The 121,086-nt window shown below is 37.5% G+C and overlaps 6 protein-coding genes and 1 non-coding gene across 11 annotated transcripts; 2 read left to right on the top strand and 5 right to left on the bottom strand.

The window, feature by feature from the left end:
• Nucleotides 1–17,295: 17,295 nt before the first annotated feature.
• On the bottom strand, nt 17,296–18,244 carry LOC117336719 (octapeptide-repeat protein T2-like). Its single transcript, XM_033897332.1, has 2 exons — nt 18,029–18,244; nt 17,296–17,529 (listed from the first exon to the last, which is right to left on the bottom strand). The coding sequence occupies exons 1-2, from the start codon at nt 18,242–18,244 to the stop codon at nt 17,296–17,298; spliced, it is 450 nt and encodes a 149-aa protein (XP_033753223.1).
• A 337-nt stretch (nt 18,245–18,581) lies between these two features.
• Nucleotides 18,582–23,080, bottom strand: LOC117336400. Its single transcript, XM_033896909.1, has 5 exons — nt 22,574–23,080; nt 21,645–21,756; nt 20,627–20,755; nt 19,907–20,084; nt 18,582–18,963 (listed from the first exon to the last, which is right to left on the bottom strand). The coding sequence occupies exons 1-5, from the start codon at nt 22,761–22,763 to the stop codon at nt 18,709–18,711; spliced, it is 864 nt and encodes a 287-aa protein (XP_033752800.1). The 5' UTR covers nt 22,764–23,080; the 3' UTR covers nt 18,582–18,708.
• Nucleotides 23,081–33,830: 10,750 nt separating this feature from the next.
• On the bottom strand, nt 33,831–39,889 carry LOC117336718 (A-agglutinin anchorage subunit-like). The gene is made up of 5 exons (XM_033897331.1): nt 39,858–39,889; nt 36,709–36,905; nt 36,067–36,279; nt 35,055–35,504; nt 33,831–34,410 (listed from the first exon to the last, which is right to left on the bottom strand). Exons 1-5 carry the CDS (start codon nt 39,887–39,889, stop codon nt 34,070–34,072), a joined length of 1,233 nt encoding a protein of 410 aa, XP_033753222.1. The 3' UTR covers nt 33,831–34,069.
• A 12,761-nt stretch (nt 39,890–52,650) lies between these two features.
• On the top strand, nt 52,651–96,921 carry LOC117336036 (hemicentin-2-like). 5 transcript variants are annotated; one of them, XM_033896372.1, is made up of 11 exons: nt 52,651–52,777; nt 71,019–71,156; nt 71,325–71,627; nt 73,726–74,013; nt 74,484–74,792; nt 76,071–76,373; nt 77,934–78,236; nt 94,179–94,475; nt 95,367–95,499; nt 96,128–96,205; nt 96,528–96,921. In XM_033896372.1, exons 2-9 carry the CDS (start codon nt 71,078–71,080, stop codon nt 95,372–95,374), a joined length of 1,890 nt encoding a protein of 629 aa, XP_033752263.1. In that variant the 5' UTR covers nt 52,651–52,777; nt 71,019–71,077; the 3' UTR covers nt 95,375–95,499; nt 96,128–96,205; nt 96,528–96,921. The 5 variants fall into 5 exon arrangements, with proteins under 5 accessions (XP_033752263.1, XP_033752261.1, XP_033752260.1 ...); XM_033896370.1 differs by having other exon boundaries at nt 94,179–95,499; nt 96,128–96,195; XM_033896369.1 differs by having other exon boundaries at nt 94,179–95,499.
• Nucleotides 96,922–99,383: 2,462 nt separating this feature from the next.
• On the bottom strand, nt 99,384–103,340 carry LOC117336037 (A disintegrin and metalloproteinase with thrombospondin motifs 6-like). The gene is made up of 5 exons (XM_033896374.1): nt 103,148–103,340; nt 101,949–102,047; nt 101,593–101,763; nt 100,345–100,479; nt 99,384–100,048 (listed from the first exon to the last, which is right to left on the bottom strand). Exons 1-5 carry the CDS (start codon nt 103,260–103,262, stop codon nt 99,870–99,872), a joined length of 699 nt encoding a protein of 232 aa, XP_033752265.1. The 5' UTR covers nt 103,263–103,340; the 3' UTR covers nt 99,384–99,869.
• A 2,918-nt stretch (nt 103,341–106,258) lies between these two features.
• Nucleotides 106,259–110,954, bottom strand: LOC117336868. The gene is made up of 3 exons (XM_033897596.1): nt 110,869–110,954; nt 107,219–107,403; nt 106,259–106,928 (listed from the first exon to the last, which is right to left on the bottom strand). Exons 1-3 carry the CDS (start codon nt 110,951–110,953, stop codon nt 106,764–106,766), a joined length of 435 nt encoding a protein of 144 aa, XP_033753487.1. The 5' UTR covers nt 110,954; the 3' UTR covers nt 106,259–106,763.
• A 1,051-nt stretch (nt 110,955–112,005) lies between these two features.
• LOC117336947 lies at nt 112,006–112,198 on the top strand. Its single transcript, XR_004534727.1, has one exon. It is a non-coding gene; the product is annotated as a U2 spliceosomal RNA (small nuclear RNA).
• Nucleotides 112,199–121,086: the final 8,888 nt, after the last annotated feature.

Here is a 121,086-nt window from a genome sequence, read left to right as displayed (position 1 = left end):
TGAATAAAAAAAACCTCAATATAATTCTTTCGAGTTTGTAACAGGAATTCCAGCTGTTTGTGGCGCTCTCTGACTGACGTTTCTACTATAGCCTTGGTTTTATTGTCAAGGCTGTCACTGTCCTAGAACAGGCTATTAGAAGTTTGTTGGGTACATATATATATATATATGATAGTTTATACGTGGCGATAAATGTAACGGTAAAAAAAAAAAAAAAAAGTACAAAAAATACAAAAAAAAAAAAAAAAACAACAACAAAAAAAAACAAAAAAAACACAAGTGCATGCAGACAATATCGATATGCAAATGAAGTCGTGGTTCAGAAAAATTCCAGAAGGTTTTTGTCATTTATTTAGAAAATGTTTTCTGTTGTAGCATGCAGACAATATCGATATGCAAATGAAGTCGTGGTTCAGAAAAATTCCAGAAGGTTTTTGTCATTTATTTAGAAAATGTTTTCTGTTGTAGCGATCGCTATCATTTTATTATTCCGTTGGGAAGTTCTAAGTAGGGTTAATTAAAATGACAATTGGATTTCGGTTAACCTATTTCTTCAAGGACCAGTATTGATTATGTGTTTAATGAAAGTGAATACAATTGATTTGGTTATATTGTTGTATGTAGAAGGCCAAGTTAACATTTAGATAAAGACGAATATATTTCATGAAAGGAAATATGAAAACCTGTCAGTAATCTTATATAAGAAATATGCATAACCTTGTAACGTTATCTTATGACAGCCTCCAGAATTATTCAAAGATCAATGTCAAATGAGGCATAGCCTTTTGATAATATGTCGATATCCGATATCAATTTCATAAAATATTTAATAGAAGATGTCGTTTCTAGAACACATGTAATGTATATACATGTAGGATAAATTTTAGGATATTTCATAGAATGTGTCAGATGTCTATCTTATACGTAATATGTAATGCAGGGTTGAGGAAAACATCTTGATCATAAGTGTTTATACAATGTAGGTTTCACTCATAGAAGAAACGTATGAATGACAGACTATTTGGGGGCAATACATGAAATGAAAATTGGTTTCGTTTGTAAACTTGATTCCTGCAATCGATTTGGCACATTTAATTAAAAATGGAAACAGGTTTGAATCAGTGCTTATTCAATGCGGCTGCCCTTGTGGGGTGGCACAAAGGTCAATGGGCGTTCTATGAGGTCAGCGGTCATGTGGCTCTATATATTTAAAGGTATGAGGTGTTGTAATAGCACACGTTGTGATAAGCTTAAAGGCACACGTTCGTATGTCACACCTCAGTGTGTTTACCTAAACATCAGCATGGCGTTTATAATAATTAATGGCTCTTTACAGGATAATAATTCTGAACGGTCTAAAATGTTCAATGCTTTCCTCCTTACTTATATTTATGTCCAGCTATTGTAAACGATATTTATAAACACAAGGAAACGGATTTACATAAGTACCAAATACATGTTGTATACATGTATGTACAATTTCAATGTATGATAAAGTTTAAACTAAAATATATGATGTTTATATACACTCCAACTCAAGGAACCTTTAAATAAGTATGTAGATCGGACAGGCGATAGAGATTAGGACAAATGATGTTTCAGATTCGTCAATCAAACTTTCCCTTACTTAGTTATCTCTGTGACGAGTCAAAATTTCATTTTGTTCTTGGAGCATCGCTGATTACTAATTACGTAACCAAATTAAATAACTTGGCTTTCCATACATAATTTTTGAAAGATTGTACCTTCATTTGCCTTCATAACTAGCGGCACACTGTTGTAATGTGGCAGTTGAATTTCTTATATCAAAAATCTGCTTCTAAATACTTACTGCTATTATGATAATTCATCAGCTATAATTGAAACATCTGTCAATGATGACCTTCAAAACATTCAAAGTTTGGTTGATAAATGGCTTGTGAAATTTCATCCTGCTAAAACTGAAGCTATGCTTATATTAAACTCTAATAACTCAATTGACATTGATATCAAATCAAATAATGTTCATGTTGACTTCGTTGGAAACCACAAACACTTAGGAATAACATTCACAGCTAATTGTTTGAAATGCAGACAACTTACTCCATACATCCTTGGTAATTCCGACAACTTACTCCATATATCCTTAGACATTCCGACAACTTACTCCATATATCCTTTGAAATGCAGACAACTTACTCCATATATCTTTGGAAATTCAGAAAACTTACTCCATATCTCCTTAGAAATTCAGACAACTTACTCCTTATATCCTTAGAAATGCAGACAATTTACTTCATACATCCTTAGAAATTCAGACAACTTACTCCATATCTCCTTGGAAATTCAGACAACTTACTCCATATATCCTTGGATATTCAGACAACTTACTCCATACATCCTTAGAAATTCAGACAACTTACTCCATATCTCCTTGGAATTTGAGGCAACTTACTCCATATATCCTTTGAAATGCAGACAACTTACTCCATACATCCTTGGTAATTCCGACAACTTACTCCATATATCCTTTGAAATGCAGACAACTTACTCCATATCTCCTTGGAAATGCAGACAACTTACTCCTTATATCCTTAGAAATGCAGACAATTTACTTCATACATCCTTAGAAATTCAGACAACTTACTCCATATCTCCTTGGAAATTCAGACAACTTACTCCATATATCCTTGGATATTCAGACAACTTACTCCATACATCCTTTGAAATTCAGACAACTTACTACATACATCCTTTGAAATTCAGACAACTTACTTCATACATCCTTGGAAATGCAGACAACTTACTCCATACATCCTTTGAAATTCAGACAACTTACTTCATACATCCTTGGAAATGCAGACAACTTACTCCATACAGCCTTTGAAATGCAGACAACTTACTCCATATATCCTTAGACATTCCGACAACTTACTCCATACATCCTTGGTAATTCAGACAACTTACTTCACATATTCTTTGAAATGCAGACAGCTTACTCCATATATCCTTAGAAATTCAGACAACTTACTCCGTATATCTTTGGAAATTCAGACAACTTACTCCATATATCTTTGGAAATTCAGACAACTTACTCCATATATCCTCAGAAATTCAGAAAACTTACTTCATATCTCCTTTGAAATGCAGACAACTTACTCCATGTATCCTTTGAAATACAGACAACTATGTTTTATAAAATAACAGACTCCAATTTTCCAAGAACTTCTTCGTTCCTTCATCTATTCGGCTTTGGGATGATATTGACTCTTCTTGCAAAAACGCATCAACGCTACAAACTGTTAAGGATATGTTAAACATCAAGTCCATGTAGCCCCCTCCTTATTTCTAGATAGATGGCAGGAAGCTATTTTTTTAACAACAAGGTTGAAACACAAACGTAGCACCTTAAACGGTGACCTGTTATCTTGTAATCTATAAATGAAGTTCAGAACTTTATTTCAAGAACTGGTTGTTTCCCATGCCATTATTTTCTTTAAAAAGCTCTCTGCTACTTCTTCAGTCTCTTTTTCCCTTTTCTTATCCCTTTCTTTCATTGTCTTCAAACTTATTGAAATACCAAATTATTGATAATGTAATTACAAAGCCATATCTATGTACATGAAATTTGATATGAATATTAAAGAAGAGGTATTATATAATGTTGTCTTAGCTTATGTCCAATCATATTACCTTACATGTAACATTTATGGCAATACAATATCTTTCAGCTAAATATCTACTAGTAACAGAGAGTATTTTATTTGTAAAAAATATTCGGTAGAGAAATGTCAACAGTGTTGGATCGCTTATCGATATACAATGTACAGTATTATCTACACATAAAATATCAATGATTGAGATTTGCTACTTTACCTTAAATTATCGCCCAGCTAACGACAATTTGATCTTCCGAAGGCAAAGGGGCGTTGTAAGTGTCTGTTAGGCTAGCGAAGACAAGCTGGTGGATAACCCCTGCCCCCCCCCCCCCCCCCCCCCCTTCCCTCCGCGCACGCGAAAAAAAGTTATCAAATATCAAATATCACTGTTACCATATTTCAAATTCACACGCTTTACAAATCCTCGTGGCTTTTCATTTCGTATTTAGCAATACAAACACGTCTGTGTAGTTCATTTAAGAAACTTGACGCTGGAAGTCTAATTTATTTAGAATAACGTCCCTTATTTATTACAAAATACAGATATATTCAATAGAGCGTGAAAATATTACGTACAACAGGGACATTTCAATCGAATTGATGGGTTTGCTTTTATATAATAATGAGCATAAAAATATTTAAAGCCCAGTCCATTAAAATTCAAATTTGTTTTATATCAACACTTCCGATCAATAACTAGCCTGAATGGTGTTCATACAATACATCGTCAGTTTGTTGGGCAAGATTTGTTCATCTTACTTTCACATTTATAAATGTATAAAAGAAATGTTGACAGATATTGAAATATACATTGATGTACATTTCATTAGCGTAATCTACATCTGTAGGAGGCGGTGTCAAGTGTTTAGATGTGAATTATTTGAAAATATAAAAACAAACTGACATACAAACGACACGAACGGCACCCATATCAGTGATCACAGGGAATTGGCACGAATTTTTAACCCATGGTCAATATATATATATATATAGCATATAAGAAATTGAAATCTGTCCTTGCGAAGGTGAATGTATAAAAAATAACAAAAAAAAAAAAAAAAAAAAAAGACTTTGCCGCAAGGACTTTCTGCCCTCTCGGGCTTCTTCAGGCGGACTGAACATATATATATATATATATATATATATGTATCATAGTATCTATGGGAATCCGTGTCAAGTCCCTGTGTCATTGATCAACTGGAAAGTTGGATCAATATATGTCACTTGGACAAAACCAAGGTCGAAAATACTTTCACCATGGAATATAGTCGTTTAGTCATAACACGCATTTGAGAGGTATCTTTGTGGTCTAATTTCAAAGATATATACTTACATTTGAATATTGAAAAATAATCAGTTTCGATAAATGATATGTCTGTTGCTTAAAACATCAGTTAGTACTGTAATCAGTCATTATGAGTAATTTTAGTGTGAAAACTTTATTAAGTTAAATAACTTGTAGCAAGACATTCTGGAAATTGAAACAAAAGGTAATTATCAGGAGCGATATAGAGATTTTGAAAAATTGTGTACATAAAAAAAAAAAAAATAAAAATAAAAAAATGTATCTCCATAGCTTTACATTGTAAGTTTACTCATATTCAATCCAGACATGCGGGTTCAGTGACTTCATAATAAGACAAATGTATCTGGTAAATTTTATCTTATAGCTATTTTTGACATGTTCACATCATCATCAATTGTCCTTATTATTTTCGGTCATGTATATTCATTTCATCATTTACGTTATACGAGAAAAGACGGAGTATAAATTTTATACGCGTGTCTAATCCCATTTGTGTTTTGGCAAATGAAATACGTTTAAATCAAAATGAAGAATCTCGGGACAGGAACTTTCCAGTTTTGGTAACCAGCACATAATATATTTCCTCATCCTCATGTAACTTTTTAGCATTTGGCATTCTGTTGGTTCATATCTGCCCCGATTCCCAATTCTATCATATTTACAAATCACACATCCAAGTCCTAATTCTGTGGGATTTCTATTCTCCCGATTTCATATCATTTTCCATTAACCGTTCCAACGATCTGAATTTTTCCACACTTGGAAGGATGAAATCATTATGCAGTATTCATGAATGTCTAATCTGTTGCAAACGATCGAAATCGTTTTTGAATATTTTAGCGTTCTTAAAATATTGCGATACTTGGCATTTTTCTGCTGACAGTAAGACAGATCAAGGAGGTTGAAATCAATTTAAACTGTAATTTATATCCCATACCCTGCGAGGAAAAAAAATCCAAAAATCAATATCTATGGTCTGTCAGATTGCATGCGGGCTAATACAATTTATACAAAACCCAGCTAAACTGGACTTTTTGGTTCGTTTCAAAATTTACCACTGCACTGAAAGAGAATCTTTGATTTCGAGACTTGAGTGAAAACGTTCGATAGGTCATGGACATTGTTTTTCAACTTACTGTATGGGTTGCTCTTACGGAAGGCCGTGTCAGCAAAAAATCAGATTCGTTGTATTAGATGTCACAAAAGCAGTAGGTTTGTCCACAGGAACTTGAGAATTTGTTACAGTCTACATGTATTTGGACCTCCTCGAGTGTGTATCACAGGGACTTGAGAATTAGTTACAGTCTACATGTGTTTGGACCTTCCCTAGTGTGTATCACAGGGACTTGAGAATTAGTTAGTCTACATGTGTTTGGACCTTCCCTAGTGTGTATCACAGGGACTTGAGAATTAGTTACAGTCTACGTGTATTTGGACCTCCTCTAGTGTGTATAGCACATTTTGAGACGTTTTGGAGGCTGGATTAAAATTTGGCAAAAATGACATCAACGGTGGTCATATATACCAGTATATGTCATTTTTGCCAAACTGTAGCCAATTCTCAAGTCCCTGTGGTACACACAGTAGCAGGCGGTCACCTCATCGAACATCAAATATCATTGCCTTACTACATGACGTGGAAATGGAGTGTGGGTGTTTATTTCACCAGAAATATTCACGAGTTTACTGCTAAGTAGCCAGATGCAGACGCCGTGATTGAATGAAATAAATACTTTCGAAAATCCACTACAAAAGCATACACGTGCGCATGCGACAAAGCCCAGAGCGCGTGCGCCAATTGTACTGTAAGTAATTATGATGGCCCGGTACACGTAATCACATGGACGTTTGGAAGTTAATTAGATTATTTTCGCGGATCAGTCCGTGAAAATAATAAAAAAAAAGTGTTATGGTATACCGATATAGTATAATAGTTTTTTGTCCATGTACAACAAATGTACGCGCGTTCTCATAGAATCCCTCCCACCCCACCCCTACCGGCTACCACACCCCCATAAATCCATCATTCGATAAACGAATTAAATTGTATACATATCTGATATCGATACTAATTTTGATATGCTGTATGAATGCCTGAATACTGGGTCCAAGTTTATAGCCAGAAATTAAAGCTGCCATGTCATCACTCTCCTACACTTTTAAAGATTAACGGTACTAAACTTAATTCCTTTACTCAACAGATTTTTTTCCAATTTGTGCATGCTGACTCAACGAAAGATCTTTCTGAAGCAGTTCCCTGTCTGAAGTCGCAAAATGCTTCGACGCCTCTCAGTTTGTATCGGCTTATGTTATTTTCAAATCAATACTGGTTTACTCCTCAAGCTTTTTTGTTAATTATATATATATATATATATATATATAGGTATGTGTATGTTTGTATATATATATATACATGACGATCGTTTTATCTCTTTCCATAGAAATTAAGACATTCACTTTCAAATCTACACATGCAGTTATCGAAAGGAAATGAACTGATATTTTATGCGTATATAAAATATTTATGATCATTTCTCTTTCAAATCAAAACGGGATGAATATTGATTTTGACAAAAAGTCCATTTTTGATATGATGCAATTTTGAAAAACGACATTCTGGCGATTATTCTTGCGTGATTAATCTATAATTGGCTTTTAAGTCCCGACCATTAAACCACTGGGCTAAATGGGTGTGTTTTATGACATTAAGTGATATTTATGAAGGGTTAAATGCCAATAAAACGATCAGGCAATACAGCTTTTCCAGTCGTATTATGTAAGATGGCCGCCCGGGGAAATAGAGATAAATAGCAACTAAAACTTGAACCGGAGACTTAGGTCAAAATCCGGAATTAGTGTGCCGAAGTACTGATATTTACAAATTCCCACGGTCCATCTATATTTATAAATAATTAATGCTCCTTTGGTGAGGTTAATAATGGTGTTGCATCAACCTGTAGAATCACGATATAACACCATATCTACCGAGCCAAAGGTCCTTGATATTATTAGAAAAGAAACTTGTTCATATCTTGATAACAGGAAATCTACGCTTGGGCAATTTTTGTGACGTCACACTGATCATGACGTCATAAAACGCGATATTAACCCGGTGATTCTAAAAATAAAAACGTCGGATTAATATCTCAGAATATCAACATAAACGTGACCGTATTTAAGCCAATGAAAAATAAGGAAAATCGGACGATATGGTTTGAAATATGTGACAAGTTTCTGTGCAAGCTTATCAATTGGCCGGCCGTTTATGTGTAATTGTATCTCTGTCTGTCGTATTTATGGAAGTTTAATTAATATCAATGCTGCCATCCTGTATTTTATCACCCATGTCCCTACAGGCCAATATCCGTACCAACTGGCGATATTTATTGTGTGCAGTAAATACCATACCCTCGATATCGTCCAAGTTTAGATTTCTAGTCCATATTATGGACCACGGTACATGTACGAAATGAAATATTTCCTCGAATTCAATATGTATAATTGACAGCTTCATTGCTGAGTCCTGAATCCGATTTTCCATCTTCAAAAGTAGTTTGAATAAAACTCCAATAAAATTTCATTATATAATCCTGTCAATAGATCTCAACAGCCGTTAGGTATTGCACAGGCGTCTGCACTGATAAGTATTTATAGTGAAAAAATGTAAGACCTTACTTCTACTATATGGTTTAATATTTTGTTCTGTAAGTGCTAACCAGATGCCTGTGGGAATTGCTGAAATCCCAGGTCGCTGAAATAGCCGTGTTGTAGTATATCACAGGAACCTGTTATTTGTTATTGGTAGGTTTATAATTATTAGTAAACCAATAGAAAATAAATCTTGACGTGTACCTGTGTCGTAAATTTTGTTTAATACTAAAATCCAGGGGGCATAGAAAAGGACAACGGCACAGGGATTTGGTACAGATTCCAAACCTCATGGTCCGTATACGTGTGATAACATATACGGACCGTGGATTTGTGTCAAGTCCCTGTGCACAAGAGATATGGCAATACGTCGAGTGGCACCTGGCAAAAATTCTAAAGCATGCATGTGCACCGAGGGTTAGAAATTTGTGTTAGGTCCCCGTGTCCATGCTTATGTATAAACATAAACATGCATATCTGATAGGGGCTTCATAGGGGAAGGTACATGTATATGTATTATTAAAAAAAGTAGCCTCATCGGGAGACTGATCAGAATTCCTTTTACATACCTATGTCGTAGGTCTATATTCCAGATCTAGAACACTTTGTTTCTCCTATGATCTTTTGCTTCCCCCCCCCCCCCCCCCCCCTCCCCCCCCCCTTTTTTTTTCCAAATGTAAATACACAGTCCGATATATTTCATTTTCATTACAGGAAAATCCGCTAAGGAAATTTGACGTAGATTCTCTTCACAATTGAAATTTAGTTTGTCTGCCTGGATTTAATGCATCCTTGTAAGCCCATTCCATACACTTGTCACCTTTTAAACGAAACACGAGTCATGACAGTATGAGGTGTTTTGTTTCAAATAAAGTAAACAACAATTATAAATCGATCAGTTTATATCAACACGACATTTTAACATTGCGTCGTCAGGGACACGAGCAGGGACACTTTCTCCTCTATCAATATGACAGCTACATTTAGATCTGTCAATATGACACCTACAATTAGTTAGATTTGATTTCATGAAACATACACCATGTATATAATGATTGAATTTTTCTCAAGCTCGGGTTAGACCCTTGATCGAACCGACGATTTGCGATACCAAATCGCGTGTGTCGAGCCGAGAATAATCTAGATGCTTCCAATTTGACATTCTTCAAAAAGAAAGTTTTTGATGTCGAAATCGTGAACAGGCGAATCGTCCCGACAGGATCAAAGTGACAAATGGTCTGTTTGATTATATGAATACCTGGATCGCAATATACACAATAATATGTATATATTAAAACCTTTCCCTTTCAATATTGTAGAAACTTTCACATGAAATATATTCATCACTCGATTCACCACGTGAAGAAATCATGAATAGGTTAGCTAACCATCCGTCTGCCTTATCTCTCGCGCTTCACAGCACGTGCATTCAAATTACCGTTTAATAACACATTAGAATTAGAGAGAGGTCTCCGTCTCTCGGTAAGAAGTTGAATCGGCTGTATATTTAAATACGAAAACCTACAAAACCATTAAATCAAACGTGGCATTTTGAAGTGGCTTATGAAAAAATACCCTTCCTCACGAATACAAAGTTATATCTTAATGTGACACGTGCAGAGGTATCATCGGAATGTTCAGATTTACTTTTTCTCAAGTTTTAGGTAACCTTGAAATTGTTTTGTAATCTTAAATTTTATTACATTGTATATATTGTTAAAAGCAGATGAAGTGCACGCGTGTTCGTACAATTTAAATATATAGTGTACATACCACATGGAATGCCAAATGGTATTATACTATGATTCGGCAAAATACAGTAGAATAACGAAATTGATTCTTGAATAATTCATGGTTAATAAACATGCTGTTGACCTCGTGTCTAGTCAATGACTGTGTTTTACATGTCATTAGTGTAATATACTGTGGATCGTTTTTCATTGGCTGAGCCGGTCAGATATCAATTGTGATGTCATAATATGGACAATGATGTGACGCCGTAAATTGTGAATGGCACAATAAAATGGCTGTTCCCGTTTGAATAATACCCCCATATTTTCACCATAAAACATGTGAACATTGATTGAATTTTTCTGAGTTATGTGAAGACGAATGATATTAAGTGTATAAACTGTTTTTTTTGTCAATTCCCATTTAACGATATGTATACAACATATAAAACAACATACAAAAGGAAATCAGAATAAAAAGTGTCGAGACTAAATTTATAATCATTTCATTGGAAATTTTATGAAACTCGTCTCGCCCATCCATCCATCTACCTACCTTGTATCTATCTAAACTTCGAAGACTTGTTTCATAAAAAAAATATAAAATGAAAACTCATTTAAGAACAGGTTTGATAATCAAATATGTCACCAGCTTTTAAGAGAGAAATTCACCTATTTTCTTTGGAAAAGCGTGACGCACCTGTAATTAATTTTAGATGCAAACAGTAAAAGTACGATGTATATACAAGCTATATGTAATATGGTTTATTATATAAGAAATTGAAATAAATATTTAAACGCGAAGAAATAAATCAATGATGTACTTCAGGTATGCCCATAATAAATTATTTTCGCGTATTAATGACAGACAAACGAACCGTGAAACTAATGGACTCGTTGATCTATTCATAGAGCAATGATTGATCGATCTTAAAAGCATATCCTATGGCCGAAGCGATCAATATAGTAGAAGAGCCGCAGTACATCCTGATAACTTACAATGCAGAGTCCAAATAGTACTGTCAAATAATTATTTTTCAGGAATTGTTATTTTCGCGCGCGTCTTTAAAACAGGTTCGCGAAAATTTGATTAGTGAAAGAGAAATGCATCGTTTATAATTTTATTTCGCGGTCGTCTTTTCACATAAGCTAACGTAGAAAATAACGGTCTCACGACTAATAGACCATTTGCAGAATAAATGTAAATTTGACTCCTAATTATGACCCAATATCAGAAATAAGATAAAGTTTATTTAAGGCTGAGTAAATAAATAAATTGCATATATATAAATGTATGTATATAATATGTGAGAGTGTGAGGGCGAGTTTGTGTGTGTGTGAATCATTTTAAAAGTCAGTTCAAATTCTACAAGCTAACGGTGTTGAATACAAGTATTGGTTTTTGCCTCTACCCTTTAATCCTTTGTCGACAGGAAATTAGCCATGATTGATTCATACACACAATCACTGACGAACATTTCCAATAAATGACATTCGTAAGAAGAGCAGAAGTGTGTATATAGACATATGAATGCTCGTGTGTGGACAGACATGCTTTGATGAGTTATACCAATGACCAATCGACTTCTGTTGGACAGTCAGTACAAAGTATCCGTTTTAACGGGCTACCCGACAGTCAGTTCAACATTTCCCACTTAACAAGATGTAACATAGACCCTATACTGAAACCATGTTGGTCTGGTTCGCCTGACGCGGTATTTTGTTTATCAGGACACTTTCGGTTGAACTTGTTCTCATCGGTTTAAGTGTACAGAAGAACCTTGATAGTCCGGACACTTTGGTTTGTGTGTACTGTAGAACCTTGATAGTCCGGACACTTTGGTTTGTGTGTACATTAGAGCCTTGTTAGTCTGGACACTTTGGTTTGTGTGTACTGTAGAACCTTGTTAGTCCGGACACTTTGGTTTGTGTGTACTGTAGAACCTTGATAGTCCGGACACTATGTTATGTTTGTATAGTAGAACCTTGATAGTCTGGATCCTTTGGTTTGTGTGTACAGTAGAACCTTGTTAGTCTGGACACTTTGGTTTGCATTAACAGAAGCCAGAGTTTTATTGACATGTTGTCAGGGTCAGAGTTTGACTTGTTCTCATCGGTTTAAGTGTACAGTAGAACCTTGATAGTCCGGACACTTTGGTTTGTGTGTACATTAGAGCCTTGTTAGTCTGGACACTTTGGTTTGTGTGTACTGTAGAACCTTGTTAGTCCGGACACTTTGGTTTGTGTGTACTGTAGAACCTTGATAGTCCGGACACTATGTTATGTTTGTATAGTAGAACCTTGATAGTCTGGATACTTTGGTTTGTGTGTACAGTAGAACCTTGTTAGTCTGGACACTTTGGTTTGCATTAACAGAAGCCAGAGTTTTATTGACATGTTGTCAGGGTCAGAGTTTGACTTGTTCTCATCGGTTTAAGTGTACAGTAGAACCTTGATAGTCCGGACACTTTGGTTTGTGTGTACTGTCGAACCTTGATAGTCCGGACACTATGTTATGTTTGTACAGTAGAACCTTGATAGTCTGGATACTTTGGTTTGTGTGTACTGTAGAACCTTGATAGTCTAGACACTTTGGTTTGTGTGTACTGTAGAACCTTGATAGTCCGGACACTATGGTATGTTTGTATAGTAGAACTATGTTAGTCTGGACACTTCGGTTTGTGTGTACAGTAGAACCTTGTTAGACTGGACACTTTTGTTATGCGTACAGTAGAACCTTGTTAGTCCGGACACTTTGGTTTGTGTGTACAGTAGAACCTTGTTAGTCCGGACACTTTGGTTTGTGTGTACAGTAGAACCTTGTTAGTCTGGGCACTTTGGTTTGTGTGTACAGTAGAACCTTGTTAGTCTGGACACTTTGGTTTGTGTGTACAGTAGAACCTTGTTAGTCTGGACACTTTGGTTTGTGTGTACAGTAGAACCTTATTAGTCTGGACACTTTGGTTTGTGTGTACAGTAGAACCTTGTTAGACTGGACACTTTTGTTATGCGAACAGTAGAACCTTGTTAGTCCGGACACTTTGGTTTGTGTGTACTGTCGAACCTTGATAGTCCGGACACTATGTTATGTTTGTACAGTAGAACCTTGTTAGTCTGGACACTTTGGTTTGTGTGTGTACAGTAGAACCTTGATAGTCCGGACACTATGGTATGTGTGTACAGTAGAACCTTGATAGTCCGGACACTATGGTATGTTTGTATAGTAGAACTATGTTAGTCTGGACACTTCGGTTTGTGTGTACAGTAGAACCTTGTTAGACTGGACACTTTTGTTATGCGTACAGTAGAACCTTGTTAGTCCGGACACTTTGGTTTGTGTGTACAGTAGAACCTTGTTAGTCTGGACACTTTTGTTATGCGTACAGTAGAACCTTGTTAGTCCGGACACTTTGGTTTGTGTGTACAGTAGAACCTTGTTAGTCCGGACACTTCGGTTTGTGTGTACAGTAGAACCTTGTTAGACTGGACACTTTTGTTATGCGTACAGTAGAACCTTGTTAGTCCGGACACTTTGGTTTGTGTGTACAGTAGAACCTTGTTAGTCCGGACACTTTGGTTTGTGTGTACAGTAGAACCTTGTTAGTCTGGGCACTTTGGTTTGTGTGTACAGTAGAACCTTGTTAGTCTGGACACTTTGGTTTGTGTGTACAGTAGAACCTTGTTAGTCTGGACACTTTGGTTTGTGTGTACAGTAGAACCTTATTAGTCTGGACACTTTGGTTTGTGTGTACAGTAGAACCTTGTTAGTCTGGGCACTTTGGTTTGTTTTTACAGTAGAACCTTGTTAGTCTGGACACTTTGGTTTGTGTGTACAGTAGAACCTTGTTAGTCTGGACACATTGGGTTGTGTGTTCAGTAGAACCTTGTTAGTCTGGACACTTTGGTTTGTGTGTACTGTAGAACCTTGTTAGTCTGGACACTTTGGTTTGTGTGTACAGTAGAACCTTGTTAGTCTGAACACTTCGGTTTTATGTGTACAGTAGAACCTCGTTAGTCTGGACACTTTGGTTTGTGTGTACAGTAGAACCTTGTTAGTCTGGACACTTTGGTTTGTTTTTACAGTAGAACCTTGTTAGTCTGGACACTTTGGTTTGTGTGTACTGTAGAACCTTGTTAGTCTGGACACTTTGGTTTGTGTGTACTGTAGAACCTTGTTAGTCTGGACACTTTGGTTTGTGTGTACAGTAGAACCTTGTTTGTCTGGACACTTTGGTTTGTGTGTATAGTAGAACTATGTTAGTCTGGACATTTTGGTTTGTGTGTACAGTAGAACCTTGTTAGTCTGGACACTTTGGTTTGTGTGTACAGTAGAACCTTGTTAGTCTGGACACTTTGGTTTGTGTGTACTGTAGGACCTGGTTAGTCGGGACACTTTGGTTTGTGTGTACAGTAGAACCTTGTTAGTCTGGACACTTTGGTTTGTGTGTACACTAGAACCTTGTTTGTCTGGACACTGGTTTCTGTGTACAGTAGAACCTTGTTTGTCTGGACACTTTGGTTTGTGTGTACAGTAGAACCTTGTTAGTCTGGACACTTTGGTTTGTGTGTACAGTAGAACCTTGTTAGTCTGGACACTTTGGTTTGTGTATACAGTAGAACCTTGTTAGTCTGGACACTTTGGTTTGTGTGTACAGTAGAACCTTGTTAGTCTGGACACTTTGTTTTTAATTTATAGTAGAATGTTGTTAGCCTACTCCAATTTCATATATAATTCTAATGTATCTTTTATATACAAGAATCTTTATACATAATCTCTTAGAGCAGGAAACTTCATGTATACAGAAATAATTTTTTTTTTCATTCACAATCAGTTTCTTCACTTTCTTGTCAATAAAACAATCAAAAACAAATACAATATATATAGTCATGTTTCTTTATCTCTTCAATATTCTTTAAATATATCACAAAAATGACTCACATTCACACAGTATACAAAAAATAAAGAAAATCTCTCAGTCAGGTTTCGCAAAGCACAATTCAGACTCGAACTAGAGGACACAGCTACCACATCTTCAATATCCCAGGCTGTTTGTATAGCTCTAATGACTGGCCCATGTTATAACACTACATCCTTCATTCTCACAGAACTAGCCAGTGTAACATATTGTACTGACGCATGTACTATCTGTTGTCTGACTATCAGAAGGCTTGTGGCTGAAGTCTCGGTCTGACAATCAGTATTGGTAACTGTTGTTTCTCCACTGTAACTGTTGTTTTGGTGTTGTTTCTCCACTGTAAATGTTGTTTAGGTGATGTTTCTCCACTGTAACTGTTGTTTTGGTGTTGTTTCTCCACTGCAAATGTTGTTTAGGTGATGTTTCTCCACTGTAACTGTTGTTTTGGTGTTGTTTCACCACCGTAATGGTTGCTTTCATCACTGTACCTTTTTTTCTCTCCACTTTAACTGTTGTTCTTCCACTGTAACTTGTTTCTTCACTGCATGTGTTGTTTCTTTACTATAACTGTTGTTTCACCACTGTAACTGTTGTTTCTTTACAATAACTGTTGTTTCACCAATCATAACTGTTGTTTCTCCAATGTAACTGTTATTTCTTCACTGTAACTGGTGTTTCACCACTGTAACTGGTGTTTCTCCAATCAACTGTATTCATATTTTTTTCAAGAGGTACCTGCTTTTTTTCTCATTGTAACATTGGTTTCTCCAGAATGTTTCAACTGTTATTTCGTTTCTCAGATCTAGTTGTAAATGTTGTTTATTCAGTTATTTCCTTAGCTTATTTGTTGTTTGCCCATTTTTTACTGTTGTTTCTCTGGTTTCAACTTGTGTTTCTCTCATTTTTTTCCCCTGTTTTTTCCCCTTTTCTTACCCTTTTTTTCGGGTTTTATAACATTAATTTTTTCCGGAAATTTAGTCTTTTTTTTAAATGTTTTTTTTTTTTCCAAATTTTTTTTTAAAATTTTTAAATAAACTTTCAGCCAATTTAAAAATTTTCTTATTGAAAAAAGTTTTTCCTTTTTTTTGGGGTTTTGCCTTACTTAATTGGTTCCTTTAAATTTTTTAATGTTTTTTTCCCAATTCCGTTTTCAATTTTGTATTTTTTAAAGGTCTGGTTCCATTCTTTTTTCCCTTTCCTTTTTTTTTCCCCAAAAAAAATTTTTTAAAAATCATTGTTAAAAATTCTGTAATTTTTTCGGTTGAACACGTTTTTTATACATTCTCATTTTTCCCTAAAAATTGGCCCCCTTTGGTATTTCTTTATCTTTTTTTTAAAAATTTTTTTAAATTATTTTTAATCAATTTATTTTCTATATGGCTAAATAAGGGTTTGGAGGGCATTTGAATTTAATTTTCCCTTCCCCTTTTTCCCGGCTCTTCGTCCTGGCCCCTTCTCCCGGCCTTTCCCCTTGGCTTGCCGGGCCCTCTGGCCTTCCTCCCTTTTTTTTCCCTCTTGCTTCGTTTCTGTCCCCAGCTGTTCTTGCCCCCTCGCTTTCCTCCTGCTCCTTTCTAATTTTCCCTTTACCTTTTAAAAATTTATTCCCCTGGTTTCTTCCTGGTTTGCTTGGTTTATGTTCCCTTGGCCTTCCCTCAGGGTCCCCCCCGGGCCTCCTTGGCCCTCTCCCCTCGCTCCTGGCCTCTTTGGGCCTTCGCCTCGGCTCTTCTTGGCCTCCCCGGGAAATTGCTTGGTTTCGTAATGGCTTTTGGCCGGAATGAAATTTGAATTGCACTGGTTTCCTAGAATGGAAAATTTGCCCGGGTTTTAACCAAACTTCCCCTTGGATATTGAAATGGTATTTTGGCCCAAAATTTCCCGGGCCCACTCTATGCATTGAAAGGTTTGGGCAAAATATGGCATTGCCTGGAATATTAGTAATTGAATATGGAATAGACATAATAATAAATGGAAAATTATATAATGAATTGCTATGAATAGTTTGTCTCCATCTTAATCTGGTCTGACTTATCCCCATCCTGGATAAGGATGAGGCATTGCTATGGCTCAAAGGGGCCCCTTTTTCTGGTTAGATTGGCTATTCCTCCCTCCCTCCCTTCCTCCTGGCCTCTTCCCCTGGCCTCTGGTTCTCTGGCCTTGCCTCTGGCCTCTTGCCTCGCTGGCTCTTGCCCTCCCTGTTTCCCTTCGGCCCTTTTCTGCTCCTTCACCTTGCTCTTTCCTTTTCTCCCTTTAAATTTGGCCTTTCGTCTGCTTTTTTCGTATTGGGAAAATGCCTTTGGTTAAAAAAGGGAATCAATGGTTTAGAAGGCTCCAAAAATTTTTCTCTTCCCTTTAATTTTTTTCCCCGGCCCTTTTTCCCCAATTTTTGGGTTGCTTTCGTTTGGCTACTTTTTCGGCTCTTGCCCGCTTCGGCTCTCCTCCCCCGCTCCTGCTTCCCTCCCTTTTGCTCCTGGCCCTCTTCTCTGGGGCTCCCTCTTCTTCCCGTAATGCCCTCTCACTTTCCCTCCTCCCCTTTTGCCCCTCCCCCCCCTCCGGGTTTTTTCACCGTGTTTGGGGCCCTTTTGGGCCCGTTTGAAAAAAAATATTTGAGAAATTTTTAAAAATTTTTAAAAAAACCTTAAACAATTTTTTTTGGGTTTAAAAACCCAACAGAGGTAAATGATTGTTTAGCAATGCCTTTTCTAAAAATTATTTTTTTCCCTTCAAGGAGTCCTGGCCCTTCGCTCGGCCTCGCTCCTGGCCTCTTCGCTCCTGGCCTCTTGTCTAGTTTACTCTGGCCTCTGCGCTCCTTGGCCTTTGACTCCTGGCCTCGGCGCTCACTGGCCTCTCGCTCCTGGCCTCTCGCTCTGGCCTCCTCGCTCCTGGCCTCGGTCCTGGCCTTCGCTCCTGGCCTCTTCGCTCCTGGCCTCTTTGGCCTCTCTCTTTCGCTCTGGCTTTCGCTCCTGCCTTTCGCTCTGGCTCTTCGCTCCTCGCTCTTCGCTCTGTCATCTCGCTCCTCGCCTCTTACACTCCTGGCCTCTGCGCTCTGGCATATGGCTCCTGGAATCTAGCTCTGGACATTCGACCATGGCCTATTCGATCCTGGCCTCCACGTCCTGGCCTCTTGCTCTGGCCTCTTGATCCTGGCTATTCGCTCTGGCCTCTTCGATCTGGCCCTGGATCCTGGATATAGCCCGCCTGCCCTCTGCGCATCCTGGGCCCTCGTCGCTCCTGGCCTCTGCGCTCCATGGACTTATTCGCTCCTGGCCCTCTTCGCTCTCGCCTCCCGCTCCTGGCCTCTTAGCTCATGGACCTCTAGATAATGCCATCTTCGCTCAGCTTGCTTTTAACGGTAAGATATTAAAAATATTCAAGTAGTCCAATTTCTGAGATCCATGCGTGATCTCGTTATAGAGGAATACTGCACCATGGTGTTGTTTAAAGGGCAACCTTTCGTCACATGTTTGAAAAAACTAGAATAAGATTTTGAGATAATTATCTTTTAACAATTTTTGTACCTGAAAAGAGTACAACATTACACTGAAAATATCACCTGGATTGGAGACTTTCCTGTCGTTGTGGTATACTAAGAATTCATCGGGCTTAATGCCCAGTAGTTCGGCATACATCCTAGATACTTCAGGGGGTACCTTACTATCCTCTACACCGTGGTACACCACACGACATGGCAGATCTTGCATTTGGAGTCTCACCATAAATGCCTGTAACTGGTAAATGAAAACCGACTATTTAAACACAGCTTCACATCACAAACATTTTAATCAAAAATTAATAACAAAGATTTTTGTGTGGATAATTTAGTTGTTTGTTTGCTGCATCAATCGCTTCAGATTGATTGTCCAGGGACATTTTGAGATGGAGTATCTTTGTAGTAGCTGGTGGCTACCTCACTGAACATCAAACATGGACCCCATCACATCCAGTCCAGAAAAAAGGGGTATGATGTCTGGCTAAGGATACAACAAGAATGACAAAGCTGCTCTGGTTGGGGATTGAAACACTTTATAGGTTGAGCTTATCTAAGAATGACCCTGGCTGTTCTTGGGGCCATTACCCCAGTAAACAACAAACAAACAAACAAACAAACAAAGCTGGTCTTCAACTGATTGAGCCATCATGCTCAACCATACCATTATTCAGCTCTTACTAGCCAAAACAAGTAATAACTGTTTAAAGGAACTAGCCAAAAAGAGCTTATTACTGTTTTAAAGAACTAGCAAAAAGAGCTTATTACTGTTTTAAGGAACTAACCAAAAACAGCTTATTACTGTTTTAAGTAACTAGCAAAAATATCTAATTACTGTTTTAAAGAACTAGCAAGTACATCTAATAACTGTTAAGGAACTAGCAAAAAATCTAATTACTGTTTAAAGGAACTAGCCAAAACAACTAATTACTGTTTTAAAGAACTAGCAAATACATCTAATAACTGTTAAGGAACTAGCAAAAAATCTAATTACTGTTTAAAGGAACTAGCCAAAACAACTAATTACTGTTTTAAGGAACTAGCAAAAATATCTAATTACTGTTTAAAGGAACTAGCCAAAACAACTAATTACTGTTTTAAGGAATTGAATGAACAAAAGAGTAAGGTAAACATTTTAACCTGTGAAGACAATAGGTAACTAGTGACCTAGTTAAAGTATTTACCGTTTTATAGCGACTGCCAGCTATAGTCCGGGCGGCATCAATCACTTGCATTGAAGTATATCCAGAATATCCGTATGAACCTTTCATTAACATCATATATAACCAAACAAATGGGCGCGTTTGTAGCATCTCCCAAAAGTTACTTAGCCTTAAAGCGTTCTGATACCGTAACCGTCCCCTGAAAATAAATAAATAAAGACTTGAAAGACAACAAAAGTAGTAAATAAACAGATTTGTCAACTGATTCATTCAGGAGTGAGGTGAGGAGGCCTCTAGGTCTATCCTGGTGTAGTTACAGCCGAATGACAGCAAGACAACTGAGGTTTCATGTGATAAATGAAAAAAAATGTGCCAAAAATTCGAAAACAGATTTATTTATTCCAATTTGACTACAAAGCAGTGATGCTTCATCTTGATAGAATTTTACACAAAACATCAGTATCTTGTATAACTAATAATAAATGGTGCAGAACCTTTTAACTACATTTATGGACTGAAAGGTTTATGAAAAATAAAATTTGTTCTTTAAGACACTTCAAGTACATTTCACCAAGAGAGTCGTAAATTAAAAAGAGATGGCATTTACAAATTATGCATTCTTTCCATATAGGGTGGCTTGATAAACAACAGAAAAGTCATATTGTTGAGCATAATTTCCTTATTTAAAAAGCAATTATCAGTATATGTTTCTTTAGATATTCTGTACTGTGGTAAACCTACCTGGTTGGTTTGAGGGCTGTGTGTTCCGCTGGACAAAGAAGGGCGGTCGATCTGTAGATGTTGCTGTCTGTTCCCACTAGAGCGATACAGGTACTGCAGCCCAAACCGTGCCCCAGTACCACGTCTACTCTGTAACAGTAACACACATGACAGTTACAAACTAGAACTGTCTCCAGTATGGCTGACTAATACTCACCCCACAAATCCTGATTTCCACCCTGCCCAAAAGCACTTCTTCATTAAGATTTTATGGTTAACCAGTCAGTTTGACAAAAAATCATAAATACATTATTGAACCTGTTCGAATGATGTGAAATTATGCTTCAGAAAATAGGCAAGATTCTGTGTAGAGACATAAAAGTAAACAGGGAATAACTGCTGTAAGAAAATTTGAATCAATGCAGTAGGAATACATATGTTCATAACCACAGTGTTTACATATGGGACTACAGAAGTTTTGGAAACTCACTAGGGAATGTTGGATGGTGAAGTTTATTCCTAAAAACATAGGGAAAGGGAGACAACTGCCATAAAAATAATAAAATAAAGAAAAAAATCTTGACAGATGGATGGACAACCTGATGCTAGTATATAATTACCCCCGGTAAAGGCATAAATATGCCAGCTAGCAGGGTATACATAAATATAATTGGTTGATGCTTTATTCTTTGCATGAGAAAAGAGCTATTATGCCATTTACGTTGGTATTCATTTCTTTTTCCGTTTGAAATTAAGAATATAATTTCTCATAACTACATTTGATGGAAGATAATTTCTATTCAACAAAGAGCTAACTGACCCTTCCCATAACTATAACCGCACTCAATGGGAGGTAATTTCCATTCAAGAAAGAGTTATCTCCCATCCCATAATATCCAAGCCATATAAAGTTGTTAAACTGATATTTTTTTTTAGAGAAATTTGATTGGAAGCCATATTTAAATGTTTAATTACTATAAAATTCTACATATAGGGCACATTAAGTTTCTGTCAAGTTTTGATCAAAATGTCTACAAACCTCCGTATATCTAATGCTGACTGAAAGTCAAACACAAACAGCATCTTTTCATCCAGAGCTCCTGTGAAGACATTCCACTCTTTCCAGTTCAGCCATTTTGTTTTACCATAACCTGAAATGATTCAAAACCTAATAGAGCTAAAGTTGATGTAACTTTTATTATAATAACAGTGTATGAAAGTACATGTATATATATGAAAATTCCTTAGACAATATGTCTACAGAAAATTGAAATCCCATAGTCCAAGTAATTTTTCCATAGACCCATTTTATAAACATATTGTTGAAAGTAGCGTACCTGTCACGCAAACGCTTAATGCATCATCCAGTAATAACACGCTGTTATGGGTAAAAAAAAAACTCTATTGTAAGCTCTGATTTCATATGATCATTTGCCAATTCAATTACTGTAAATCACTTATATTTCGTGTGGGATTTATTTTCGCGTTAATTGGCGAGTAGAGTCAAACCCGAATTCAAATCCCTCACGAATATTTATATAAGAATGACAAGAATAAGTGGCATCCAATTTGAATCTACCATAACCTTAGGTTGGTGAACAGACATCGTCGTTAAAGTAATAAAAGAATGATAAATTATATACTTATATCAGATTGTAATTTTATGTCACAAAACACTACATCTGAACGGGTGCGAAAGCTTTATTTAAATTGAAAACAAATCACTTCATTCTCCAAATGGAAATATCGCCGACCTGTGAACGTCATTCACGAACTTAAAGTCATTTCGAGATCAGAATTCGCGAAATTATGTTTTTGCGAATAAGTTGAATGAGGTGAGTTCGCAAAATTAAGTACTCGCGAAATATAAGTGATTTACAGTATACAATGTTTAAGTGTACCCTCCACTTTTACATATGTACAGGGATTCTGTTTCAGTGGTTACCATATCTTTATTTCAGTAGTTACCTGGGAAGTTTGGAGCTATGACTCTGTATCCTAGTCTCGCTAATAGGTTTAAAACGGGGAGCAAGTCCTCTGCGGTTCCAGGCGAATCATGCAGAGCCAACACTAATGGTACATCAGGGATCGATCGACTCATCTGGGCAGGAATCATAGTACTCAACATCAAAGGACAAACCTGCTTTAGGGACATCATACCAAAGATCGTAACACGTCCGCACAGGAATGTAGCGTTTCTGAAATAGGGGTTCTATTTCTTTACTGGAATAACTTGATTCAGTGCCAGTTGTCACTGTTCGTAGCCGGTGGCAAGTGGCGATGTTTGATCGAAGTTCATGTGTAGAAGCACACTTAACTGTCTCAGGAAAAAGATTATTCCTAAATGTACAGCAGCCTTTCCCCCTCCTTGTCACCGGAGCTACCTTTCTCATGATCGCTAACATGACGACCTTCTACAAAATCCAAACACACATTGACTTGATGGGGGCGGCCATATTGGAAAGTGCGTAATAAAAGATCCGTAAAACCGTAAGAAGAATCCGGCTTGCGGCGAAACTAAAGTAGGGCAAACATAATAAAAATAAAAATGATAAATAAATAATAATAATGAAATATATCAAGCAAAACAAAAGTTAAATCGTCAGATAAAACAAACCAAAAACTTACAAAAGGTAACGCATCTATATATAACCAAAATACAATAATATTAATACACATTTCAAAACGAACAGGAATCGCGTATTTAATCCTGATAAGAATATATTCTGTGGAATGGATTTTATACTTTGATAACCTACTTGTAAAATTTCAATTTTTATGACATAATCATGATGCAAAATATCAAGCAGGCACATCTGTAATGCTTGGACAAGTGTGTACTTGGACAGATATCTCAACCTGGTAATATGTACACTTGTACATGTACGGACAGATGTCTTATCTAGGTAATAATTGGACAATGCGTGTCTTAACTAGGTTATACTTGGAAAATAGGATGTCTTAACCAGGTTATATCTGAGGACATATCTTAAACAGATACTAATTTGACAGGTGCCACACAAGTAAAACTATAGTACTTGGTTCTAAGTATTTGGACAGCTGTCTTAACCGAGTACACATTTGGACAGATGCATTAAAAAGCAATACTTCGAAAATTTATCAAACAAGTATTTTAAACAAGTTATACGTGGACAGGTGTCTTAAACGGGTGATATTTAGTTAAGTGTCTTAAAGAAGTAATACGCGTACATGTGTTTTAAACATGTAAAAAGTGGACACGTGTTTTAACCAAGCCAGTTTTGGACATATGTCTTTTACAAGTAATGCTTGGCCAGGTGTCTTAAACAGGTAATACGTGGACAGGTGTCTTAAAAAGGTAATACATGGACAGGTGTCTTAAACAGGTAATGCATGGACAGGTGTCTTAAAACAGGTAATACATGGACAGGTGTCTTAAACAGGTAATACATGGACATGTGTCTTAAACAGGTGATATATGAACAGGTGTCTTAAACGGTTAATACATGGACAGGTGTCATAAACGGGTAATACGTGGACAGGTGTCTTAAACAGGTAATACATGGACATGTGTCTTAAACAGGTGATATATGAACAGGTGTCTTAAACGGGCAATACATGGACAGGTGTCATAAACAGGCAATACATGGACAGGTGTCATAAACAGGTTATACATGGACATGTGTCATAAACAGGTAATACATGGAAAGGTGTTTTAAACAGGTAATGCATGGACAGGTGTCATAAACAGGTAATACATGGACAGGTGTCTTAAACAGGTAATACATGGACAGGTGTCATAAACAGGTTATACATGGACATGTGTCATAAACAGGTGATATATGAACAGGTGTCTTAAACAGGTAATACATGGACAGGTGTCTTAAACAGGTAATACATGGACATGTTCTTAAACAGGTAATACGTGGACAGATGTCTTAGACAGGTAATACATCGACAGGTGTTTTAAACAGGTAATAAGTGGACATGTGTCTTAAACGGATAATACGCGGATAGGTGTCTTAAACAGGTAATACATAGACATGCGTCTTACACAGGTAATACGTGGACAGGTGTCTTAAACAAGTAATACATGGACGGTGTCTTAAACGAGTATTACGTGAACGGTGTCTTTTATAAGAAATACATGTACAGATGTCTTAACAAAGTACACTGTTGAACAAATGCATTAAAATGTAATATTTCGCAATTGTATTACACAAGTAATACGTGGACAAGTGTCTTCAACACGTGTGTTGTGAGTGGCTAAACGATGTCTTTATAACGGACGGCTCGCGCCATCATTCGCTGATACGTCAGAGGTCTACCCACTATTAGTACTCTCGTGTACCCGTTGAGGATTTTTTATCCAATATGGCGGACCATGAGGGTCGCAAAAAGTGGGTGTGTACTTTAAGCTACAAAATTGCTTATCCATAAGTAGATTCTGACCGAGGCATGTACAAATTATATCTCGGAGATAGTTCGAATTTTTATTGCAACATTTATCTGCTGCCGTTTAGCTTATAAACAACTGGGAGCTTCCTTCGCGAGCTGTTAAACTCGGTATAAAGACAAAATTCGCTGTGAGGTGTTGCTGGTATTGAATTGAACGATCTCAACAGCCTAATGCTTATATTTTCATTGTCTGATTGACTCCAAAATGACATCCACTCTTAGCAATATGATGTTTGTGCCCACAGCCCTATGATATTTACATAAACAAATGAAAACGATTTTTATTTTACGTTACGGAATGGGCTTCAAAAATTTGTATCCCCCCCTTTTTTTCTTTTTTTTGTTTGTTTACATATTACGTGTTAAAATTTTGAATTGTGTAGGACTCAGAATTTTTGGATTTTGAAAATTTTGTTTTGTGGGCACTTGTCTTTTCGGCTACGAATGATATCACTGGAAATAAAAAGCTCCCCCCTCCCTCTCCTCAAGCCCCTCCCCCCCCCCCCCCCCCAAAAAAACCAAAAAGCAAAAAAAAAAAAAAAAAAAAAAAAATCTACTGAACACCAATGAATTATCACCACACTTTTTTTCTACAAATGTTTCACTAGACGGTGTTCGTATCCTATGTATGTTTCTTTTTATCACGACTTTATTTTATTTGTTCATGTTTTGTATAAAGTTCAACATAGTCCTGGACTCTTCTGCTATTATAGCACTGATATAAACACACCACCAGACGATTTGTAGTCAATTAAGTTAGATATGTCTAAAAATAATATATAATAAATATGGTCGAAGTTGAACAATACTGTGTAGCTGGAATTTTCGCGGGAAATGAATATAGCAGAAAATAAGTACCCAGCGAATATACATACATAAAACGTATAGCAGTGTCTACTGCATAATGTTAAGAAGTTAGTGTTGATTGACATTTGATACTAACGGTTTCATAAGTACGGTCGCAAAAATATTACTCCCGTGAAATTTAACAACCATATAGTATATAATCCCTCCTAAACATTTGAAAAAAAAAAAAAAAAGTCAATAATTTTTTTTTGAATAGATAAATAAATAAATAAATAGAAATAAAAAGATAAGAAAATTACAGAATGTACAAAGTCGAAAACATTTATTGACAGATATAAATACATTTACAAAACATTCCAATGTTATCACATACCTAATAAGTATCAATTGTTGTTTCTTGGTGTGCAATTTTACACCTGCGCCTATTGTCTACGGAAGCCCTGGAGGGACATTTTGAGTTACTACTTATTACTTATAACTTATTAGTTATTACTTATTTGTTATTACTTATTTGTTATTACTTATTAGTTGTTAATTACTAAATTATTGTATAACAGTACGTTACTTTATCATATCGTCAAGATAAATGATGTTTTATATAAAGGATGTTGTTCATATCGATCCTTTTAGTGTAATTGAGTAATAAATTGTCTGATAAAAATCCCGTTTTTAAACAAAACGTACTTAGTTATAATTCATTTAATTTGTTATTTCTTATTTGTTACTTGATATTTCTTATTTGTTAATTCTTATTTCTTATCAATAAATAGTCACAAATAAGAAATAACAAGTAAGAAATAAGAAAAAAGAAATAAGAAATTACAAATAAGAAATAACAAGTAAGAAATAAGAAATTACAAATAAGAAATAACAAGTAAGAAATAAGAATTAACAAATAACAAATAACAAATTACAAAGAAGAAATATCAAATTAAATGAATTATAACTAAGTACGTTTTGTTTAAAAACGGGATTTTTATCAGACAATTTATTACTCAATTACACTAAAAGGATCGATATGAACAACATCCTTTATATACAACATCATTTATCTTGACGATATGATAAAGTAACGTACTGTTATACAATAATTTAGTAATTAATAACTAATAAGTAATAACAAATAAGTAATAACTAATAAGTTATAAGTAATAAGTAGTAACTCAAAATGTCCTTCCAGGGCTTCCGTAATTGTCCATGTTATCACAAATCAATGTACACAATGTACTCTGTTTTGCCGCCATCTTACCGAAGAACTACTCTAAGGTATAGCAAATAACACAAACTGCTTAACTACCGAAAGGCGACAAGAAGTGAATCAGACAGGAGTTCTAGGTTTTCTCATTCCTGCTCGGCCTTAATTTCATTTTCGAAGCTGTCCGAAAATTTTATTTTTAATTTTTTTTTTAATTTTTTTTATTTAATACTGTGCCTGATTTCATTCCTATAAATCAAATATATACTCCTGCAACCTAAAGTGTTCATCAAGGTTTTGACCTGAAACTGATATGTTTACTTTTCAGCACGTTTTGATGAAATGACACTGGACCTTTTTAGTTATAACAAGAAGTTCAACAGCACTCTTCAGGCGTTGATCCCGGCAAGGTACACGTAATAGTAATGATTCTAGACAACTTGATTATTTAGAAGTCTTTTGACCCCCTTGTGACCCACACAAATCTAAAGAGTATTTCTAAACCATTGTGCAATTCATCACAAAACTGATGGCAATATCATTATATTACAGTTTAATGTAGAAAATGATTGATTAAAGGGTCATTCCTTCATTTGAGTAAAGTTTAGGTCATCAAAATTGAACTTTCTGGAAAAAAGTTATTTTTTCCAAGTAGTAAAAGTTATCACATTTACATTAATACGACAGTTTTACTCAGAAGATAAACCAAAGTTCTTCGAGTATTAAGTCCTGAACATTCTTAATTCGACCCGAACTATCACTAATTACCACAGAGACATAGGTATTTGTATACGATACGCCTTTCCCCTGTACATTTCGGCGTTAATTACATTACTCGTTGGCACAAACACTTATATAATCATCGTTCGGACATATATTTCATCAATACTTATATAATCATCGTTCGGACATATATTTCATCAATAGAAATTGTCCATGTTTCTGATGTCCGAATGAAGGAATGCCCCTTTAAGAGATTTAACAACTAAACTAAAAAAAAAAAAAAAATCACCTGAAGCCCGCTTACCCGTTCAATAGTAAGACTTATATCCCAATAGTGTTGCCGAAATCAACAGCTTCAACATCACAACTTCAAAGACTTGTGTTCCAAATTCGTTCAAAATTCCATAAGACTTAAATAGTAAACGTATTCACACTGCAACTTATTATCATATCTTTTAGATATTGTCTTTTAGATATTTTGTACATATTATGTATTTTAGGTATTGTCTTTGATGTTTTAAAATTTCCAGTCCCCTGTGACGGTAAATGTGGATCGGAAACTGAACTGTATGAAGCTTAACAATACAGATGGCGGATTCTGCCTCATAACATGACATCACAAATATTTCATCACATATTGTTGGAAAATGAATTTAGCATTGCTGGAAAAAAAACTAATATTGAGTAAAAAATCAATTGAATGCTGCGAATTACAGGTCCTCACTGAAGCCAAACGGGTTCATTATTCTAGGTATTCATTAGAATTAGTTTAACATTTCAGAAAACAAGCCCCTGTGAAATCAAACACGGAACAGAAACTTTGCAAGTTGTGTGGCAATGGTTTTGAGATTCTACGGAAATCGGTAACTTTTTTTTCTAATTTTGGAACATCAATTTTTTTTGATAATTTCTTCTACCGGAACATAATGTGATTGCTCTTTCCCAACAAAGTCATACAAGCACAGTGTCAAATGTTGAATATTTTGTGATGGTAGATTATCTTTTAATTAAAAAGCCTAACATTATAGATGGCGAATTCTGTCCAATTATAACATGGCAACAGACATTTCAACTAGTCGTGAGTTAAACATGAGTAAAACACATTTTTACAAAATTGACGACGACAAATATTTTATTTGATCGTGAATTCGGTATTTTGCAAATTATTTCAAAATACTTCCAGATAAAGGAAAAAAATGCATATGGTCTCTATACACACACCAAAGATTAATAGATCCTATATTGGGTCCATTCTCTCGTAAAAATATCGATTTGGGTCCACTATCGGCCATTTCGGTAATTCAACTCTAACGACAATCGGGCCGCGATTCGCACATGAAAAATTAATTTAAAATTCGTAAACCTCTAATATTTTACATATGATACAATTAGGCATTGAAAAAACATATATGTGGGTCAATTCTCTGAAAATAATGCCAATTTATATTATAATTAAGCCCCATTTTTCTTCGTTTCGGTATTTCCAAGTCTGCTTCACCTGTGGTCCGTTTCAGTAAATATTCTCGACTTTGCCGAAATAAAAACAAGCTATATAATTGTTCATTTTAAACATGACAACTGCCAACCACACGTATCTAAAAGTGTTATTGTTGATATCATCTGAATATTGCCGTAGTTACAATGTATCTGTCACTTCGATTGTAAACCCATTGCCAAAGTCATGGAAGAATCGACCAATCAAATTGGTTTAACGTTTGATTTCCGTAATCTTGCAGTTATCTCCCTTACAACAGTAAATACGTTCCAAGTATCGCCTACAACAACCAATCCCGTGCACATGGCAACAAGATATTATCATTTGCATTTGATTTATTGGTCGTTTTCGTCAAAGGAAAATGGAATATGGAAATCGATGACAATGTTAACGCTATGACCAGTCACCCTGACCACAAATGCCACCTAGTATCTACCTTTCTCGCAAACATGTACAGTAACCTATAGTATGATACAATATATCGTCTCGTATGCCGTTATTGATACATTTCTTTCTCTAAATTATAGAAATACTCATCTAGTTGATAATGTTGTAACATTCTAGAATACATATATTACACATTTAAGTAAATCGCGGACATATTTGCAGACCTATGCTATATAATGTCAGCCGTTTTGGAATGAACACGGAAGAGCAAAACTTTCTAAACATACGGAGACGAATGCGCCTGCGCAATATTTGTTTACATAAATATATTGACCTGGAGTTATTCGCAAAGTTCAGGTTCATTTAGTCTTCACATTTCGCTAGCGTTATGCATTTCTCAAATCGTATGCATCTTGAAAACATCTACTGAATACATTTCAACATTTTCGGTAAAACTACTACATAAAACGAATATGTTTTTGCAAGTAAATTATTTGAAGCGTAAGGCAATGGGCGCAGCCATATTTCATTGGAACAGATCTAGACAGTAGATGGCGTATTGGTGAATGTGGTTACCAAATATGGTCATATTTCTCAGTCCAGTTCTTGATGGCAATAACCGAACATTAATGTTCGTTTAAAAAGTAACTGATATGACCCTGTTTTTAGCGATGTACAATGTACTAGGCAGGATAGGGAAGTTCCATTCGATGATTTGGAATTTATTTTATGGCTTAGTAGAAGATATGTTACCCATTCTTATACCGATATATGTGGTCTTTCTATTTTCACTTTTAATGTCTACACAGAAGTTTATTGAACTCGTAAAAAAAAAAAAAAAAAAAACCTGGCACGTCCTATAATGACAATTACAAGGATGGATTATATACTGGTGCTGCATTTAAAGTGATGGATGAAATCATAATTATCACAATTACAAGGATGAATTAGATACCGGTGTCACAATTACAAAGATGGATTAGATACTGGTTTCACAATTACAAGGATGGATTGGATACTGGTGCCACAATTACAAGGATGGATTATATATTGGTATCACAATTACAATGATGGATTAGATACTGGTGTCACAATTACAAGGATGGATTATATACTGGTATCACAATTACAAGGATGGATTAGATACTGGTGTCACAATTACAAGGATGGATTATATACTGGTATCACAATTACAAGGATGGATTAGATACTGGTATCACAATTACAAGGATTGATTAGATACTGGTAACACAAATACAAGGATGGATTAGATAATGGTATCACAAATACAAGGATGGATTATATACTGGTGTCACAATTACAAGGATTGATTAGATACTGGTATCACAGTCACAAGGATGGATTATATACTGGTAACACAAATACAAGGATGGATTAGATACTGGTGTCACAATTACAAGGATGGATCATATACTGGTATCACAATTACAAGGATGGATTAGATAGTGGTATCACAGTCACAAGGATGGATTAGATACTGGCTTCACAATTACAAGGATTGATTATATACTGGCTTCACAATTACAAGGATGGATTAGATACTGGTAACACAATTACAAGGATGGATTAGATACTGGTGTCACAATTACAAGGATTGATTAGATACTGGCTTCACAATTACAAGGATGGATTAGATACTGGCTTCACAATTACAAGGATGGATTAGATACTGGCTTCACAATTACAAGGATGGATTAGATACTGGCTTCACAATTACAAGGATGGATTAGATACTGGCTTCACAATTACAAGGATTGATTAGATACTGGCTTCACAATTACAAGGATGGATTAGATACTGGCTTCACAATTACAAGGATGGATTAGATACTGGTAACACAATTACAAGGATGGATTGGATACTGGTGTCACAATTACAAGGATGGATTAGATACTGGTAGCACAATTACAAAGATGGATTATATACTGGTATCACAGTTACAAGGATGGATTAGATACTGGTGTCACAATTACAAGAATGGATTAGATACTGGTATCACAATTACAAAGATGGATTAGATACTTGTGACACAATTACAAGGATGGATTAGATACTGGTATCACAATTACAAAGATGGATTAGATACTGGTGTCAAAATTACAAGAATGGATTAGATACTTGTGACACAATTACAGAGATGGATTAGATAGTGGTGTCACAATTACAAGGATGGATTAGACACTGGTGTCACAATTACAAGGATGGATTAGATATTGGTGTCACAATTACAAAGATGGATTAGATATTGGTATATTAATTACAAGAATGGATTAGATACTGGTGTCACAATTACAAGGATGGATTAGATACTGGTAACACAATTACAAGGATGGATTAGATACTGGTGTCACAATTACAAGGATGGATTAGATACTGGTATATTAATTACAAGAATGGATTAGATACTGGTATCACAGTTACAAGGATGGATTAGATAGTGGTGACACAATTACAAGGATGGATTATATATTGGTGTCACAATTACAAGGATGGATTAGATATTAGTATCACAATTACAAGGATGGATTAGATATTGGTGTCACAATTACAAGGATGGATTAGATACTGGTATCACAGTTACAAGGATGGATTAGATACTGGTATCACAGTTACAAGGATGGATTAGATACTGGTATCACAGTTACAAGGATGGATTAGATTCTGGTATCACAGTTACAAGGATGGATTAGATACTGGTATCACAGTTACAAGGATGGATTAGATATTGGTATCACAGTTACAAGGATGGATTATATACTGGTGTCAAAATTACAAGGATGGATTAGATACTGGTGTCACAGTTACAAGGATGGATTATATACTGGTGTCAAAATTACAAGGATGGATTATATACTGGTGTCACAATTACAATGATGGATTAGATACTGGTGTCATAGTTACAAGGATGGATTAGATACTGGTAGCACAATTACAAGGATGGATTATATATTGGTACCACAATTACAAGGATGGATTAGATACTGGTGTCAAAATTACAAGGATGGATTAGATACTGGTGTCACAGTCACAAGGATGGATTATATATTGGTATCACAATTACAAGGATGGATTAGATATTGGTATCACAATTACAAGGATGGATTATATACTGGTATCACAATTACAAGTAAGGATTAGATAGTGGTGAAATAATTACCAGAATGGATTAGATACCGGTGTCACAATTACAAGGATGGATTAGATACTGGTGTCACAATTACAAGGATGGATTAGGTATTGGTATCACAAGTAAAAGGATGGATTAGATACTGGTGTCACGATTACTAGGATGGATTAGATACTGGTATCACAGTTACAAGGATGGATTAGATATTGGTATCACAATTACAAGGATGGATTAGATACTGGTATCACAAGTACAATGATGGATTAGATAGTGGTGTCACAATTACAAGGATGGATTAGATACTGGTATCACAAGTACAATGATGGATTAGATATTGGTATCACAATTACAATGATTGATTAGATACTGGTGTCATAGTTACAAGGATGGATTAGATACTGGTAACACAATTACAAGGATGGATTATATATTGGTATCACAATTACAAGGATGGATTATATACTGGTGTCACAATTACAAGGATGGATTAGATACCGGTATCACAGTTACAAGGATGGATTAGACACTGGTATCACAATTACAAGGATTGATTAGATACTGGTGTCACAATTACAAGTATGGATTAGATACATGTACTGGTGTCAAAATTACAAGGATGGATTAGATACTGGTGTCACAATTACAAGGATGGATTAGATACTGGTATCACCATTACAAGGATGGATTAGATACTGGTATCACCATTACAAGGATGGATTAGATACTGGTATCACAATTACAAGGATGGATTAGATATTGGTAACACAATTACAAGGATGGATTAGATATTGGTATCACAAGTACAAAGTTTGACTAACGAACAAACAAACAAACAAACAAACAAACAAACGAAAATGTTTTCGAATGAAAAACAAGCGATATTGTACTGCTGAAATGATTTACACTTTAGAAAAATACTACCGTACCAAATTCGAGAAAGATAGACAGAAAATATAACAACATAAAACTAAAAAAAAAAAAAAAAAAGATTTAATTTTTTTTTTTGTTCAACTAAATTAATATCAGTAATGTAAAAGCAACTTGTAAATTGCTGTGTCAAGGTCAAATAAATAGGGCTTGATTGGATATCTGATCATTGATATCATACACTATGAAAATAAAAGAAATTATCTCATCCATATCAGCAGGGATTTGCAAAGGTACGCTTGACTTCAATAATGTTTATCAAGAAGTTCAGGTTCGCTTTACTGGAGTTCTGTTTGTCTGGAGTGTTCAGATCCGCTTGAGCGGAGAAATGTTTGCCAGGAGTGTTCAGATGCATTTGAGAGGAGTAGCGTTTTCAACTGTACGATCGGAATTTCTCAGGCGTGATATGAAGTGTTGGAGTTCCCGCGTGAATCTGCCCATATCCAGGAGTATGATGAATCCAGGAATCAAACAGATGATCAGTGTGCCCACATAACCGATGTTGGCTGCAGATTGTCGGTCGTCGGGGGCACTCGTCAGTTTACGTTTGAACGAAGACAGTTCCTTTCGGTTGACGCTCAGCTGTTCCTTTAACTTACTGATGCTCTCCTTCAACTCATCTAGGCCAATTTGCTTGCTTTTTATACAAGAGCAGTGGCTGCAGGACATGGGCGGGGTCTCTGTCTCTGAAAGTAGACACATGTTTGTGTTTTTAACTCCGGTTGTTTATTTTCCATGTTAATAGTTTGTTTATCTTATCACGTTAACTCTTTATATTCAATTGCAAGGTGCATGTTGATATATTCATGATGTATTAGTTACGAAAATTGAAACTTCAATTGTGTCAAGAAGGTGCATATTATTAACTTGATTAAAACGTTGCTATCCTTGTATAAAGTGTATAACGCAGAACAGCTCTGATTGTGTGTATCATTATGGCCATATTGCAATTCAAATGTTGAACTTGATGGTTTTCAACAAAACCGTTATATTCGGACTCGACAAGCATGTTAATTGTGTCTCCTTTTGGCATCCTCATATTACTCTATCAAAGTAATGTTGGTTTATACATATCAAATCTGTAAAGTATATGAAGTCTTTAGGGCAAGTTAAACTTTTGCTCTCTCGTCCATTCGTCAAATTTATTTCTGATATCAACTGATTGTTTTGTTTGATCCTGACTCTGTGTTGCTATGGTTCTTTTTACTAATTACCAAAACATTTGATTACTTTCCTTTAAATTCCGTATGTATGAGAACTATTACTACTTAAAAAAAATAAACAAACAAAAACCGTTTCAGTAGGATATATTGATGTTGTTGTAACCAACCTTGAATTGTTGCTGTTTCCGTATAGACGGAAGTGAATAGAGTGGTAAGTGGTGATGTTGACTCGGACGACGATTTTTCGACTGTTACTGGTTCTGGACTACTAGATTGAAGGTCAGCAGGGCCCGCCAGTTTACTTGCGGCTGTCGATGAAGTTATACTAATGACGGCTGTCGATGTAGACACACTACTGGGGGCTGTCGATGTAGACACACTACTGGGGGCTGTCGATGTAGACACACTACTGGGGGCTGTCGATGTAGACACACTACTAGGGGCTGTCGATGTAGACACACTACTAGGGGCTGTCGATGTAGACACGCTACTGGAAGTTGTCGATGTTGTACTGCTTGGTGTCATTTGAGTTAGTTTTGACACAGAATTAGAACATATGTTTTGGAGGTCGCTTATGCTACCTGTGACGTCATTTGGAGCGTTTGTTCTCAGCAGATCTACAAAGGAAATGCAGTGCATTATTTGCCTATACTGATATACTGAGGAATTATCTAGAAATTATCAAAACAGATTAAGTAATTATAAATTGATCTTCATACATACAATATCATGTATCATAACAAAACTGTGTAACGCCTCGCTTATGTTATGAAAATATATCTTTTTTTTACGACAGAACCTTTTGTTGACCCTTAGACTGGCACATTCCCCTTTTGTACTCCTTACTTTTAACACTGACTGTTTAAGCACACACCTAGACTTGAAGCAAAATGCTATCAGATGGGAAATTCACAACCTAGCAGGACAGAACAAATCTAAATTATGATTAATGAAGCAAAACAAGCTGGTCATTATCAGTGAGATCAAGCCGCTTCTTCATCCGTTTTACTTTTAAAAAATAGCTCTTTTATAACAACAATACTTATTACGTTCCTATGTCATAATAACAAAAATAATGCTTAATTTCATAACGGGGACTTCCTATTATTAACACCCCCCCCCCCCCCAAAAAAAAAAAAACCAAAAAAAAACAACCCATATAACATCTGTGATACTTACCTCTCATATACAGGGTTCCCTTTGCAAATGATGATGTCCCGGTGAAGAATTCAAGTAAAGAACACGTAGAAGATGAATATTTGAATCCAACACAACGGTCAAATGCTATGCACGTTGGGTAACAATCGAGCGGCGATGAAATTTCACTTACTTCTACGACAGCGCTTTTCACATCAGTCATAACGTTCACTCGGGTAAAGCATTTGTCAATTTCTGCAAAACATAAGCACGCATATCGAGAAAAACATGTAAAGAAATCTTATTTTACTTAAGATAATGAAAATAAAAACATATCTTTCATGGGAATCATTGATAATGTGTAACACTTCAAAAAAAAAAAAAAATAAATAAATAAAAAATAAAAAAAATTACTACAGTGTACGAACTTTCTATAAAAATGACATAGTTTTGACTGTAGAAAAGCACGACACATATAGTATCCATGTAAGGGTTTTGACGTGATTTGTTTTTATTCTGAAATATTATGACTATCATTTGATGTCATGTGAATGTAATTCAAAATTAAATCAAGTTTTCAATTCGATTAGAAGAACAATATATGGTTTTAATAGATATTGCCTAAAATGTATGTGTACTATCTGCACTATATTGTCTAATTACATTACTATAGTATATAGTTACCTAATGTAGATGCTTGACACACATACGGTAGTTCAGTGGTACATGACTCAGCTTTCAACACGCTGCCGACCGCTAACAGAAAGCACGCTTCTTTGGATTCAAAGTCTTCCTCTAAGTAGCTGGCATCAACTCCCGAACAGCCATCTTGCCACTTGGCTTCCCCATCTTTGGCTTTGTACGCTCCCAACCAAACGTTACTAAATTAGAAATATACAGTTTATTGAAGGAAACATCGAAGTGTGATGAAACACAGAGTTATTTCTGTTTCATTAACTTAAACCCTGATATAATGATATGTGTCCTTATTAACTACAAATAGATTTACATAATTTACGAGATGGATTAATTGTTTGTAGAATGCATTGTTTGTAGAATGCATTGTTGGTAGAATGAATTGTTTGCAGAATGCATTGTTTGTAGAATGAATTGTTTGTAGAATGCATTGTTTGTAGAATGAATTGTTTGTAGAATGAATTGTTTGTATAGTACATTGTTTGGATAATCCTTTGTTTGTAAAATGCATAGTTTTTTGCAGAATGCATTGGTTGTAGAATGTATTGTTTGTAGAATCCAATTTTTGTAAAACGTATTGTTTGTAGAATTCATTGTTAGTATAATCCCTTGTGTGTAGAATGGAATATTTGTAAAATACATTGGTTGTAGAATGCATTGTTTATAGAATCCATTTTTTGGTAGAAAGCATTGTTTGTAGATTTCATCGTTAGTATAATCTATTGTTTGTAGAATGTATTGTTTACTTATCAGAACAGTCACACTATTGGAAGAATTCGGCTTCCACATTCATACCCCTACTTGATCGTGTCATGGTTCATACTAGCATTACCAAGGTATCTCACAATGAGTTTAATACATATACAGAAATTAATTTAAATTTGATGTTAGCAGTTATGTTATTCTGTCTTGTTGTAATCACAATTCAATATTAGTTTATTAGTTCGTTTATTTGATACTATGTTTGATCTAAATGTAATACTTTGTATTCTACTTCTGATTAATGGATGGAATAACTGTGATCAATATAACTATAGCATAACTAATGAAAACAATCATATCATTTTTTTGGTAAGGTAATATAATTGATAAACCTCCTTTTAACAATAATGACCTTGGAGGGCTGGCAAACAAAGACGGTAGGGTGCTCTTCATCAGGTTATAGAGATAGGTATACTGTGAATTTGCCGTAATCTGAGCTAGGGTCATATGTCCTTCCTCACAGATTGCTTTTGCGTCAAACCAGGACTTCGTCTGGGTATAAAACTTGTACATGCACCATTCAAAATCTAAAAAAGAACACAGTGTTCATTCTAAAATTTGTCAATACCGATAGAGAGTAAACTTATTGCGACATCATTATCAATTAGCATCAATTATATTCAATGCAATGCAACATAATATGAATTTCTGATTAAGAATTTGATTTCGATCAATCATCTATAAACTATGTAATTATAGCCTTTGATTTTGGTCTCGAAACGGTTTTAAAAAGCAGAGAAAGAAATATCGACCGAAGACGAAGATATATTTTCAGGTAAATAAAACCACGTATTGACCGAAATCAAAAGGCTATATCAGGTTTATTATAAAATGATTTATTTTTTGCTTAACAATGTAAGTAAAACTATTAAATATAATGATAAGGACTGTTATTTGAAATATTTGTAGATATTTAATCAAGTTTTAATTTTGGTAATGCTAATCATATAAGGATGATCGTTACTTGATGACGTAATTAAAATGGTTGATGGCGTAATGTATCTTGGTTAAAATGAACACCAGTCCGCCGACATGGTAATCGGCCCTAATTGACCTTTGCCAGTCAGAGACATGGTGATCGGTCAAAATCTACCCTTTGCAGTCAGAGACATTACAACGGCCCAAGTCGATCTTTGGCAGTTAGGGACATGTCTGACCGACCTTAACCGGCCTTTGACAGTCAGAGATATTGTGATTGTCCAGATGGGACTTTGGCGTTCAGTCTTGCATAGTCAGGACAATGTGTGATCGTCCTGGTTCTATAAGTCTGTTTGAGGTCATCACGTTGTTCCCGACATTGTGAGTTTTAAAATCTTCTCATGAACAATAAACAGACTGTTTTGGGTTTGTTTTTTCTGTTGCTAGGCTTAGGAGGTGGAAGAAAGCCGGAGTACCCGGAGAAAAACCACCGGCCTACGGTCAGTACCTGGCAACTTGTACACGTGGGTTTCGAGCTCGCAACCCAGTGGAGGAGGGCTAGTGATAAATAGTCGGACACCTTAACCACTCGGCCACCGCGGACTCCTAATGAAAAAAAAAAAAAAAAAAAAAAAAACAACAACACCGCAATCAACTATCAACCGTATTTGTAATTGTAATACGTACATTCAAGGGAAGATTATATTACACCAATCTAGCTGTATATCCTATCCTTACACTCACATTCAATTACAAGAATCCTGATTAAATCTTGAAAATCAGATTTAGGATAATCTGGAACATTTGATGTTACGAGGAACATAACATGATAATGTAAATAGCTACCTTCTTTGTCTCCATTTATAAACAAGAAACTTGGAACAGTGGCGACAACCAAAATGAATCCCAGGAAACTTGCAGCGTACATCTTGAAAATCTGAAAATGATAATTAAAAAAATAAGTTATAGCACTAATTCCCTACAACCTCACTTTATCAGATATTATCGGCACCAAAAGCGTATGGATCAAGACAAATGATTGACTATCAACAATTTGATCACTATTTATGCCATTTCGCTGTCAAGTCTTATGATAACGTGATATTACGTGGTATATCATTGATATTCTTAATGCCAATAATCTTATTTGGATACGGTTTATTCCAGAAAGACATTAAATGAAGTTTGCATTTTGAAAACCTTGAAAGAGTTTTTTGACAAGTCTTGAACATCCGCTAGTTAACACGTTTCTTCCATCAAAACCTTTGAATTTTCTACTCGCATCACTCTCTTTTTCCATTTCATAATCATTTCATGAACTATTTGTTTGAGAAGAAATACGAACGAATCATGGTAATCGTCTCAAATGTTTTGACAGAAAATATGTCCCAATTTTTACGACCATTACGATTCTATCAATTTTCCTCAAGACTGAATCCCACGACCATCAAACTCACCAAGCTTCCTCTAATATAGACAACTTGGCCATGTTCAAACATATTATAACAAAACGTTACAGGTAGTTGTAGAACATATTGACGGAAGACGTAAACAAGAAGATTTCATGAACATGTTCACGACTTCGAAGATCAGAGATATTATGACTAACTATGTCAGGAGTCCTACGCGAATGCTACATTTGTATGCTTACATAGCGTTCCAAGATATGCGTTGTGCGCACGATATATTCACGCTAGAATATGTATGTGTTTGCACCGCGAAGACATATTTTGGTACAAATTGGCGATCACAAGGACGTGGACTGGATAAATATTGAATAAGGAATAAGTGATGAATAATAATTAAACGTTCCGGCGGATTTTGATAATAAAACTGATTTTTTTTTCTCCGATTATATTTAAGAATAAAAGCAATTTATTGTTACCGAACGTTATTTATCTGGAGCTCGGTAAAACTGAGTTATCACACGGGGTTCCATGACCTTATTTGTTTCCATTTGCCAATCGAGGTATGACATATGGCGGGTGTCATAGATCCAATCGCAACTGTATATCAAGCTTTTTTTTTATATACTAATTGAATTAAGTCATCAAAACATTGGCACAAGTGCAAGATAATATTCATCACAGAATTACGTAATATTTATTCGTTAACAAGTGAAAACCATGAGTCTTTTTCTCATAGGACAGGCGAATGAAGACTTTCCATGTTTTTCACCACAGCGACTATCGTTGCACGTAATTTATTTTTGGTTACGCGAATGGGTTATTACGTGTGTGCCTTGCAAAATATTCATAGTTTCCTGTCTTTTCATTTTATTGGTTCAGTGAGCAATATACATTTAGTTTAAACAATAATTATCTATTAATCAAAATAGTCAATACATATACAAGTATTTTTATGGGATGGGAAAACAAGCTTAGAGCTTATATTAATTCTTTTCCCATGAACATACAAAGGCAAATATAAATCTTCGGAACTGGAACACCTTACATCAATATGAAATGAAATAATAATATTTATTGGTTACAATTAAAACCAATTGACATATATACATGTGATGAATAGAATTAATAGTAGACATAGCGACTTTGACGATATACATTTATTATCCTTGGTTTTGGGGGAACATGGATATTTGTTAACCCAAGGCGTGTCATACTCACGAGGAAATATATATTACTCTTGGGGATCCTAGCACGCCTTGGGTGAATACACATTCACACTTCTCCCCTTAGCAAGAACAATGAGTTCTTTATTATATCGAAAAAAAAAAAAAAAAAAAAAAAATCACAAATCACTGTCATATTCCATTGGTTCAAGTTAATTGAATTTGATATTTTTTCGACTTTCCTTCGAAAACTCATAAAACATCTTAAATAGAGACTTTGTTGATTTCCTTGTGTTAAAATCCTTCTTTTATGAAATAATATTATCTATTGTTTCCTCACTATTATTTTGTTACAATTTGCACTCCGCTATATTTGTTGGGTGTCTGGTATCATTCGAAACTTGCAGAGCTTCGGACATGAAAAAGCATTTCTAAATATGTGCGACACGATGGGGACGGCTAAGTCGCTATCGGGCCACAATTTGACTAGTGTTTTATCGGCCTGGTATGTAAGCAATTGAACCAAATACACCATAACATAAACGATATTATAATATTTTATGGCTGACAGAGTCGGTGTATAAACAAGCTGACATCGCTCAAAATTTGTTGATTTTTCATAACATGAATGCCTTCTAGGGAACAACCAACCAATTGAAAAAATAGATTTTTGAAACATCTCCTGTGTATAGAAAGTTGAGCCAAGGATAAAATGTCTGGCAGCCACTGATTGGCCAATATGTTATAAAGTAAGAAAATAGATATGTAGCCTGATACGTAACTATCCATAAGAAATGTTGATATAAATTTCGGAAGTCCGATTGAATGTTTTCCCCAAAAGTTCAGTTAATAATAATTAACAGGTAAACATTTCAGATTTTTGAGAATTTTTACTGCGAAATTCACCCATTTTCAAAATGGCTACCCTGGAGAAAATTTGAGCTGAAGGACCCAACCAAAACACAAACAGGAAGACGAATGGAAACGAGGTTGATAGTTATAAGAATTATGGATGATGTGTATGGATGTGATTCGGACACTGTTGGCGAACTACATAAATGTATGCTGACTTGGATATTTATGTCTTGATATAATAAAACATGAGGAATGGCGATATTGGAATGGTGCGATATTTCGGTGACAATATGTTTAGTTAAACTTTTATGATTTGAACTTCAATGACTCGATTTTCTCGCTGCATCGAACTCTTTGCTTGGTCCCGAAATTTTCTCACTATATAACGCCACTAACGAACCTATGAATGGTTGGACTTTTTTTTTTACAAATCGAAGTTTTTGATGTATCTATTTTAGAAAACTGTTAGCTATTATATTATAGGTAATTGACATATCATGATTTAAACAAAAAATACCTGTACTGACCACTGGACAGCTGTTTGTCGTGACCCCCGCGGCAAGATTTCACAAATCTCAAAAATAACCCCCTGACTGACGATAGGGATAACGATAGCGTGTGTTGTTTAATCCCGATTAAGTGGTTACTTAATAATCAGGTCCATTTTATAGATAAATTGTGTATTTGGAAGCCGTGACATTTAATTACTCCAGAAAAAATCTCCGCCGCCATTGAAATCAGCGGTCGCTGAGTAAATTTTACGAAAAATAAAATAAGCGGATCAATTTAAAACACACACTAATAGAGATGTTTTTACTCATACTCGAAGTGTCACGTTTCAAACGAATGCATTAATAATCGGGTAAATCACTTATTTGTCATTCAATCATGCATTATCCGAAGGATTTATATACTCGATTGGCATTTCGTGTGCGGTGTACATATTTTGCTGTATCTGTTTAGCATGTCACAGTTTGTTTTGCAAACGATACATTTTCTTTAATTAATAAATTGCTTAATTAATTAAAACATTTTTATCAACCATGACTAATTCGAAGTCACACTGTATTAAATTTTTTCTGTTGTTCTCTTGAACTGTGTTGTGAACCAAGTAAAAATCAAGTAGTACCAATTCAAATGGAAGGAACGAAATAACTTTTTAGGTGAAAAAGGAAGATTTACCTACTCACTTAATAAGATAATTCCATATACAGAAGACACAAGGTAGTTCACTAAAGAAAAAGATACACTTTAAAACGTTGAATCAACCCAAAAAGAATCATGCTAGATTAAAACCAAGGTATCTCGCCATATAACATTCCTATATTCCTGTATATGTCCACAAGGCGGATGTATTGTCATACTTTTAGGACTTTAAAGCGATTTTGTCTATTTTTTTTCTATTTGTTTTACGTGTATTAGTGCATCATTTATGATCCTACAAGAAACCTGAAATTCCTATAACAAGTCCAATAATCATCAGGTATGGATTCGGTACGAGGAGACGTTTGTTCTCCTATCTCATGATTCACCTGCGTCACCACTGTTATACATTATTCATCAGACCAATCAGAGGTTAACAATTTATCATGAAAACTCAATAGTTAGAAATGATGACGGGGAAGGAAATCGATTTTGGCATAAATCAATTACGGGTGCTTAGTAGAGGTGCTAGATGGAGAAACAAACTATTGCATTTAACTCTAGAGATAGGAACAGAGATAGATACTGATTCCAATGTAAAGTGTAATCCATATGATAGGTAAACCGGTCCACCTAATGAGTGTCCTGTGGGGAATGAGTGTCCCGTGGGAGGTTTTTCACGGCCCGCAATTCGTTAAGTAATATTTTTAAATATTTTTTTCTGTATCATACAGATGAACGTCGAACCCATTACCATACCATGAAAATACGTATATTGCAGGCGTAATAAAGTTATTTTTTGTAGAATTCTTATAAACGGACTTTGGGAGAAAATACGTATATTGCAGGCGTAATAAAGTTATTTCTTGTTTAATTCTTATAAACGGACTTGGGGAGAAAATAGGTGTATTTGTAATTCTTATATAACGGACATAGTTTTAAAGTTTGAGCAGTTCAATCACCAGTGACCATGCCTGCGGCAAGGTACCCGAGGTTGGCACGGCGCCACAGGACACTCACTAGTTAGCCTAGTCCAAACTGTATTCGAAAGGTAAACAAAATCACGGGGCGTGCGAACACCTCGCGGGACACCCTGCAATGTAACTTTGACGGTACATTTATATAATATGCACTCGTGCAATCAAGGTCAACTTTTGCATGGTAATAGGCTCAATGTGCATTTGTATGATACGGAAAAAATAATTTTAAATATCATTTAATGAGTTGCGGGGCGTGCAAAAACAATCACAGGACACTCATTCCTCACAGGACACTCGTATGTTTATGGCAACGTAACTTCGTGTTCGCCGGTACATTTGTATAGTATGCACTCGTTATATCAAAGTCAAATTTTACATGTTAATAGGTTAGATATTCATCTATATGATACAGAAAAAATAATTCTAAAATATCATTTAATGAATGGCGGGGCGTGCAAAAACACTCACAGGACACTCATTCCTCACAGGTCACATTCCTCGCAGGACACTCGCAGTTTTATGGCACCGTTACTTCGTCTTCGCCGTTACATTTGCATGTCATGCACCCATCCAATCAAAGTCAGATTTTGCATGTTATTAGGTTTAATATTCATCTGTATGATACAGAAAAAAATAATTTTAAAATATCGTTTAATGAATTGCGGGGCGTGCGAAAACCTCACAGGACACTCGCTTGTGCACTGCACCGTAACTATGTCGTTAAAAATGCATAATATGCATACGTCCAATCCAAGTCAAATTTGGCATGTTAATGGGTTCGATGTTCATCTGTATGATACAGAAAAAAATATTTTAAAATATCACTTAACGAATTGCGGGGCATGAAAAAACTCTCACAGGACACTCATTCCTCACAGGACACTCATTTCTCACAGGACACTCATTCCTCACAGGACACTCATTAGGCACACCCTCTCATGTTCAGTATAGAAATTTAAACCATACGAGTGGAAAAAAGAAACGCAAGTTAGGTTTTTCTAATATGACATTAGACATGTTTCTAAATTCAATTAAATTTCACACCGATCGAAATACCTCCTTGCAATGTAAAATTATAGTCAGTTTGACCCCGCTCGATGGTGCATGCTTTCACAAGATTTTTCAAGAAAGCGTGCATAAGAGGTACTCTTACGCACTATATGCGAACATTGAAACAGTACAGATCATCTACACATTTCTTTTCGAAGCAAAATGCCGCGATTGAGTGAAGTCGCTTGGGGTCGCTAGGGGTAGAGCTATTGCTCTGATAATTTCAGGGACATTCGCTAGGTCATGTAGCCCAGCAATATGTTATACATGAGACAACACTATCTTACTTTTGGTGTGAGAAAGGGGGATCTTAATCCGAGGTGAGAGATTGTTAAATTCCCAAACACGAGGCTTGCCGAGTGTTTGGGAGCTTAAAAATCTCCCTCCGAGGGTTGAGATCCCCCCATCTCATCCCCAAAAGTTAACTCTTATACTTATTTTAATTTCTTTTGTGAATGATATTGATATTTAACAGTCAAGCGTTCCGCGTCAGGTCATAGTGACGTCACCATATCGAGAATAAAAGCACGTTCAAAGAGCACGTGTAGCTTGTCTTTTCCCTAGGATGAGATAAGAACATGTCACCCCGGTGAAAACTGCGGATATCCCCATCCAAAGTAAAAGAAATACCACTCTCGCACCTCCGTAACCGATCTCAGACTGTGACGGAGACGGCACGTCAAGTTGTCGGCACTGATTGTCGCCAAGTTTATCTGTGAACGGTTATGAATCGGTTACTGGATTTTCATTGAAGGCCACGATGTCCCTATGTCGCTCTGCTACAAACGCAGAGACAACATCAACGTCGAATGCAATGGACTGACGAGTCACGCTTTACGGTTAACAGGTCAGATGGATAACAACGGGTCTATTGACGTCATGGTGAGCGATATTCTGACGCATGCGTAACGGAAAGCGACAAATTGGGGAAGGGTTTGTTATGGTATGTGCAAGGATATCTTGTGAAAAACACCTCTCGTGGTTATCCATTAATCTTACAGTAGTAATATGTCGGGATCAGGTCTTGTAACTACGCGTTCTTTAGCTTATCCATCAACAATAAGAAGAGTTAGTCAGGAGGGTTAGAAAGGGCGTCAACGTCCCATATAAAGTCGCTCAACTCACGCAGGCCCTTATTCAGGAATAACTTAAAATATCCCTCACAGGGCAATGAATATATTGATGGGGAGAGTGAGTGCAACGACTGATGCCAGGGACGGGCGCTACTGATTTGGATGAGGAAACGGCGTAGTGTACCATTATCATAACGGTATTCACGCAAACACTGTATGTGATAGGATAATAAAAAGCATCAAAATGTATTCCGTAATGATGAAATGATCAAGAAACCTACAATATCATCAAAGAATATTATGAAAAGAATAACTATCGAATTTAAACTTGCGTTTTTTTTCCGCTTGATAAGATGTTTTTAGTAGGTAGCTATACAATAAAAAGGGGATAGTTGTCTCTGCCTCTAAAGAATACAACACTACATGTATCTTTAATAATTTTTTTAACAATTCTCTCTCTCTCTCTCTCCCCCCCCCCCCCCCCAAAAAAAAATGTCTATCCCACAGTCATTAAAACAGTGGGCCAGTCATTCCCATAATACAATTTTTCAGAGGGGAAATCTACATATTCAAACCTTTACAGAAATACAATATGGTGTCATATGAAACACTTTCACATTCGTGCAATAACGGAATATTCCTTCGGCTAATTTGAAATTCAAACATCTACCGCATTACTAAATACGTTCTGCCTGTGTTCACAACATCAGCAAATGAGTAATGCTCACAAAAATTGTCAAATCTTAAACTCCAAACCTGATACAACCCGAACCCACTGTCATCGTTTCTACTAACTTTCCATCATAAATGATAGGAGTCGCATTCACATGAAGGATACGCTTTGAAAAAAGATGTTGCTGATATCGTTTTGTATTACATTAAAACTAATAGGTTAAAAAAAATAAAAATTAAAAAAAAACAACAAAAAACAAAAAAAAACAAAAAAAACTAAACCCAACAACAAACAAAGAAACAAAACAAAAAACTGACAAACATTGAAACAATTTGGACATCAAGTCTGTGCAGATAGTTGACAAGATGCTTTTGTTAGATAAAGATCCAAACAAACAACGTACCTTGACATGTATAAGGTGATGCCGTATTCTGAGAGCGTGAGTGCCAATACTTACAAACTCTTCACCTGTCCTTCTAATTGTTAAATGTTTCGACGAATATAAGTCATTTTAAATCACACACCGTGTATGGTTTGATAGAAGTTAAGATATCACAATTATTTTTGAAATTTACGTTAAACAGTTAAGGTTACTCTTCGATTTGCCTGTATGAATAAGATGCAGGATCGTTTGTGACAGCAAACATATTATCTTGAAAGGCTCGTCTGCAGCTGGTCTTATGGATAGGTTTTGATTTCTGATGACGTCACATTTGTCATGTGATCTGGAAGCATGATCTACAAATCTGAAAAACTAAAACAGGTTATGTGATTGATCTAGAGTTGTAATTATGCAATTGATTGCAATTTCGATAAATACATATGCATGGTTCAAGCATGGAATTATTAATAACCGTCTGAGTAGCATTACTGACGAACCGTACTGGGAATACAGGCAGATGTCAAAATACATCGGAATATTGCACAATCTAATGATGAGCTAAATTGTTAGACGTGATAATACCAAATAAGATTTATTCGTAATTATGTATCGCCTTTTATATGGGTACTCGCGTATATATTTGAAAAGACTTATGAAATCCATAGGATGTATTTAAAGAAATTAATGAAATCCATTGATTGAAATCCAAGTAAAAAAAAAAAATCCCAAAAAATCGTCGAAATGCTAGTAAAGAGTGCAATGCATTCTGCCATACATCTTACAATACACCTATAACAAATGTTTGGTTGCTTTAGTTATACAGAATCTAAACGAAAATCTTTAACGTTGATTTGGTTTCCAAAGTCCAGAAATTGAATATCTTTACACATACAAAAAAAGCTACTAGATTGTTTGATTTTCCACAAACTACTCTTACACTGAGTCCATTTTATAACTGTGCTGTGTTATTATCTGAGACAACGAAAATATTGATCTATATTGATATCGGCGATACTCCACGGATGACGATCATATAGGCTCTCGAGGATGTAATAATGATGTATCAATTCCCACAATCATATCTAAATGTGCCATGTCACTGTCATAAACATTGTAGAATGTTGAGAAAATAATATATTTGTATTAAAACAAATAATACAGTTAGAACAGCAACAACAACAACAACAACAACAACAACAACAGTAACGCCTGAAAACAGGGATGATTGGTCTGTTTTCATGCATGATTGTTTCTAGACATTTTTATAGAACAAAATGCTTTGCAAACACTTGTAACACAATCGATAAAATGATAAACTATAGTTTTGATTGATTTAGAGTTTTCACACAAAGGGGCACCGCAGGGGAATTCATCCTAAGCTTTCACAAGATATACGATTCTGGTATTTTCGTGTTATTATGTTTAATATAATTATGTTCTTATTCCGGATTAATAGAATGTTAACCTATTTTTTTCCGATTCTTGACTAGAGCAGAGCCCCTGATCAAAGGTCACGTCCGCCCTGTAACACCCAAGTCAGTCTTTGGCTTTGTTTTCGAGTTCTGTTATCTGGGACACTTTTCCTCTGTGATTCAGGGCGCCAGTCATGCTGACTGAAATCAACTATAGTTTGCAGGCATGATTTAATGGTAGAAATCTACGAAAACAGTTTCTACGTTCCCATGAATAATTTGTTGTGTTTATGGCGTTAAAATGTCCAATATCTCATTTATCTACACTTGCAAATGTTATAAGTATGTTACTGTTTTCTCTTTGACAAGGAAAAAAAACTTGAATAACATTACTAAACACGTCACAATTCACCCGTTTTGTATCGCTCACAGTCACGCATTTAATGTGCTCCTCGTGAGATATCGGGCAATTATTACCTATCAATTATGCATAAAACGACTGACTTAATTATCGTTTTGACAAATTGCGTGAAAAATGCGCCAAAGAACGGCTATAAATATAGCTGTATAAATGTTAAATTAAACGTGACAAAAAAAACCCCCAAAAGATTGTTGTCCCCGTCAAATCTAGCGAAACCATATTTTGAAAACATCCAGCAGTAAACACTTCCATATATACATGTATGACTCTCGGTGTTAGTTGAAGGCCTAAAGGCATACTGGGCATCAAAACAAGTATTTTGTTACAGCGTTCCCAGCATAACTATAACACGTAGACTTTTGTATATTGACAGGTTTTAGCAATGCGTGTAGGATAGCGCACGGTAACCTTAAGAGAACATACGTTTTAGCTCTCTGGACGGAGTCCAAGAGAGCTTACGCAGTCATTCTCATGTTTTTGCCGGAAGTACAATTATTAAAATTTTGTGTACAGAAGATATAAGAAACAGTGGGACTGTCAGAATGGATTTCAAGACACATGATTGGGGTCGACACGAACTAGATTTGACAAGAAATTTGAGTTGTTAAATGTTTTCATTTTCGAGTAATCGTCAATTTACGGTGTCATTTTGGACATACTCGGTGTCACAGGGACATGCCGAACGTTATTCTGAGGAGTTATGAGGCAACGTTCCTATATCAACCCACTGTAATGTGTATATAGTAATGTGCTGCAACACACGTATCCCTGTGCCGCTGCAAAAAATTGCTGCTATGCGTGTTACTTTATACACATTATGTCGTCTGCTACAGTGTACAGTGTCTCGCGAGGTATACGTATACGTCCCTGGCAAACACTGATATGAAACATTACTATGTGAACGGATTTTGACAATATTTCGTCATGTTATGAAGAAATGTCCATAGTTTCTTCTCATATTTATTTATTTTTCCGTTGAGTATTTATGGAGCAATACAGAATTATCTACACTGATAATTTCCGTGTGGCGCCATTTCTCTATATGACGTTACTAAAATAACGTCAAAATGGCGTTCAAAAAATTAGGTATTGTAAAAACAAATTTGATTTCTCTAGTCATATACATCGGAAAACAGTGAAAATATGAGATGAAACAGGAAACAATTCTCTATAAGAGTACACAATTTAATTTAAAACGATCAATACACAAAGTCAGGAAAATTCATTGAAAAATTTGAAAATACAAAGAATATATAGCAAAATAAAAAAAAAATTGAAGGACTAAAATTGGCACGTAACTGTATATACAAACAAGTTGGATTTCAAATCAACGTCCATAGAGCTACGAGGCCCTTGGCCTCTTGTTGTTTCATACTTAAAGTAACTGAATGAAAATTTGCATATACATGTAAATGCTGGTTTTCTACAGCTTATCTATTAAGGAGAGGGTAACATGTCCCGCTTGCCTCTCATGTTATTGTTCGTTGTTATGGGCATGATTTTGCTATTAATATGATCATGTAGTGAGACAATAGGAATTATAATTAATTAACATCACTTCTGTAATTGTCCGGAATTATGCAAGACCATTCTAAAAATGATTTGCAAGAACTAAAGAGCCAATATTGAAACATGTGTTTTGTTCGCAGATATCTACTAACAAGTGATTCCCAGATAAAATATACAACATCGTGGAGAATCCTTACTTAGGAACCCGTCAACTGCCAATCAAGTGTCCCCTCGTTGACTTAACCCCTGTCTTTTAGGTTGACACAATTTATACCAATCGAGGGGCTACAAAAGCAGACTGTACGGATGACTTGAGGTGCAATTCCTTGCAGATTACATATGAGTTCAATGGGGAACAACACGATTTATCACTTAGTATTGAGTGGGATTTGGATATGGTCATGGTGATTCAAGTGGAATTACCAATGGTTGAAATGACAGAAATAGTTTCCATCCTTCGCCGCCCCGACCCTCTAAGTCGAAGATATTTCTCAAAGTTGTTGATATATGTAAGATTATTTGTTAATCGAGGTTTGTTTTCTTTATATCTTTGTATTTTGCATAACGCATCCCCGTTAATAGTGTCCTCCATTATATAAGCACCTTAACTTCGTCACTAATTTGTCCTTGTCTTTATTTCCCCATTTACAATGCTGTACGTGCTCAATAAGCATTTCAAATGAAAGTAAACATTGCCCTCTGTATAACGACGGCCCTCTTAGGACACTCGCATATTATTAAGGTCAAGTGACTGGCAAATGCGGTAACATTAACACCGTCATAGTTTTTTGCAAAGTGCAACCTCTAAATCACTTTTCAATAATGTATCTTGAATCAATGGAAAGAGTATATCAATATGCATCTGAAAAGCCCTATGCATCTGATTGATTTTAACGATTTCCTTCAAAAACGTTGATTTATTGTCAGCGAAAGGCTCAAAGGCTCGAAAGGAAAACAAATAAAAGTAAAAAAAAAAAAATAATATATATAAAACATTACTATTTAACCTCCACTTAGAAAAGGGATACAGATCATTTTGTTTGTGTATTCGTCCTTCCGTCCATCGGTATATATGCGTCCCTATTTAGGACCGAGACCACAATTAGCTTCGCTATATGTTTCATTGTAACATTAAAATTCATAATAAATTCCCAATATCTCATATGCAACTTTCCATCTCACCTGGCCAAGACCAACATCTGAGAAGCAAAATATAAAAGTTTCAACCCAGCATGTTCAGCATTTTCTGGAGATAGCTGTCAAAATGTGTCACCAACGTGGATTACAAAAAAAATGTATATACATCCGGGTCAGGGGTAGAGGTCAAATCAGGACTCATTACACAGGGGCCTGGAGCACATAATAAATGATCAATATTATTGTTTTACATCACAAAACCTAGATTGACATCTCTACTATAAATCCACATTAAATTCATCAACAGAAATCAAGTTCAAAGAGGCATTTGATTTGTTTTCCTGAAATACATACATTTTTGAGGGGACTTCATTCGTGGGGCCTGAACCAGGAAGTACTTAATTGTGGTCTCAGTCCTATTATATAGCAGTCGATCTATCTGTTGATGTCTGCATTTGATTTCTGACTTGATCTTTCATATCGAAGAAAACGAATGCAACTATGTCGCCGAAATGTTTTAACAATGAGTCATCTACCCAAAACAAACTACAGCATTGTACGCTGTCTATGGCTGTCACACATTGCACTGCATAACTCTTTTTTTGCGTTGCCTGTATGAATACTAGTAAATGTATATGAATATTAGGTCATTCCTTTGCCTTTATAAAGGTATATGATACGTACGGATTGAAGATTTGTAAGATCACTTGTTTAAATCAAATAGCAGGTATGACACACGCAAACTAAAATGTACTTTACTAGTTCTTTCAAAATAATCCTTTCCTTACCTAAGATATTGGCATGCGTATTTACGCAAATTATATATCTATTTATATCGCTAAAGATATCATTTGTTATGTTTCCAACGAATACGACACAAAAAGTAGCAATTATAGCCATACCTGTTCACTTGGAGTGACACACCAAACAACTCCCTGTAATATCTAGAATGTGTAAACATGCGTTGAATAATTGCAACGCTCTGGTCCGTTGCGTTGCTGTTTATATTAACTATATTTGCATCCAGTATAATAATCCCGCAGAGCAAGTTTGTAAGATATTTGAATAAACCTTTTATTTTCGAATTCTTGTCTTACCTCGCGAGATTAAGGCAAAGGGCGTTACTTGTCATTCCCTGACGCTGAAAGCTGCTGGGAAGGTGGGAGAGTGGTAAGTGATTTTATGTTATTTTTATTATTCAAAGTTAATCTATATACACTTTAATTTAAAATATGTTTTCAGTAGGTATTCATGTACCATTTGTTTGAAAATGCTATAATGCGGTCAAATGACAGTATATATTACTTAATGCATTTTTGCATGTTTAATATATCGTTATCGAAAGTGTTCCAGTTCACACTAAAACTATGTGAATCCAAAATGAAGACATATTTTTTAAACTGTAAGCACTTGCAATAAAAATCAAAGGTGACTGCATGGTTATTTCCTCGTTCGATTCGAATTATTGACTATTAGTAAGATAACCTACTAAACAATAATTGAAATGTCTTTTTCAAAGCTTGACAATAAATTTGTCCAAGTCAAAATCAGAAAAAGCAAATCCGGAGGATGAACGAAACTGTTACTCTAACACGGAACAGCTTACACGAAAATAAGAAGAAACATATATATGTACACTACTAACTAAAAAACGAGATTTCACTACATCAAATCAAAAGAAAGTTATTGACTTGCCTTATACAAACATGTCACAGTGACTGTTATTTTTGTATAAACGCACCATCTTACAAAAGACCGTTCCGATCGATTAGACGTTGTTGTGCTTCTATATTTACTCAACACTGCCATAGCTAATTTTTTGAAAAAAAAAAAAAATGAATATGGATTCTTTGCTTCCTGTATTGAATTAAAAATTCATATACGTTATTTCTAGAAAAATGTAACGACATGCGTCATTGATCTTTAATTTTATTCGTTATAAAGTGGCAAACGGATCGGGCACAAGTTGTAACAATTCATTTTTATTATTTTTTCTTCATATATTTATATCTATATTGTTATATTATCAATGACTTCCAGCGGAAGGCAAAGCCATGTTTATGCCCTTGCTATAAATGAGTCGGAAACATCAAACAAGGAATGGTAAAAATAGTTGAATTTGATAACGTTATCAGGCCTTATCACAGCGGTCATCTTCAGCTCATTGTCTTTAATGTCTCAATTTTGATATCATGACGTAATGTATAGTAACATTGGGGAGGTAATAACGTAACACACAATAGGGCATCGCGTCACTAAATAAAATCGCTAATGAATATAAAGGGGCGGTTTTAATAGTTTAACAAACATATACTCTTTACAGAGTTTTGTAGTGATACTTGAATCTGCAATCTTATAGACTGGGGATAGACAAATATATCTATTACATAAAGCCATGCGTTTCAGACTATTCCTTATGGTAATAGGGGTGTGTGGGGTGTGGGGTTAAGGTGTCCTTATACATATATGTGCGTGGGGGGTGGGGGTGGGGTTATTGTTTTTCTTTGGGACCCAGAGGATAAGAAGAAATTTGGGGACGGGGGTGTTGGGATTTTGTTGTGGTGGTGGGGTATGAACAAAGGCGGTTAGCAGGTATTTAAAAGGAATTGGGTTGAAAACTGTGGCAATAATGCTCCATTATAGGGTAAATAGTGTTTTAAACGGTGATTCATGTTGATATCAATTAAGTGGTATATTAATTTTTATCTTCTGAAACATGCATTTTTCCTATGGTGTGCCGAAATTTACAAACAACTTAACAAATACTGTATCAACAGAAAGGCCAACGATTAGTCATGACATATGTTCATTACAGCAATTGATAAGGTTAATGTTCAAGCTGCACAATATTCATCAGCTTATAAATGTGTCGCTGTAAATGCTATTTAGATAACACTTAATGGTTTGGTCGTTAAGATACCTATATTTTTATCTTTATTGATTCGATTAGGGTACTTGCTTTACCATATAATGTAACAATGTGTGTTTGTATTGCAATGGGCGGGATAAACTATTGTAACAATGTGTGTTAGTATTATAATGGGTTTGATGAACTATTGTAACAATGTGTGTTAGTATTATAATGGGTGATATACACTATTGTAACAATGTTTGTATTGCGATGGGCAAGATAAACTATTGTTACAATAAATGTTTGTATTACAATGGGCGAGATAAACTATTGTAACAATGTGTGTTAGTATTGTAATGGGTGGGATGAACTATTGTAACAATGTGTGTTAGTATTACAATGGGTGGGATAAACTATTGTAACAATGTGTGTTAGTATTATAATGGGCGAGATAAACTATTGTAACAATGTTTGTATTACAATGGGCGAGATAAACTATTGTTGAAATAAATGTTTGTAATACAATGGGCGAGATAAACTATTGTAACATTGAATGTTTGCATTACAATGGTCGAAATAACCTATTGTAACAATGAATGTTTGTATTACAATGGGCGAGATAAACTATTGTAGCAATGTGTGTTAGTATTATAATGGGCGAGATGAACTATTGTAACAATGTGTGTTAGTATTATAATGGGTGAGATGAAATATTGTAACAATGAATGTTTGTATTACAATGGGCGAGATAAACTATTGTAGCAATGTGTGTTAGTATTATAATGGGCGAGATGAACTATTGTAACAATGTGTGTTAGTATTATAATGGGTGAGATGAACTATTGTAACAATGAATGTTTGTATTACAATGGGCGAGATAAACTATTGTAGCAATGTGTGTTAGTATTATAATGGGCGAGATGAACTATTGTAACAATGTGTGTTAGTATTATAATGGGCGAGATGAACTATTGTAACAATGTGTGTTAGTATTATAATGGGCGAGATGAACTATTGTAACAATGTGTGTTAGTATTATAATGGGTGAGATGAACTATTGTAACAATGTGTGTTAGTATTATAATGGGCGAGATGAACTATTGTAACAATGTGTGTTAGTATTATAATGGGCGAGATAAACTATTGTAACAATGTGTGTTAGTATTATAATGGGCGAGATAAACTATTGTAACAATGTGTGTTAGTATTATAATGGGCGAGATAAACTATTGTAACAATGTGTGTTAGTATTATAATGGGCGAGATAAACTATTGTAACAATGTGTGTTAGTATTATAATGGGCGAGATAAACTATTGTAACAATGTGTGTTAGTATTATAATGGGCGAGATAAACTATTGTAACAATGTGTGTTAGTATTATAATGGGCGAGATAAACTATTGTAACAATGTGTGTTAGTATTATAATGGGCGAGATAAACTATTGTAACAATGTGTGTTAGTATTATAATGGGCGAGATAAACTATTGTAACAATGTGTGTTAGTATTATAATGGGCGAGATAAACTATTGTAACAATGTGTGTTAGTATTATAATGGGCGAGATAAAAGGTTGCAGCGAAAAAAATGTTTACATTAAAAAAGGCAAGTTAACATATTTTTTTAAAACGTGTGTTATGTAAACTGATATCTTGTTTGCAATTCATAAATTATGATGTAAATGTATTTTATTTACGAAAAAATATATACCCATATGGGTTGGGCACACATTTCAAACTGAAACCAATCCAATCCCGACACTTCCTTCGTTCTTACTGGATATCACATGTACTTGTTAAGTAGGGTGTCTGGTAAATTTTCAAAGATATTTATCAAGAATTAAATTGTTGATAAGGGTATAGGATATTTTAACAGGTTAACAGAGTCGACCGATTTTGCTGAATATAAATGGCTCTACTATTAATATCTAGAAAACCTGTTTTAATATATACATACCTGTTTGCAGACCTAGCACACAGATGATGATATTCTTTAGCAGACAGGATAATACAAGGGGACGTATTCTTCAGCATGTAACCAATGCCATTAAAAAATATTGTAGTCATCTTGAAAGGAAATGCATCAAGCGCAATCGTTGATTGCAAGTTTTAACGAGATGAAGCGAAAGATATCAAAATATGTTGGACTAAAATAAATTTCCTTACGCATAATTTACGTACGCAGAATGTTACAATTATTATACGAATATTTTTAGGATATACCAAAGGACTATAGCATGCTTACTTTTAAATATGTTCAGGTCAATTGAAGATAGTGTTATAAAAAGTATCTTGTACAGTATTTTGAGGTTGCTGGGTGGTAGGACTATAACATGTCTCCTGTACAGTATTTTGAGGTTGTTAGGTGGTAGGACTATAACATGTCTCCTGTACAGTATTTTGAGGTTGTTAGGTGGTAGGACTTAACATGTCCCCTGTACAGTATTTTGAGGTTGTTAAGTGGTAGGACTATAACATGTCTCCTGTACAGTATTTTGAGGTTGTTAGGTGGTAGGACTATAACAAGTCTCCTGTACAGTATTTTGAGGTTGTTAGGTGGTAGGACTATAACATGTCTCCTGTACAGTACTTTGAGGTTGTTAGGTGGTAGGACTATAACATGTCTCCTGTACAGTATTTTGAGGTTGGTAGGTGGTAGGACTATAACATGTCTCCTGTACAGTATTTTGAGGTTGGTAGGTGGTAGAGCTATAACATGTCTCCTGTACAGTACTTTGAGGTTATTAGGTAGTAGGACTATAACATGTCTCCTGTACAGTATTTTGAGGTTGGTAGGTGGTAGAGCTATAACATGTCTCCTGTACAGTACTTTGAGGTTGTTAGGTGGTAGGACTATAACATGTCTCCTGTACAGTATTTTGAGGTTGGTAGGTGGTAGGACTATAACAAGTCTCCTGTACAGTATTTTGAGGTTGTTAGGTGGTAGGACTATAACATGTCTCCTGTACAGTACTTTGAGGTTGTTAGGTGGTAGGACTATAACATGTCTCCTGTACAGTATTTTGAGGTTGTTAGGTGGTAGGACTATAACATGTCTCCTGTACAGTATTTTGAGGTTGTTAGGTGGTAGGACTATAACATGTCCCCTGTACAGTATTTTGAAGTTGTTAGGTGGTAGGACTATTACATGTCTCCTGTACAGTATTTTGAGGTTGTTCTGTTGTAGGACTATAACATGTCTCCTGTACAGTATTTTGAGGTTGTTAGGTGGTAGGACTATAACATGTCTCCTGTACAGTATTTTGAGGTTGTTAGGTGGTAGGACTATAACATGTCTCCTGTACAGTATTTTGAGGTTGTTAGGTGGTAGGACTATAACATGTCTCCTGTACAGTATTTTGAGGTTGTTAGGTGGTAGGACTATAACATGTCTCATGTACAGTATTTTGAGGTTGTTGTGTGGTAGGACAATAACATGTCTCCTGTACAGTATTTTGAGGTTGTTGTATGTGGTAGGGCTATGTCTCCTGTACAGTATTTTGAGGTTGTTAGGTGGTAGAAGTATAACATGTCTCCTGTACAGTATTTTGAGGTTGTTATATGTGGTAGGACTATAACATGTCTCCTGTACAGTATTTTGAGGTTGGTAGGTGGTAGGACTATAACATGTCTCCTGTACAGTATTTTGATGTTGTTAGGTGGTAGGACTATAACATGTCCCCTGTACAGTATTTTGAGGTTGTTAGGTGGTAGGACTATGTCTCCTATACAGTATTTTGAGGTTGTTAGGTGGTAGGACTATAACATGTCTCCTGTACAGTATTTTGAGGTTGTTAGGTGGTAGGACTATGAAATGTCTCCTGTACAGTATTTTGAGGTTGTTAGGTGGTAGGACTATAACATGTCTCCTGTACAGTATTTTGAGGTTGGTAGGTGGTAGGACTATAACATGTCTCCTGTACAGTATTTTGAGGTTGTTCTGTTATAGGACTATAACATGTCTCCTGTACAGTATTTTGCGGTTGTTATGTTGTAGGACTATAACATGTCTCCTGTACAGTATTTTGAGGTTGTTAGGTGGTAGGACTATAACATGTCTCCTGTACAGTATTTTGAGGTCGTTAGGTGGTAGGACTATAACATGTCTCCTGTACAGTATTTTGAGGTTGTTGTGTTGTAGGACTATAACATGTCTCCTGTACAGTATTTTGAGGTTGTTAGGTGGTAGGACTATAACATGTCTCCTGTACAGTATTTTGAGGTTGTTAGGTGGTAGGACTATAACATGTCTCCTGTACATTATTTTGAGATTGTTAGGTGGTAGGACTATAACATGTCTCCTGTACAGTATTTTGAGGTTGTTAGGTGGTAGGACTATCACATGTCCCCTGTACAGAATATTGAGGTTGTTAGGTGGTAGGACTTTAAAATGTCTCCTGTACAGTATTTTGAGGTTGTTAGGTGGTAGGACTATAACATGTCTCCTGTACAGTATTTTGAGGTTGTTAGGTGGTAGGACTATAACATGTCTCCTGTACAGTATTTTGAGGTTGTTGGGTGGTAGGACTATAACATGTCTCCTGTACAGTATTTTGAGGTTGTTAGGTGGTAGGACTATAACATGTCTCCAGTACGGTATTTTGAAGTCGTTAGGTGGTAGGACTATAACATGTCTCCTGTACAGTAGTTTGAGGTTGTTAGGTGGTAGGACTATAACATGTCCCCTGTACAGTATTTTGAAGTTGCTGGGTGGTAGGACTATAACATGTCTTCTGTACATTATTTTGAGGTTGGTAGGTGGTAGGACTGTAATATGTCTCCTGTACAGGATTTTGCGGTTGTTATGTTGTAGGACTATAACATGTCTCCTGTACAGTATTTTGAGGTTGTTAGGTGGTAGGACTATAACATGTCCCCTGTACAGTATTTTGAGTTTGTTAAGTGGTAGGACTATAACATGTCTCCTGTACAGTATTTTGAGGTTGTTAGGTGGTAGGACTATAACATGTCCCCTGTACAGTATTTTGAGGTCGTTAGGTGGTAGGACTATAACATGTCTCCTGTACAGAATTTTGAGGTTGTTGTGTTGTAGGACTATAACATGTCTCCTGTACAGTATTTTGAGGTTGTTAGGTGGTAGGACTATAACATGTCTCCTGTACAGTATTTTGAGGTTGTTAGGTGGTAGGACTATAACATGTCCCCTGTACAGTATTTTGAGGTTGTTAAGTGGTAGGACTATAACATGTCTCCTGTACAGTATTTTGAGGTTGTTAGGTGGTAGGACTATAACATGTCTCCTGTACAGTATTTTGAGGTTGTTAGGTGGTAGGACTATAACATGTCCCCTGTACAGTATTTTGAGGTTGTTAGGTGGTAGGACTATAACATGTCCCATGTACAGTATTTTGAGGTTGTTAGGTGGTATGACTATAACATGTCTCCTGTACGGTATTTTGAGGTTGTTAGGTGGTAGGACTATAACATGTCTCCTGTACAGTATTTTGAGGTTGTTAGGTGGTAGGACTATAACATGTCTCATGTACAGTATTTTGAGGTTGTTAGGTGGTAGGACTATAACATATCTCCTGTACAGTATTTTGAGGTTGTTAGGTGGTAGGACTATAACATGTCTCCTGTACAGTATTTTGAGGTTGTTAGGTGGTAGGACTATAACATGTCCCCTGTACAGTATTTTGAGGTTGTTAGGTGGTAGGACTATAACAAGTCTCCTGTACAGTATTTTGAGGTTGTTAGGTGGTAGGACTATAACATATCTCCTGTACATTACTTTGAGGTTGTTAGGTGGTAGGACTATAACATGTCTCCTGTACAGTATTTTGAGGTTGTTAGGTGGTAGGACTATAACATGTCTCCTGTACAGTATTTTGAGGTTGGTAGGTGGTAGGACTATAACATGTCCCCTGTACAGTATTTTGAAGTTGTTAGGTGGTAGGACTATTACATGTCTCCTGTACAGTATTTTGAGGTTGTTCTGTTGTAGGACTATAACATGTCTCCTGTACAGTATTTTGAGGTTGTTAGGTGGTAGGACTATAACATGTCTCCTGTACAGTATTTTGAGGTTGTTAGGTGGTAGGACTATAACATGTCTCCTGTACAGTATTTTGAGGTTGTTAGGTGGTAGGACTATAACATGTCTCCTGTACAGTATTTTGAGGTTGTTAGGTGGTAGGACTATAACATGTCTCATGTACAGTATTTTGAGGTTGTTGTGTGGTAGGACAATAACATGTCTCCTGTACAGTATTTTGAGGTTGTTGTATGTGGTAGGGCTATGTCTCCTGTACAGTATTTTGAGGTTGTTAGGTGGTAGAAGTATAACATGTCTCCTGTACAGTATTTTGAGGTTGTTATATGTGGTAGGACTATAACATGTCTCCTGTACAGTATTTTGAGGTTGGTAGGTGGTAGGACTATAACATGTCTCCTGTACAGTATTTTGATGTTGTTAGGTGGTAGGACTATAACATGTCCCCTGTACAGTATTTTGAGGTTGTTAGGTGGTAGGACTATGTCTCCTATACAGTATTTTGAGGTTGTTAGGTGGTAGGACTATAACATGTCTCCTGTACAGTATTTTGAGGTTGTTAGGTGGTAGGACTATAAAATGTCTCCTGTACAGTATTTTGAGGTTGTTAGGTGTAGGACTATAACATGTCTCCTGTACAGTATTTTGAGGTTGGTAGGTGGTAGGACTATAACATGTCTCCTGTACAGTATTTTGAGGTTGTTCTGTTATAGGACTATAACATGTCTCCTGTACAGTATTTTGCGGTTGTTATGTTGTAGGACTATAACATGTCTCCTGTACAGTATTTTGAGGTTGTTAGGTGGTAGGACTATAACATGTCTCCTGTACAGTATTTTGAGGTCGTTAGGTGGTAGGACTATAACATGTCTCCTGTACAGTATTTTGAGGTTGTTGTGTTGTAGGACTATAACATGTCTCCTGTACAGTATTTTGAGGTTGTTAGGTGGTAGGACTATAACATGTCTCCTGTACAGTATTTTGAGGTTGTTAGGTGGTAGGACTATAACATGTCTCCTGTACATTATTTTGAGATTGTTAGGTGGTAGGACTATAACATGTCTCCTGTACAGTATTTTGAGGTTGTTAGGTGGTAGGACTATCACATGTCCCCTGTACAGAATATTGAGGTTGTTAGGTGGTAGGACTTTAAAATGTCTCCTGTACAGTATTTGGAGGTTGTTAGGTGGTAGGACTATAACATGTCTCCTGTACAGTATTTTGAGGTTGTTAGGTGGTAGGACTATAACATGTCTCCTGTACAGTATTTTGAGGTTGTTGGGTGGTAGGACTATAACATGTCTCCTGTACAGTATTTTGAGGTTGTTAGGTGGTAGGACTATAACATGTCTCCAGTACGGTATTTTGAAGTCGTTAGGTGGTAGGACTATAACATGTCTCCTGTACAGTAGTTTGAGGTTGTTAGGTGGTAGGACTATAACATGTCTTCTGTACATTATTTTGAGGTTGGTAGGTGGTAGGACTGTAATATGTCTCCTGTACAGTATTTTGCGGTTGTTATGTTGTAGGACTATAACATGTCTCCTGTACAGTATTTTGAGGTTGTTAGGTGGTAGGACTATAACATGTCCCCTGTACAGTATTTTGAGGTTGTTAAGTGGTAGGACTATAACATGTCTCCTGTACAGTATTTTGAGGTTGTTAGGTGGTAGGACTATAACATGTCCCCTGTACAGTATTTTGAGGTCGTTAGGTGGTAGGACTATAACATGTCTCCTGTACAGAATTTTGAGGTTGTTGTGTTGTAGGACTATAACATGTCTCCTGTACAGTATTTTGAGGTTGTTAGGTGGTAGGACTATAACATGTCTCCTGTACAGTATTTTGAGGTTGTTAGGTGGTAGGACTATAACATGTCCCCTGTACAGTATTTTGAGGTTGTTAAGTGGTAGGACTATAACATGTCTCCTGTACAGTATTTTGAGGTTGTTAGGTGGTAGGACTATAACATGTCTCCTGTACAGTATTTTGAGGTTGTTAGGTGGTAGGACTATAACATGTCCCCTGTACAGTATTTTGAGGTTGTTAGGTGGTAGGACTATAACATGTCCCATGTACAGTATTTTGAGGTTGTTAGGTGGTATGACTATAACATGTCTCCTGTACAGTATTTTGAGGTTGTTAGGTGGTAGGACTATAACATGTCTCCTGTACAGTATTTTGAGGTTGTTAGGTGGTAGGACTATAACATGTCTCATGTACAGTATTTTGAGGTTGTTAGGTGGTAGGACTATAACATGTCTCCTGTACAGTATTTTGAGGTTGTTAGGTGGTAGGACTATAACATGTCTCCTGTACAGTATTTTGAGGTTGTTAGGTGGTAGGACTATAACATGTCCCCTGTACAGTATTTTGAGGTTGTTAGGTGGTAGGACTATAACAAGTCTCCTGTACAGTATTTTGAGGTTGTTAGGTGGTAGGACTATAACATATCTCCTGTACATTACTTTGAGGTTGTTAGGTGGTAGGACTATAACATGTCTCCTGTACAGTATTTTGAGGTTGGTAGGTGGTAGGACTATAACATGTCTCCTGTACAGTATTTTGAGGTTGGTAGGTGGTAGAGCTATAACATGTCTCCTGTACAGTATTTTGAGGTTGTTCTGCTGTAGGACTATAACATGTCTCCTGTACAGTATTTTGAGGTTGTTCTGCTGTAGGACTATAACATGTCTCCTGTACAGTATTTTGAGGTTGTTAGGTGGTAGGACTATAACATGTCTCCTGTACAGTATTTTGAGGTTGTTAGGTGGTAGGACTATAACATGTCTCCTGTACAGTATTTTGAGGTTGTTCTGCTGTAGGACTATAACATGTCTCCTGTACAGTATTTTGAGGTTGTTAGGTGGTAGGACTATAACATGTCTCCTGTACAGTATTTTGAGGTTGTTAGGTGGTAGAGCTATAACATGTCTCCTGTACAGTATTTTGAGGTTGTTAGGTGGTAGGACTATAACATGTCTCCTGTACAGTATTTTGAGGTTGTTAGGTGGTAGGACTATGACATGTCTCCTGTACAGTATTTTGAGGTTGTTAGGTGGTAGGACTATAACATGTCTCCTGTACAGTATTTTGAGGTTGTTGTGTGGTAGGACTATAACATGTCTCCTGTACAGTATTTTGAGGTTGTTAGGTGGTAGGACTATGACATGTCTCCTGTACAGTATTTTGAGGTTGTTAGGTGGTAGGACTATAACATGTCTCCTGTACAGTATTTTGAGGTTGTTGTGTGGTAGGACTATAACATGTCTCCTGTACAGTATTTTGAGGTTGGTAGGTGGTAGAGCTATAACATGTCTCCTGTACAGTATTTTGAGGTTGTTCTGCTGTAGGACTATAACATGTCTCCTGTACAGTATTTTGAGGTTGTTCTGCTGTAGGACTATAACATGTCTCCTGTACAGTATTTTGAGGTTGTTAGGTGGTAGGACTATAACATGTCTCCTGTACAGTATTTTGAGGTTGTTAGGTGGTAGGACTATAACATGTCTCCTGTACAGTATTTTGAGGTTGTTCTGCTGTAGGACTATAACATGTCTCCTGTACAGTATTTTGAGGTTGTTAGGTGGTAGGACTATAACATGTCTCCTGTACAGTATTTTGAGGTTGTTAGGTGGTAGAGCTATAACATGTCTCCTGTACAGTATTTTGAGGTTGTTAGGTGGTAGGACTATAACATGTCTCCTGTACAGTATTTTGAGGTTGTTAGGTGGTAGGACTATGACATGTCTCCTGTACAGTATTTTGAGGTTGTTAGGTGGTAGGACTATAACATGTCTCCTGTACAGTATTTTGAGGTTGTTGTGTGGTAGGACTATAACATGTCTCCTGTACAGTATTTTGAGGTTGTTGTATGTGGTAGAGCTATGTCTCCTGTACAGTATTTTGAGGTTGTTAGGTGGTAGAACTATAACATGTCTCCTGTACAGTATTTTGAGGTTGTTATATGTGGTAGGACTATAACATGTCTCCTGTACAGTATTTTGAGGTTGGTAGGTGGTAGGACTATAACATGTCTTCTGTACAGTATTTTGATGTTGTTAGATGGTAGGACTGTAACATGTCCCCTGTACAGTATTTTGAGGTTGTTAGGTGGTAGGACTATAACATGTCTCCTGTACAGTATTTTGAGGTTGTTAGGTGGTAGGACTATAACATGTCTCCTGTACAGTATTTTGAGGTTGTTCTGTTGTAGGACTATAACATGTCTCCTGTACAGTATTTTGCGGTTGTTATGTTGTAGGACTATAACATGTCCACTGTACAGTATTTTGAGGTCGTTGTGTTGTAGGACTATAACATGTCTCCTGTACAGTATTTTGAGGTTGTTAGGTGGTAGGACTATAACATGTCTCCTGTACAGTATTTTGAGGTCGTTAGGTGGTAGGACTATAACATGTCTCCTGTACAGTATTTTGAGGTTGTTGTGTTGTAGGACTATAACATGTCTCCTGTACAGTATTTTGAGGTTGTTAGGTGGTAGGACTATAACATGTCTCCTGTACATTATTTTGAGGTTGTTAGGTGGTAGGACTATAACATGTCTCCTGTACAGTATTTTGAGGTTGTTAGGTGGTAGGACTATAACATGTCCCCTGTACAGAATATTGAGGTTGTTAGGTGGTAGGACTTTAGCATGTCTCCTGTACAGTATTTTGAGGTTGTTAGGTGGTAGGACTATAACATGTCTCCTGTACAGTATTTTGAGGTTGTTAGGTGGTAGGACTATAACAAGTCTCCTGTACAGTATTTTGAGGTTGTTAGGTGGTAGGACTATAACATATCTCCTGTACATTACTTTGAGGTTGTTAGGTGGTAGGACTATAACATGTCTCATGTACAGTATTTTGAGGTTGTTAGGTGGTAGGACTATAACATGTCTCCTGTACAGTATTTTGAGGTTGTTAGGTGGTAGGACTATAACATGTCTCCTGTACAGTATTTTGAGGTTGTTAGGTGGTAGGACTATAACATGTCCCCTGTACAGTATTTTGAGGTTGTTAGGTGGTAGGACTATAACAAGTCTCCTGTACAGTATTTTGAGGTTGTTAGGTGGTAGGACTATAACATATCTCCTGTACATTACTTTGAGGTTGTTAGGTGGTAGGACTATAACATGTCTCCTGTACAGTATTTTGAGGTTGGTAGGTGGTAGAGCTATAACATGTCTCCTGTACAGTATTTTGAGGTTGTTCTGCTGTAGGACTATAACATGTCTCCTGTACAGTATTTTGAGGTTGTTCTGCTGTAGGACTATAACAAGTCTCCTGTACAGTATTTTGAGGTTGTTCTGCTGTAGGACTATAACATGTCTCCTGTACAGTATTTTGAGGTTGTTAGGTGGTAGGACTATAACATGTCTCCTGTACAGTATTTTGAGGTTGTTAGGTGGTAGGACTATAACATGTCTCCTGTACAGTATTTTGAGGTTGTTCTGCTGTAGGACTATAACATGTCTCCTGTACAGTATTTTGAGGTTGTTAGGTGGTAGGACTATAACATGTCTCCTGTACAGTATTTTGAGGTTGTTAGGTGGTAGAGCTATAACATGTCTCCTGTACAGTATTTTGAGGTTGTTAGGTGGTAGGACTATAACATGTCTCCTGTACAGTATTTTGAGGTTGTTAGGTGGTAGGACTATGACATGTCTCCTGTACAGTATTTTGAGGTTGTTAGGTGGTAGGACTATAACATGTCTCCTGTACAGTATTTTGAGGTTGTTGTGTGGTAGGACTATAACATGTCTCCTGTACAGTATTTTGAGGTTGTTGTATGTGGTAGAGCTATGTCTCCTGTACAGTATTTTGAGGTTGTTAGGTGGTAGAACTATAACATGTCTCCTGTACAGTATTTTGAGGTTGTTGTATGTGGTAGGACTATAACATGTCTCCTGTACAGTATTTTGAGGTTGTTAGGTGGTAGGACTATAACATGTCTCCTGTACATTATTTTGAGGTTGTTAGGTGGTAGGACTATAACATGTCTCCTGTACAGTATTTTGAGGTTGTTAGGTGGTAGGACTATAACATGTCCCCTGTACAGAATATTGAGGTTGTTAGGTGGTAGGACTTTAGCATGTCTCCTGTACAGTATTTTGAGGTTGTTAGGTGGTAGGACTATAACATGTCTCCTGTACAGTATTTTGAGGTTGTTAGGTGGTAGGACTATAACAAGTCTCCTGTACAGTATTTTGAGGTTGTTAGGTGGTAGGACTATAACATATCTCCTGTACATTACTTTGAGGTTGTTAGGTGGTAGGACTATAACATGTCTCATGTACAGTATTTTGAGGTTGTTAGGTGGTAGGACTATAACATGTCTCCTGTACAGTATTTTGAGGTTGTTAGGTGGTAGGACTATAACATGTCTCCTGTACAGTATTTTGAGGTTGTTAGGTGGTAGGACTATAACATGTCTCCTGTACAGTATTTTGAGGTTGTTAGGTGGTAGGACTATAACAAGTCTCCTGTACAGTATTTTGAGGTTGTTAGGTGGTAGGACTATAACATATCTCCTGTACATTACTTTGAGGTTGTTAGGTGGTAGGACTATAACATGTCTCCTGTACAGTATTTTGAGGTTGGTAGGTGGTAGAGCTATAACATGTCTCCTGTACAGTATTTTGAGGTTGTTCTGCTGTAGGACTATAACATGTCTCCTGTACAGTATTTTGAGGTTGTTCTGCTGTAGGACTATAACATGTCTCCTGTACAGTATTTTGAGGTTGTTCTGCTGTAGGACTATAACATGTCTCCTGTACAGTATTTTGAGGTTGTTAGGTGGTAGGACTATAACATGTCTCCTGTACAGTATTTTGAGGTTGTTCTGCTGTAGGACTATAACATGTCTCCTGTACAGTATTTTGAGGTTGTTCTGCTGTAGGACTATAACATGTCTCCTGTACAGTATTTTGAGGTTGTTAGGTGGTAGGACTATAACATGTCTCCTGTACAGTATTTTGAGGTTGTTAGGTGGTAGAGCTATAACATGTCTCCTGTACAGTATTTTGAGGTTGTTAGGTGGTAGGACTATAACATGTCTCCTGTACAGTATTTTGAGGTTGCTAGGTGGTAGGACTATGTCTCCTGTACAGTACTTTGAGGTTGTTATGTTGTAGGACTATAACATGTCTCCTGTACAGTATTTTGAGGTTGTTGGTTGGTAGGACTATAACATGTCTCCTGTACAGTATTTTGCGGTTGTTATGTTGTAGGACTATAACATGTCTCCTGTACAGTATTTTGAGGTTGCTGGGTGGTAGGACTATAACATGTCTCCTGTACAGTATTTTGAAGTTGTTAGGTGGTAGGACTATAACATGTCTCCTGCACATTATTTTGAGGTTGTTGGGTTGTAGGACTATAAGATGTCTCCTGTACAGTATTTTGAGGTTGTTAGGTGGTAGGACTATAACATGTCTCCTGTACAGTATTTTGAGGTTGTTAGGTGGTAGGACTATGTCTCCTGTACAGTATTTTGAGGTTGTTAGGTGGTAGGACTATAACATGTCTCCTGTACAGTATTTTGATGTTGTTGTGTTGTAGAACTATAACATGTCTCCTGTACAGTATTTTGAGGTTGTTAGGTGGTAGGACTATAACATGTCTCCTGTACAGTATTTTGAGGTTGTTGTGTTGTAGAACTATAACATGTCTCCTGTACAGTATTTTGAGGTTGTTAGGTGGTAGGACTATAACATGTCTCCTGTACAGTATTTTGAGGTTATTGTGTTGTAGGACTATAACATGTCTCCTGTACAGTATTTTGAGGTTGTTAGGTGGTAGGACTATGTCTCCTGTACAGTACTTTGAGGTTGTTAGGTGGTAGGACTATAACATGTCTCCTGTACAGTAGTTTGAGGTTGTTAGGTTGTAGGACTATAACATGTCTCCAGTACAGTATTTTGAGGTTGTTAGGTGGTAGGACTATAACATGTCTCCTGTACAGTATTTTGAGGTTGTTAGGTGGTAGGACTATAACATGTCTCCTGTACATTATTTTGAGGTTGTTAGGTGGTAGGACTATAACATGTCTCCTGTACAGTATTTTGAGGTTGTTGTGTTGTAGGACTATAACATGTCTCCTGTACAGTATTTTGAGGTTGTTAGGTGGTAGGACTATAACATGTCTCCTGTACAGTATTTTGAGGTTGTTGTGTTGTAGAACTATAACATGTCTCCTGTACAGTATTTTGAGGTTGTTAGGTGGTAGGACTATAACATGTCTCCTGTACAGTATTTTGAGGTTGTTGTGTTGTAGGACTATAACATGTCTCCTGTACAGTATTTTGAGGTTGCTAGGTGGTAGGACTATGTCTCCTGTACAGTACTTTGAGGTTGTTAGGTGGTAGGACTATAACATGTCTCCTGTACAGTAGTTTGAGGTTGTTAGGTTGTAGGACTATAACATGTCTCCAGTACAGTATTTTGAGGTTGTTAGGTGGTAGGACTATAACATGTCTCCTGTACAGTATTTTGAAGTTGCTGGGTGGTAGGACTATAACATGTCTCCTGTACATTATTTTGAGGTTGGTAGGTGGTAGGACTGTAATATGTCTCCTGTACAGTATTTTGCGGTTGTTATATTGTAGGACTATAACATGTCTCCTGTACAGTATTTTGAGGTTGCTGGGTGGTAGGACTATAACATGTCTCCTGTACTGTATTTTGAGGTTGTTAGGTGGTAGGACTATAACATGTCCCCTGTACAGTATTTTGAGGTTGTTAGGTGGTAGGACTATAACATGTCTCCTGTACAGTATTTTGAGGTTGATAGGTGGTAAAACTATAACATGTCTCATGTACAGTATTTTGAGCTTGAGGTCAATTCATTTGTCTGGAATGTCGTTATTACTACTTGACAAATTATATATATATGTATATATAGTCACGGTGGTCTAGTTGTAGGACACAGAGCGACATGATGAAAGGGTCGCTAGTTTGAGTCCAGGCACTTATAATGTAATATATCTTTGAATAAAATATATTACTTCTCAGTTTCATTCCAGTCGAGTCAGCTGTTAATGAGTACATGGTAGGACAGGGCAAGAAATGTCGTGTGTAAGCTGTTAGCACCGAAATGATAGCTCCGGTGGTATGGTACCGAGAGAGTTGAAAAGACATTGACTGGCTGCTAAAGGCCCTATAGCCAAGAAATAATAATTTCTAAACCACTTCAAGACGGTCATATTGCTATGAAATAGTTGTATAGAATACCTTTTTTTGTAGTCATTAATAAAGGTTGAAGTCAAATTAGTTAGACTGAGTCTATAAAATTGGGTCCAGAGAAGAAACCCTATCACATGTATTTGGTGGCGAAAACCTGTTAATGTTGCATGAAGCGTGTCTCGTGACATCAGAGCTTTTAAAGCTCATACAGGCACTTTCGTAGATTTGATTGTAAGATTGTAAGTTTAAAGGACAGTGAACCATGAAACACGTCAAGCTTTCATGTCCGTTTTTCTTTTCGATAAATTGCCTTGAAATCGACGTCAAAGATTTTTTTTTTTTTTTTTTTTTTGTAAATGTAATACGCGAAAAGGAAATTATATTGTAATAAGATAACACTTGTATTTCAAGTATATCGCTTGAAAGAAAACTGAATTGAATTTTTTAAACGTTCAATATATAGAAGCTTAAGAATACGACATTGCTGGCAGCACACTCACTGCTTCTCACAATAACGTTTGAAACGGCAATACGGTTTATAAATGGATCTAGAAAATAAATATGATAAACCTGGTCTTAAATATGATTGGTTACAAGATCTTGAGTTACACAGAATATATATAATACAAGATAATTTCCTCGTGATAAAATAAATTATTGTTTACAATTAATCTATAAATGAATAAAAAAATAAAAAGAGCAGTCCATTTTTTTTCTAGATTTATGATAGCCGATGATAGCTTTTGGCAAGTGCAATATTAACAAGCCTATTCTCATTAAAAGTTGATAATAGGTACTCTGTGTCGGAGATATATCATTGATTGTTTATGAATGTAATGGTTATATTGATAAAATGATGTGAAGAAAACAGTGACAAAGAGAAGCTGTTGGCATTATGGCATCAAATGAATATCACGCTTCCTCCGAAGAAGCTGGGGTGTTCTTTAATGTATTTGTAGTTCATAACGGTAATTCATTATACAATTAAAACACCATCATCCAAAAAAAGTAACAATTACAAATCATCAAATATAATTATTCTGTTATATTGACTATATCGATTTATTTAAAGAGTGCTACCTTTCTTTTCTCTTCGCAGCAACATAAGCTATACATGTTTTATTTTGTTTTTATTTTATTTCATTTTCGATTTCGTTCTCATATCCCTGAACGCATGGTCTCATCCTCCCTGTGCATTTTTAAGGGCCATCGTGTTAATCTACATGTGTCCTGTTGATATTGTCAGTTTGTTTTCCTATTCTGAGTTAGAGTTAAGAGATCACTATTATGTTTAAGTTACTGGTAAATCTAACTCCTAACCCCTAAACCCTAATTTATTTAATTCGCTTTTCCATTCTAGGATAACCCGGATAAACTGACATAGTTGTAAGAAGACGCAACACGACCAAGGAGACAACAATGGGGACATCATGGCTTCCCAAAGTTCTGCCTTGCATGCTGATTCTGTTTTCACTGTCTTCAGTAGTATTTTCGCAAAGTATGAAATTCGTTTTGATATAATATAAACCATCCTTTCAGAACACCAGGTTTTATTATTCCTAAACGTTTTCAAGATCCTCTATACAAATACACATTTCCCTGTTTTATCTATTCATAATTACGGTTTAGTTTTTATCTATGGTATTTTTTTTCTTTTGTTGTTCAGCGCCAACCGTCTCCGTGACACAGGCCACATATAGTGGTGTTCCAGGAGGCACCGTTACTCTGGTCTGCTCCGTCTCCTCCACAGCGTCCATCACCTCGGCGTTTTGGTATCGTGACCGCGGTGGCACTGCGATTACTGTAACAAATGGCGGAAAGTACTCGTTTCCAATCGGTACCAACCCGTCCCTGACCATCACCAGCTTGACCAACGACGATACAGGAAGTTACAGGTGCTTTGCAGGGACAGCCACATCACAAATTGGACAGAGTGGTTCGACTTATCTTACAGTGGCAACGCCGAATGGTAAAATGTTTGATATTGGATACAATCAATTGTCGGAATAAACACAAATGAATCGGAACATGGTATTGACCGAATACTACCTCTGACACATATATTTGTTATATGCTGATCAAAATATCTGTTGACTACACACTGACAGAAACACGTGTTGACTAGACGCTGACGGAAACACGTGTTAACTAGACGTTGACAGAAACACGTGTTGACTAGACGCTGACAAAAACACGTGTTGACTAGACGCTGACAGAAACACGTGTTGACTACACGCAGACCGAAACACGTGTTGACTTCACGCTGACAGAATTACCTGTTGACTACACCCTGACAGAAACACGTGTTGACTACACGCTGACAGAAACACGTTTTGATTACACCTGACCGAAACACGTGTTGACTACACGCTGACAGAAACACGTGTTGACTAGACGCTGACAGAAACACGTGTTGACTACACGCAGACAGAAACACGTGTTGTGTACACGCTGACAGAAACACGTGTTGACTACACGCTGACAGAAACACGTGTTGACTACACGCTGACAGAAACACGTGTTGACTGCACGCTGACAGAAACACGTGTTGTGTACACGCTGACAGAAACACCTGTTGACTACACGCTGACAGAAACACGTGTTGACTACACGCTGACAGAAACACGTGTTGACTACACGCTGACAGAAACACGTGTTGTGTACACGCTGACAGAAACACGTGTTGACTACACGCTGACAGAAACACGTGTTGACTACACGCTGACAGAAACACCTGTTGACTACACGCTGACAGAAACACCTGTTGACTACACGCTGACAGAATCACCTGTTGACTACACCTGACCGAAACACCTGTTAACTACACGCTGACAGAAACACCTGTTGACTACACCCTGACAGAAACACGTGTTGACTACACGCTGACAGAAACACGTTTTGATTACACCTGACCGAAACACGTGTTGACTACACGCTGACAGAAACACGTGTTGACTAGACGCTGACAGAAACACGTGTTGACTACACGCAGACAGAAACACGTGTTGTGTACACGCTGACAGAAACACGTGTTGACTACACGCTGACAGAAACACGTGTTGACTACACGCTGACAGAAACACGTGTTGACTGCACGCTGACAGAAACACGTGTTGTGTACACGCTGACAGAAACACCTGTTGACTACACGCTGACAGAAACACGTGTTGACTACACGCTGACAGAAACACGTGTTGACTACACGCTGACAGAAACACGTGTTGACTACACGCTGACAGAAACACGTGTTGTGTACACGCTGACAGAAACACGTGTTGACTACACGCTGACAGAAACACGTGTTGACTACACGCTGACAGAAACACGTGTTGACTACACGCTGACAGAAACACCTGTTGACTACACGCTGACAGAAACACCTGTTGACTACACGCTGACAGAATCACCTGTTGACTACACCTGACCGAAACACCTGTTAACTACACGCTGACAGAAACACCTGTTGACTACACGCTGACAGAAACACGTGTTGACTACACCTGACCGAAACACGTGTTGACTACACGCTGACAGAAACACGTGTTGACTACGGACTGACAGAAACACGTGTTGACTACACGCTGACAGAAACACATGATGACTACACGCTGACAGAAACACGTGTTGACTACACGCTGACAGAAAGACGTGTTGACTACACGCTGACAGAAACACGTGTTGACTACACGCTGACAGAAACACCTGTTGACTACACCTGACAGAAACACGTGTTGACTACACGCTGACAGAAACACCGGTTGACTACACGCTGACAGAAACACGTGTTGACTACACGCTGACAGAAACACGTGTTGACTACACGCTGACAGAAACACGTGTTGACTACACGCTGACAGAAACACCTGTTGACTACAGCAGTCAATCTCAGACCACCTATATTTTGTTTTCTAGTTAGCGTGATTTAGTCACTCTAATAAGCTGGGTTGCTATTAAAACAATTATAACTTCTACCTTGGAAAAAATAACACATTTAGAATATTTACTTTTTGTGTTGTGTTGAGATTCACTTACACTCAACCCTTGACATTGCTTTACTATTTGTTTAGTGGCCCCTGTTGTACAGCATCCTCAAGCTTCCTACACGCAGGATGTAGGAGGATCGTTTACGATTGGTTGTGTAATTTCCGCCAATCCTGGCGCCACCTCAGTTGTCTGGACGAAAAATTCTGCCACCATCACCATTGACGGTTCCAAGTATCAAAACGGAAATACTGCAACGCCATCTCTCCTAATAGCTGACCTCGTTCTGGCAGACGCTGGAACTTTCGTGTGTGGAGCAACAAATGCCTTTGGTTCAGCACAGACAACTGGTGCTACACTTACAGTAACCGGATGTATGTATGAGAACCCATTATTTTCAATTTAAAGTCACACTGATAAAATACGTGTTATTTTATATAAAAACGCAAAGCATTTAAAATATATAATGATTGAGGTTTTATTTATGCATTAGCTTTATCGCATTGGTTACAAATACAAATGCAGATGGCTTCCTTTTGAAGTTAAATTGAATTGATTGTTATTCTTATCCCGTGCGAGTATTGGATATAGTTTCTTGTTGCATGTGTGATTTTGTATTGCTGATGACATTAGCATTTCACTACCAAAGGGAGTTGATACTCACAATGTAATGATGACACTAGTCCTACACTACCAAAGGGAGGTAACTCTCACAACATAATGATTACACGAATCCAAGCCTATCAGGAGGAGATAACACTTTATGATAATTGCAAGGTAATAAACCTTAACATTATCTTAAAGAAAAGGAAGATGTTTACGAAAGGCTATATTGGTATTCCAGCCGTTCCGGTGTTGTCCACCCCAACAACAAGTGTCACCGCCAACAGTGGAACTTCTATAACACTTCAATGTAGCATACAATCCGCTAACCCGTCAGTGACGTCCGTGACCTGGCGGTTCGTCCCTTCGGCTGGCGGGGCTACAACCAATATCAATTCCGCTACAAATGGTTATACTGGATCAACTACCGCTAACCCGTCTCTTACTATTACCAGTGTAAGCAGTGCAAACGCTGGCACCTACACCTGTGGTGCTGTAAATGCTGCTGGACCAGGTCAAGGTCTGCCCATTACTCTGACTGTAACCGGAAGTGAGTATTACATCTACTTGAATGGTGACGTAATGTATATGTATACCATAAATTTGTCTTGTTACGATATTCATAAACCAATGATGTTTTTCGCGTATGAAATATCTAAGAGGTGTAATTGTGACGTCACAAATTTATACATTGCAGTTTGAAGTCAATGATTCCTTCAGTAAAATGAAAAAGAAAAATCATTTTAAGTTTTATAACATCCAAAATATTTATTATGCTTTAAATATTAATCTGAAATTTGCTACCATTCAAAAGTCTTACCATGCAAACTTTCGAAATAATATAAAATCCAATGGAGCGTACGGAAACAATAGAAGCCGTAATCATAAAACAAGGGCAAAATGGGAACAAATATATACAGCTGCATGAAGAACGTTGAATGTTCCAAAAGAATAGGCGTCGTGGGCATTGACGTTGGCCCGGTGAATAGGTCTCACAACATAGAATATGTTACGATATTAAGCACGCGACAACAAATAAATATAATATATATATATATATATATATATCAAACATGGGCCTGTTCCATGGACGTGGATATTTCAACCCTCGTGTTGACCTCCCAAACCCGGGTTGAAGACCCCTGCAGGATTCTATTGGCCCATTTCACACTTGTGGTAGATAAACTTTTACGTTTTTAATTATGCGATATTCCAGTATCGTAACAAAAGGAAAAAAAACCTTTTGAGATCTAGTTTCTACTTTTTATAGATACTGGTAAATAACTATAACAAAGGCTGTAAACAGTGGGAAAATAGGTCATTGTCAGATTTGAACGTTGTAGTTTGACGTCACATTAGAGACGACAGAAATAAATCAAAGATTACTTCAATAACAAAAATTAAAAAAAAAAAAGCAAAAACGAAAACCTTAATTTTGTTTCCATTTAAATTATGTTGATGAAGCTATTGTTTTTTCCCATTTCATGTCAATGAGGAGGCTCATATGATATAAAAGATAATTCAATTTAATAAGACGATGTATTTGATAATATTACTCTATGTTGAAGGATTTTGAAGAAATTTCAAAACGCATTGATAATATTGATATGATGAAACAGGAAATTATATTTTGCATGTTGAGATTAACTGCAAGTTATAATTAGATATATACATTAATGCTATACTGTCGGCCTATTCTGTTGGGATGGGTGGAGTAGTTACACTTGTCTGTCATGTAAACTCCGGCAGCTCCGATAATATTGATATTATGAAACAGGGAGTTATATTTCGCATGGTGATATTAACTGTTATACATTTGTGTTTTAAGGTCCGCCGATTGTTTCTGTTGGACAGTCGGCCTATTCTGTTGGGATTGGTGGGACCGTTACTCTTGTTTGTAATGTAAACTCAGGCAGCTCCGTAACTAGTGTCATCTGGCAAAAACTAGCTGGCGCTGTCTTTCAACAAGTTCTAATCACAAGCAACAGCAGATACAGCGGAGGAACGACGAACTCGCCATCTTTTTCTATCATGAATGCCCAAACAAGCGACGGAGGAACTTTCACATGTGTAGCATCTAATCAATTCGGGACCGGAATAAGTTCAACAACTGTGCTGACCGTCACTGGAAGTAACTACAATTTACATCTCACGTTAATCTTAGAAAAGAAAAAAAGATAAAAAAAAAAAAAAAAAAGAACCTAATAATATAATATGATGTATTATTCAGACAAAGGAAGGGTAACGATATTATCAAAAATTACAATATAATTGTAACTATATCGATCGCTATCATCCGGTCCATCCGGGCTAACAGTCGTGATGAATATTAGTTGATAAAATCGCTGTAAAATATATAAAATAAAAAAATTGCATAACTATAAAACGGGGGCAAAGAAGAACAATTGCAAAGAAAGAGCTGTGTTATAAAAGAGTGGGCGCTTTCTGCTTCACCGACAGCACCTGTTATACAAATGAAGGTCAATCCTGAAGGTCATTGGCGGCACCTGTTATACAAATGAAGGTCAATCCTGAAGGTCATTGGCGGCACCTGTTATGCAAGTGAAGGTCAATACTGAAGGTCATCGACGGCACCTGTTATACAAATGAAGGTCAATCCTGAAGGTCATTGGCGACACCTGTTATACAATTGAAGGTCAATCCTGGCTAATAAATTTCTTGAAATTTAGAATCGATTTGCCGACAATTATATAAATGAATGCAAATATGACAAAAAGTCTGGTAGTACGATTCATATATATGTATATCCTGTCTGATCCCTTAGGAGTTAAAATGTTGATGCCTTTTTAACCGAAAGATTGTCCTTTCGCTTATTTAGATGAAAGAAAAACTTGTAAGCCGTATGAATTTGATATATAGTGGGCCATATCATCATGACCGCGAATTCTTTTTGCCTCGACCTGCAAAATTTGAGCACCGCTGATGAAATAATTTACAGTATGTGTTTTTGCACAATAGTTCATACTGTAACTATTGTTGTTGTTGCTGCTTTCGAGCACGAATTCTGATAAAATCACAAGGAACAAATTACAGAGAAAGTTTATGTCCGTTTCAAACTTTGCGTGAAAAACCTATCCTTTATGATTTTTTTCATTATGCGTTAATCTGGTATCGTGAACATTCAAACAAGTTAAATTGGATTGTATGAGTTTTGTTGGGTTAATGGGAGGTTATTTATAGTTAAAAGGACGGTATACAGATAGTTTATCGTTTCAACTTCACTTAATCTCTTCATATCAAAAGATAAGAGTGGTCATTTTCGAAGAAAATTGGCCGGTGGTCAATTTAACAGCTTATGAAGAGCAAAACGATGTATACATGTGGACAGCATAATATCTCTTGAATCTGATGTTTCTTAGTTTGTGTGCAATTTTTGATTTAGGTATGGTTACATCCTGGTTACTGAATAGTTAACCGAGTCTGGACGATGACTATTAATTTGAGTATGGTATATTATTGTTACTGAATAGTTAACAGAGCCTGGACAATGACTATTGATTTAGGTATCGAACGATCCTAGTTATCAAATAGTGATAATAACGACAAATGTTAAACTAAATACATTCTACATGCAATATTACAAACAATAAGGAAGAATGTATTTTGCTATTCTTATGTAGCTGTTAATATGTCTCTGTGAAATATGATATGATTTTTTTTGTATTTGAAGCTCGACCGACAGTATCCATTCCCCAGACATCATATTCTACACTTTCTGGTGGAACTGTTATACTTACCTGTAGCATCAGTTCAAATCCATTCCAAACCGTAGTTACCTGGCAGAAACTTGTAGGCACCGTTTATCAACAGGTTCAAATCACAAGCAACAGTAGATACAGTGGAGGCACTACCACCTCGCCGAACCTTGTCATCACCGGTGCGTTGACAACTGACAGTGGAACCTACCAATGTACAGCTACAAATCAATTCGGGACATCACAGAGTGGGACAACTCAGCTAACTATTAGTGGAAGTAAGGAAAATCTAACACCATCTATGTTTCAGAAATATTTTAAAAAGTTGCAATGTTTCCCTTGTCCTTCCCTTAGATTTTCATCACTGCTTTCCAAAGAGCAATTAAAACTGTATTCTATAAATAGTATATTATTGCTTCATTAGCCCTGCTGAAATGAAATACATGTATAAAGAAAGAATATTTCCATTTATATATTTTCTATTTAATCTGTATTTACTAACTTGCTGTTTAATATATATTTAACGCTACATACCGCTAAATACTTGGCATTAGATCTATAGACAGCAATATTCGAAAATTGAGACTGTACAAGTCCAAGCAGACATGTGGTAATTTCATCGTGTAGTCGATAGAATAACGCATTACAGGGAAAAGTAGTAAATGCATTTTTGATTCATCCGAATTTTAATATAAGCAACCATCTATCAAAATTTCAACATTATAAAGATGAAATAATTTGTTCTAATGTATCGGTATTTGAATTGATTTAAACATATTCTAATCTTATACCCGGAATTTTTGCTGTCATTTAATCTACATGTATGTTTCTAAGAAACTTTAAAAATTCATTAAAATGACGAAAAACGATGGAGGAGTTAAGACTTATTATGACTTTTCGGCATAACGCAATTTTTCAGATAAATTTTCTCAGTTTCTAAATGTTAACGCCGGCAGCAAAGTTACCACATTCTTCTCGTTCTTATTGCTATGTTATGTAAGGCAAAACAAGTGATGCTATCAACAATATCTACATGTGTATCTATATGTATTTAAAACATGTATCAGTTAGATGCTTCTTATTCTTATTCGCAATCGATATTTCATCCGAAATGGCATTTTATAGTTAGCCTATATCAGCTTTGAAACACTACTATCTATACAGATACCTATATCCTTTATTGCAGCTCTTTGCACCTTAGTTTGTATATCGTCTTAGTGTAATTATAAAATGCTTTATTGTATTTCAAGCTGTACCAAGCGTGAGTGTTGGCCAAGCTTCCTATTCTACAACCTCTAGCGGGTTCATTAATATTGCGTGTAAGGTTAACGCCGATCCATTCCAAACAAACATACTATGGGAGAAAGTCGTTAACAATGTCTATCAGACAGTACAGATCGCCTTTAACAGTAGATACAGTGGGGGAAGCACAACATCACCATCCTTAGCAATTAATGGCCCTTTAACTACTAACAGTGGAACTTACAGATTTACAGCGACAAATTCGATTGGGACTACAACTAGTTCAACAACCCAACGTACAGTCAGTGGAAGTAAGAAAAACCTCACCACGATATAATTATTAAAAATAGGGCTAGAAATATTTATTTTTTGTCCCAGTTTTACTTTCATCTTAATATGGTTTATAATTCCCTCGCTAAATTATTATCGAGAGTATATGCGAGGTTTCTGGTTAAATCAGGATTCACTGATAAGGTTTTGTTTCGTTTGGCATTGTTTTGTTAACAAAAGTTTCAAAAAAAAAAATCTATGAAAAGATAATTATTTGATCATAAAAATCCATCAGTTACGTTTTTTTCCCCCACATTTTGGGAGAGTCTCGCCATATTGAAAACGTTCAAGAATGAACATCCTATTGTATCTATATATGTAATAGGTAACCGGTGTTTAGCCAGTACCGTTTCTATACCCCCACCTCTAAAAGTCTTCAACAATGAAGACACACAAGCTACTCTTTACAGTCTTAAATTGGTGTTAAATTGGGTTGGCGCCAAATGTAGCATGATAGTAATAAACAGGTAACGACCAGGGCCGAGTTGTTCAAAAGTTGTTTAGCTTAATCACTCGAACCTGAGACCTCCTCACTCTAAACGGAACTATTTGAGCTGCCTAGCCACCGGCGTGTAGCCTAGTTCTGTTCCAGTACATACGAAATGTCGGTTTGTTAAGGTGCGTTATGTTACGATAACTGAGTATTTTTCAGACGTTACGGATCCCAGGCTGAAATCGCTTGAAGAGCCCTATGTAGGATTAGAACATTAAGAATACATATCTTATGGCACTATTTAGCTTCATTTTAGCTCTGGTATCAGTGTACTATTAATTGTTTTAGTATTTACACAACTGAATTATATAATAGTGGCTACACTATAATCTTTATTAGTGTATGCTTCCATCGATAAATTGTATTTTACAATTGAGTTAAAATTAAATCTATACAACTACAAATAAAGTCAATACAACTTCTGATTGGACAATCCATTTCAAGCAAATCATGCATTAAGTATTTGGACGAGTAATTATCTATGAGAACACATATTCAAGCATCCCCTTCATGATATAATGAAAGTGCCTACCTGAACTTTAGCTTGCTATAAATATTTCAATGATTTCGCAACATTTCGTCTTGATTTGATGCAAATGTTAATTGTACAGCGAGTGCTAGATGCTTTATTGTATTTTAAGCTGTACCGAGCGTGGCCGTTGGCCAGTCTGCGTATTCTGCTGGTTTTGGAGGGTCGATAACCCTTGCATGTAATGTAAACGCTGATCCATTCCAAAGTAACATCGTTTGGGAGAAATTTTTTAACAGTTTCTATCAGGAAGTACAAATCACAAGTAATAGTAGGTAGAGTGGAGGAACCACAGCGTCACCATCATTAGTTATCACAAAAGCTGAAACCAATGACGGTGGAACCTACAGATGTTCAGAGACAAATTAAATTGGTAATACAACTAGTTCAACAACCAAGCTTACAGTCACTGGAAGTAAGAAAAACCTAACGCGGAGGATAATTTGCCTTATGACATTATATAAATTGAAGACCATTTGAGTTGAAATTTCAATATCAAATGATTATGGTGATTCTGAATGCCTCGCTAAAATTCCTGTCTATAATATAAGTAATGCTTCTGCCAGCTTGTATCAATCCAGCGCTGAAGTCAAATATAATTTTTTTTTTGTGTATGCTTTTCTAAAGTGGCCGTTCTTGAATAGAATCGGAGTGTGATGATGTGTTGTAGAGTGGTGATGTGTTGTAGAGTGGTGATGTATTGTAGAGTGTGGTGATGTATTGTAGAGTGTGATGATGTGTTGTAGAGTGGTGATGTGTTGTAGAGTGGTGATGTATTGTAGAGTGTGGTGATGTATTGTAGAGTGTGATGGTGTATTGTAGGGTGTGGTGATGTATTGTAGAGTGTGATGACGTATTGTAGAGTGTGATGACGTATTGTAGAGTGTGATGACGTATTGTAGAGTGTGATGGTGTATTGTAGAGTGTGATGACGTATTGTAGAGTGTGATGACGTATTGTAGAGTGTGATGATGTATTGTAGAGTGTGATGATGTATTGTAGAGTGTGATGATGTATTTTAGAGTGTGATGACGTATTGTAGAGTGTGGTGATGTATTGTAGAGTGTGATGATGTATTGTAGAGTGTGATGATGTATTGTAGGGTGTGGTGATGTATTGTAGGGTGTGGTGATGTATTGTAGGGTGTGGTGATGTATTGTAGGGTGTGGTGATGTATTGTAGAGTGTGGTGACGTATTGTAGAATGTGTTGATGTATTGTAGTGTGTAATGATGTATTGTAGGGTGTGGTGATGTATTGTAGAGTGTGATGATGTGTTGTAGGGTGTGGTGATGTATTGTAGAGTGTGATGATGTGTTGTAGGCCGTGATGATGTATTGTAGAGTGTGATGATGTATTGTAGTGTGTGATGATTTATTGTAGTGTGTGATGATTTATTGTAGCGTCTGCTGCCGTCTTGTCGGTGTGCTGCTGTCTTGTCTGTGTGGTGCTTTCTTGTCGTGTGTGCTGCTTTCTTGTCGCGTCTGCTGCCGTCTTGTCGCGTGTGCTGCCGTCTTGTCGGGTTGCTGCTGTCTTGTCGCGTGTGCTGCTGTCTTGTCGCCTGTGTTGCATGTCTTGTCGTGTGTCCTGCTGTCTTGTCGCGTGTGCTGGTGTCTTGTCGCGTGTGGCTGCTGTGTTGTCGCGTGGTGCCGTCTTGTCGCGTGTGGTGCTGTCTTGTCGTGGGTGGTGCCGTCTTGTCGCGTGTGCTGCTGTCTTTTCGCGTGTGCTGCGGTCTTGTCGCGTGTCCTGCCGTCTTGTCGCGTGTGGTGCTGTCGTGTCGCGTGTCCTGCCGTCTTGTCGCGTGTGGTGCTGTCTTGTCGCGTGTGCTGGTGTCTTGTCGCGTGTGCTGCTGTCTTGTCGCGTGGGCTGACTGTGTTGTCGAGTGTGGTGCTGTCTTGTCGCGTGTGCTGCTTTCTTGTCGTGTGTGCTGCATTTCTTGTCGCCTCTGCTTGCCGTCTTGTCGCGTGTGCTGCCGTCTTGTCGGGTGTGCTGCTGTCATTGTCGTGTGCTGCGGTCTTGTCGCCTGTGTTTGCTGTCTTGTCGTGTGCCTGCTGTCTTGTCGCGTGTGATGGTGTCTTGTCGCGTGTGCTCTGTGTTGTCCGTGGTGCCGTCTTGTCCGTGTGGTGCTGTCTTGTCGTGTGGTGGTGCCGTCTTGTCGCGTGTGCTGCTTTCTTTCGCGTGTGGGGCTGTCTTGTCGCGTGTGCTGGTGTCCTTGTCCCGTGTGCTGCCTCTCTTGTCGCGTGTGCTGCTGTCTTTTCGCGTTGTGCTGCCCGTCTTGTCGCGTGTGCTGCCGTCTTTCGCGTGTGCTGCTGTCTTGTCGTGTGCTGCGTCTTGTCGCGTGGTGCTGTCTTGTCGCGTGTGCTGCCGTCTTGTCGCGTGTGACTGGTGTCTTGTCCCGTGTGCTGCCGTTTGTCGCGTGTTGGTGTCTTGTCCCGTGTGCTCTCTCTTGTCGCGTGTGCTGTGTCTTGTAGCGTGTGCTCTGTCCTTGTCGTGTTCTGCTGTCTTGTCGTGTGTGCTGCCGTCTTGTCGCGTGTGCTGCTGTCTTGTCGCCTGTCCCGCTTCTTGTCGCGTGTGCTGGTGTCTTGTCGTGTGCTGCCTGTCTTGTCGTGTGGCTGCTGTCTTGTCGCGTGTGCGCTGTCTTGTCGCGTGTGCTGCTCTCTTGTCGCGTGTGCTGCTGTCTTGTGCGTGTGCTGCTGTCTGTCGTCTGTCTGCTGTCTTTTGGCTTGTGCTCCGTCTTGTCGCGTGTGCTGGTGTCTTGTCGCGTGTCTGCTGTCTTGTCGCGTGTGCTGCTGTATTTGGTCGCTGTGGTTGCTGTCTTGTCGCGTGGTGCCTGTCTGTCCGCTTGCTGCTGTCTCGTCGCGTGGTGCTGTCTTTGTGGTGTCTGTTTGTCGCGTGTGCTCTGGGCTTGTCGTCTGTGCTGCTGTTGTCCCGGGGTTTCTGGTCTTTGGGGCCCCTTGTCGTCTTGTCGCTGTGCCGTTTGGATGGTGTGCCGTTTGTGTGGGGTTTTATCGCTTGTCCCCGTGTGCTTTTGTCTCGCTTTGTGCTGTCTTGCTTTTTGTGTGTGTTGTCGCTGTGCTGCTGTCTTGTCGGGGTGCTGTGTTTGTCGTGTTGGTGCCGTTTGTACGCTGTGTGCCTTTTGTCGTTTTGGTCGTTTTTCGTGTGCTGCTTTTTGTCCGGTGTGCTGCTGTCTTGTGCGTGGTGCCCTCTTGTTGTGTGTTTGCCCGCTTTTGCGTGTGTTTTTTTTTGTTGTGTGTGCCTGCTGTTTGCTTTTGTTGTGCTGTCTTGTCAGTGTGTGCTGTTGTGAGTGGGCTCTTGTAGTGTGTGACTATTGTGGGGTGTCGTTGTAGTTGTGATGTTTTGTTGGTGTGCTGCCTGTCTTGTCGGTGGTTTGTTTGTCGCGTGTGTCTTTCTGGGCTTGTCCTGGTGCGTCTTGTTGTGTGGTGCGTCTTCTCGTGTGTGGGGCCCTTTGTCCGTGTGGCTGTTTTTGGGGTGCTGCCTTTTGTCCGCGTGTGTGCTTTCTTGTCGCGTGTGCTTGTGTCTTGTCGGGTGCTGCCCTTTTGTCGCTGTGCTGGCCGTCTTGTCGCTGTGTGTGTTCTTGTGCGTTGCTGCTGTCTTGTGCGTGTGTTTTCCGTTTGTCGTGTTGCTGCCGCCTTGGTCGCGTTTGCTTGCTGTCTTGTTTGGGTTTGCTGCTGTTTGTGTGTGTGCTGCTTTGTCGCGTGGCTGCTGTCTTGTCGCGTGGTGCCGTCTTGTCGCGTGTGGCTGTCTTTTTCGTGCGTGGGGGCGTCTTGTCCGTGTGGCTGCTGTCTTTTCGCGTGTGCTGCCGTCTTGTCGCGTGTGGTCTGTCTTGTCGGTGTGCTGGTGTTTGTCGCGTGTTGCTGCTCTCTTGTTCCGTGTGCTGCCGTCTTGTCGCGTGTGCTGCTCTCTTGTCCTGTGCTGCCGTTTTGTCGCGTGTGCTGCCGTCTTTGCGTGTTGCCCTCCTTTGTTGTGTGTCTTGTGCGTGTGCTGCCGTCTTGTCGCGTTGTGGGTTCTTGTGTGTGCTGCTTCTTGTCGCGTGTGTGGTGTCTTGTCCTTTTGCTTCTTGTCTGTCGCGTGTTTGCTGTTTGTCGGTTTTGCTGCTGTCTTGTCCGTGTGCTGCTTCTTGTTGTGTTTCCGTCTTGTCGCGTGTGCGGTGTCCTTGTCGCGTGTGCTTGTGTTTGTCGTGGTGCTTCTTCTTGTTTGTGTGTGCTGCCTGTCTCTTTGGGTGTGCGCTGTCTTGTCCGTGTGCTTCCCGTCTTTCGCTGTGGCTGTTTTTGTCGCGTGTGCTGCTTCTTGTCGCGTGTTGCGTCTTTGTCGCGTTGTGCTGCCCTTTTTGTCGCGTGTGCTCTGTCTTGTCGTGTGTGCTGTCTGTCGTGTGTGTGCCGTCTTGTCGCGTGTGTGCTGTTTGTCGCGTTGCTGCCGTCTTGTCGGTGTGCCTGTGTCTTGTCGCGTGTGCCCGTCTTGTCGCGTCTGCTGCCGTCTTGTCGCGTGTGCTGCCGTCTTTTCCGTGTGCTGCTGTCTTGTCCCGTGTGCTGCTTCTTGTCGCGTGTGCTGCTTCTTGTCGCTTTTGCTGCTGTCTTGTCGCTGTGCTGCTGTCTTGTCGTGTGTGCTGCTGTCTTGTCCGTGTGTCTGTGTTTTCCGGTTTGCCTCTTGTCGCGTGTGCTGCTGTCTTTCGTTTGGTTTTTTGTGTCCGTGTGGCTTGTGTTTGGTCTTTGGGTTTTTTGGTCTTGTGGCTGTGTGTTGGGTTTGTCTTGTCCTGTGGTGCCTGTGTTGTGGGGTTTTTTGTGTGTTGTGTGGTTGTTGTTTTGTGCGTGGCTGGCTTTTGGGTGTGTGCTGTTCTTGTCGCGTGTGCTGCTTCTTGTCGCTGTGCTGGTCTTTTCGGTGTGCTGGTGTTTTGGGTGTGTCGTGTTTTCTGTGGGGTTTTTGTCTTGTTGGTGGTGCTGTGTCTCGTGGGTGTGCTGCTGTTTGTGCGTGGCTGATTTCTTGTCGCGTGTGTGCTTTTTTCGCGTGTGTGCTTTCTTGTGCGTGTGTGTGTTTTGGGTGTGCTTTGTCTTGTTGGGGTGTGGTTGTTTGTGGGTTTTTTTTGTTTTCTGTTTTTTCTTGGTGGGGTGTTTTTTTTTTGTTCCCCCCTTTTTCGTGTGCTGCTTCCCTTTTCGCGTTTATTTCTGCTTTGTCCGTGTGCTGCTTTCTTGTCGCGTGTTGTCTTTGGTTGTCGCTGGTCTTTTTGTTTCCCTGTGCTGTGTCTTGTCGCGTGTGCTGCTTGTCCTTTGTTGTGGTTTTTGTGTGCGTTTGTCCGTTGTTTCTGTCTTGTCGCTTTTGCTGCTCCTTGTCGCGTGTGCCTGCTGGGCTTGTCGGTTGTGTCTTTTGTCCGTGTGGCGGTTTGTCGGTGGGTGCTTTGTGGTGTGCTGGTTTTGGTGCGTTTGGTGGTCTTGTGGTGTTTTTGTTTTCGTGTGTGCTGCTGTCTTGTGCCTGTGCTCTGTTTGTCGGTGTGCTTGCTGTCTTTCGTGTGTGCTGCTTGTCTTGGTCGTTGTGGTGGGTCTTGTCTGTGCTTGTCTGTTGCTGTTGTCTCTGTGCTGTCTTTTTTCCGTGTCTGCCCGTCTTGTTGTGTTTCTGCCTTTTCTTGTCGGTTGTGCTGCTGTCTTGTTTGCCTTTCTGCTTTTCGCCTTGGTGCCGCTTTTTTTTTTTTTTTTTTGGGGTGGTGCTGTCTTTCGCGTGTGCTGTGTCTTGTCGCGTGGCTGCTTCTTGTCGCGTGTGTGCTGGTCTTGTCGTTGTCTGTCGTCCGTTTGTTGTGTGTGCTGTTTTGGTTCCTTTTCCTTTGTGGTGGGGCTGCTGTCTTGGGCGTGTGTTGCGTTCTTTCGCGTTGGTGCTGTCTTGTCGCGTTGCTTGTCTTGCGCGGTTTCTGCTTTGTGCTTTTTTTGGGGCCTTTCGGCCTGTGTGTGCTTTTTCGCTGGTGACTTTTTGGGTTTTTGGTTTTGTTTTGTTTTGGGTGGGGTTTTTCGGGGTGCTGCTGTCTTTTCGCTGTGTGCTTTTTGTTGTCTTTGGGTTTTTATTGACCCCCTTTGTTTCTGTCTTGTCCTGTGTGTGTGGCGTTTTTTGCGTGGTGCGTCTTTGTCGCCTGTGCTGCTGTTTGTCCGGGGGGCTTTCTCGTGTGCTGCCCGTCTTGCCGTTGTTGTTGGTGTCGTTGTCGCGTTTGTGCTGTCTTGTAGCTGTGCTGGTCTTGTCGGTGTGTGTGTTTGTCGCGTTGGCTGCCTTTGTTAAAGTGGCTTATTTTTCGGGGTGGTGCTGCTTGGGCGCTGTGGCTGCTTCTTGTCGGTGTGCCGTTCTGTCGGTCTGCCGTCTTTTGTTGTGTGCCTCTTGTCGGTGTGTGCTGTCTTGTCCTGTGTGCTGTCTTGTTGTGTGTGCTGCTGTCTTGTTGTCTTGCCGGGTTTGGGGGTCGTGGGTGCCGTCTTGTCGCGTGTGCTGGGTTTTTGTCGCTGTGCTGCTGTCTTGTCGCGTGTGTTGCTTGTGGCTGCCCGTTTTCTTGTGCCCGGGGGTTGTGCGTGCTCTTCTGTCTTTGTGTGCTGCGTCTTGGTCGTGTTTTGTGCTTCTTGTGTGTGGGGTTTGGGGTGCTGCTTTTGTCCGTGTGCTGCTGTTTGTGGTGCTGCCCTTTTGTCTGCTGTTTTTGTCGCTTGCTGCTGTCTTGTCGCGTGGTGCCGTCTTGTCCGTGTGGTGCTGTTTCGGGCTGTGCTGGGGTCTTTTCGCGTGGGCTCGTCTTGTCGCTTTTTGGGTGTCTTTGTTTTCTGGGTGTGTGGCTGCTGTCTTGTCGCTGTGCTGCTGTCTTGTTTGGTGTGGTGCTGTCTTGCCTGTGCTTTGTGGGGCTGTGTCTGTGGTGGTGTGTTTGTGGTTTTTCTTGTGGTGATGTTGCTTGTAGTTGTGTGGTTTGTGGTGTTTCTGATTTTTGTGCGTGTGTGCTGTTTGTCGCGTGTGGTGGTTTGTCTTTGTGCTGTGTCTGCGTTGTGTTGTCTTTGGTGGTGCGTTTTGGGCCGTTTGCTGCTGTCTTGTGCGTGTGTTTCGTCTTGTCGTGTGGGACTTCTTGTGCCTGTTGCTGTGTCTTGTGCTGGTGCTGCGTCTTGTCGCGTGTGCTGTGTCTTGTGTGTGCTGCTGTCTTGTTGTGTGCTGCTGTTTGTGCGTGTGTGTGTCTTTGGTTGTGTGCGTTTGTCCCCTGTGGTGTTGTTGTTCCCTGGCTGCGTTTGTCGCGTGTGGTGCTGTATTGTGCGTGTGTGCTTTCTTGTCGTGTGTGCTGCTTTCTTGTGCGTCTGCTGCGTCTTGTCGCTGGGTTTGGGTTTTTTGGGGTGCTGCTGTTCTTGTCGCGTGGGCTGTTTGTCGCTGTTTGCCGTCTTTTTCGTGTGTGCTGCTGTTTGTCCCTGTGTGGTCTTGTGCTGTGCTTGTTGCGCGTGGTGCTTTGGGTCCGCGTTTTTGTTGCTGTGTGCTCTGTCTTGTGGGGGTTTCTGTCTTGTCGTGTTGCTGCTGTCTTGTCGCTGTTTGGCTGTCTTGTTCGCGTGGGGGCGGTGTTCTTGTCGCGGGGTGCTGCTTTCTTGTCGCGTTTTTCCCTTTTCTGTTTTTTTCCCTTTTGGGGGTTTTCTGCTTTTGTCGGGGTCTTTTTTTTGTTTCCGGGTGCCCTTTTTGCTGTTGTGCTGGGCTTGTCGCGTGGGCCCCTTTTTGTGTGTGGTTTTCTTTGTGCGTGTAGTGTTCTTTGGGGTTGTGCGTTTGTGGGGTTTGGTTGTGGTGGTGCGTCTTTGTGGGGTGTGTTTCGTTGTTTTTTGGTTTGTGTTTGGGTGGTTGGGTTTTTTGTTTGTCTTTTTGTGTGTGTGTTTTGTTTTTTGTTTTTTTTTTTTTTTTTTTTTTTTTAAAAAAAAAAAAAAAAAAAAAAAATTTATTGGTGTGCTGCTTTGTCGGTGTGTGCGTCTTGTCGGGTGCTCTGTCTGTCGCTCTCTTGTGGGGGTCTCTTTCAGTTGTGTGTTTGTGGGTGTTTGTAGGTTTTTTTGGTTGTGTGTTGTTGTTTGGTTTGTGTGTTGGTTTGTGGTGTGTGTGTATTGTGCTGTTTTTGTAGGTTTTTTTTTGAGGTGGTGTGTTTGTGGTTGTTGTTTGTGGTGTGTGTTGTGGTGTGTGGTTTGTAGGTGTGTTTGTTGGTTTGTGTTGGTTTGTGTGGTGTTTTGTGTGTGTTTTGTTTTTTGTTGTGTGTTTTTGGTGTTTGTTTTTTTGTGTTGTGTTTGTTGGTGGTTTTTGGTGTGTGTTTTGTTGTGTTTTGGGTTTTGTTTTGGTGTGTGTGTTTGTGGTGTGTGATGTTTGTAGTGTGATGTTTGTGGTTTGATTTTGTTGGATGTTTTGGTGGTTTTGTGGTGTGTGTTTTTGGTGTGTGTGTTGTGGTGGTGTTTTGGTGGGTGTTTTTTGGGGTTTATTTTTAGAGTGTGATTTTTTTTTGTGTTGTGCTTTGTGGTGTGTGGTTTGTGGGTTATGTGTTTTTTGTTTGGGTTGTGTGTTTTTTGTGTTTGATTTCGCTTTTTTTTTTTTGGTGTTTTGTGGTGTGTTTTTTTGTTTTTATTGTTTTTGTTTTTGTTTTGTTTTTTTGTTGCTACTTTGTCACTGTTGCTTTTGATGCTTTGTGTTTGCTGTTCTTGTCGTGTTGCTGCTTTCTTTTCTGTGTGTTCTCTTGTTGTTGTCTGCTGTCTTGTCCTTTGCTTTTGTTTTTTGTCGGTGTTGTGCTGTCTTTGTCTGGTTTTTCTTGTCTTGTGCGTGGTCTGTCTTTGCTCGCGTGTGCTCTTTCTTGTCGCGTGTGCTCTTTCTTGTCGTTGTTGCTGTGTCTTGTCGCGTGTCTGCTTTCTTGTCGCGTGTGCTCCGTCTTGTCCTTGTGTGCTTTCGTGTGTCGTTGTGGTGTGTTGCTTTGTCGCTGTGTGCCTGTCTTGTCCGGTGTGGTGCTTTGTCGTTGCGTTTTTCTGCGTGGTGCTGTTGTGTTGCTTTTGTTTTCGGTTGCTGCTTTTTGCGTGTGTGCTGTTTGTTTTGTCTGCTTTTTGTTGTTCTTGTCGGTGTTTGTCGCGTTTTGTGTTGATGTGGCTGTCTTGTTCTTGTTTTTCGCGTGTGTGCTGCTTGTGGTTGTTCGTTTGTGCTTGCTTTTTTTGTCGTGTGTGTGTTGTTGTCGTTGTTTTGCTGTGACTTTTGTCGCGGTGCTTGTTATTGTGGTGTGGTTGTCTTGTTCGTGTGTGCTTCTTGGTGTCTTTTCCTTGTCTCTTGCTGTCTCTTGTCGCGTCTGTGCTCGTCTTGTCGCGTGTGTTGGTCTTGTCCGTTGTGCTGGTCTTGTTTCGCGTTTGCTGCTTCTTGTCGCTTTGCTGCTGTCTTGTCGCGTGTGCTGCTGTCCTTGTCGTGTGTGCCGTTTGTTCTGTTGCTGCTTCTTGTGTCGTGTGCTGTGTCTTTTCGCGTGTGCTGCTGTCTTGTCGGTGTGCTGCTGTCTTTCGTCGCGTGTGCTGCTTTTGTCGCGTGTGCTGTTCTTGTCGCTGTGCTGCCGTCCTTGTCGTGCTGTCTGCTGTCCTTGTCTGGCGCGTATGCTGGTGTCTTGTTGTGTTCTGTGTTTGTGGGGTGTGTGTTTTTTGGTGCGTTGGTGATGTTTGTAGGCGTGTGAGTGATGTATTGTGAGTGTTGATGGTGTATTGTGGTGGGAGTTGATCTGTTGTAGGGTGTGATGATGTATTGTAGGTGTGATGTGTTTGTCGTGTGTGTTTTTTGTGTGGTGTGACTGCGGTTTGTGATGTGTTGTGCACGTCTTGTAGTTGGTGATTATTGTCGTGTAGTTTGTAGGTGGTGTATTTTAGTAGCTGGTGATGTTTGTGGTGTGTGGTGTCATTGATGTTGTTTGCTGTGTGTCTTGTAGTGTGTCGCGTGTGCTCGTTGTCGCGGTGTGATGATGTATTGTAGAGTGGTGATGGTGTTTGTAGGTGTGTGATGTATTGTAGAGTGTGATGATGTTTGTAGAGTGTGCTGTCTTGTGGGTGTGGCTATTGTTGTAGAGTGTGGTGATGTTTGTCGCGTGTGCGATTCTTGTTCGGTGTGTGCTTTCTTGTCGCGTCTGCTGCCGTCTTGTCGCGTGTGCTCCGTCTTTCGGGTGTGCTGATGTCTTGTCGCGTGTGCTGCTGTCTTGTCCCTGTGTGCTGTGTACTTGTCGTGTGTGCTGTGTTTGTCGCGTGTGTGCCGTCTTGTCCGTGTGCTGCTGTCTTGTACGTGTGTGGTCTGTCTTGTGACGTGTGTGTGTCTTGTAGGTGTGACTGACTCTTGTACGTTGCTGCATATGTATTGTCGCGTGTTCTGGTGTTGCTTGTAGTGTGTGTCGTTTGTGGTGTGCTGCTGTCTTGTCAGCGTGTGCTGCTCATCTTGTCGCGTGTGCTGCTGTCTTGTCGGTGTGGTGCTGTCTTGTCGCGTGTGCATGCTGTTTGTCGTGTGTGCTGCTGTCTTGTCCGTGGGTGCCTGTCTTGTCGTGTGCTGCTGTTTGTCGCGTGTGCTGCTGTGTTGTCGCGTGTGCTGCTGTCTTGTCGCGTGGGGCTGCCGTTTGTCGGGTGCTGCCTGTCTTGTCCCCGTGTGTTTCTTGTCGCGGGTGCCTCTTGGCGCTGTGGGGCTTCTTGTCCGTGGGGCCGTCTTGTCCGTGTGGGCTTTTTGTCCGTGTGCTGGGTTTGTCGCGTGGGCGCTCTCTTGTCGCGTGTGCTCTGCTTGTCCGTGTGTGGTTTTGTCGTGTGCTGCCGTTTGTTGTTGTGCGTGTTTGTGGTGGGCTGCCGTTGTGGGTTTGCCCTTTGTGGTGTGTGTTTGTGGTTGTGTTTTGGTGGTGTTTTGTGGGGTTTTGCTTGGGCGTGTGTGTTTTTTTTGTGTTGTGGTCTTGGGTGGTTTTTGTTTTTGTGGGGGGTGGTTTTTGGGTTTGGGGTTTTTGTGTTTTTTTTTTTCTTTCCGGTTGTCTTTGTGCGTGTGTGCCCCTTTGTGGGTTGATGTGTTGTCGGGTTGTGTGTGTTTGTCCCTTTGGTTGTGTTTTGTGTGTGGTGTTTGTGGGTGCTGGTGTTTTTGTCGCGTGTGCTGTGTGTTTGTGGGGGTGCCGTTTGTCGGTGTGTGATGTATTGTGTGTGTGGTGTGTTTGTGGTGTGTGGTGTTTGGGTGTGTGTTCTTTTGTGTGTTTTGTAGGTGGGTGGGGTCTTGTTGTGTGCCCTTTGTTGTGTGTGTGTTTTTGTAGAGTGTGTGCTTTTTGTGTGTGTTTCTTTTCGGGTGTGCTGCTGTCTTGTCGGGTGTGCTGCTGTCTTGTCCCGTGTGCTGCTGTTGTTGTCGCGTGTGCTGCTGTGGTTTTTCGCTTGTGCTGCTGTCTTGTCGCGTGTGTGCCGTTTGTAGGGGGTGCTGCTGTTTGTCGCGTGTGTTGTCTTGTCAGTGGTGCCGTATTGTGAGTGTGGTGCTGTTTGTAGGTGGTGCCCTCTTGTCGCGTGTGGTGTGTATTGTCGGTGTGGGTGATATATTGTGTGTGCTGCGTTTTGAAGTGTGTGGGGTCTTGTAGTGTGCTGACCCTTTGTTGTGTGTGATGTGTTTGAGGTGTGTGCCGTATTGTAGGTGTGTGCGTCTGTGCGTGTGCTGCTGTTTGTGCAGTGTGCTTTTCTTGTGAGTGGTGCTGTTTGTCGGTGTGCTGCTGTCTTGTATGTGGGGTGCTGCTTTTGTCGTGTGTGCTGCTGTCTTTGTCGCGTGTTGCATGTGTTGTTCGGTGTGGTTCTGTCTTGTCGCGTGTGCTGCTTTCTTGTCGTTGTGCTGCTTTCTGGTCGCGTCTGCTGCCCTCTTGTGCGTGTGCTGCCGTCTTGTCGGGTGTGCTGCTGTCTTGTCGGTGTTGCTTCTGTCTTGTCGCCTGTGTTGCTGTCTTGTCAGTGTGTGCTGCTGTCTTGTTCGCAGTAGTGCTGGTGTCTTGTCGCGTGTGCTGCTGTCTTGTCGCGTGTGCTGCCGTCTTGTCGCGTGTGCTGCTGTCTTGTCGCGTCGTGCTGTCTTTTCGCGTGTGCTGTTGTCTTGTCGTGGGTGCTGCTGTCTCCTCGCGTTGTGCTGTCTTGTCGCGTTTGCTGCTGTCTTGTCGTGTGTGCTGCTGTCTTGTCGCGTGTGCTGGTGTTTTGTCGCGTGTGGCTGCTGTGTTGTCGCGTGGTGCCGTCTTGTCGCGTGTGGTGCTGTCTTGTCGCGTGTGCTGCTGTCTTGTCGCGTGGTGCCGTCTTGTCGCGTGTGGTGCTGTCTTGTCGCGTGTGCTGGTGTCTTGTCGCGTGTGCTGCTCTCTTGTCGCGTGTGCTGCTGTCTTGTACGCGTGTGCTGGTGGTCTTGTCGTGTGCTGCCGTCTTGTTGTGTGTGCTGCTGTCTTGTCGCGTGTGGTGCTGTCTTGTCGCGTGGTGCTGTCTTGTCGCGTGTGGTGCTGTCTTGTCGCGTGTGCTGCTGTCTTGTCGCGTGTGCTGCTGTCTTGTGGCGTGTGCTGCTGTGTTGTCGGGTGTGCTGCTGTCTTGTCGCGTGTGCTGCTGTCTTGTCGCGTGTGGTGCTGTCTTGTCGCGTGTGCTGCTGTCTTGTCGCGTGTGGTGCTGTCTTGTCGCGTGGTGCTGTCTCGTCGCGTGGTGCTGTCTCGTCGCGTGGTGCCGTCTGGTCGCGTGTGCTGCTGTCTTGTCGCCTGTGCTGCTGTCTTGTAGCGTGTGGTGCTGTCTTGTCGCGTGTGCTGCCGTCTTGTCGCGTGTGCTGCTGTCTTGTCGCGTCGTGCTGTCTTTTCGCGTGTGCTGTTGTCTTGTCGTGGGTGCTGCTGTCTTCTCGCGTGTGCTGCTGTCTTGTCGCGTTTGCTGCTGTCTTGTCGCGTTTGCTGCTGTCTTGTCGCGTGTGCTGGTGTCTTGTCGCGTTTGCTGCTGTCTTGTCGCGTGTGCTGCTGTCCTCGTCGCGTGGTGCTGTCTCGTCGCGTGGTGCTGTCTCGTCGCGTGGTGCTGTATCGTCGCGTGGTGCTGTCTGTCGCGTGTGCTGCTGTCTTGTCGCGTGTCCTGCTGTCCTGTCGCGTGTGCTGCTGTCTTGTCGCGTGTCCTGCTGTCTTGTCGCGTGTGACGATGTATTGTAGAGTGTGATGACTTATTGTAGAGTGTGATGATGTGTTGTAGAGTCGAGATGTATTTTAGAGTGTGATGTTGTATTGTAGTGGGTGATGATGTATTATAGAGTTGTGATGTATTGTAGAGTGTAATAACGTATTGTAGATTGCGATGACGTATTGTAGAGTGTGGTGACGTTTTGTAGTGTGATGATGTATTATAGAGTGTCTAGAAATATTGCATAGTGTGTTGACATATTGCAGAGTGTGATTATGCATTATAGAGTGTAGTGACGTAATGAAGACATCGCGCAACATTTTCTTGCAACATTATGCATTGAAAATTGATTCAGTTGTTTGTAATGATGTATATAATTTCTGAGTATTTATTACAACGCCATTTTTAATAACCTCGACTATAACTAAATCAACTACCTATGAATATTTCAACTATACAGATACGCATTAAAATTGATCATTTCATCTTGATTCTAAAGTCTGCCGACAGAGTTACGTTTCGTTTCGTTTTCACAGCCACCCCCACTGTAACAGTTGGCGCTACTTCCTACTCGGTCACCATAGGAACAACCTTCACCCTCCAGTGCACTGTGTCTTCTACCACGACAATCACAAATGTCTTCTGGCGACGTCTTATCAATGGTGTCACCTCCACAATCACCATCGACAATGTCAACTACTCCGGAGGCAGCACAAGCACCCCCTCCTTGACCATCATCGCGGCGTCTGCCTCAGACTCGGGAACATACACTTGCTTTGCTTCCAATGTCGCTGGAACAGGAAGTGCTACAACACAATTGATTGTCACCGGAAGTAAGTATTATCTGTTTTTTTCTGCTTCGAAATTTACAGAGCCGAATTATTTTTTGTCGTAAAAAGAAACAGCTATATCAGCATAATTTAACTCGTGCGTTCATATACCTATTTGATTATCATGTACCTATTATTGTTCAAAACAGAATAAGGATTTAATTGTGAACTGATTACATTTTGGAAATGATTTTGGTAACTTGCAAAAAAAGTTTTTTGTTTGACCATTTTTAATATGTTTTTAAATATTTTCAGGCTGCCAAAGCATATCATGATTTGACGATGACATACATTTACAAAGCTCACTAATACTGACATGCTTACAGAGAGTGAACAATAAATAAATCAATAAATAAGTAAATAAATAAATAAACAAACAAACAAAATAACACAAAACTGAAAATTGAAATACGACAGAAAACACAGCACTTAACAACGAAGCCATTTGATGTGTTTGTTACCGATTACAATCGGTTTCCTATGTTTTTGTTGTTTGTCTATGTACACTGTCCTTGTCAATTATGTGTTTGTATTAACCTCCACGTATTTGTCCGGTGGTGTCACCGTGTGTCCAAGTAAGACATGCATGTGTGTGAGAGACTTGATGTAAACAAATTGCATGTTGTATTGTATTACCTATGCGGATGGGTAAAATTATTCTCGGCCTCGTTTCGAAGACGCTAGTCAAATGTAAGTACATCTTTAATATTTTCTTGATAATGCGATTGATTATTTTATTACATTCTGACATATTGTACTAAGTTACATTTAAATACAACAAACGACATGAATATGTTTGTTAACTTCAATGTTTTAGTTATTTACATGTTTCCCAACTTTTACCATAGTTATTGTTTCTTTAAAGTAGTCATATCAACAATTTTGGTTTTCTAGCAGAGTGATGATGGGTCTTCATCGCAGGTTGTCATCATTGTTAGAGCCAACTACATTGGATCTTCAGTTCACAAATTATCTCTGATGGTTATGACCACGAAAATTGCATACTCTTTGGAGCCACCCATAACAGGTATGCTAGATTTCATCTAAGTTAAAGAAGAATATATGTGTAAGAAAGTTCACGGATATGTTCAAACTACGACGATATGTTTTAGGAACCAACCAACCAATTGTTTTCCATAGACTTTAGTGTTAACGTTTTGGAGTATTTCATTCAAACTCTTTAATTCAGTATGACAATTATGGTTTATAACAAAAGTTTAAGGTCTCATATAACAAAAAAATAAAAAAAAAAAAATATAAGAAGTTGGGTCCTTCTGCTGAAATTTTCTCCATGGTGGCCATTTTGAAAATGGGTGAATTTCGCAGTAAAAATTCCCAAAAATCTGAAATGTTTACCTGTTAATTATTATTTCCTGATCTTTGGGAAAAATAATTCAATCGGACTTACGAAATTTGTATCAACATTTCTTATGGATAGTTACCTATCAGGCCACATATCTATTTTCTTTCTTCATAACATACTGGTCAATCAATGGCTGCCAGAGATTTTATCCTTGGCTCAACTTTCTATACACAGGGGATGTTTCAAAAATCTATTTTTTCAATTGGTTCGTTGTTCTTTATACAGACTTAATGCAGGGCGCATTGAACCAGGATAATTGCCGCCTAATAACTCCATGTTTTCCATTTTACAGGCCTTTTTTGTTAGTGGTGACAAGAGCAGTTATAAGAACGCCGTGACCATATGAATCAGATGTTACTGGTAAATACAGGTATTGAAATCACTATCGTAAATCAACCGTGTTACAATTTTCTTGCCAGATGTGAAATTCAACCAAGACAGTAGCTAATATTCCATGTGGGTCATATCCCCTCTTGGCTGTTTTTTTTTCTTTCGTTAACTTATTATTGTTTCAATGGGAAATTAAGCAAAACAATGGTTTATTCTACTGTTTTTTTTTCAATTTTTGTTTGTCTTTTATCGGTTGTTTTTTATGAAAAGCCCAACACATGATGCTCTATATTCAGGTATAATAACGAATCACGAGTTTGTGTATGTACAAGATATAATTTTGATTATGTTGGTTATTTTAGGTCCTGTTGATGTCATCAATGCCGAGAACGCCTAAACAGTGGACAGACAGCCACATCATGGGGTACAGTTTCTGCCACACCTACTCATGCCAATGCTTTCTGGCAGCATAGAGACAATGGCATGGCTTCCGCACCAAAAGCTTATTCATGGAACCAAAAATTCCGGATCAACAGTAACTAATCCATCCCTGACCATTATTTGAGCTTGCAGCAATGTCGACACATTTTAGACTCGTTCAACTTGAAATATTGTTGGAGCCGTAACTAGTGGCCAAACACGCACATTTACAGGATTTAAAAAAAACATTCTTGGCATGTCATAATAGCACAAAATGCATATATTATGCTAATGATCCAAAATGATAATGTACCAATTAAAAGTTTTAACAACTGATCGTTGATATATGCGTTTTTCCTATCGGAGTGTTTAGTCTATGTTGGTTGATGACATGAGGTAAAGAGGGAGTTGTTTTGTTGTTTTACGTTCTGTCGCTAGCAATTGAAAAAGTTATCGCTACATTCCATGTAGATGCTCTATTGCGTAGGTAATGAGTGTAAACGAAGTAACTTTAAAAGGCTATTTAAAAATGAATGATAGATAGATTGTGTCACTGTAATCATACAAAAACGGAGATCTATCTAATTTGTTTTCTGTACACTATCCATATCTTATACTCAATGTCTTATTATTTGCGTGATGACACACTTTATATTCCTAAATAACGCTGCTTTCCTGTTAGTTAATATCCGGGAGTTGCCATACATATTAAAATACATTACAATCATCTCGTCACATTGATAGGAATTAAGTATGGATGCTGGTAATTACTACTTGAATGAATAGTTAAGCTGAAAATAATTTGTTACATCGTTTGATTGGTGAAAATACGTTTATTGCCTTTTTGCCAGTGAAATATAAAAACCTATCTAACTAATAAAAATACAGCGATGAGAAGTAAAAATATAAGATTTTGCAAATATAACTTTGTCGATTTTCAGAGCCAATCTTTGTATTCACCTCATTGAAACTTGCCGATTTTTTCCGATTAAAGCGAATGTAGATAAATTGGTTATTTTGCTGTATTTCTGAAATATTCAAACTCATTTTTTGACAAATTACTCACTTGAGGCTAGCTATTCATTTTCAAATTATCCGAAAACAACAGAAAACGCTTATATAACACATATTTCACTCGTATGACAGAATATTTCGATATTCTGTCATACTCGTGAAATACATGTTATATCAAACGGGGAACCAGTCAATATCCTTTATATATATCCTTGCCAAAACTAGAAAAAATATGCTTCGATGCTAAACATTTATTAAAGAGAAAAATATATTTGTAACTAATTGCACCCTCTCATCTTGTCGCTATAAAATTGTTCAGTGTAAATTAATATCATCACAGTATTTCTGAATATCAGTATATTCAATAATTCAAGATCAACCTTATTTGCCTTATCTCACAATTGTGCAGAGGAGACAATTGCTGTGATATAATCGAAGAATAAAACACATTATCTAGCTGACCTTAAAGATCCAACCTTAGTCTAATTACAAATAGTCGGAAGTAGCTACAGTTATGATATATCTATTTCATAATACCAATTCATAGTGGAACTTAAAGTAAGATATACATGAAAAATGGAAATGAAATGATGTTGAATATAAACTATATTTATTATAAATATATCAATCATGGAGTATTGTATATAAATAACAGGCTTATGCCTGCAATAACTTATTCTGATATATATAGTTATATATATTATAAATATTTTCAGTATCAAACAATATGTATACAATGTATATGCATACATTAACTAACTGTACGAATGATGTGTTAATGTTTATGTTTGAATTATCTCCCTTTAACTCTTTGTTATACATGCACTTTTTTTAAAGTAGATCTATATATTTAATACTTCTATAAAAGGATCCAATGGCCACCTTTGGAGAACATTCATATAGGCTTTGCCTGTTATTCAATCCTTTTGACTAATAATATTAAATGTCAATAAAATTTGTTTTTATGAAAACAAATCACGCGATATTGGATATTTGAAACCAATCACGGGATATTGGATATCAATCCCAGGATATTGGATGTAAGTCATGTAATATTGAATATAAATCAAAGGATATTGGATATAAATCATTGGATATTGGATATAAATCACAGGATATTGGATATAAATCACAGGATATTGGATATAAATCACAGGATATTAGATATAAATCACAGGATATTGGATATAAATCACGGGATATTGGATATAAATCACGGGATATTGGATATAAATCACAGAATATTGGATATAAATCACGGGATATTGGATATAAATCACGGGATATTGGATATAAATCACGGGATATTGGATATAAATCACAGGATATTGGATATATATCACAGGATATTGGATATAAATCACTGGATATTGGATATAAATCAAGGGTTATTGAATATAAATGACGGGATTTAAGATATAAATCACGGAATATTGGATATAAATCACAGGATATTGGATATAAATCACTTGGTATTGGATATAAATCACGGGATATTGGATATAAATCACAGGACATTGGATATAAATCACAGGATATTGGATATAATTTACAGGATATTGGATATAAATCACGTATTTTGAATACATATCACAGAATATTGAATATAAGTCACGTGCTTTTGGATACAAATCACGTGAAATTGATATAAATCACATGATATTTTATACAAATCAAGAGATATTGAATAGACATCACAGGATATTCATATATATATCATCATCAATGCAAAATCAATCCATTTTGTTTACAAATGATCAAAACAAAATCTTTAAAACGGATTAACTCAGAAAGATAATCCAAATATTTCAAACATGATTTTCAGTTAACCATATCTAAAGACATATGATGATTGGATACATGCTAAATGAGAGAGGGATGGCATATATACGTATGGACAATTAAAAAAATGTTTAAAGGTGATTATGTGCAAAATATATTTAGGCATGTTAATGATTAAGAACAAATTTAGATGTTTCGATATAAATATTACGTAACCCCACTTCCAGATTTAAAGTTGAAGGATTTACTATATTGGAAGAGAATGGGGTGTTCACTTTTGGAAGCATTATAAAAGCCTACCCCAAAACGAGACGATGTTTTTGGGAGGAACGCCAACGCCAGGCAACAACATCAGCACACAGTTGGTGTAACCGAGGATATGATAAAAAAATCAACTAACAAAATGCTAAATAAAGATGAGCAAGTATAAGTTTTGTTTGGTTGTTTTCTTCTTTCTTCTTGCGTTTGTTAAGTTACCCGTTCAATATCTACACTGGAGTAACTGTGCGTATTTTAGATGTGTCCGCAATGTTATATCTGTAAACGTTACTCAGATCTGATAGGGCGATCAAGACGAAAGGAACAGCCAACATGACGGCTCCTAATACCCCCAACATCTTTGCCGACGTCCTCGAGTCATTGGCACTAGTCTTTCGGCGTATAGCCACTGATAATATAAGAAAGACACGTAAATTGCAATAAGATTTGTTTGAATGAATGTTCTTAATCTGATGTAATGTTTTCGTGAGTAATAGATAATGATATATTAATAAGTTATTTTTAGAGATTTTACTCCTGGAGATTTTAAAAATATCAAAACAGAACATAGAGTAAAGACCGAAGGTTGTTGTTTGAAGTTCTTAATATTGAGTCATAAGCGTTGAGTTGTAGGCATTGTGATCATTCCAAAGTAAATTGCTGAAATTATAATATTGTTTAAAGTAGGATACACTGTGTACTTACTACTGGTTTTTGTTTTGTCTATTTTTAATTCCAATTTGAGCTTATCAATGATGTCCACCAATTCGTCTGACGTCATGTTGACCATGGTGTTTTTGCAAGTGCAGTTTAAAGACTCAGATGAGCTGGAGCATGCAGCTGAAAATGTAAAATGTAAATGATAGTCCAGTGCTGGAACTTGTTATAAGCCAATCATCAAGAGACAGCAGACTTTCTAAATCTCTTATTGTGTCAGTTACGCATCACTATGACTTCTCCTGAAAGCTTACAGGGCAAAGTTAAAAAAAAGCGTCAAGCTGAAATTAGAAATAAAATCTAGATTTGATGGAAAAAAAGCATCAAATACAAATTAAAAATAGACAAACTAGCAAATAAAAAAAATATACATTTGCATAAATAATGATGAAAAATAAGACCATTTACAAATGAGGAGGAAAGAATAACACAAATCTCTGTACATGATCAGTATTTACCAAAAAAAAAAAAAAAAAGATAAGTAGAGAAACTCTACCTTCAGGCAAGCTTAAGGGGATTTATATGGATAAAAGTAAATATATAAATAAGTAAATAAATAAACCAATAATTTTGGCGTGTCATAAAATATCGGTAATATTTCATTATGGAAGAGCGAACAATCCCCTTATCATTAAATAATCAAACAAGACAAATAGTTATTTCAAATAAATATATAATTGATGATATTTCCTAACATATTCTTATATGTATCAAGTAACCACATGGTATAATTATACCAGCTGTGCAAAAAAAAAAAGTGTGACGTTCGAAATATTTTTCTTCCGATATAGCATTTTATGCGTCTTTTATATCCAACGCTTGTTGGTCCGAATTGAAACGTGCAAGGGGTCTTACTGTTGGAGGAAACCGGTCGACCCGGAGAAAACTACGTGGTCAGACAGGTGACCCCATACCTTTTCAAGTACAGTCGGGGAATCGAACCCCGGTCGCCTAGATGAAAGAAAGTTTCGAATTGTCTTTCCTATTCGTGCAGCTACAGTGCTTAGACGTTTTCTATTATTACTGAAGTAGCTGTAACAGGCTTATTAGTGTCAATAGGTGGACTGTGACCACTAGGGTACATATACACGTACAGTATACTTAAACAGCCTTGGTCAGTCAACAACATAGCGATACGAACATTTCAGATAGTTCCCTTTGATCTTCCATTAGAAAGTTTTTTGACGTTTTACCACCTTCAATTTCGAGTAAATCGAGTAACTGGAAAGTACATACTTGGACAAGGGTGACTGTTACATGGTACTATTTCCGAGGTATTTCCAGTACAGGCTGATCCATTTCCGACCGGAGTCGGGTTGTTACACGTCCTGGTTCTGGTCTTGGTCCCATTACCACATTCCCGTGAGCAGCTTCCATATGAACTCCAGTTGGAAAACCCGCCATTTACTGAAAAGGGCAGAGAAGGCACATCGCAATCAAACATTCGTTTGAAAGTAACAAAATATACACTGCACTAGGATGATGGTAAGTGAGACTTGATATTTATATTTTTTTCATAAACACAAATGGACATTCCAGAGAAGAATTATGGGGAAACTCAATAATAAACAATCAATTCACACATTACTCACAATTTTCGCAGTAAGTTCCGAAGTAGTTTCCGGTACATATGCACTGGTGTGTACATATAGTTCCGTTATCACAATGTAAAGGATTAGAGTTGTCCATGGCTGTAAAGCAAAATACAGATATGAACATTTCCGATGTTTAGAAATGTTATAAAATCGTTGTTATCTAAAAAAAAAGTGGATATTTTCATTCGATATTTCGGATGACATGACGCTTAAATGCCGACATGGTTTACCTTGCATTTTGAATTTTGTTGTATTCAGTTTATTTGGTGTCTATATTTTCACGTGGTAGTATGTTCGCGTAGGGATATTTTTGCTGACTTTTACATGCTCGCGAAGTGAGCGAAAATTTTCAAGGCGTGAATATTTCCTATTTTGCAGTATATTTTTTTCAAAGTGATTTAGAGATTTATGATCATTCTTTTTATGCAAACTATAAATTGTTTAGAGCTGATCGTCAACAACAAATGAGGCTACTCGGTTGGTTCCAAAGACAACCATAGCTAAAAATACGCATAATTGAATGCACATGTAGCATTATCTGCTTCAATCGAGCCTATAGAGTGGCCAACATCAGTTGGTATGCAGGTTACATTTGATAATACTACTTGTAAGGAGCGGCAATTATCATTCAAGTCCTTGGTGTATTGTTGAATATTTGATTTGATAATAGTTTGGATAGTCAAAGACTGTACCCTAAGAGAAAATTATTATATTTTGTGTCGTAATGTTAAAATTTCAAAAATGGTATTTTTCAATTTCTATCATAGTCTAGTTTTTATCATTGTGATTATTGAATTGATATAAACCAGGTTGCAAACAGAACGCAGTTTTTATTCGATCTAGACACAGACGTCTGCTTCTGGTTAGTATTGATGAAAAAAATATTTGCCCCCTACTGCTACTATAGCTACAAGTGTAACACTTGAATTGAAAATCTACGTTACATGGACTGTAGAACGGAAGTAGACCTGATAGGTCGCCAATTATAGTTAGTATTGTTTATAGAGCTATCGACCAATCAGATCTACTTCCGTTCCACAGTCGATGCATAGCAGATCTTAAAGTGAGTGTTATACCTTTTTGATATATTAGAGTTAGGGCCTATTTTTTTCTATAAATACTAACCGGAAGCAGACGCCTGTGATCTAACCCAGATTTGTCTCATTTAGTGTTCGCTACATGACATCTCAACTTACCCTGATCACAGCTTTCTTTTAGCAGATTTCCGTGACGTACACAGCTATATATACAGGAACGCCCGGTAACACACCGATTAGGTTTACACATATCCATAGCTAAATTGATATACATGTATATAAATTTACATATATAAACTACAAATTGGTTTATTGTTTGATATGTAAATCATGCTGATCCCATTAATGGTTAACACTTAACATATCATAATTGTGTTTTGATAATATTCTAAAGCATTTGAATACATTAACTGTTATCAAATACAATGCCAGAAACGCAGGAAAATAAAACATTAAGTTATATTATTAAATAAAGGGGGGGGGGGGGGGGGGGGGGGGGGGGGGGGGGGGGGGGGGGGGCGGTGTTACTCACAAACCCAGATCGCAAAGACATCCGCTAAAGCTTGTCCTGTAATGGAAATTAAATCGTAACAAAATATTTAAATCATACATTTGAAATTATAAAAAATAAGACAACTATCCTATCTTCGTCCGTGATATATAATAATTCGATATAAACATAAATATTAATTTCGATATAAAGACTTTTAAAAGTAATCAATTGTCTTTAATTCTAACAAATGTCGATGACGCGTGGCGAAATAATGAAGACTTTTGCTTAATGTATTAGATTCATTATCAATTGAAGTCAACATGAATGTAAACATAATTTTATATGGTGTCGTCTTTATTTTTCGTTATTTTCAGTGACTTCCAAATTAACATCCTTAAATTACGGTGGCTGATTTGTGTCATTTCGTCTTTTCGCCCAGAAAAGACGAAAATGAAATATCTAAATTCTCGTTCTTTCGTCTTTTCGCCCCGAACGAAAAGACGAGCATTAACAAACTTTAATTCTCGTCTTTTCGCCCCGAAAAGACGCGAAAATACGAAATTAATGCACGCTAATTAGCGACCCTAATTCTCGTCTTTAAGTGTTTAGAATTCTCGTCTTTTCGTCTTTTCACCCTGAAAACACGAAATTTAATAAACAATTAAAAAATGATTATATCATGGAATTTTCTGGATATTGTATGTGGTCATTTTTTGTAACTCTACCTTTACACCAAAGTTTCACACATAAGATTGTTGTGAGTATTTTTGTTGTAAATTAAGCTGTTAGTTTAAGGTGGCGGCGGTTTTGTATTCCCCACCTTGGACCAAAGTTCGATTCATATGGTTGATTTTATGAATATCAACTTGTATTGCAAGTTTATTTCTATTGTCGTTTAATAAATAAACGGCCAAACGGCCAATTTCAATTCAAGCTATGGTTTTAGTTGTTTGTCTTCTTTGGTCAACAAGCTTGTCATGTCCGAAGTCATGTATAACAAACCTTAATTCTTGTCTTTTTGCTTTTCGCCCCGAAAAGACGACAATTAACAAACCTTATTTCTCGTCTTTTTGCCCGAAAAGACGAAATTTAACAAACCTTAATTCTCGTCTTTTCGCCCCGAAATGACGAAACTCACAAACCTTAATTCTCGTCTTTTCGTCTTTTCGCCCCGAAAACACGAAATTAAACAAACCTTAATTCTCGTCTTTCCTTGTTTTCAGGGCGCACAGACGAGAATTAAGGTTTGTTAATTTTTGTCTTTTCGGGGCGAAAAGACGGGAATTAAAGTTTGATAATTTTCGTCTTTTCGTCTTTTCGGGGCGAAAAGACGAGATTTTAAAACACGAAAAGACGAGAATTAAGGTCGCTAATTAGCGTGCATTAATTTCGTCTTTTCGCGTATGACTTGTCGTCTTTTAGACGAGAATTAAAGTATGTTAATTCTCGTCTTTTCGGGGCGAAAAGACGAAAAAACGAGAATTTAGATATTTCATTTAACGAAATGGCACAAATCTTCCACCGTAGTAAATAGTGAATTAATTGATTTCCCACGATTCGTAACCACGTCACACATATAATTTCCATGGCGTTTGTGTATCCCTCCCAGCTATTAAGTCCGCCCCACTATTAATTAGGATGAGGGAATTGCAATATGCTAACTATTCAATTAAGGCGACCGTTTTGTTGCTATGGTTTCAGATAGGTTGATTTTTAATATCAACAATGGACTATTGTAATAAATTATTACCATTCCTAATAAATTCATTTCTTCTTTTGAATCGTAGAAAAGAACACATGAAAATCTAACATGACAAAAAAGAAACTACAAATACGAGGATTAACTTACAATGTTGCGTAGGTTATCAGAAATATCTACAATGGAACACGATTGAAATTTAACCGCGTGCCATTGTAGTTATTTCTTGGGTGCCTAAACAGTAAGTTAATGCGCAATTAAATGCGCAAGTCGTTAGAATATATACCCTCAAAAAACATGCAAGAAGTAAAGATGTTTTACACACTGTGTGATTCTTCATACGAAGCTTCGTCGCTGTACAGGAAATACGGTTTCGAAGTCTTCTTTTCCCATTGACAATAGCCGGTTGATGGTGTGTCGAGCACAACAAACCAGCCATTATCAGCATTACATCCGGCGTGACCACCACTTGCACGGTTCATGTAGAACCGACGTGTGATGATTGGCTTTCTGAAAAGGAAATGCAGACTATCAAATTGATTGTCATATTGCTGTATAAACTTATATTATTCCAATCATCCTTTGGTAGAATTTCATTGTTTGATGGCTAAATTATGCAATGAGCAATATTAATATATTCTAAGCATTAGGTTAAAAAATGCAAAGTATTTGCAAAATACGCATCATATATTATTACTTTGGAGACGACTAGAGAGTTAGATACAGTGAACCCAATTTAATTTAACTGCATCATGCGGTCACTCAAGGGTTGTAAATGAAGCTCGTTAGAGACGACGGAAATAATTGACATATTTGTGTTAAAGGTGTTAAAATCTTAATGCGGATGAAAAAAGACCAATAATCAAATAACTTCCATATGTTTAATATTGAAATTCAACAGCAAGTTTATTACAAGTGTAGACTTTGAACAGTGTTACCATTAAAACGCATTAACACGTGACAATCAGGTAACAAGGAAAATACCGTCCACCTGAGAATGCTAATGCATAGTCCAAATCATTAAAGTGACACTTCAATTGTTTGAGTAAATGTCGGATTTCTCATACTTACGTGTGTCTGCAAAATCCCGATTTGCCAGCAATTGGATAAACATGTAATCAATAATTAACATAATAAAGAAAATATCACAATATATGTAATAACTTCATTCCAATGACAACCAAACATCCAATATTACTTGACTGTTTGTGACATTTAAACGAATTCAATATACTAGCTAAAAGTCAATGTAGAAATGGCAAAATATGATTGACAAGCCTTTAGATAAGGACAAGAAGTAGATGATATTACGATCAAGTCTTTATGTTCTGTGAAGAATGTTTGCTTTATTTCCGACCTTCGATATTTAAATAGTGGTATTGCTGTGTTAGCAACATATGAACCAGCATTGTTGCAATGAAACAGCCCTGGTTTTAGTTGTTTCTACAATGACATGAATTGGCGTGTAGTAATTGCGTGTGCATTAACTTTTTGTTGATATAACAATATCTTTCATTAAGTGGGGGTTATTTTAGTTTAAAAAAAATTACATTGGTCGTCAGACTGGGGAGGTTTGTGAATACCTACCCATAAATAGAATCATAATTTGTTGTTGATTGTGAATTAAGGTCATTCCATGATGAATACAGAATCCTGTATTTGTTAAACCAATTCGTCTTGTTAGAACCAAGAGCATCAAATACGACGTATGCTTTCTCCGTACCACCGGTCACAAACGACACTCGAACCTGCAGGGAAGAAAGCGTTTATAGACGTCATTTCCGGTAGTCGTTACAATATGTTACTAGCAATTATCGTTACAATAATTGAATGGCCGTACAATGGTATTAAAGCAAGCTACTCAATAATTAGCAATAAGGATCAAACGGGGTCTTAATGGACATTCTTTTCAATTGTATGACCTAACGGAAACAATAACATAAATGCAGACTACCAGCCTGATGAAAGCATAGAATACATTCAGAATGCTCTTTACTGATTTGATTGTAGTTTAATGTAAAATTATACAAAGACTTACTGCACTTAGGCTGTAGTTAGTCCAGTCGTCAACGATCGAAGACTTGTAGGTCTTACTGTCAGATGCTATGGACATGGCCTCCTCATCCCCTTCGTTAACTGTGTGGTTGCCTGTCCAAAGGTCTAACAGATTTTTCGCTCCTCCCATGTCTTGCCCATGGGCATACTTCATTACCAGCGTCCATCCTTAAGTACCAAAACAAGCACAACAAGCTATTTTTACTTTTTTTTTCTATCTTCGAGGAAAAGGTATCGATAAAGTATATTTTTATGATTTGTGATCTTTCTTGTCATTTGGTCCATACATTTATTCTGAGCGGCACAAGTTAATCACATCATCTAATAATTGGTATGTGACTATGATCGCGTGAATGTTATCACTGTGATACCTGGTCATCTCTCTATACTAATACCTCTTTTATGAGGTGGTAGCAATCACAGACGAGACGAGAAAAGGGTGACATGTTTGAGCGGTGAACATGGAATCATCGATATATTATAAAAAGAAAGATGATGAACTTGTCTTAAAACATTAGATAGAGTAGTCTTCTTAATTTTGATGATAAAAATAATGGCTATGTACTACTTACAGCGAGTTATAAAGTATGTTCTTTTATATCATTTTATCAATGCGTTTTTTGTATTGGTCAGGAACATCGCCGACGACAAAAACGGAAGATAATACTAAAATGATTACGTAAAATGTACTGGTAGATTTATTTGTTTCAGGTTTTAAAACAATCGTATTTGACGAGAATTTGACGAGAAGCGTATTTGTTGTGAATAATATTGATTAACGTTTTAAATAACGTTTTACTGGTATTCATAGAAGTCTTAAGTATTTTGCCCCTATCCTGAAGTATTTAAGGTAACTCTATTCGATCTTTGTTTTATGTACGAATGTATTACATATACCTATGGTGTGACATGTCCTTCGTAAGTTTTAAAATCCAGCTCATCAATAAACGTTTATAGAAATTATCAAAGTGTAATACATTTCGGGATTTTTAATATGTATGCTAGTTTTTTCAGGAAAACAAGTTATAAGGTAGGTAATATATCTAGTACATCTCATTGTCATTACTACATCCCCTTGCTTAACATGACGTCATAACATAAATTAGTTTCGATGACGTCTACCCGTTCATATTTGAAAAAAAAGTCCAATGGTTTTGAATAATGCGTCTGCTTCGGCCTAAATCGACCTTTGTCAATTAGGAACATGGTGATCGGCCCAAGGCGACTTTGACGTTCAATTATGTAGTTAATGAAATGTATGATCGGCTCATTTCCGTAGGTCATTACACGGTCATTTAAGGATTGAATAAAGTTATGTTGAGGTGTATGGGGGTATAAACCTCAATAGGTCTTGAGACAAATTTTATGAACTGCGAAGCAGTTCATGATAAATTTGTCTCAAGACCTATTGAGGTTTATACCCCCATACACCTCAACATAACTTTATTTAATCCTTATATTTATATTTTTTGATATTTTGTATATATTTTGTCCTTGGCAAATAGGGACTTGTGCAAGTCTACCACGGAACTTACCGAAATGTACGTGCTATTACTTTCAGGATTTCTTTCGTGAACAAACTTAATAACGAATTAAAACAAATATTATTTTTAATGGAATTTATTTCATATAAATATGATCACTTTTGAAAATGATATAGTCCAAGCTCGATAAATGTATTCCTACGCCAGACTTGATATAGTTCATTGAAAAATGACTTGAGTTAACTGTGGTAGGTTCATTGAGTCTGAATTAAGTGGAAATATAAATATTGTGTAAATGAATGGTAAACAAGTGTAAATCCATGGATGCTTATGAAACCTTCTCGTAAATTATTAATATACTGCCAATAGTCAAAAAGCACGACAACCATCTTTGTTAAAATAGAAATATTAGAGATTTGACTAAAATGATATTATTATTATATGATGTGGAAAGAGTTGATATGACCAACACAGACCCTTAGCCCTTGACATGATTGATAAGGCTACCAGGAAACTGAATATGTTTGTGTGTGTATGTATATCCTGTGTCTGTGTATGAGGATGTGTGTGTATGTTTTGTATGTTTGTCAATATTTTCATGATTAGGAGTATGTATTATTATGCAGGATGGAGATAATGATTGTTGAGGGATGATGATCTGTTGATGGGTGAAGGATGATGATGATGATGATGATGATGTTTGTTTGAAAACAAAGATGAAAATGTTTGTTGAAAATGATTATGATGATTGTGATTATTGATGATGATGATGATGATGATGATGATGGTTGATGGATGATGATGATGAAGATATTATGATGATTAGTTTGATAATGTGATGATTGTGATGTTTTGTTGAAGGCGATGGTGATAAAAAAATGAGGATGAGATGAGGATGAGATTTTGATGATTGTATGATGATGATAACTATGGTGATGATTATAATGATTTGAATGATGATGAAATGATGATGACCATGATGATGATGCGAATAATGATTATATTATGGTGATATTATGATATTATGATGATGATAACATTGTGATGATTAGTATGATGATGAGAATATGATGTTGATAAAGATGATTATGATATTATCATTATAATGATGATAGTGATGATGATGAGATCATGATGACTATGATTATGAGAGGATGATAAATAGTAGGATGGTGATATCATAAAGATAGGATGATGATGATGATAATGATGATGATGATGATGATGATGATGATGATGATGATGATTAGTTTGTTGATAAGATGATGGTTTGATTAGTTTGATAATGTGATGATAATATTATGATGATATTACGAAGATATGATGATAACGATGATGGGAGTATGACGACGACGATGATGATGAAAGACCTAGTTTGTGATGATGGTGAAGATGATAGTATGAAAAACATATCTATTGGAAGTGATGTATGTATGTGTGTGTGATTATTAATGTATTTATGCATTGAAAATGTCTTAAAAATTAAACAGTTTTAAAAAAAATGATGTTATACTTGATCATTGAAAACTTTTATTCATGCTAAATTTGGTAGCATACGATTCACTAAATGGTCATAGAATTGAGTACCGTTTTCACAGCACTAAAGATTAATATTTAGTCACAGGGAATGACTTTTACCTATTTATATTTTTTCCCCGATTTCCTCTCGTAGACTTATAGTTTTATAATGTACATTCATTCATTCATTATATATCGTTTATCTAATTGTTAACCAGGAAACACGTTACATAATGTATCAATATCTTCGTGTTCACAAAGGTTGTAAGGTATTTGAAGCGCTATGCAATTTCTTTTACACAGAGACAATTTGTCGTTTTTAGAAACGGTAGATACTTGTTTTTGAGCGTCAACTCTTACACAATATATTTTCGTTATTCATGACGAGGTGCCCTTTATGATACATTCGTTAATCAAACATCATGTGATGTCATATGTATCCTGACATAGTAAAATATCTAGTACTTAGGTAATTTTATATATTTACTGATTCATTCACCTTATGCCTCAGTATCAAACCGATATGTAATTATAATAGGTACACCTAAGAAATGTACTTAGATAATTACAAATATTCTGGCTAAAACGCTAATTTTTATTAGGAACATAAACTCATTGTGTAAATACCTACCTTCGTTGGGGTATCCAAAAATGACCAAGAAACTTGGAACGGTGGCGACGACCAAAATGAATCTTAGGGTTCTTGCAGTGTACATTGTGGAGATCTGAAACTAATAATAGATATGTAATGATAAAAAATGATGCAGGAGACGTTCTGCATTGAAGAAACAGTTGTAAAGGCTAAGCGGTTATGTCGATGGGTACAGTGTAATTCATTCGAATCCCAAAGAGCATTGTTTTGCCTTTACAAAGGAGATACATAAAACATGTACCTTACCACTCATACGAGTCTCGTACAATGTCGTAACACTACGTAGTGGATCACATTGATATAAAAACACCAACGAAAACAAGGCATGAGTGAAGTTGCTAAAACAATAAGTACTTTACGAAAATAAAGTTTATCTCTTTGGATAGGATATTTGCCTTGATATCAGATGTTGATATGCTGTAGAAATGACAGATCTGGCTAATGTTGTGTGAAATATTCACATTGTACGAATGTACATGTATTTTGTACTTCATGCTTTCCATGATACATCAGAGTGCGATAAAATTGTTAAATTGTGAGAAAATTGAAAATCACATTCCTGAGAGCAACATCATTTTATTTTCAACATTTACTTTTCCTGGAATCATACCTCTTCCTAAGAGTTGAACATCTTGTCGCTGGTAAACCTAGCTTTCTTTGCTTAGTCTTACTTTCGGAGAATTTCCACTGGTATTGAAAGGTTTTACCAAATTAATGTGAAGACTGTTTAACCAAATTTATATCCAATACACCAATTCAGCACCAATTATATGCATGACTTAACGATGGCGTTACCTGATAAAATAATTGAAGTAGTCGTCTTTTTTTTCACCTCTGTCAATGAACGTTTAGAAATGCTTTAATTTCTTATCAAACGTAAATGTTAAACCCGAAGTAGAATCTATTCTAGACTAGATCCGGTCCTTTCGGGTCATATTAGCTTTTAGGTAGAGTTACATTCCTTCCACCATATCGCGATACGTTACACGACGCGGGTGGAAATGCAGTGCCGCGGATGCAAACTCGTCCTCGCAAAATAGAACATACATCTTCAATGCATACTAACGTATTAGCACTTCAAACTCTTACAGACGATTTTCACCTTAACAAGACGGTATCGCTTCTTGATCTTTTGGCTAAGATCAAAGTGTAGTATCTGTTCTTATCAGCGTAATATCTGATACGTACCCCAACGGGGTACTTTGATATTAAACTGATTTTTGGACACAGGTGAGATGTCAGGGGCTTGCTCCGCTCTTACCACGGGTTGGCCCAATATGGCAGTACCTCCGGGAATGGCCCACTCCTCCCACGGAAGGAGATACAAAAATTAACATTAATTTATTCCAAACCAGAAGTACCCAGCGGTATTTATTTAATGGTCACATTAATGAATATTTCACTAGCCGATCACCCATAACCTAAACGTAAAATAGGTACATAGGTACATATGTACTATTCTTGTTGTTTGCAAATGTGTTGTTTTTATTTGTTTTTGCATGTGTGTTGTTTATGTGTGTATCTTTTTTCGGTGCGTTGCTTATGTGTGTATTTTGTGTTGGTGAGTTGTTCATGTTTGTGGGTGTTTTGTTGTTGTGTTTTTATGCATTTTTGTCGGTGTGTTGTTTATATGTGCTATTTTTTGTTTATGTTGCATCTGATTGCCGTTTCATGTCTGTCTATATTTGCTTGATTGTCACATTCCATTATACTATCTGTTTGTATAGGCTAATGAAGTGCATGGAACAGAAATTAAGCTCTGATGACTTGACATTATTTCATCACCCAATATTGATTTACCACGATTTCTTAGAAAGACCTGTCACTGTTGACTGTTGTCTTTTAAATCTCAATATGTTTATTGTATAGAACTAAACAAACACTGTTTTATAATTCATCAGACAGCGTAGTGTGCAAGCTGTATATATATTTTGATGCAATCTCCTGTAAATGGAAGTCAGCATCTCTATGGTAACTTTTATACTTCAGAATGATTTTATATATTTATATAAGTAGAAAACAGAAGTAGTCCTGTGTTAGATAGAACTTTTATACTGGTTTTAATTGGTGAGGTTTTGTTTTAACCATGTTTAAACTAGTGTAAAGCTACAAACTGGTCTTGTCAGGCAATATCCATAAATTCTTAGCAGTCTGAACCGGTTGTCCTCCGCGAGGGAGGAGCTAAGCTAATGAAGTGGGGAACTGGAGCCCAAAATTAGGCTCTCTCTTAGATTAAGCCAAGCTTAAAACAATCACTTCTTTTGGATACATAACTCTTATATTAATACTTAGACTCGGGTTCAGAGTCAGGCTGACAAATGACATGTATAAGTAACGGTAATACTATGCTCCAAGTAAGGATGATGTGTATGAGGCGCCTGTGCTTGAGTGTGATTCCCTGTTAGTGAATTATATATATATATATATATATTGATATTGACTCAGATATTCAGGCAAAACAAAAAGAGAAATAGCGATATTGAATTTTTGTGATTGGGTGACAACCTTATGATAAAATAGTAAAAACATCATGATACACAATTACATAACAATTAAGATTGACAAAATGAGATACTCTTGTGAAGAATTCCGGGACAGTAGCAAGATGGATTGATACCACTGCAAAATTAGAGATCAAACAAATATGGCAGCTACGAGAGGAACACCGGCCATACCGCCTTTTCTGTGGAGAAGGAAATAAAAAGCTGGATTGCCATGTCTGAGCAAATAGCCAAGCTAAAAATAAAAATATGGCAACATCTTACTTGTTTCCTTGTGTTTTTTTTGGCAATTTCTGAAGCAATGGTTTGACAGCCTAGAAGTAGATTGGCAAAGTAATATTGAATTTGCCGTAGAGAAGTTTAAACAACGGTCATTTCCAAGCGAGCTATCTCGCCCCCCCCCCCCCCCCCCCCAAAAAAAGGGGTAAGAGCTGGACCGTAGTCACAATAAAATAATTATCAATGGATCATATAGGGACCACAGAACCAAATCAAAAATAGAATGTGGGTTTTCCCCGTTTGGGCAGAAGATTTAATAGGAAGGTGAATACATCGGGGCCTACTGATTGGATATTAAGGTGAGAGAAGTTTCCAAAGTTTTAATACGTGGGTCGGGCAATACATATAGATGTAAAATATATAGAAAAACAGTTATTTTTTTGCTAGCCTGTTTTTGTCAGGGGGAGGTAAGTAAGTGTGTATTTTGTTGTTAATTTAGATGGATTTTTGGTGCTGATTTCAATACAAGATGGCGGCCCCCATATAAAAAAAGTTCAAATTGGTGGAATTTTTTATAATTCCATTTAGAGGTTTCCGAGATGACATACTTCAAAATTATTGCTACTGGACCAGTGTTGAAAACTCCATTTAAGCAGTACAGTGATAAACGTTAACATTACCGTCTATGGGAAATCATTTGGTTCCGTGGTCCCTATAGGGAGCTACCGGATTTGACATTTTATGCCGTTCAGCGTCCCTGGACACCAGATTACGGGACCCATCTGAACATGTTCGGCTGGGATCTTCATCATGGAGGTATTTTGGCAGAATTTAAGCAGGAAATAAGATTCTGAGCTTGTTTATAATGAAAATATGGGCCTGTGTACAGTGTAAAGGGGGCCATAGACCAGGTTAATAGGAAAATATAGTATTTATTTCAATGGTAGCTGTATAACGCGTGTTTCGTAGTCCCGTGGTGTGTCTGGTTGTTCTGTAGTCAGTACCCCGGTTCGATTTTTGGTGTTTTTTCTGGTTGTACTCTTGACTCTAGCCCGGTTCGGTGTTCGGTGATGTGATTGGTTGTTCTGTTGTCACTACCCCGGTTCGATTTCTGGTGGTTATTTTGGTAGTTTTGTTGTCCCTAGCCCGGCCCACTGTCCTGTGTGTGTGTTTTGACTCAATTATATACAAAAATGCTCTTTTCTTAGTTTTTTTTAGATAAAGGCGAGAAATAAGGGGGGTGGGGAGATAGCATGGAGTTATCTCCCCTTGATCTTCAGGGTATTTCTTATTTGTTTATATTTTTCAGTAGTACAATATCAATACTCTTATATGACCAAAAGACATCTGTCTGGATTTAAAATTCAGCAAGATATTTCTATTTTAACTAAAAATTTGTTTCAATTTTTATGTCCTTTTCTTATACGAATCTCCATCTCCGGTACCAATATAAGACTTGACCTACCAGCCCAAGACTTGCAGCCAGCCACTTCCTATTTGGACATCATACCCTATGGTCCTATCCTGTCCCAGAAAAGTTAAATTTGAAAAATGTGTACAATTCTATACAGTGATTTGTTTCTTCTCAGTTAGGGTCCAGAGTCTTTACAGGACATTATGAAGTGCAGCCGAATATGGGAATCCATGGAGCAGCAGGACAGCACAAGGGTGTCCATATTTAACAACAAAATAGCCACACTCAAGCAGGAGCTGGATGGACTAAAAAAGTGAACTGTATTGTGGTAGGAAAATTAAATGACATGGTGTCAAATGAAAGAAAAGCAGGAAAACTTCTTGGATGAATGAAGACGACGTCCCTCCTCACTTAATCAGATGATTCTTTATTCAAAAGAAACATAGAGTAAAGGGGAACTGTCAAAAAGAAGAACAGAAATAGGAAAAGAATAAGTTGTGTATAGTACTGTTAGTTTGTATATAAAAAGGGAAAATAACACGAAGGTTATATTGTTGTTGAGTTATTATACGATATATTGGCATCAGAAAATGATAACAAGCTTTACTTCTTATTCTTTACAAAATATATCAATATCTGTAGCGATGCAAAAAAACCAAAAAAAAACAACTTAAATCAGTTAAACAAAATTAAAAGTTATTCAAAAGGTTCTGTGTATTTTGCTAGCAATTTTTACAAATCATTGTGTAACTGCTAGACATCTCAGAACCCGAGTTGCTAAAGGTCAAGGTATACCAGTATAAGAATATTATATAAACAGACTATTCTTGTAAATCGATCAAAACTAATATTTATCCACCCTATATCATTTCTAAAGAAACTACACACATAGGCCAATCTTCCGTAAAAGGTCTGAATATGGATACTTGATATCCTCACAGTAAAATGTATAAAAACATCTAAAGAGAATGATAATTTACTATACCAGAGGGTACAATATTACAAGTAGATACATCTTAAAAGTCCGAATCAACCATAAAGGAATTATCCTAGCTTGAAACAAAATTATTTCGCCATATAAACTTGTAGTATTCCTGTTTATATTGGCAAATGTCTGTTCTTACATGCACAGCAGAAGCTTTGTCAAACTCAAGTACAAAAAATTCGTCTTGTTTTCCTCTGTGTGCGTGCGTGCGTGGGTGGGTGCGTGCGTGCGTACGTATGTGCGTATCCTACCAGCTGCCCAACATTCCTATTACTTACCGAACAATTAAACGTTATTAACACTATATGAAGACACGTTTGTTCTCCTATCAACCGATTCAACCGTGACATCACTGCTATACATTATACATTAGAGCAATCAGAGTTTCACAACTCAATAGTTCGGACGCGATCTGGAAAAGAAAATCAAAATTGGCGTATATTCGTTCAGGGTTACTTTATACAGAAGCTAGAATAAACAATCAATCCAGATACGTACAGAATTGTAGAAAAGGGTTTAGAATTGAGAAACAACTTTGGTCTCGGAGGTATTTGCATTTTATTTATCGTCCTATTAACAGCCTAGGTCATTTAGGGACCTGCCTGGTTTTTGAGGTGGAGAAAAGCCGGGGTTTCCGGAGAAAACCACCGATCTACGGTCAGTACCAGGTAGCTGCCCCATGTGGGTTTCGAACCCGCAACCCAGAGTTGGAGGGCTAGTGAGAAAGTGTCGGGACACTTTAACCACTCGGTCACTGCGGCCACCTGGTCTCTGAGGCTGCAAAGTCACAAACTAATGTAAACAACTGATTCAAATGTAAAGTATATTTGCTATGGCAGGTACCCGTCTCATTTTTAGGCTAGGGTAAACCATCTATGTTCAGAGTATGTTCAAAGCAATTAACGATACGAAGCTCAATTTGCAGATAAAATGTTTTCGTTTATGTTGATATGCCTCTCTGTTTATTACAAAAAGAAGAGTAAAGTAAATAAAAAAATGTGATATTTGTCTCCAAGGAATATGATAATGAAACATTTTTTAACATTTCTAGACTAAATATTTGATAGTGTGGGATTAGGCCTTATTAGTCCAACAGCACATTACCAACTGGCCAAGTCATCGAACAATGGGAAAGTCATTTTCATAATTTCTTCTAAGTTACTTTTCAGAGGCGAATTATATATCTGTAAACGATTAAAATCTTGCGGAAATACAACGGATGCTATATAAAATAGAGAAGTATTCGTGCATTGCGTGGAATATTCGTCGGCTAATATACAATTATGGCATTTCTCAATTCAGTCAGCCTGCGTTCACGTGATCAAAAGCAAAATAAAACTCACAAAAATGTCAAATTTCAAACTCCGAACTTCACACATCCCGACCACATTGTCATCGTTTCTAACAACAGTCATTGAAATCCATCATAAATTATAACAATTGCATTCACATGATCCAAACTCATTGGACAGCATGTTGTTCATATAGTTTATAAAGTTTTGTATTACACCGACACATTTACAACCATGAACAATACAACTACGATTATTAAAAAAAGATAGAACTACTGAGGGTTCTCAAATGTTTCAGTAAGATAACAAGCCATACAAAACAACTTACCTTGACATGTATCAGGTGATGTCGTATTCTGAGTGTGAGCGTTAAAACTAAACAACCTCTTTACTTCTGTACCTATCGCTATAAACACCACGTAACGTCAATCTACATAGCACGTAGAATGGTTTGATACAGCTTTTATCGTGAAAGGAATGATCAACCTGCCTACACAACTCTTACATGTACGGTTTTGATTGGTGATGACGTCATAATTGCCATGTGATCTATCCATCAGAAAAAGAAAAAAAAAACAACAGTGATATGTTCTTCGATTGATCCAGTGGCATAATTATACAACTAATTGTCATTTCGATAAATGCACTTGCATGTGTCTACCGTGGAATTATCGATCACCATCTGGCTTGTACTAATGACAAACTATACTGGCGATATAAGCTGATGATGAAATAAAAAAAAAAAAAAAAAAAAAAAATAGAAAATCAATCTAGAGCAATCTAGTGATGGGTTTTATTGTAAGACATGATTATTAAACAAAAAAACCAACAAACAAAAAAACAGTTATTAAATATGTCGCCTGTCCCACTTTGTCATAAGAGTTATACATGAGAACTAAAGGAAGATAATTATGAAATGCATGTGATATATTAGAAGAGATTTTTAAAAAAACTTATAGATTGGAGTCCATTAATGTAAGTTTATACAAAAATATGTAACAAAAATTGTAGAAATACAAGTAAAGTGTAATGCATGCATCTATACACTATACATCCCATGATATAATATAACACAAATTTGGTTGCTCCAGCTATGCAAGATCCAAACACAAATCCTTGAAAATTAGAAATTTGATATTTCTATCCTCAAAATGCATAACAAATTTATGACAATTGTTTTAGTGTAGTAGACATTACTACCGATGTGTCATCTATGATAGAGGTCGTCGGAAAAAAGCAACGCTTATATAAGGCATTTCCGATATACGTCGAAAGGCGACTCTAAAAATATACGTTTAGTTGTGCCAAAATTGATACTCGTAATTCGGTTGAAATCAACCTAATCTCACTTAGCTCAGTAAGCGTGAGGAAATCATAAAGCAATGTAGAAGAGGGTTTTATACACGTAAATATTAGATATATCAGTTATGAAGTTGAGTAAATAGTGTAAATGTTGAAAGTATAGGCCATTAATTATACTAACTCAGATTAGCAGATGGGAGGATATCCCGAGCAATATAAGAGTGAGTGGTTGTTAGTTCGAGGTCAAACTTATACAGGACATTTTGCATGTTCCCTTCCGATTGACAGCAAATCACCAACGATATCCTAAGCCGTTACGTGAGAAAGACGTGTTTGGATTCTCGGTACCGATATATTTGGTTTGGTTTGTTTTTGTTTAACGTCTTATTAACAGCCAGGGTCATTTATGTGCCAGGTTTCGGAGGTGGAGGAAAGCCGGAGTACCCGGAAAAAAAACAATGGCCTACAGTCAGTACCTGGCAACTGCCCCACATAGGTTTCGAACCCGCAACCCAGAGTTGGAGGGCTAGTGATAAAGTGTCGGGACACTTTAACCACTCGGTCACTGCGGCCACCTGGTCTCTGAGGCTGCAAAGTCACAAACTAATGTAAACAACTGATTCAAATGTAAAGTATATTTGTTATGGCAGGTACCCGTCTCATTTTTAGGCTAGGGTAAGCCATCTATGTTCAGAGTATGTTCAAAGCAATTAACGATACGAAGCTCAATTTGCAGATAAAATGTTTTCGTTTATGTTGATATGCCTCTCTGTTTATTACAAAAAGAAGAGTAAAGTAAATAAAAAAATGTGATATTTGTCTCCAAGGAATATGATAATGAAACATTTTTTAACATTTCTAGACTAAATATTTGATAGTGTGGGATTAGGCCTTATTAGTCCAACAGCACATTACCAACTGGCCAAGTCATCGAACAATGGGACAGTCAAAGTCATTTTCATAATTTCTTCTAAGTTACTTTTCAGAGGCGAATTATATATCTATGAACGATTAAAATCTTGCAGAAATACAACGGAATGCTATATAAAAGAAAGAAGTATTCGTGCATTGCGTGGAATATACCTCGGCTAATATACAATTATGGTATTTCTCATTTCTCAATTCAGTCAGCCTGCGTTCACGTGATCAAAAGCAAAATAAAACTCACAAAAATGTCAAATTCAAACTCCGAACTTCACACATCCCGACCACATTGTCATCGTTTCTAACAACAGTCATTGAAATCCATCATAAATTATAACAATTGCATTCACATGATCCAAACTCATTGGACAGCATGTTGTTCATATAGTTTATAAAGTTTTGTATTACACCGACACATTTACAACCATGAACAATACAACTACAATCATTCAAACAAGATAGAACTACTGAGGGTTCTCAAATGTTTCAGTAAGATAACAAGCCATACAAAACAACTTACCTTGACATGTATCAGGTGATGTCGTATTCTGAGTGTGAGCGTTAATACTAAACAACCTCTTTACTTCTGTACCTATCGCTATAAACACCACGTAACGTCAATCTACATAGCACGTAGAATGGTTTGATACAGCTTTTATCGTGAAAGGAATGATCAACCTGCCTACACAACTCTTACATGTACGGTTTTGATTGGTGATGACGTCATAATTGCCACGTGATCTATCCATCAGAAAAAGAAAAAAAACCCCAGTGATATGTTCTTCGATTGATCCAGTGTCATAATTATACAACTAATTGTCATTTCGATAAATGCACTTGCATGTGTCTACCGTAGAATCATCGATCACCATCTGGCTTGTATTAATGACAAACTATACTGGCGATATAAGCTGATGATGAAATACAAAAAAAAAAAAATAATAAATAAAAAAAAAATAGAAAATCAATCTAGAGCAATCTAGTGATGGGTTTTATTGTAAGACATGATTATTAAACAAACAAAAAACAAACCCAAAAAAATAAAAACAGTTATTAAATATGTCGCCTGTCCCACTTTGTCATAAGAGTTATACATGAGTACTAAAGGAAGATAATTATGAAATGCATGTGATATATTAGAAGAGATTTTTAAAAAACTTATAGATTGGAGTCCATTAATGTAAGTTTATACAAAAATATGTAACAAAAATTGTAGAAATACAAGTAAAGTGTAATGCATGCATCTATACACTATACATCCCATGATATAATATAACACAAATTTGGTTGCTCCAGCTATGCAAGATCCAAACACAAATCCTTGAAAATTAGAAATTTGATATTTCTATCCTCAAAATGCATAACAAATTTATGACAATTGTTTTAGTGTAGTAGACATTACTACCGATGTGTCATCTATGATAGAGGTCGTCGGAAAAAAGCAACGCTTGATATAAGGCATTTCCGATATACGTCGAAAGGCGACTCTAAAAATATACGTTTAATTGTGCCAAAATTGATACTCGTAATTCTGTTGAAATCAACCTAATCTCAGTTAGC

The sequence above is a fragment of the Pecten maximus genome, chromosome 10, assembly GCF_902652985.1.
Source record: "Pecten maximus chromosome 10, xPecMax1.1, whole genome shotgun sequence".
Classification (NCBI taxonomy): Eukaryota; Metazoa; Mollusca; class Bivalvia; order Pectinida; family Pectinidae; genus Pecten; species Pecten maximus.
Note: the sequence above shows the minus strand (reverse complement) of the source record. Positions and strands in the feature narration are given on the sequence as shown.

Bases quoted from the DNA above. Each gene is read 5' to 3' on its own strand.
- LOC117336718 (XM_033897331.1), bottom strand. From the start codon at position 39,889: ATGGCCAAGTTGTCTATATTAGAGGAAGCTTG. The intron at 35,505-36,066 runs GTAAGTATCACA...TTTCCTTTGTAG, and splicing joins GGGAACCCTGTATATGAGAG to ATCTGCTGAGAACAAACGCT. The intron at 34,411-35,054 runs GTTGGTTACAAC...GTCTACTTTCAG, and splicing joins GGAAACAGCAACAATTCAAG to AGACAGAGACCCCGCCCATG.
- LOC117336719 (XM_033897332.1), bottom strand. From the start codon at position 18,244: ATGACAGAGCGAAGAGCGAGGAGCGAAGAGCCAGAGCGAAAGGCAGGA. The intron at 17,530-18,028 runs GTAAACTAGACA...TTTTAACCAAAG, and splicing joins CAAGGAGCGCAGAGGCCAGA to GCATTTTCCCAATACGAAAA.
- LOC117336036 (XM_033896371.1), top strand. From the start codon at position 71,078: ATGGGGACATCATGGCTTCCCAAAGTTCTGCCTTGCATGCTGATTCTG. The intron at 74,014-74,483 runs GTATGTATGAGA...TTGGTATTCCAG, and splicing joins TACACTTACAGTAACCGGAT to CCGTTCCGGTGTTGTCCACC. The intron at 76,374-77,933 runs GTAACTACAATT...TTGTATTTGAAG, and splicing joins TGTGCTGACCGTCACTGGAA to CTCGACCGACAGTATCCATT.
- LOC117336400 (XM_033896909.1), bottom strand. From the start codon at position 22,763: ATGATGTCCCTAAAGCAGGTTTGTCCTTTGATGTTGAGTACTATGATT. The intron at 20,756-21,644 runs GTTTGTAGACAT...TTACTGTTACAG, and splicing joins TCAGCATTAGATATACGGAG to AGTAGACGTGGTACTGGGGC. The intron at 20,085-20,626 runs GTAGGTTTACCA...ATTTATTTTCAG, and splicing joins ACAGCCCTCAAACCAACCAG to GGGACGGTTACGGTATCAGA.
- LOC117336037 (XM_033896374.1), bottom strand. From the start codon at position 103,262: ATGTATATCAATTTAGCTATGGATATGTGTAAACCTAATCGGTGTGTT. The intron at 102,048-103,147 runs GTAAGTTGAGAT...TTTGCTTTACAG, and splicing joins AAAAGAAAGCTGTGATCAGG to CCATGGACAACTCTAATCCT. The intron at 100,480-101,592 runs GTATGTACTTTC...TTACATTTTCAG, and splicing joins TAACAGTCACCCTTGTCCAA to CTGCATGCTCCAGCTCATCT.
- LOC117336868 (XM_033897596.1), bottom strand. From the start codon at position 110,953: ATGTACACTGCAAGAACCCTAAGATTCATTTTGGTCGTCGCCACCGTT. The intron at 107,404-110,868 runs GTAGGTATTTAC...TTGGTACTTAAG, and splicing joins TTTTGGATACCCCAACGAAG to GATGGACGCTGGTAATGAAG. The intron at 106,929-107,218 runs GTAAGTCTTTGT...TCTTCCCTGCAG, and splicing joins CTAACTACAGCCTAAGTGCA to GTTCGAGTGTCGTTTGTGAC.